Raw genomic sequence first — 124909 nt, 5'->3', positions numbered from 1 at the left:
GAGACGAGTCATTTGTCATAGATGGACCTAGCAACACCAATTGATTAAATGATGACAACCATTAGGTTGTATTGAGAAGAGTTGACAATCATTAATTAGTTGTATAGCTTGTCTTTTATTTAAATATCGACACATGGCAACCGAGAATCTTATCTGAAATTTGAGATGTGAATTTTATAATAAATATGGACACATGTCAACTGAAAATTTTATCTAAAATATGAGATGTGAATTTTAAAATAAATATTGACACGTGGCAACCGAAAATCTTATCTAAATTAATAGTTTAAGTATTTAAAATAAAATAAAATAAAAGTGAATAGTATTTACCATTTGCCATGGTAATGGATGAAAACACAACAAGCTTTTTGCAATGGCCGACACAATTCACATGAATAGTAATAGCTTTTGCCTCCTCTTATCCTTTATCATGGCAAATGGGTGAAAATATTCTTATATCGCTCAAGAAGGCATCACAAAAGACAGATGGGAAGATAGATTTTGAGAGAAAGTGACAAAAATTATTAGCTGTTGCCAAAAACCTAAAATAAAATAAAATAAAGTTGTATCACGTTGCATTTGTTTTTATGATTATGTGCTAATTGATTCCATCCAAGAAAAATTAGTATCTTAATCACATTTGATATTGCGAGTGAAAGATACAAGAATTGAGAATTTGGTAGTGATGGTGGCCTCATGATTGGGTCTCAAATGACATGACAAAATTATCCCATAATTATATCTTTTTTTTAATTGATTCTTTTAGTTTTTAATAGACAGCTTAAGAAAGTAAGACATGGAGGCAGAAACTTCCTTGGAACTTGGAAGGAGGTGGATTGGTGGTGTTCCCCATAACCTATAAGGACCAAGAGTTAGTTTGTATCAATTTTTTATTTTATTTGTAGTTTGTTGATATGAATTAGAAAGCGATACGTAGTTAGATTAATTAAGTATCTCCCAATTGTACACAATTAAATGTCACATGAAGAAAGATGCGGAACCACAAAACAATACAATCGAAATAATTAACTCTCTCCATGCGTTTTAGAAGTTTCCATTACCTCTAAGGACAATGCGTAAGCATTGAAGATAGGATGTTTTCTCCAAAGATGCATCTAATACTTGAAAAATCCAAATTAATCTGGATTGGATTGAGGAAGAAACATAAATCTATCTTCAAAAATATCCATTAGCAAAATAAATCAGTAGCGACAAGTCCAGTGACACAGGCCTGACCCTTTATATAGGCCAGGAGGATCCAATCCAGTTTCATTGTCCAATGAGATGTGCTCAACCCAGCACAAAGGCCTCCCAAATTCCAACCCAAAATAAAATTTCTCACCAACTATGAAAAGCCCTAACCCAATTAATCATCCATTGATTGAACGCACTAATTAAATCCACTTTCTTTCTTTTGGGCTGCTATATGCTTGTCCCAAATTAATACAAAGCCCTGATAGACTGTTTTTTGGTTTAAAAAATAAAATAAACATGCAAGGATTTTTTTAATTTACTTTTTCATACAAGTGATATTAGGAGAGGGGGAAATCGAATCCAGAATTTCGGATGGGGGCGAGTACGAAGGTAAATGTTCTGAATCACTTAAACTATATACCCCTTACATAAAAAATACAAGTTTTGTGAAGGCAAAAAGCAAAAAGTTCACTTGTTGTTTGTACTACCACTCTGCATTGTGTTTTATGATCTCACTCTCACACAATGCAAGAAAAGCATATATATGATCCTGCAATATTGTTTCCATTTAAATATACAAAGTGTTGCCCACAAAGCACAAACACATAAAGTTGTTAGGCCTGCATAAAATACATATATATATATATATATATATCTATCTCCCACCACAAACAATCCAAAGCTCGGGTTACAAGGAGACAGAAAGGCACTCTACAATAGGCTTAGTTGGAAAACTACTTTAGCCTGCATCATATTATACTCCGAGTCTAGCCTCTTTTGTGAAGGAACAATAGGGACTTTCCACATCGGAAGGGGAACACGGTTGGTTTGTTGTCACCCAAAAGAAAAGCACAACACAATAATGGAGCTTTCTCTGCACTCAATGCCATAGGCTTCTAGACTTCAACTCCACAAATTTGCATGTTACGAATCATTTCATTTGGGGTACATAAACTTATGGGTATGTATATAATAATATTATTCGGACTACATTTAGTAACTAATACATGAGATTGATTTTAACAAAAACAATAACAAAATTGACGGCAATGACAAAAGTGAAATACAAGAAAAAGTTCGAGAATATAGAGTTCAAAAAACCAATTCATGTATTAAAAGTAAGACTCGAATTATAGTTCATGGACTGTTGATATAATTTCTTCATTTTTATTGCAGGTTTGAGTACATGTGCTTCTAGTTGCTAATTCGGGAATTTTTATAATTTTTGGGGTTGTGCATATTCTCTATAGATCAATTCAGCTTGTTGTTGCGTTTGGTAATTAGAGAAGTTATATTCATATTCAGCACTTTAGTTTCTTTGTATTTGTTTTTATTTATCTTATCAATAAAATACTATCACTTTTTTTATAAATAAATAATAATAAAAAAGTCACAATTTCCCAAATGGAGCCTAGAATTTGTATGGTTGAATTGTATGTTTCTCGGAAATGAGAAGTCCTATTTGGATGGCATGGTGTGCATGTCGGAAATTTGTTCTTCAGTTATACTTGTCGAAGGTTAAAGTTACGAGAGCATGCATGATATTGTGAGCACACATAATTGAGATGTGAATCATTAAAGGGCAACAAGGGAACATGCATGTCGTTTTGGGGGGCTCCTACACAACATCATAACTTCCCAGCATTGCTTCATCCTGCATGTGGCCTAATTAATGAAGACCATGAATGATTTTTGTTTATGTACACCACGTATGTCGGGATGAGTGACATACAAACATAACACGTGTTACAAAATCTAAATTACAAACAAAATATGTAATGCAAGTTATGTTAAACTGGATAGTACATATTCAGGGACAGACTCAGAAATCTTACCTTATAGGGTTATAATGTAAAAGTTCGAAATATTTTGTCGATCAAAATAACATTAGAAATGAAACGTTCATTCATAATTCACATTTTAAAAAAACAACATTACAAGCTACAATTGTCCACGACGAGATTTCATATTTTGAAAGCGTAGCATTATAGCTTCATTTTTAATACAAGCAAAAACATCATTCTCAACGTAAACAAGCAAATTATCACCAACGTAAACAAGCAAATTATCACTCAACTATTGATCTCCCATTTTATTTCGAAGTAATAACTCATATCAATTAAAGAAAACATCAAATTTATACCAATTAAATACAAAAAATTCATAAATGAAACATCCAATAAATCAAAACAAAATAATAAAATCATAATTTCAACTCTATTGATTTAGGCTTAGAGTTAGAATTTACTTGAATTATGAGGTGGTGGACGCGGCGCCAACAATGGAGGAGATGGGGGTTAAAGGTTTTTTGTGTGTGGGGGGTTGGGGGAGGGGGGAGATTGGGGATTTAGGGTTCAGGACAAAAGAATTGGGGTTTTGGGAGTTGCTGGGATGGGTGGAGGGGTTTTAGAATAGCTGGGGTTGTTTTAATTTTTTTTTTTTAAAGACCTGGACAAAAACGACGTCGTTTTGGCCAGGTCATTAAAAAAAATTTCTCTAGGCTAAAACGACGTCGTTTTGGCCAGTTCATTTAAAAAAAAAAACTTGCTAGGCCAAAACGACGTCTTCGTCGTGCATCAGCCATTTTGTTCAGGCCAAACAACAAGCAAGTGGAGGGCATCTATGGGGTCGCATAGTCAGTTTAAGAGGACCTTCACGCTTATTTTCATAGAGTTCATAGAGTTGTTTGATCTCATTAACCTCACTGTGGATCTGTCCCTGTACACATCACCCATCTTATTACGTGACTAGAAAGTTTCTATCCAAAATTTTCTCCATCATATGAGGCTCGAACAAGATGAGAAAATAAATTAAGAAAAAAGTTGGGTTCTATAAACTTTTTTTGTCTGAATTTTTCTTTTTAACGTTACGTCATATATTCACCTTAATAGAGAAGAAGATTAAAAGAAGAATATTAAATTAGCTTAGGCTCTGTTTTTTTTACTTTCTCCAAATTAGCTTAAGCCTTAAGACAGGTAGACAGGACCAATGGGGTCCTCCCAACATGTGATAAGGTAAACTTGAACCTTTTCTTTTCTTTTCTTTCTCTAAATAAATTAATATAAACTTGTTGATTAAGAAAGTGTTAGGCTCACGTGACATTGTGGTTGTAATTTGCGAGTTGTGAGACTGAATCTTGCAAAATTATAGCATGGATTTTCTATCCGTACTGCTTTTCTACAAGCGTGCTCGCTATTGACCAAACACAGAATCAAATTTGCTTTCGTTGAAGTTTGGTCGTTAAGCACTTCCTACTAAACAATATCACTTTTGACATAAATTAAATTATAAATTGACATCCTACTGTGTGTTTTGATGCCCTATTTAAAGATCATATGTGTAGAAAAAATCAACCAAATTAAAAATTGTTTAGTCGTCTGACTGTTAATAAAATGGACAAACTAATCGAATAATAGTGTGCTTGATTATGAATTTAACATCGATAAACTTAATACTAACAGTGTGTTTAGCGGTTTAGGTCTTAATCTGACCCAAACCGCACCACACTCACCCATACAATACCTTTACGTGGTCTAAATGAGTAATTGTTTCTTTACATATCAATCCGCTGTTGCAAAACATTCCATGCCATCCCATCTCATGTCATGACTAAATTTATTCTTGTCATAATTGCTAGATATTTGCGAGTTATATAGCTCACGAGCATTAACTTTTCAAATGAATGCTCTCACGTAAATTGCATACAAACCTACATACACCAAGAATTGAAAAGGTCTAATAATAATGTCTCTCTCTATCAATAGGGTCTAACTTAATAAAAAAGGACATTAATTTAGGGCTCATTAATTTAGAACATTAATTTAGGGTTCGTTTGCTTAACAATTACAGCAAAAGACACTGTAGTGAGACATGCTTTGACGAGGAGAATCCAATCACTAGCAAAACCCATTTTTTCCATAAGAACAAACAAAAAGTCTCACTTAATATGATCATAAGCTTTGTTCATATCAATTTTTATACCCGCTTCAAAAACACCATCAATTTTTTTCTTCTTTAAATAATGAAAGGCTTCGTGAGCTACAAGGATATTATCTTGGATTTGCCTTCCTGGTACAAAGGCATTTTGATTACCCGAGATAATATCCGGATGAATCATCTTCAACCTGTTTGCCATCTCATTTGCTAAAATCTTGTAAGAGCTATTGCAAAATCCAATTTGTATTAATTATAAAAATAAAATAAAATAAGTATCCCAAAAAAAGATGAGTAGGAAATGTAGCAAAAGTGATAAAACTCGAGGACAAGGGCGTGAGAGAGAGAGAGAGAGAGAGAGAGAGAGAGAGTCAGAGCGCTAGCGTCTGGTTTCCACCTTTTTCGCTCGTTTAGGGTGGCGCTGGGGGCGCACGCATGACGCAGACACACACAATGGCCCACGCCCACACCCATAGGGCCAGCTAGGCTACATTAATTACTATAATAATAATAATAATAATTTTCATTCTATTATTGTTATTATTTTTATTATTATGGTTATTATTGCTGGTTAAGCCCCTCACCACCAGTTTTGCAATTGGCCATTGCCCAAATCTCAATGTACCCAAGACCCCCCTCAGAATCAAGCAAACAGAAAGAAAGAGAGTGACAGATACTCATTCTCTATTTTTATTTATTTTAATATTTGTTTTATGGCAACAAATCACAATTTGCCAATTTTACCATTTTAGACATCATAGTTTCAATTTTATTATACATTTTTAAGTTCTAGTAATCTGGTACAAATTCGGTCAAATTCAATCCAATTATGTTTCCTTTTTAGCATGAGATTTGACATAACAACAAAATTAGAAGGATTTTACAAATTTTTTAAAGCGTTCTTAAATTGCTCAAATTTAAAATTATATAGATAAAATATAGAAAATTAAAACTACGGGGACTATAAAATGATGCATAGATGAAAATGACTTTTTCCCTTTCTTCTAAGAAGGGAATGGGGTTTTGTTTTGTAGGGAATAGGTATAAACTTTACAAGTCATTCGGATCCAAAAGAAAACACATCCTTGCAAATCGCCACTATCACATACACCCTTCCTTGGCCTCTTTCCTTCATTAACGGTCACCTCCTCATCCTCTCTCTCTCTCTCTCTCCTCTCTCTCTCTCTCTCTCTCTCTCTCACTCTGTTCAGTGTACCAACCAGAGCCCATAAGCTATTGCCATTTTTCCATGTGGAGGTTCTGTGGGATTGAATTCACTGAAGAACGAGATCTTCAGCTTGTTGCTTATTGTGGTTGGCTGTGATTGTTCAGTGGGGCTAGCTTGGCACTTGGCAGAGGCTATCTGATCCGAATTCTTGTTCTATTTATTTATTTTTCGATTGAGAATCGGAGATGCTTACTTGTATACCCTGCTCCAAGCAGCTCAACAATGGATCTCTCCACCATCAACAAGACGAAGACGATGCCGTGGCTGGGACTCCTAGAACCAAGCAAGCCATCAAAGCTCTCACTGCTCAGGTAATCTCGTAACTCGTAAGTTTTTATACTTCTGTTTGGTTTCACAGAAAATGTAGAGAGAAAAAAAAAAAAGGAGTTCAATAATGCTTTGTTGAGCCTAATTGACATTTGGGTGATGAGTTAAGAAAGACCCAGAACCTGTTTTTTTTCGCTAATTCTCTCTTCATTTTCTCAGGAACCAAACACAGAGTAAGGTTTCTGTTCTGTTCTCAATCTTTGTAAATAAAACAGTGGGAGTGTAAAAGATTTAATTCAGCTGAAACTTCACAGTTTTGTGAACAAAACCATGGAATAAGTAAGACCCAGATTTTATTTTTCCAGCATTTTCTAAGAACTACTTATCTTTTTTCAGATCAAGGACATGGCATTGAAGGCCTCAGGAGCCTACAAAAACTGCAAGCCATGTTCACGGTCCTGCAATGACAACCGGAACCGGAACTATGCTGAATCCGATACCAACTCGGAGTCGGCGAGGTTCCACTACTCATACCGGAGAACAATGGGGAGCTCGAATTCGACACCCAGGCTATGGGGGAAGGAGATGGACAGTAGGCTTAAAGCCCTATCCAGCGGGGAAGGGACGCCGGCGTCAGTGAGTGGACGGACGGAGTCTATTGTTTTAATGGAGGAAGATGAGCCTAAAGAATGGGTGGCACAAGTGGAGCCTGGTGTGATCATCACTTTTGTTTCTTTGCCCCAAGGAGGAAATGATCTCAAGCGTATTCGGTTCAGGTACTTTCTCTTGTTTGGAGTTGATATGATGGTGAAGATTCTGATTTTGGTGGAGTGTGAATGTGAATGTGTGACCACATGCTTTTGCTATGGTGCTGCCGTTTGAACCACTGTATCTTTTTGTCCATTGTGTTTTGATCTTTTTCTGTTTGTTCTTGATCTGGAAGTATAGCTTCTGATTCTTTGAATGTGATTACTTGTTTTTAGTATGGGAATGTTGATTGGGGTTGGTCTATCGTCACATTGTCCATTGTAGTTGGACTTTTAACAATATAATGAGAGTGTGGGATTGTAGCAGGTAAGTTGCATGTGAACTGTCATTTCTCACTCATTTGTGTGGTGGGTGGCCCTAGATTAAGAACCAGCTGATACTCTTCAACGGTTTGAGCTGTCAAAGAGTTTTATTTTGTTTTTAGGATCTTAACATTCTACCATATTCCCAAGACCTGACGTCCTCATCATCAGCCCACCCTATTGACACTTATCTGGTGGTACTCTCTCCTTTCATGGGTAGCTTTACTCATGGTGTATTCAATGACTTAACATCACGATAAACATAATACCAGTGTATATTAATCCATTCTATGAGATCGTTCCGTGCTAACCCGAGTGTTGGATGTGGTGTCAAAGAGAGAAAGACTTCATTGATGAGACTTTAGAATTGTAACACACTTTGTATGGGTCTAAATATGGGGGAGGCCTACATCTCTATAGCTTTGTTTAATTTCCATTAAGTTTTGCTAGGTGATTACAAAGTGGTTAAAAGCAACTCATATGAATATCTCGCCTTCATAAAGAAATAGACGTACAGTAGCTCCACGTTATGTGAACTTATGTCCTGTACAGATATACTATTAACTATTTGTTAGGTGACAAACGTTATGTGAACTATGTCCTGTACAGATATACTATTAACTATTTGTTAGGTGACAAGTAAGAGTTCTAAATCAGCAAAAGAATAGTCCCAGTCTTGAATCAATGTCCTCTAATTATATGTTGACATCTTGATCAGTCTTGTTCCGCAGTCATAATCAGCAGGATTTGGTGCTTATCCCAAAGTTCTGTTTGCTTGAGTGAACTCTTATTCACCCTGTGATATATGCCCTACTTGTTTATCTTGTTCTTGTTGATCATGTCGTGAATTTACTAAATCTACTAATCACTGTCTTGTAAATTTGATCAGTCGTGAAATGTTTAACAAATGGCAAGCTCAAAGGTGGTGGGCAGAAAATTATGACAAGGTCATGGAACTGTACAATGTCCAAAGGTTCAATCACCAAGCAGTCCCACTTCCAACTCCACCTAGATCTGAAGACGAGGTGAGCTCATCCCCAATGTAATTATGCAAATATTTTCTTGATGTTGGTAACCTAAGGGGTAAGTAAAGGTAAAATAAATTTTATTTATCAAGTATGCATTATTGATTCTAGAAGGATCAACCAGAGAACTTCATCTGTCGTAATTTGGGCATGAGGTTGAGACATTTTTTATCACCAGCCAAGGTTGTAATATGGAACATTTTGTTATCTGTTGTATCTCAGATCAATTTAGTTATAATATGTTGCCTACCTCCATCCCTTTCTTTCTCACTAAGTTACTTTGATTCATGAATTACCTTGCTATCCTAACAACATCAAATTTGGTGATCAATTTTGTATGATTGGAATCACATTCTAGCGTTGATGATGTACATTTCTAATGTTTAAAAGTACTTTTTTTCTTCCCCCTCTTCCAGAGCTCAAAGGTTGAATCTGCTAGGGAAAGTCCTGTGACTCCCCCACTGAGCAAAGAGCGCTTGCCGCGCAACTTCCACAGACCAATGGGAATGGGGTACTCTTCATCCGATTCACTTGACCACCATCCAATGCAATCCCGTCCTTACTGTGACACCAGTGGTCTAGCTTCAACACCTAAACTTTCCAGCATCAGTGGGGTGAATGAATCATCATCAATAGATGGTTCTGTAAGGACTAGTTCAGAGGCAGATCGCTCAGGAGAGTTTTCAGTTAGCAACGCTAGTGATATGGAGACTGAGTGGGTTGAACAGGACGAACCAGGAGTGTACATCACTATAAGAGCATTGCCAGGTGGCACTAGGGAGCTTAGACGTGTCCGGTTCAGGTAACTAGGTTTCTATATTGTGAATAGTTATTTTGAGTTGATTTTTGCTAAGTTGTATTTTGTACTGCCTTGCTTGTGGCATTAGTGATTGTTTTGTTCTCCACTGCTGTCTGAAATAGTGAGAACATAGACCGGGTCAGTACATTTGGTAGTTTTCTTTTTTACATTCCGGTGAAGTGTGGATTGTGACACCATTTCCCTATGGATGGTATCACATGCAAACCAAAGCCTTCCTGTTCTTTTACTATTATTTTTTTGTTTGACTTGCAAAGTTGGACCTTAATTCAACAATGAAGTGAGGCTTTTCAAGTATATACCAATTTATCTTTTGCACTGGTCAAATTTGCTTGAATATGAAACTTATTTTCTGTATCCTTTGCTTATGCAGCCGGGAAAAGTTTAGTGAAATGCATGCCAGATTGTGGTGGGAAGAGAATAGGGCAAGGATTCAAGAGCAGTACTTATGACTTGGAAGTTAGCACATCTTTCAGATGGTGGTGGCTCATGGAAATTGCATTTCCTCTTGAAAATTACATTAAACAGCTGTATGTTCTTAGGCTCAATCTCCTCAACAAAGCTTTCATTTATCGACTGTGCCCCAGTTATTAACTTAGGTTAAATATATCTCTGTGAATTCTGGAATTTCTTTTTTCAATTTCGGGTGGATAATGTTGTTGGTTTCATGGGAATTTGGTAAATGGGTGCATAAAATGGGGATAATGAGAAATGTTTACAAGAATGAAATTTGATCTATAATGGACATATACTTTTCATTTTACTCAAAATGCAAACTGCTCTCAGTTTCTTAATCTGAAATGCAATGTTCTTGGTTGGTAAAAAGTATTCATGTTTTGTGCTCCTATCAACCGGCTATTACATTTGCTTGAAATTAGTGTGTGGCTTTCTTGAAGAGTTGTCATTCACTTCCCTCCTCCTAAAAGCAAAATGAAGTTTCTTCCTTCATCATCCTCTAAGCATCATAAATTGATGGGTTTATACTTCCATAAAAATGTAGATAAATAAATTGATTTTAGGCCAAATAAATAAATAAACATTAGTGCAAACAGAAAGGCCGAATGCTCATTTTAGTCCTGGGACTTTCACCTCCCAAGCATGGATTTCATTCAATCAATAGGAAGGATAACAACATAGCGTCGACATGTAAACTGTGGCCTATTTATAATCTTCCCGGAGAAAACCACATAGGACAAAACCGGAGTAGTCTTTAAAGTTCCTGGAATTTCTCAAATTCTGTTTTAAAATTTGCCAAACATGTTACTCTCACCATATGGGACTTTCAAATTCCACATACCCCAAATCCCATCCGAAAGTCCCTCAAAAATTTTGGCAAAAAAGAAAAAAAAAGAAAAGGCGCGAGATGTGACGACCCTGGTCTAGCAATATACCAATCACACAGCGACAGCTGTCCGTCTGTTCATATAAATTCGTTCTTTCTTTTCTTACTTGATTTCCCCTCCGGTCTGAAATTTCGAATTTCGTTGCTGCCATGGACCCAAACCAAGGCGGAAAGAAGAAACGGAAAAGAAAGAGAAATAGCCTGAAAGAAATGGCGGGGGCTCTGGCTGTACCATGCGAGCAGTGGCGGAGCGCCATTAGAATTTAGAGAGAGAGAGAGAGCAGTGGGAGGTCCACTTCCTCCTCCGGCTACCTCCACTCCACCACGTGTCCCGATCTCGTGCCTCTGGATCCAAGTACAGAAAGCGATGGCCATTTGAAAGATGGATCTCGATTCTCTTCCAACTCAGACGTCGTCCTCACCGTCTGTTTCACTGGCAAGATTCTGGTGAGTCTACGCTGCCTGTCTCGATTACCTTCTCGTCTTGTTGATTTATTTTGCTATGTGAAATTGTCTTTCAACTGTTTATTTGCGTTTCGTTGCTGTTGCTGAGAAAATCAAGGGAAAGCGAATTGAACTAGTTGTACGATTGAAATTCTAGTATCTTTCATAGCACGTCTCCCCGTGACTAAATTCTAGTGCTGAGAATTTTTCTGAATTTGTTTTTTTGTGTGAAGAATTTATTTGAATTTGAATGGCGTGAGCAATGAATGATATAATGAAGAGAATTTGTTACTTGTGTCAAATGTTTCGATCCTTCTGGAAATATCCTTTGATTCAATTTTCTATATTAATTTATCACAAGATTTTACGATCGATTTCGGGAAAAAACTGTACGGAGGGAGTTGTCTTTTTACATTTCCTGGTTATTGGAAGCATTGCATTATTTAACGATCTGACTGATAATCACAATTTGTTATTGAAAAGGTAGTGAGGAATTTTGAGAATTGACAAGTACAATGATGAAGAAAATGAAAACTTGAGGCCTACATAACTCAATTGACAAGTATTTACATCAGTAGCTTACAGTAACTCTTTTTTGGATGAAATTCTTAGATAGGTCTATAATTGTTTTTTTAGTACTTTTGGGAGTTATCTAATTGTTGTGATTACAAGTAGGGAAAAGAATAAAAAAATTTATATATTTACAACAAGTGAAAGCGATTCGTTTACCTAAATATCTCAAACAGTAGTTTCTGTAACACATACACGATCGCTAATTGATACCAAATATAGTGTTTCTTATGTAGTTTAGTATCTCCAGATGTGAAGTACATATCTGCCACTCCTGGTTCCGCTGTGAAGGACATTTGTGGTGTTGCTGGCAGAGCTGGTGAAGGAGGAAATGGTAGGAGCGGAGCTAGGGGTGTAAATGGCATAGGAGGAGCTTGCAGAGGCCTAGTTGGCAGAGGCAGATCTGGTGGAGGCGTAGTTGCCGGCATAGGCGAAGATGGCGAAGGTAGAGGCACAGAGAGAGAGAGAGAGGCGGAGATGGCGGAGGCGTAACTGGCAAGGGCGGAGTTGGCAAAATCAGAGCTATTGGAGGTGTAGTCGGCACAGGCGGAGATGGCGGAGGCGTAACGGGCAAAGGCGGAGCTGATGGAGGCGTAGCTGACAGAGAAGTAGTTGGTTTGTCCCCTGACTTGAGGCAAGGTACATTGGGCACAGTAGTGCCAAGGGAAGTTCCAATAGCATTATTGCAGGAGGCATAAATCTTCTTGCCAAGAACCGCAGAAGTGATTTTGATGCAGTCCATTATAATGTTGTGGCAACCTGAATTCTGGTCACAATCTAACTAGATCGCCTCCTCACTCACAGAAGTTCCTTCAAAATCAATGTACTTCACATAATCCACCGACAAAGTCGAGGGCTGACTTTTGCAGTCGTGATCACGGTCACAATAAAACTGGTCAATGATGATAGGATTTTTAGCTGCATCGAGTGTGATCTTTTCAAAAGTTATGTTCCTAGCATACCCCGATCCGCCCTGCCATGTCTTGATTCTAGCTCCATTTGTAGTCCCACTGAAACTACAATCTTTCACGTACACATTGTTCACTTTCTCAAGCGCCCCATTTGCTCCCAAGCTTCCCACACTTTTTGCAAAATAAAATTTTAAGTTAATATGATATTTTAAGCGAAACTTTTTCAATAAGGATTTGTGTTAAGGACTACGTACCTTATACCATGGCCTGGCCCGTACGCGATGTTGGCGATATTGAGATCGGAGCAGCCACCGTTGATGGCTATACAGCCATCGCCGTCATTTTCTCCTGAACCATCGATCAAGAGATTGCCCACATTCGAAAATTGGAGCCAATCATCACACCCTTTCCATGTATCCATCGTTTTGGGTGCCACCAGTTTGCCTAGGATCTGCTCACCACACTCAATAGGATAGGGGAAAAAAAATTAATAAGTTTTCAGTATGTAATAATCATATTGTTGAGAAAATAATAATTTGAATGATTTATTACCTGAACATGAACACTATTTGAGTTGCAAGGACCTTTAAACTTGATGGGCTGCAATAAAAATGTTTTCGTCTCTGGTATAACAAGTTGGCTTCATCAACTGCTCCACATAACTCTCCCCGAGTTGTTACAAAAGCCTCTATGAATATGTGGTTTAAAATTCAAAGTTTGATAATATTAATACGTCAAGCTAATCTAACAAATGAACATTACTCGAAAAAATTAAACGCATTTGTTACGAGAAGTTAATTACCTTGGAATCATCAGTTCTTTCGTCTCCAACAGCACCATACTTGAAAACATCAAATATTCTTTGGCTATACACCAAACCAATCAACTGAGATGAAGCAATCAAGAGTCTAACAAGCATGTTCTTCTTATTGTTCACGAAACAATGAAGAAGAAACCAGAAAGATGGTAAAGTCGCTAAAGCTCTCGGGCACTAGAACAAAGTGATCCTAATAGCAATAACTATATATGATGGTAGGGCGTAGTATATATAATATTCCCAAAGGGGCTACTAATTATAATAAGTTTTGTTTTCCAATTAGGAAATAGGGTTGTTTTAAAGGTTCAAAAGACCTACATGCTTTGAGTTTTGCATGCATTAATTAGACTGCCTTTCCAAAAATAAAATAAACCAATATCTAACCAGGAATTGGATTAGCAATCAGCCTTGTTTTTAAAGCTTCTTTGATTGCTCTTTAGAGAAAACAACAATATTTTCTAAATTCTAAGTCCGCAAATATTTTATAAAAAAATATATATATACAGTAACACATTGTTTAAATAATTTCTTTTAACGAGTATTTTCTAAGAAATTAAAGTTTAATTCAACAAAAAAATATGCAAGCCACCCTACATTAGACGATGGTGTACAAGTCTTACTTGCCAAATACCAACCTAATTAAATTGAGATTGGAACTAATACTTACCTATTTTTGCTCAAAATTTGGCTAGGAAATTGCTAATTTTTCTGTGTTGCACTAATAGTGACTAGTAGAACCCTTTCCGCTCAATAATATTGCAAGCATTATAACAATGGGTCATGGGTATAATGGTCTTTTTATTCAACTATTCATTAGTTGTAAATTCGACATGTCATCGTAATACTACCATATGGTGTTACTAAATCAAATCTATGGGTGAGACCGATTTATATTTTAAATAAAATATACATGTGTTATAATGTAAATGAATTAATAATACAACGTGACAATGTTACGGTCATCTAAAAATTTCTCTCGATCAGACCTCAAAACAAGTTGATTTCTTATCTCTTAAAAAGAAACAATCTTTAGACCCATCCATTCATAACCTATGCCACTAAAAACTGCTCCAAGAAAATGGGTTTTCATGTTATTTGGTCGTGGACTGTTACATTGATAAGTTTTTCTTATTCTAGTTCGTATTTTGTTAAAAAGAAGTCATGATTCAATGAGAAGTGAGAACCAATATGGAATATATTTTTATTTTATTTTAATTATTTTAATCTATAGGTTTGTTGAGGGACTACATGATTTTGTGTAGAATCAAATGATTGTCCAAAAAGTACAGAAACATTCATATGTCTAGATTCTTGTTTTCTGAATGATATAAAAGTAATGTAGCAAACACCAAAACAAATCCCACCAACAAAATAATTTGCCACTTTACTAATTTTATCACTTTGTAGTTATGCACTTTAAAATCTCATTCCCTCACTTTCAAAATCTCATCACTTTAAAGTCTCATCACTTCAAAATCCTTTATCCTCACTTCTAAGTGAATTGAGCGAATTTAGTGTTGTGTACGGATTTAGCATTAGGTCCAAAAAAAAAATTTCTATGTATTTTTTTTCTTTCGTAGTGGTTCTATAGTTAATAAAATACGGTGCAATGCTAGAAACACCAAAATGCCATAATTTTTTTTCTTCTTCTCAACATTGGAAATTAAGTTATTATGTGATAAAAAGAAAACTCATTGATTACAATAACAATATATTTATGCACATAAACATAACTTTCATTCTTATATAAAATACTAAATATTCACCTTAAAGGTATTGAATAAAATAATTTGAAAAATAGAAAATAAGACTAGTACATAGTAATAATCACACATTGTTTTACTTCCAAATTGGTTCATAAATTCGATTCGTTGCATGGACCTCAATTTATTTATTCTAATTCTAACTCTCATCAAGTTAAATGTACCTTAAAATATTTTTTTTATTTTTTATTTTTTAAAAAAAAAAGACTTTGGAAAAGGTCAAAGGAAGGAGAATTTTTTAAAAGAAGCCAAAATGGACAAAATTGCCCTTATTTATTTTTGGATTTCCTAAGGAATCCTTTACATTTGCATGTCTTTGGTTTGAAAGTTGAGAGGTTTTTCTGTCTTTTTCAAAAAAGTTTTAGCTTTTTTCAAAAGTAAAAGTTTGTTTTTGGCTAAAACCTAAGGCCCCGTTCGTTTATGTTTTGAGAGCCCATTTTCATTTTGAGAGAACAAAAACAAACAGAAAACCTGTTCGGTGGGCAAAAACAAAGAACAGGGAGAACGTTTTATGAAAACAAGAACAACTTCACGTCTACTTGTAGAAAACAGAAAAAAGAACTGTTTTCATTCTCACAGGAAACAAACTCTGAAAACACGCTGCTTCTCTCGCTCAATCTTCTCTCCGTCAGACCAAAACCGCCGTCAAAAGTTGCCAGCAGAGAACCACATGCAGAGCTTGAACCACGACAATCACCCAATCAAAATCACCATCGCCCCATCGAACCAGATTGACATCAGTGCCACTCAATCTGTCACATCCCGGGATTGGCTCCGCCGTAGCACGATATTGTTCGCTTTGGGGCCCCCTCTATGCCTGCACGGTTTTGTTTCTGGGAGCACACAAGCAACTTCCCAGCGGGTCACCCATCTTGGGATTGCTCTAGCCCTCAACTCGTTTAACTTCGGAGTTCCTACGACTCCGAAGCCAGTGAGCTCCCAAAAGGCCTCGTACTAGATGGATGCGGGTGTGCACATATAAGGCACATCACCCCCTCTCCGTTGGTTGATGTGGGATCTTACAATCCACCCCCCTTAAGGGCCCGACATCCTCGTCGGCACACTCGCACCACACGACATAGTGGCTCTGATACCAAATTGTCACATCCCAGGATCAACTCCGCCGTAGCACGATATTGTCCGCTTTGGGCCCCCCTCTTTGCCCGCACCGTTTTGTTTCTGGGAGCACACGAGCAACTTCCCAGTGGGTTACCCATTATGGGATTGCTCTAGCCCTCAACTCGCTTAACTTCGGAGTTCTTACGACTCCGAAGTCAATGAGCTCCCAAAATGCCTCGTGCTAGATGGATGCGGGTGTGCACATATAAGGCACATCATCCCCTCTCCGTTGGTTGATGTGGGATCTTATAATCCACCCCCTTAAGGGCCCGACGTCCACGTCGGCACACTCGCACCACAAGGCAGAGTGGCTCTGATACCAAATTGTCACATCCCGGGATCAACTCCGCCGTAGCACGATATTGTCCGCTTTGGGCCCCCCTCTCTGCCCTCACGGTTTTGTTTATGGGAACTCACGAGTAACTTCTTAGTGGGTCGCCCATCCTGGGATTGCTCTAGCCCCCAACTCGCTTAATTTCGGAGTTCCTACGACTCCGAAGCCAGTGAGCTCCCAAAAGGCCTCGTGCTAGATGGATACGGGTGTGCACATATAAGGCACATCACCCCCTCTCCGTTGGTTGATGTGGGATCTTACACAATCGAACCTAACAGAATCTCTGCACAATTGAATTGAACCACCATCATTGAACAAGTAATTGTGAATCAATTTTCAGCCCAAGAAAGGGAAAAGGAGCTGGGAAGCTATTGGAAGGTGAGGTTGCATTAAGAGAGAGACAGAGATAGGGTGTAGCAGCATGAAGAGAATGTGGAAAAGATGGGGGTTGGTCTGATTCTTCAATTTTGGAGAGAGAGAGAGAGAATGAGAGAGGCATCTGGCGGGGGAGAGAGAGAGAGAGGGAAGTGATAGAATTGGGGTGGGTTTGCAGAGAGTGAAAGATAATGTTGGGTTGAGGTTTCATTTTAATTTAAATAAAAAAAAAGATAATTCTAGTTTTATACTTTAGAATTTTATTCTATTTTTTAAATGATATTCTTTTAGATGATTAAAAAAATACTTTTTAAAAATAATATACGTACTAATTTTTTTTTTGAAACTCACATATTGATTACATAATGTTGTATTAAAAAAGCATAATGCATTTTAATTAAAGTTACATATTCACTGTTTTTGTAATTTTCACATATTTCTGCCAGACGCGCTTTTACTGTTTTCGTTCTCTGAGAACAGTTTTCAACTAACCTACCAGACGCGTTTTTGTTCTCTGAAAATGCATTTTCATTTTCTCGTTTTCATTCTATGAAAACATTATCTGAAAATGCTCTCTAAAAACATTACCAGACAGGCCCTAAATTTACTATAAAAAATATATAACTCTCATCATTGTATGTAATAATAAAGTTTTTTTTTTTTGGGTTCATTCACTATGGAAGGGAGGGGGAGTATTATATTGGGTTGGCTTAAGAGCACTTCCAATGAAAGGGCTTGCTCAGGCAAAAGGCCCCCCCGGTCTCCCAAAACCCATCCCAGCAGTGCCATCTAGCCCTGGCAAAAGCTGGGCCCTACCAAGCTCGGGCACACCCAAAGACAAGACTTGTCTGGTGGGCTGCTGCTGCCTATGTAAGTTTACGTCAGCGGTCAATTTAAATATAAAAAAATATGAAAAAAAAGGAAAAAAAAAGAAGCCATGTCCTTTACTTCCCATACCAAAACTTCATATAAATTCCTCTCATCATATCTCATGTGAATAGTGATTGCCCTTAAGTTGTCATGACAATGGGTGGAAATGCATCATAGGGCAGTCAATATTAACGTGAATAATAACTCCCCTTGCCTCCCCTTGTATTTTGCCATTGCAAATGGGTGGAAGTGCTCTAAGGTTGTCTTCCTAGGTGAATCAAACCCATATACACTTTTTTTCGAGGAGAGGAGGCGGAAGGGGAGAGTTTGCCCACTTTTTCACTTTGGTGCCACCCATGTGCATGTGTAATTATAATGCTTGTGTGTCAATATATCCCTGAAGTTAATCCAAAACTAAACAACGTTTTTATCATAATAGGATTGTGAAATCCAAGTGCTATTTGAAAAAGCCAAAAACACTTAAGTTCGTCAAAAAGTGCTTCTATAATCCATAAGCACTTCCTTATTTGTTCATCAAACGCTATTAGAAGCACTTAACCCTTTTAAAAGCACTCCTAAACAGGCCCAGCCCAAAATATGTGAGTGTGTCATAAGTAATTGTTAAATAACTATATAGATATAAGATATATTGGGGGAAAGGAAAATCGAATATAAGACCTCGTGTGCAAAGATAAATGCTCTTTACAACTTGAGTTAGTGCCTTGGTCAACTAACTGTGTCTGCCAAAGTTACACTTTTTGGTGTAACCTATTTGAACGATTCAGACCTTTTTTACCGACTGCTAAATACAATGTGCAAATTTAAAACTACAGAGACAATACCTAAAATTATACAAACCAAATTTGTAATTTATTCTAACAATAATAGAGAATTAATTAATGCAAAATTTTAAATTAGTTAACACCACGACCCAGCCACTAGTGTAGTGGGATAACTTAGAAGGAAAATTGGGGTTTAAATTCCAAGCCGTACAGTCGGCTGTCCCGTAATTTAACCTAAACATCAAGGGCAACTCCTTCAAATCTCAAAATTTCAGGATTTTGCCCCTGAAGTCTTTGAGTGGTAAAACGTTTTCAAAACCCTCTCTTTCACTCTCTTCCTTTTCTCATCGGATGCTCACAAAACCCTAGCCCTGGCTTCTCTCTCCCGCCCTCTGCTACATTAGGGTTTTGATTCCCTATAAATATTGCATTATATAACGTATATTTATCATATAATATTTGGGTTTTTCTATTTTTCCCTTTTTTGTTTTGAATTTTAATTTGGGACGAAGTAGAGTTTAGAGATGGTCTCTGGTTCGCGAATCGAAGGTGGGACTCAGATAATCTCTGCGGGAGTGAGAAAAACCATTCAATCCATCAAAGAAATAGTGCGTAATCACTCCGATATTGATATTTATTGGGCTCTCAAAGAAACCGACATGGATCCTAATGAAACCGCCCAGAAATTGCTGAACCAAGGTATCTGCCTTTGACTCTGTGATGCATAGTTTTGTAGCTCCGTGGCTTTGTGCGGTGGCTTTTTTTGCCATGTTTTGGGTTTTGGGTTTTGTTTGTTTTTGTTATTTTTGAGGTTGGTATTTTCCTTATTGAGAGGTTACGTGGTGCTCACTGAGGCTTTTATCTTGCTTTCTACCGAGTTTAAATTGTCAACGGTTTGGGTTATTTTAGTTAAGTATCTAGTTTGTGAGTTGTTTTGTGGAATGTAGAACTAATGTTTGTGTTATTGAGGTTATGCCAGTCTAAAAATTCAATCTTGAGCTCAGTTTCATGAGCCTAATCATTGAACAGTTTAGTTTTCAGGCTGAATTTTAGTGACTGGGAGTGGTAAACCAATAACTTTTTGGAAAGAAGTAGTGGTTTTCAATCTCCTAGTCGTTTATTCCTTCATTATACTAGTATCTCTTTCAGTTCTATTTATTTTCTCATGGAGTTGGTACTTTGCTTTGCTGAAACCCATAGATAGGTCAACTAAGATTTTGATTTTTGGTGGCTTCTAATGTTGCTTTTTGAGAATCTCCTCCCATTAAAAGTTTCTCTTTAGCTTTATTATATGTACATATTTATATGCTTGCATTACACTTTTGAGACTCTATTGGAAATTGTATTAGTTTTGCTTTATTTTCGTAGAACCTGTCAACACAAATTTTCTTTGTTGATTGTGTTATATCTTTTTTGCTTGCAGTTTTTTTTGTACTATATATTAGTGCAGTTTTCTTACTATGATTATTCTCACTTGTTTTTTATTCAGACCCATTTCATTTGGTGAAGAGAAAAAGAGATAAAAGGAAGGAGGTATCCTCTAATGTAAGTTTTGGTTTGGCTTTGAATTATCATTTATTTTCTTTGTGGATCATTCTTTTCCCACCTTTAGCTTTACGTGACATTATATCTTAACATCATACATGTGAACAACTGGACAGTAGTTTCTTGTTCTGTATGAAGATCTTAAGTCTTTTCAAAATAAGGATGTAATGAGCTTTTTAGACTACCGAGACATGCGTGGGTGGTTTTATACTTTTGGGGTTTTGGCTTCCTGAATAATACAAGTCATCAGTCAATAGTGACAGAGACACACTACTGTACCACTAATCTACTGGTTTTTATTGGACTTATTAAATTCACCGTCTTCTTGGCAAAATGATCCCCAGAAATTCAGTAACTAGCGTATGCTCTTATCAAGGAATTTATGTTTTGTGGAATCAATGGCCCACCATAAAAATGCAACCAATTAATCCATTGTGATATGATGAGCCTTGGTAATCAATTAATGAACTCTGGAGTGATTCAACATTGTGTGTTTCAATTCTTCGAGAAACTTCTTGGTGCTCCTAACTGAGCTTGTTAGTGGACTTCACTTGAATTTTTGATAAATTGTAAATGCTTTTGAATGATCACATTGTGCAAAAGTTATCGTTATATGATTTCTCATTTGTTGTTTAATTATTTGGAGAGAGTCATAAAGTTGTAGGACTCACTAAGTTCTTATTTGCAATTAATATTATTGTAACTTTTTTAATGTTAAATCATTTTAAATTGTTGCAAGGGGAACTTATTATAAAGCAAAAGTTTTACTGCTTTAGTGTATTTGTAGCTTCAGAGTATGGGGCACACGGTTTCTGTGGAGCCAAGAAGACATTTTGAGAGTGCAGGTCAAGGACCGAAATCAAATACATCTGCTGATCGTAATGTTAGAAGAGGAGGTTATGCTCGCAGTGGTGTAACTGGTAATTCATTTATGCCTGAATTTATTTACAATTTTGTTTATATTTCTCCTGCTATATTCTTTTTTACTAATATTTTTTAATTGGTTTCTTTGTTCAACCCTGCTATTTGAGTTCATGTACCTAGTTGGTAAAGAAAGATAAATTCTTGAAATGGCTTTGACCAATACTTTATCACGTTTGTTATCTGGTGTCAACTGGGTTCATTACATTTAAAAAAATGTGTGCAGTCTTATGCCTCATTGTTCATCAAGAAACATTGTTTTTATTTCTTCTGGGAAGTTAATTACTGCTTTGTGGAATTTTGTTGTATTGGTTTCTTGAGTTGCTAATGTGCTCTATTTGGATGTTTTTGTTTAGTGCAACACCTTTTCACCTTTAATGTGAATTTAATTAAGCTATGAATAGGTTTTTTCTATATTTCCTATAAAAAAGTAAGTATTGAAGAATATGGATGCATGATGGATTGGTGGGCTATGTATTGGAACATTGTGTGATTTAACTAATGTAAAACAAGTGGCCCTTTACTTGGCTGAAAGGAAATCTGTATCTAGATTTAGGAAGTCCAGGGTCTATTTTTCTAGGTTTTATGCTTCTTATATTCCCAAAGCGTAAGGGATTGGGGAACCACAAACTATACAGTGACTATGAAGCGCAGCATAAGGTTTTCATGTTGCAAGTGGATCAAGAATCGTTGAGAGTGTCTAGTAAGATTACTGAAATAAATGGATTGTGAAGTTTTTTGATAAATGTAGTTTTAGGAACGGCTTAGGAGTTGATGGAAAGTTTGAGAGAAGCGGAGATAAGGATTAGAGAGCTTCAAGTTAATGATTCGAAACTGGAAAAGACATGAATAAAAGAGCCTAGTAGCTGGAAGTAGTGATATTAGATGGGTAATAGATACTATATCATATTTCCAAGAGGTAATGATGCGCCGAAACTTAAATGCTGTGAAATTAATGAATGCAATTCTGGCTGGAGAGCGTAATACACTTCAACAATCACAGAGAAACATAATCAGAGATGTGACTAGGAAAACTAGGTACAATACTATAAAAATGGATAACAAATTTGCTGTCTCTTATGCGATGGTAGTTAGTCTCGCCTTGAACAGAGAGCATACAAAAGATTCCCGTACGTTACGGCAGTGGGTCAGTTGAATCTTTCAAAGCTGGAGAAAGTAGTGTTTGTGAAGAGTGACAGATGGGACTATGCTGGTCTGTGAGAAGATGAAATGGCGTGGTTCATGGTACCAATTACAGTGGTCCCTTCGACATTACTGAATAAGAAGTTAATTCTATATTCCTTCCAAAAACAAGAAGCATTATTATTTTGTAATAGCAAGCAGGAGGCAATGGGGATTGGCTACTGTGGTAAATGCTTTCTTGACCATCCCTTCTTGCAATTTCTCTCAATATGGAATCCGGTTACAAATGGGATGAATGCTGAGATGTCAGCTATGGAGGGTAATGTGGAGCCTGAAATGTTGATTCTGATAAGCCTTGCTGTATCCCAAGCAGTTGTTGCAGGAAAAGGTGTTTTGTCTTTTTAGGGAAACACTTGATTTCTAATGTTAAATGGGGTGCTTGGGGGATGGTGGGATGGACTCCGTAGGCCCAGAGTTTGTAAGGAAGTTAGAGAGTGAAGCTAGAACTAATTCTGGTTTCAGGTCGAGGACAAGGCCAAGTCACCTTTTTACTGTCAACCTGGTCCCTGTTTCGTCGACTTGTAATTCAAGGCTTCTTTTGGGGTTCTGTGGCTTTTTAAAAAGATTCTAAAGAAGCTTTAGTATAAATCCAGTGAACAAGTGTTTTGTTAATATCATATAAAAGCTACTTAAATTAAGCAGAAGCACCAGTTGAGTGTTTGGTAAATTCTATAGTTTCGTAAATTTTGTGATAGAAGTGTTGTGGAATTAAACATTACCAAATGAACCGAGCAATCAGGAATGCATGTTGATTGTTTTGGTGTATTATAAAGGTGGGTGTAAATGTCTAATAAAAAACCAAAAGCATCAGTGGCTTTTGAACAGAATCTCCTGATATAATTTAAAAGCACCTATTACAAGTAGAAAGCACCTGGGCAAGAATTTAACAAACACACGCTTATGTGCTTCCTTAAAAGCACAGGCTCCCTGTTTTTGAAAACAATCCCAAAACAACGGCTGATACTACTAATGTTAACTTTATATAGCCATGTTTACTGTGTTGATTTCATTTCGAAAACTTTTTGCATGATGTATTTCCGAAGAATTTTGTTGCAGTGTTGCTGGCTATGTTACTCTCCTCTGTAATGTTCCTTTGAATTACTTGGTGATGATATAATCTTACTAGGTACAGGAATCAGCAGAGAGTTTCGTGTTGTGAGAGACAACAGAGTTAACCGAAATATCAATAGAGAAACCAAGCCTGATTCACCACAATGTACAACATCCACCAATGAGCAAGTGTCAAATATTTCTGGAAAGGGGTATGTTCTGCTATGCTTTTTACCTTGTGTGTCTATTATATGTATACCTATATTTTAGTCTTTGGGATGAATAATCACCCCCATCTTGTTGTATTTTAAAAAACAGCAGCAGTTAGAGTTTTGTTTGATATAGAGATCTCTTGGGTGTATTGTCACACATTGAGAAATAGAAACTGAGATATCAAGAAAAGGAGAACTGGTAGCATTCGAAGTAATGAAATCTTCTCACCTGATGAAGCTTGGCCGTTTAGGATTTGATGTAAGTGGAAATGACAAAGAAGATACAGACTTTAGGGATCTTATGGTGGGTTTTTTCCCCCCCTCCTTTTTTCTTCTTCTTCTTCTTGCTGGGGCGTAAAATGACACACGGAAGTAAGGAGGGGTATTATTATTTCTTCTTATTGCGGGATAAAATGACGTCAGTAAATATGGGTATTTATTACGCAAAGTAGCAACCCAGAGAAAACTGACAGGCCTTAAGTTTCAGCAGTTGGTTTGTATTTAGTACTTCAGTTGTTTAAACAAGAATCTTTCCTGCGTTTAATTTTTTAATAGTTTTGAACAATATGTGTTTGTTTTAGCCGTGTAAGTAATGTGTTGATTTATGATGATTGTTTCGGTCTGCTGTCAGCCCAACAGGAAGTTCAAGTAGTCAAAAGCCATCTAGCAGACAGAATTCATCTCAAGTATCAAATGGGCAAACTGATCCTCAAATTAGAACCAGTGATGCTAATGCAACTGGTTCTTTAAGAAAAGAGACATTGGTGGAGAAGCGAGTTACTCTTCCAACTGCAGCTCTGCGGGTGCAAGCAGTGAAGCCAAGCAATTCCCAGCCACACTCTGCAGTGGTGGTGTCGAGCAATTCTGTTGTTGGGTTGTATTCTTCTTCCACAGATCCTGTTCATGTGCCATCTCCAGATTCCAGACCATCTGCTTCTGTTGGTGCTATTAAACGGGAAGTTGGTGTTCGGAGGCAATCTTCTGAAAACTCCAATTCATCTGCACCTAGTAGTTCTCTCTCAAATTCACTTTTGGGAAAAGAGGGTTCTACGGAGTCATTTCGACCTTTCACTGGCATCTCTAAAACTGATCAAGTTGGCCAAACCTGTGAATCTGTGATGCCTAGCGTGTCCGTCAGCAGACCATTCTTAAGTAATCAGCACAATGCCAGGCCGCATCAACAACCTGTGGGTCATCAGAAAGGTATGTTTGCTTTAAGAATTGGATAAAAAAATTAGTGAAGTTCCTTTTGAGTATGAATCTGTCTTCACACAATTACTTCAATAGCAGAAATATCCTAAACAAATTTATGTTCTTGTCAGAAAACATAAGAGTTATTTGGTTAATTTTTTTTGGAGGTGTGAAAATTACCCTGTTCTATGACAAAGCTGAAACAATCTGGAAGATGTTGACAGCCAATGCATTGTTACTAGTCAACCAACAATAGATAAAAATTGTCATAAATAAAAAACCAACAGTAGATAAGGTGGAATTTGCATTGCTATTCTCGTGGGATGAGAGTGGTACATGCTCACATGCTTTCTGTGTGCCGTCATATCTATATGTGCCTTTTGAAAACCACTGACTTACCATTGAAGAAAACTTTGCTGTTTACCAAAACAATTTTTTTATTTAACATATTTTGCATTTTTGTTTGTGAAGATTTGTCTTTACTTTTTTCTAACTTAAAATTCTAAAAAGAGTTTTAATCATGTTTCTGGATGTAGCATCCCAGCCTAATAAGGAATGGAAACCTAAGTCAAGCCAAAAGCCAAGCTCTAATAGCCCTGGAGTCATTGGAACACCAACAAAATCTGTTTCATCTCCTGATAATTCCAAGGTCTCAGAGTCAGAAGCGGCTAAGTTGCAAGATAAGCTTTCGCGAGTAAATGTATATGATAACTCTAATGTCGTCATAGCACAGAATATTAGGGTTCCGGACAGTGATCGTTTTCGGCTAACGTTTGGAAGCTTGGGGACAGAGCTTGATTCAACAGGGAATATGGTTAATGGATTTCAAGCAGGAGGTACAGAGGAGTCAAACGGGGAACCTGCAGGAAGGTAGGTGTTATCTTTTTTTTGGGTCCTTATGTAGTAAGCAAGTGTCAAATTTTGGTAAATCTAAAATATGAATATTCTTAAGATCCATTTTCTGAATTGTATCCAACTCTATGGATGGTAAAGTTTTTGAATCAATTCTGCTACAATAAAGAGGGTGCTGATGTAATTTTAAGAATTAATTTATTAATTTACCATCTCCTTGCTGTGTAGCTGTATTTACAATGCTATCTATTTATAATTTTTTTTTTTGTTCTTCTTTTTTTATTCACTTGCGAAGTGGAAAACATGTTTTAAGAAAGCAAAATAAGAGTGGTAAGATCTTTGGGTAATTCCCTTCGGCTTATATATGCCTCTATTGTGCAGTTTGTCACTATCAGCTCCACAGTCCTGCAGTGATGAGGCTTCTGGCATCAAGCCAGTAGATTTGTTAGATCACCAAGTTAGAAATTCTGGATCTGATTCTGCAGCATCAGGTGCAGTGCCTGAGCGTCAATTGCCTGAGAAAAATGACACCTCAAGTCCTCAAACTTTGGACAATTATGCAGATATTGGTTTGGTTCGAGACACCAGTCCGTCCTATGCACCTTCAGATTCACAGCAGCAAGAACAACCAGAGTTAGAAGGTTTTTCGGTGAGTACACTGTTCATACTAGTGCCACCTTTTATATATAAATTTTATTGTCACCTTTCAAATTTTACTGGCCAACCAATTTTCCTGATCTGATGAGTGTTAAGTATGATTTTTGGTGTTTTCTAAAACTTCGTTGTTTGGTTTGCTGATAGAAGGCCTTAGTTTGAAAGAAGTATATGTGTGTTATAACATTCTCTTTTTTTTTTTTTTTTTTTCTTTCAACATAATACTGTCTTTTTTTTTACAACATCTTGTGAATGTCCATTCTGACGCTTTGGGTTTGAAGCAGGCGTTCGATCCTCAGACTAGTTATAATATACCTTATTTCAGACCGCATATGGATGAAAGTGTACGGGGACAGGGTCTGCCATCTCCACAGGAGGTAGGTTTAAGTGGTTACTTTATTGTGATATGTACTACAGTTACTGCTACACATTTTAGACACGCCTTTGGACGCATTACAATTGCTGCTTGATACCTTTGTGATATTGATGAAAGCTCAAGGACAGGGTCTACCATTTCTATGTACATGCCCTACACACTGAACCCTGTTTAAAACACCTGTTTTCCATTTGATACACTAAAACTGCTGCTTGATACCCATTTGTGTGCAAAATCTATTCATGTTTTGTAGGGGACCCTGTAATGAAATATTTGTTTTCCTGGCATTTTTAAAACAATAGTGAAGGGAATATTACCTTTTTCTTCTCCACAACTCTTAGCACATCTTTGATAGATGCTATTTTCTATGATTACAGGCAGTGAGTTCACATAATGTCAACAGCATCACTGCATCAACAGTTGCCATGGTTCAACAGCAACCACCCCCTGTGGCACAGATGTACCCACAAGTTCATGTTTCACATTATGCTAATCTTATGCCATACCGCCAATTTCTCTCACCAGTTTATGTTCCACCGATGGCCGTGCCTGGCTATTCCAGCAACCCTGCCTATCCTCACATGTCTAATGGCAACAGCTACTTGCTGATGCCTGGTGGTGGATCCCACCTAAATGCAAACAGCCTCAAGTATGGAGTTCAGCCGTTTAAGCCTGTCCCTGCTGGAAGTCCCACAGGGTACGGGAATTTTACTAATCCTAATGGGTATGCAATCAATGGCCCCGGTGTAGTTGGAGGTGCCTCAGGGCTCGAAGATTCATCTAGAATCAAGTACAAAGATGGCAATCTTTATGTCGCAAATCCACAGGTAAAATTAAACATTTGTTGTAGGGACACAATGAATGCAAAAATTAGGGTACTGTGCATTAAACTATTTGCGTTAAAATAAATTGATTTTAATTGTTGAATAGTATAATTACCTGGGTTGGAATCAATGTTCCATCAATGCCTTACCGAAGAGCTGGAGAGGTTTTGACAATGTCTCATTTGTATTGATTATTGATCACATCAACGCATCTGGTCTTAATTATTTTCTTAACATTTGATCTGGCAGGCTGAGACATCAGAGATGTGGATTCAGAACCCAAGGGAGCACCCAGGCCTGCAATCCACTCCATACTACAACGTGCCTGCTCAATCACCTCATGGTGCTTATATGCCTTCTCACGCTGCTCATGCTTCCTTCAATGCAGCTGCAGCCCAATCTTCCCACATGCAATTCCCAGGTTTGTACCACCCTCCTCAGCCTGCTGCAATTCCCAATCCACACCATTTGGGTCCTGCTATGGGTGGTAACGTCGGAGTTGGGGTGGCAGCAGCTGCTCCTGGGGCACAGGTTGGTGCATATCAGCAACCCCAACTGAACCATATGAATTGGCAAACCAACTTCTGAACAAAGAACGAACAAAAAAAGTAAAAGGAAAATGTGAATCTAACTCCTTGGTTGTAAGGCCTGAAGTAGAGGTATAGCAGGGTTTTTCTTTGTCAAATGAATATAACCCATAATCTTTTCTTATTTAATGAATCAATGCTTCATGTGGTGTTCCATTTTTCAATTTTCTTCATGTGCCATACATAAGGTCCTATTGATATCAATATTTTCTTATCCTTAAAATAATAAACAATTTGGGGGCTGGAGAAGGGTTCGAACTTGCATGAAACTAATTTTAATTTTTTTAGATAGTAAAAAATTTGAGGGGTTATAGGTTGAGGAGTTGTACTGTGTGTTCAGTTGTCTACTGAATGCATAAGCCATTTTTGACTCTGGATGTATGTGAAGTGATTGTTGACCATTGGTGCATGTGAGGCTCACGTACAATGAACGGTCAGAAATTGCCTCTCCTGAAAAAAAAAATGTATTCGAAAGAACAATTCAAAGGAAATCGAATGTAGCTTTCTCTACAGTAAAATAAAAGAAAAGAGAAAAAGGAGAAGGGTGCTTTATTTCCTCTAGAGACATGGGTATGACCTGGGCTTTTGGCAGAAGAAAGAAGGGGAAGAGGTTGGCTTTATTCTCTATCGTTCTCCGTTCTATTCTACTAGTGAGAAGGAAAAGAGAGAGGCAGCTATCATTCATGCTTTGTGTCATTCCTCTCTTTAAGAGATCTTAGAAATGTTCTCATTACCTCGGGATTGCCAACACAAGTCTTCACTTTTTATTTTTATTTTTTTGTTATGTCTTTCATGATTCTGCACACATGACACGACAAAGCTATCTACAACCCCACAAGGCTGAAGCTGAAGCTGAAGCCCCACGTTTATAAGTTAGCTAAGCAAATCCAGATGAGCTTTCAGTTTCCCAAGTTGCTGCATCCATTGGCTATGGCCTATGATTTTGCTCATCCAGCCGTTGGGAATTCAGTTGTCTTGTCTACAAGCTTTCTGGCTCAGTTCTCTATAATCTGGTGGTGATATTATCATAATCATTCATAGGTTATCTTCCTCAAAAACTGAATATTTATGTGTGGTTAACCCTATAATAATATTAAAAGTGATATTCCATCATCTGAATTGCGGACTCATTTGATATTGTATTTTAGCGGTATGAATTGTTCATTTTTCAAGTTTTTATTCATAAATCATCTTTGAAAAAAATAATTATATAAAAAAACTTAATTGTGATGAAATAAATAGACGAAAACAAGGTTTTCAAAGATATAATAACTAGCATTTAATCATAGGTTAAATTAGGTGTGATTTGGATTTTTTTTTTTACCGAAGTACTCTATGCATGAGCACGTTCAAAATAAACGGTTGGATCATTGAAATATAATATATAATGAACTTTACAAAGGTACCTCTGGGTTTATTTGAGGAATGCCTCAAAGTTGGTTAAACCCATCAACCCTGGGTTGGGGAGATTTCAAAAATCAAATTTGTGGATGTAGTTAATGTTTATTAGTATAATTAGTTTAGATTTGTAGGTTAGGTACTCTTCTTTATAATTAAATGCCAACGAGGTTTAGCCGAATGAAAAAGGGCATTGATTTGCAGACCAGTGATCTCATATTCAAACCTTCATGACACTTTGATAGTGTGTGTGAGAAACCTCCCCGTCTCCCTTGTAGGGGTGGGCATCTCATCTGAAAAATTCGCCTATCAACCATATTCGAATCGATGATTTGGTTTGGTAAAATTATTATTATTATTATTTAATTCTTCCAATTTGATTGGTACCGAAAATTTTGGTTAAAAGACCAAGTAACAATATCCCTAAATTTGTACCGAACTGATATTTATAATTATACTGTTATTTAAATATTAATATACGTGCCAACTTATCAATGGCTAAATATGAAGATTATTAGGCCTCTTTTATGTAGTTTTTGGCTCTTTGAAACTTTGAAACTTTGAAACTAATTTTCATGGTGTTTTGTAATATTATTTACTATTTTATTATGTATTTTTCATGCTCGTCTGTAACTTTAAAATTAATTTCTTTGATTTCGCATTTGGATGAATTAGACTATTGATTTTTTTTAATCTTTTACATGGATAATTTGGAGTATTTGTTCAATACTAAACCCTAAACCCTAAACCCTAAACAAAAGAGCCCCCTACCGTTCCGAACCGACTTGTGCCTGGGTGGGGGTTGACCCAGTGGAAAAACGCATTGACTTGCAGACCAATAATTTTAGGTTCGAACCCCCATAACACCTTCGCAGTGTGTGTTTGAGAAAACCCCCTTCCCCAATATTGCTTGAATTAAAATTTTTTTTATTTAAAAAAACTACATGTTCTGGCTAGCGTTTTTAGGTAATATTCAATTCGGTTTACAACTAGAAAATTCTCTCTCGTTTTGTATTTCTCATCACTAAGAAATGAACCAAAGCTGTAGTAACTTCTGCTGCTGGTGGTCATCTCCTCTTTCATATATGCCTTCGCACGCATGCTCCCTTAACCTACCCTTTTTATTTCATTCATGATTCTTTTTTCCTTTCGGGATATAATTGATTCCGAACTTATTAGGTTTTGAAGTTGAGATATTTTCTAACATTAGAAGAGAAATATCACTACACCAAGAGTTAATTGATTTATACGTTAACTTTTTAAAATGAAAATAAAGTTGTGTACACATTTTGCAAAAAGATGTGTTTATATAGTTAAAATGATTTCATTCCGCGATTTAAGATCTAGCTGCTACGAATAAGAGAAAATTAAATTGGAGGTTTGCAATGACAGTTTTGAGATCGTGCACATTGAATATCAGTACATAACATAACACATAATTAACTAGGACCCATTTCTTAAAGAAAGATCAAACCCTAAGTATAGCTAAGGATTTGAATGATGAGCAATAGTGCAGGCGAGGCATTTTTATATAGTTGTGTTTTGTGTTGTTTATGCAGTTGTGAGTTGTAAATATATGGTAGCCTTGGCTTTACAATATGATGATTGAGATGGGGGCAAAGCAATCTATGGTTTTAGTAGGAGCTACTCGCTATGAGTTGGGTGACCCATGCAAGGTTGAAAAGAAAGATTGAGAAGAATGATGGAAAAGCATGGACCAAATTAATTTACAAATTTCAACCATCCTTTCCAAGTACGCAGGATGGTGGTGTAGTGTTGAGGTGTTAGCATCATTCTTTTTTAAAAGATTTATGGTTGATGATAAATAACGAAAAATAAGGGGTAAATGGAAAAAAACAAAGAAAAATGAAGTCCCTTTTTTTTGGGGGGGGGGGGGTTCAAAGTTAGGAAGAATGAGAGAGTTTTTCACACATATTGTACAGTGTCATGAGAGTTCGAACCTAAGATCATTAGTGTGCAAATTAAAGTCTTTTTTCACAGAATTAAGACCCCATAAGCAAAAAATGAAGTCGTTTGATGCGATCAATTTTTCACATCTGTTGTGGATCCACCGTAACACCACTTTGGGGTACATAAGTTGGTGTTGCATGTATAAGACCAAAATATCAAATCAAGGAATATATGGTCCTATTCTGAGTGCGTATAAATATGTGTAGGACAAATTAATTGATGTACGATCATGCAAGAAACATAAGCATACATGTTTAAATCACCATATACAACGCTTTTGTGTTAATATGTCACCAAACAAATTGAATCTTTTACTTCCCAAATTCGAAAATTAGGTTTTCATTACGTACTTCTAATCTTTAGGGACCAGAAGGTGCTACTAGTTCATAAACTATTTTGATTAAAAAACTTCTTTTTTTATTATGAGAATTCATATTCGAAGTCTTGAGTGTGAGGATTAATGCTCTACCTCAATAGTTATAGAAGTTTAGATGTAAAAATTCAGACAATCGTTTGATTTGAAATATGAGTTTTCACTAATCATCCACCACTTAGTACCATATATGTCCTTGGACATATCTAATTAATCGATTTAATTGGATTAGATGGTAGTGGAAACTGAAATATACATCCACCAAGAGTATTGTCTTCATACGTTCTTGAGTGGGTGGGGATGATGGTGGTGGGAATGTGCGGTACAGATTGAACTTTTTCTAGGTTAGGCCATGTCAATGTTACATTCAATTGGTTTTTGGGTCCCCAAATTGGTCATTCCATGACCTGAATGGAATCTTCTTGCTTCATACTTCTCACATCAACCCTATGCCCGTGACATGAAATGAAAGGAATCTCAATCCTTTTTCATAATAAGCCTAGCTATTCTGTATTATATACCTAGCAGTAGACCACAGGGGCATGTACCAACCACCTACATTTGATGAAGAATTTGGAAGCTCAAAGTCCTTTTCATTTTTTTATTTTTTATTTTTATAAACAAGGGATATTTTACTTTAATCTAATTTAAACTATCGGAGAGAGAGGATTCAACACACTTTATATTCTATACATGCACTAGTGCAAGTGGGACTTATAACATCAAACATTTAAGTTGAGAGACGTTCGAGTTTCGCTTTCTTTATTGTTTTGAACCAATAAAAAATATATCAATACACAATCTCTAAAATAATATTTTACTTGTAATGAAGTTCAAATCAAATACACTAATCCCATTGCATGAGTGTAACATAAGGTTAAAACAACTAAATAATTTGATAGTCAGATTTCTATATATAGCTTGGAGTGTAAATCTTTACCCACCATTTTCTTTTTGTTCATGTGTATGTTTAAACTCGATAGCCACCACACCACCCACCCCCCCACCGCATTAGTTGATTAATATGTCAACTTTTGGCATATGAAATGGGATTTCATGGCTGCAAAGCATGATTAATATGGGCAAAGTAGTAGGGTTTTGTGGATTATAAATATACACGAAGTAGAGAATACAATGATGGGGAATTTTCTTGAGCTTGAAGTCTTGAAGGGAATACATGTGTGAGGAAAGGGAGGGGAAGGGAAGGGAAGAAGAGCCAACGGCACAAGCACATTGCTTTTGGGAGGCCTTTTTGTTTGTTTAGTGTGTATTAGCTTAATCTTACTTTTTCTCTCTTTTTTCTATCTACACATTCTCTCTTTGTCCTAATCCTTTGATAGATTAATCAAATCACTTCTAGCTAAGCTCACTTACTTATTCGTTTTGGTGTCTTCTAATTAGATCTCTATCTCTAGCTCACCACTCTCTGGCCGAAAAGTTTAGAGCCACGAGTGCAATCATTGTACAAATTAGCACTACCCACTAAGAACATGCAACATGCTCTCTCTCTCTCTCTCTCTCTCTCTCTCTCTCTCTCTCTCTCTCTCTCTCTCTCTCTCTTAAAAACACATTTTGGCTAATAATAAATCAAAATACTTATAAGGGTTTTTCTGCCATGAGACTAAATTTATATTGAATCCGGCGAGTTCATTCTACTTTATCAGATGAATGGTGTTGTCATACAATATGAATTCATGTTGAACACCCAACTTCTAATCGGTACTTGGGGTTATAAAATTGTTCTGATCAATATATCATTTCAACTTTCAAGATAACTAAAAGTTACATACATTCATGAATATATATAGTTATTCTCTTATCTGGATGTACGCACATTGTTATCTTGCGAATGCTATTATAAACAAACATGAAAACAAAGAAGGATGGTACAAAATATATAGCGTCAGCATAATAATAAGAGATATTTAGTGATATACCCATTTCTAGCACTAATATTATAAATAAACCCTACACAATTGAATTCCTATAAACAAACCCAAAAAAAACCCAAAAAATGATAGCTAGCCTTATTGAATTTAATATTGATTATTAAATTACTTTGATGCCCTATTGAGTGCTTTGGGTATTTTTATGAGATTTTGGGGTTGGGCTTGTTTTAAGAAATTGATGGCAGTTTTGTAATTTATAAGAAGTTAAAAGCTTTTTTGTTATGTTGTAAATGGGCTTTGGGTGTGTTTCTAAAGTCCATTTTATATAGGGTATTTTTATAATTTGGGCCCCCATATTGGGTATAATAGTGAATCTCCCTAATAATAATAATGTCCGGATATCTGCATAGAATAATTTCTATATATATATCACATGTTTTTTTTTTTTTTTTTTTTGGCGAAAGTATATATCACATGTTTATTGGTACAATATGGAAATGTTGGGACCAATAATATACAGCAGGTAGTTGGTAATAATGGATTTGATTTGTTTACCAAAAAGTAGAGAAATTTGTCAACGGAAGCCATTAATTTTAACAACTTGGTCGTTTTATTTATGGGCTTTGAGGTGATCGTCGTCATATAAGTCTTAGCCATGGCAGAAGTGAGGCCGCATTAGTTGACTGTCCAAGGCTGACTGAAGCATGCAAAAACAGCTAGGGCAAGGCCAATAATTCTCCATCTCTACTCTAATTCTTAATCATACAACTGTTCACGCCCAATTCCCACCTTCCAAACCCATCATCATCTTCCTCTAATGTTTTTTATTTATTTAAAAAAATGTAAGAAAATCAAAAGTGTACAGATAGAAGCCTCGAGGCCATCCAAAGGCAAAAGAATCTCAGCCCAAGCAGAATCTGCACATAAGGGAGGGATGTGAAGGGAATCCTGAATGGAATGACCTAAATCCGCAATCTTTTGTTACAAAGTTAAAGAACTCCAAAGCCTTTTGAATTTTGTTGGAAAATTTTGAATATTGGTGTGAACTTGTTTGGTAAGAAGGAAAACCTCTACTTCCCATCTCCCTTAATTTTTTATTATAATTTTTTGTAATTATAATGAATTGACAAAAATGTCCTTAAATTAAAAGGAATTATAACAATTTACAAAGTTTAGGTGGTTAAAAATAAAAATAAAAAGCTTAGGTGCTAATAGCATAAATGTCTAAAAGTTTGAGTGATATTTATGCTTTATACAAATCGGAAAATTAAAAGCAATTAAAGAGGGAGCTTAATTAATGAATAAAAAGGTGTGTAGTAACGTTAGTGTCAACATCTTGTGTTTATGTCTTACACTAGACATTAATCAATACTTAATATCCCTTTATTTTCTTTAAAGCTTTAAAGCAAATCTTGGGGTCACCTCAACTGAATATTTGAGAGCAGCGAGGCGAGGCAAAGCAGAAGAAGAAGTAGAAGCCAATCCAATAATGGCAGAAATTATGAGAATCCCTTTTTAATTTAATTAATCAAATAAATAATATACCACGTCATCATTGTCAAGGCTGGACCCCACTCCAGCTTGGACTCTGCATGCTCGCCCTTTCGCTCCTCTTCTCTTATAAGACCGTGTGAAAAAAAAAAAAAGAACCCCCACTCTCTCTCTCTCTCTCATCAGTCTGCTTTGTGCTCTCTGTTTTCTCTGTTCGAACAGGCGTGGCCTCTGGTTTTCATTACTCTCTCTCTTTCCCTCTCTCTCTCTAACCCATCAAAGCCCATGCCTTCTTTTCTTTGTTTCTTTCTTCTTTAGCCTCAACACAGAGACACAGTGATGAGAGAGCAAAAGCAGAGCAAAGTTAGAGTCTTTGTCTTCAAAATGTCCTTCCCATAATCATCTTTGGCCTTACCATATTCTATTTCTCTCTCTCTCTCTCTCTCTCTCTCTCTCTCAATTTACAGCAGACAAAACAGAGAGACCTCCATAATTGAATATCATTGAAAACCCAGTACAACTGTTTCCCAATTTCGTACTTGTACAAGTATAAAACCAGACAAAAATGGAGAAGTGGGATATCAAAACACTGCAAAAAAACCGAGAAGCTCGAAGCAACCGACATAGTAGAGAAAACCCATCTTTCTCCTCCACTCTCCTCGACACCATTTACCGTTCGATCGACGAACCCAACACCGGTGAAGGAGTTTCAAGAAGAGAAGAGCAACAACACCTTATCTTCTACAAAGAAACCACGAAGAAAAAACAGAGCACCACCGCTGCTGCTGCTGCTGCTGCTGCTGCTACTACTACCAGTGGCCGCCATGGCCTCTTCAAAGAAGACCGGGAACATGAAATTATGAGCCTCCGAAGAGCCTGCTTGATCGAAAAGTGGATGGAGAAGAAAGTGACTGATAAGTCCTTACCTGTTCGACGAAATTCCATGGCGGATTTTGACACGAAAAAGTCGAGCTACAATCGTAATGAGTTCCTTTTGAATTCGAGCTCCAGCTCTTCGGACTCCAGCTGCGGTGGTGGGTTTTCTTCATCCGAGTCAGAGTCCATGTACGGATCAAAATCGAGGTCGTCGTCGTCATGCTACAGCATGCACAGGCCTAAGCCAATTCGAACCAGCATTTCATCCGAGAAGGTTCAATTTGAGCAGAGAAATCACCATAATTCACAGAAGACAAAGCACGAGAACAGTTTTGTGAAGACGAAATCGAAAGCGCTGAAGATTTACGGGGATTTGAAGAAGGTGAGGCAGCCAATTTCGCCGGGTGGCCGGCTCGCGAGTTTTCTCAACTCTCTGTTTAATGCAGGGCATGTGAAGAAGTCCAAAATTGATGGTTTGGGTGTGGAGAGAAAACCATCATACGATTTGGGTGCGGAGAGAAAATCATCCTCAAAATCTGGACAACAGGGGCATTCAAACTCGAGCAGCACTTGTTCCTCAGCCTCTTCTTTTTCGAGGTCTTGTCTGCGAAAAACGCCTCTTTCGAGAAGCGAGCGGAGTGGCATCGGCAGCAACAATGGAGATGTCGCAAAAAGGTCAGTGAGGTTCTGCCCAGTGAGTGTGATTGTGGACGAGGACTGTCGGCCATGCGGGCAGAAGACTCTGCACGAAGCAGAGCCGGGTCTAATGGCGGCGGAGAAAGCCGCGAAACCTCCAACAATTGAAGATATTAGGTTTGAGTGCTGTGTAATGGAGGTTGATGACGACGACGAACACCGTCGGAGAGTTGAGCAAGTTGCTAGAGATTACTTATTGTTGAAGAATTATCAGAAGAAGAATGTTGAAGAAGAAGATGATGACGCAGAGAGTTATGCAAGCTCTGATCTGTTTGAGTTGGATACTGCCGGGGTTGAAGAAAGGTACCGTGAAGAATTGCCTGTCTATGAGACTACCTTTTTCGACAGAAATCGAGCCATTTCTAATCGTTTGATTTTGTAATTTCTAGTAGAAGGAGGGGGAAAAAAAAAAAAAAAAAAGAGTTGGCGAGAATTTTATTAGCTATTTTTTTCTTTTTTTGAGTAAATGGTTTGGGGGTTTACATCAGAAAATAATATTAATTAATTTCTATTATCTCTTGGCTTTTTTTATTTTCCGTTTTGCTGCATATGTAGTAAATGATGTTTGAGCACATTCGAGATACTGCATAAAGGCTTATAGTTTTAGTGACAGAGCATTTCATCTTTCTAATTGCTAAGGGTCTTATACCAAGATAAGACAAGACAAGACAAGTCACGTCAAGCGTAGAAGGTGAGTGAAAATTAAAAGATGGCATTGTGTTTCACAAGAGAAATGGAAAAAGAAATAAAGAGACGAAGATGAGGTGAGGTACTTAAAAGCGAAGGCAGATTTTCTACACATTCTCTCATCACCATGTGGGGACCTCCCTTACTTGAGCATAACACTATCTTCATGCACTACATATATATATATATATATATATATATATCTCATATCCGATACAATATATATGGAGTGATTAATAGTCAAAAAGCTGGATCTTGTTAATCCACTTTTTTGTTTTTAATTATACTTTGTTTGTAGAAATAAAAAAATATTATTCGGTTAAAATTTCTATTAAAGTTATCCACTGGCGGCATGGATTTACCGGCAGTAAAAATGAGGTGAATGATGAGTTGAAGGGAAAGAAAAGAGTGAGATAATGTATGGTCTCCAAAGCTGTGGACAAAAGGATCTAATCTTTGATCTGGTCGATCTACAAGCCTTCATGTCAAATTCGGTTGGCTTCTAATTCTAATCCAGGAGATTGGCTCAAAAAGCATTTTAAAGATATTTTCAAGTATATATATATATATATATAGCTATTCTCTTATCCGGATATTCGCACGTTATTATCATGCTAATGCTATTATAAACAGGCAGGAAATTAAGGAGAGATAGTATATAATACATGGCGTCCGTACGATAATAACGTTCGGATATCCGTATAAGAGAATTTATATAAAACACTGCCCATAAACTTCATTTTCAAACCACCATGCAATATCAGTGTAAAGCAATGTATATTTTGTGGTATCTCTCAACTTTTTCCTGCTTTTAGTTTTTACTCCTACGTATCCAGCGCAAATTAATACATATAATAATGGAAGGCAAGGATATCCCAACCCCTCTTGTGATAGATGGAGTTCGTAACTAATAACTAAGAACATTTATCTCTACAATTGAGGTCGCAAGTTCAAATCTTCATTCTAATATTATTTGATTGAAACAAAAGTAAACCCATCACATATAAAAACTTATGAGAGTCATACAATGTCATTAGGGTAGTGAGTTTAACGATTCACAAGGCTTCATGCATTCATATAATTTTGTAATGAAATATTATTTGTTTTGGTTTTAACACCACATGTATGTATTGAAATTAAAGAAACCGTTGAATTGTTAATCGACATTGCATGTATTGAATTAAAGATACCGTTGAATTGTTGATTGGTATGATGACATGGTACAATTTGCATACACAAATTATTTATTACCTGCTTTCAACATCTGCAGATTACATTCGATTCATGTTTTATTTTAAATAGTAATGGCCAAAATGATGTTTTTATGTAATTTACTAAGAAAAAGGAAAACCAGATAGACATATATCTTAATTAGCCATGTCTGGTTCTTTTTCTTTTTTTCTTGTTTTTTTTTTTGTGTGTGTCGGTTTTATTGTTGCCTTGGTCTCCATGATTGGTGCTCAGAAGCGCGGCAAGTGCCTCAGATCAAAATGCAAAATGTCAAAAGACAGAAGCTTTAACAGTTGTGTTTCGAACCAATTACACTTAAAAATATATCTTCTGCTACTTCGCTTGAACATAAGGTGGTTTGAGGAAAAAGTTAGGAGAGAGAGAGAGAGAGACAACTTTATAGGGAGGCACAAACTTTCTTTGAATTTAATATGCAAACACATGGGAAATTTTTTGGACGATGTGAAGAATTTGGTTGCTGAGAATTTTTGGGAAGAAATTAACAACTAAGCAGAAGAAGAAGAAAAGTTTGTTATCTTTTTTTTTTTATAAGCGATAGTTTAAATTAAAGAAAAATTGGGATTTTTCAAACAGAGAAAATTAAGATGCTATGAGAATTTGAACTTGAGGTTCCTAATCTACAAGTCAAGGCCTTTTTCAACTCGTTAGCAAACTTATTATCTTTTATGATCTCTAAAGTATACTACGAAACAAGTCATGTAAGAGACTTGTGAGGACCACAAGATCATAACAGTTTGATATGCTAATAATAAATTATCAAAACATTATTCTAAACTAAAATTATTTTAAGGGCGCAATATTATAAAAGCTAGCTTGGACTGTAGGAAAAGAAAAGGCTATATGCCCTATGGTCAAAAGTGGTATAGAGCTGTAATGGCTATAGATTGAAAAACTGGACGGGATTGGGAATGTAACTTGGTATAATTGATATAAATATTATGATTTTGTTATTGCTTTGATCACCTTGATTAATATTCATCCATAACGATTCCACACTTACTAAGATTCTAACAATAAAGTAACCATTATGCCTTTTGAGCAAGGAAAATATCCATTTGGATCCCAAAATCATTGGCATCAAAATTTCAATGTAATTACGAGTTAAAATTATTAATTTTGTGAATATTAGCGATATTTTAAATTACAGAGAGATGAAGATTTTTCACACACATACTATCAAGATGTCATGAAGATTTAAATATAAGATCACTGATTTACAAATCAAGATCATTATTTTATTAGGAGCTAGACCCGTTGGCACGAGTTAAGATTTTCTAAGTTAAAACATTAGATTTGATTTATCCTGGTTGGAAGGAGGAGGATATGAGAGTTGGGTTTTGATTATGTATGTGATAATATGGTAGGTGAAGTAGGAGAAGTTGTTCACAATGGAATGATAGTGGGTTATGAGACCACCTACCCACCGATGCGTTGACCAATTTTTTATTGGATATTAACCCTAAATCAGGATCTTAAAACGCCAGCCCCTAATTAATTATAAACTTTTTCCTGTCTGACCATTAACAAGCCTACAAAAAGGTAAGCTTTCGGCTAGAAACAATTCTGCGTTCGCATGCACATAAAGTGCCGCAGAGCATGCACAGTATGCAATTTGGTTATGGCTGCCATTTATTTTGCAAGCATAGAATCGATAGTTAATAATCAAGCCATAATTCTTTGAAGGTTGTTTGTTCCTAATAAACTCATATAGCTTTTAACGATGAATAAACATGTAGGGAATTAGGAGAGCGTGTTGCTTAAGAAAAGAAAGAAAGGTGGAAATGAAATTAACCGATTAATATGTAAATACAATATAAAGTAAGCCAAAAATTTATGTACCGATAAGTATTCTGCCACTAGAGTTATAAATCCTCGTCCTACTTCTTAAATGTGTTTTTATACACAATTTGAGGGGATGCCCTAATAGTATAATTTTGATATTTCAATTTTGATATCCCTAGAACTCTAAATCCCTTCCATTGTAACCACCCAATTGCTCAAATTTCCAACAAAATGGATGGCCCGAGTTGGTTGGCAGCATCCATTAGGAAACATCGATGTTCTTATAAAAACGACTTGTAGCCATCATGAAGCACTAGGGTTAAGCCTTTGAATGGTCATGTCACTTGCCAACCCTGCACAAGTCACTGGCACAATTAAAACAAATTAATTAATTAATTACTAAGAAATTAAATGCGATCAATCATTTATTTTGTATGTGGCTCTTGCCAATTCTGGCTAGGATCCAACCCAAGTATAAGCCACAAACGACTTGATCACTGGGGTTGGCCATGTCCATGTACAAGGGTGCATGTTGGGTCACACAAATTAGACCAATAATATGTGTTTGAATTTTGCAATAATATATTGGCTGTCAATAATTTGAGATGTACTCTTTTTAGAGGGAAAGCCAACAAAGAAATATAGGTCATAAAATCTGTTGTGTCGTGATTCTTTGTGGTCTACAAGTTTGTTCTTTTGTTCATGGATTATTCAGATAATATTTACTTGAATTCTGTCCATTAGATTTCTTAGGCCTTGCAAGATGGTAATTGATTGGTTAACGTTCACCTAAAAAAACAAAATTAATGCATACGTTATGCCAGTTAACCAATGCTAATAAGGCCCTTTACATTCAAATTCGTTGTTAAAGTACCCCACGTGGTGAAAAATGAAATTTTTTTATAGACTTTTGAAGTGAGAAAATTAATATATATAATCTGATATATCCACAAAAGTGGTTTGGTGATTTCAGCAAATCAAAACAAAACTACATTTACTTTGCTGCATATAATATTTTTATGAGTAGACCTAGTAGACCATGAATTTGTAACAAACTGAACTTGTAAGAATTTAGGTGAAGGAAAAAAGATCTAGCATAATATAAGTCTTTAGCAGAAATATATCAAAATAATTCCAGTATGATTAGTTCAAATGGTTTGCAACAAATTTACATTTGGATTTTCTTAACATATAAGATCAACACTTCTTCTAAGTCTTACAAAACAATTCCCATAAAATTCCAAATTCAACTGCCTCATTTCAAACCAATATATCCAATGCAAGCAAAGATTTTTCCTTTTTTGGGGTCTAAAAGAAATAGCATTTTCTTTTAAAAGGAAAAAAACCTTTCTCCAACCCTTCTCTTTTGCTCATCATATTCACTCTCAAATTCAAATTTAAGCATTAATTTCTCATTTGTGGGAAAAACCTTGTTAAGGGCTTATAAGGAGTTGGATATTTTATTTTCACATTCTCACATGCCCCCCGTACGCGTGGCGAATTTTCAAGTTTAACACGTGTACAACACATTTTGGGTGACGTAAAGCACGTGTGACAATTGGACTTTCACATGTTGACAACCCACTCTGATATCACGAAGGAAGTTGAAATTCCACCCTTATAACAAAACCCCATATTTTCAGCCGTTTTACCTCCTGAATTATGACCCTTGTAGAAATTAACCTCATGAATTAAAAAAGCAGTCAATTTAGTCCCCAAATTAATTAAAATCGCCAATTTAGTTCTTGTCGTTCATTTTTTTTTGAATTCAACCATTTTTCCTTCAAAAAAGTCGCGTGACTTACTATTTCATTTATTATTATAAAAACTAAAATAGTTAGAAAATAGAAAAATGAAAAAAAACCGACTCTCTCTCTCTCTCTCTCTCTCTTCTCTCTCTCTCTCTCTCTCTCTCTCTCTCTCTCTCTCCTCTGTTTCTTCCCAAGAAAAACACCCTCGAAACAAAGATTACCCAGTCCTCCAAAACCCCAATTTTCAGTCGACACACAGATTACGCAGTCCCACCCACTACCTCCTCCCTCCAAAACCCAGCCGGCATCATTCATGAAAAAGGCAATGCTTGAAAATCTTGAACGACTTGTTGAATGGGGGCCATTTATTTTCCGGCAAAGCAAAAAGAATTTCATAAATGAACGAGGTGGGTAAATGCTTGGGAAGATGAATCTTTTGGCTAGATTTCTTGTAGCAAATCGACTGTAAGTGGGGTTGTGGGTGGGTTGGTTTTTCATTTATTATATATTATTATTTATATTTATAAATATTTTATTAGTTTTTATTTTGCTTTTATCATTATTTTTCTTTTAGTTTTATGTATTTGACTTTATTTTACTCGAAATTACAAGTTTCTCTTTATAGTTAACGAAAAATTAGATGAAAAATCACAAAACATAACGACTAGGGTTAAATGTTCATTTTAATTCATTCGAGTATTAAATTAGCTGACTTTTAATTTATAGGGTTAAGTTCAATTGGAGTCTTAGAAGGCGTTTGGTATCCTATTCAAATATGGAAGTCAGAAACTTTTATTTTTTTTTTAAACAATGAGTTCTTAAATCTATTTTTAAGATTCAAAAACTTGTTTGGTATGCAACTTGAAAACTGGTTTTAAATCTTAAAAATTTGAGAACTTGTGGATTGTTAGAAAAAAACTGAAAAAATAGATTTTTTTATTTTTAATAATTGAGGTGTTTTTTTTGTTGTTTTTGAGTTTTAGAGTTACCAAACAAGTTTTATTTGTTTTGAACTCAAATTCTATTTTTGAATTTAAAAAATTGAATTAAAGTTTAATATTAAACAGGCACTTAGTTCCTCTACGATAATATACTAAAAAAAAAACTCTGTGGGCCCATTAGGGTTTTTTATGCGAAGCCACAGAAAGCACTGGTATCCAAGCGTGGTACAGCATGAGCAAATTGGATTTGGAAGCAGGCAGGCAGGCAGGCAGGCAAGGCAGTCTACAGTGACTTTTATAAAAGGCTTTTTCACCGCACGTGGTGGGCTGGGCCAACATGTCGGGCGTTCACACGAGTGCAAGCTCCTCCTCGGTCCTCACAGATCCCAATGAGATCCGCTGTCACACGCCACCACACACAAAATAAATTAATTATAATATCAACTCATCTGCCCCCTACTGCCTAGCAGTAAAATCAACACCACTCATGATCTGACACCTGTACTGCTTTGTTACGTGTGGCTCTGTCCGCTTTGGTGGGTGAGAGTACGAAATTGACCTTGGAAGTTGTATGGGGTGTCTTCTTTTGAGATGGGTAGTTTTGGGATGGGGGAGTTTTGGGAGGGAGAGGAGAAAAAGAGGGGGTTGGGAGACAAGACAAGGCAGCTTTAGTAAAAGAGAAAAGAAGGTGGTGAGGTGATTAATGGTGTTTGTTTTTGTGTGAGGGAGTAAAAAAGAGAAAGTGGAGAGAATTTTGGTGATCCCAAGAAGATTGTGAAATGGAAAAACAGACTCTGAGAGGATGCAGCCTTTTCTTTTCCCTTTATTTTGAGAGAGAGAGAGAGAGAGAGAGAGAGAGATTGGATCCAACATACTCTTGGTGGAGCTTTGCTAGATTCACTTATTTATGTTCCATATGAACAACTCTTTAGTTATTTATTGATGTAAAACAAAAAGAATTGAGCTACTGTAAAACTGATCCAACATACTGCTGTGATTAACTGATTTAATTCACATATATAATAAAATTTTAATATAAAAATTGGATTATGGATTATGGTTGTACTTCTATTTTCGATGTTAGATGAGATCTCAAATTCGAATCCTCATTCCTCTATTAATGAAAAAATAATTGAATATAGCTAAATTTGTTAGAAATCGCCAAACCAATGCGTAGTTCATAATATAAGAGTTTGGCATATCTTTGTAAAAGCCCCTTCATTTTTCAAAATGCCCTGGTCTTCATCATGTGGCCTAAAGCAGAACTCATTTTCAACTTTGAATTGGTTCATTTTAGAGCAACATCCTTTGTTCTTGACTAACTAGAATTGAACCAATGCCTACAGTAAGAACTCTCGCAGTCTCTTTCTTCCTTCTATTTCAGAACACAAAGCTCAACATAGTTTCTGGCAAGAATTAAACAGCGGCATAATCATTCAATGATGACAAAAACTGCAGTGAAAACTATGTGGGATTTGCTGAGCTACAAGGACAAGTTACACTTAATTTGTGCCATAATTTTTTGCAAAAGGGTGGCGTGGAAATTGAATTAAAGCAACGACTGTGATGTTCTGGTGAAAGCAACAGGCCTTAGAGAGGTTGCTTGGATACTGAGAAAAAGCCACCGAGAAAAGAAAAAAAAATGTGGCCAGTCACCATTCCTCCAAGATTCTCTCTTTGAATCGTAAGTTTCAGGATAATGTTGACAGATGAGATGAGAAAGCCCTAGTGTTGTGTGTTTGTGGACAGTGCAATTCCCACTATACACACCTTTTTAACATTGTGCTAAGTTTAACGTTACAGTCTCAGTCTAAGCACCATTGCTGGTCTGCCTTGAAAAATTATATACGCACACATGGAAATGTCATTTTCAATTCACACATTCCTCTATAAAGCAGTAGCTATACATACTTTGAATCTTCAAAGCACTCAAAATAAACATTTATTTCTTCCCCATTAACCTAAAACCCAAAACCAATTGGGGATATAGGTGAAGTCCTGGACCATTTACACTAGTAGGCAATATGCTTTGAGATCCCGACATGGGATATGCATACTCTTAACAAGCGGACTGCCCATATTAGGTGACATGGGAGCATGTGGGTCGTTGGTTACAACATGTGGATATCATGCTTTGATACCATGTGATGTGAGCATCCAACCCAAAATCAATTGACAATGAATGGAGAACCCGAGATCATTTAAACTATTAAGCGAAACTTCAATTCTTCGATACAAGATTCACACTCTCAACAACAGAAGAAAGGAAAACTTGTGTACCAACAATTTTCCACATTAAGAAATCTCATATTGGACTCACTTTCAAGCAGCACTATCATCTACAGAAATGAAACTTAGAATGGTACAGTGATTACTAGCCGAGTAGTTGCAATCTAAACCAAACCCTAGTGTCCTGCAAATCCAATCAGATTGGTATACAGATACACACACACACACACTACCAAATAAAGAAATGAAAGCAATTGATTTGTTTAAACATCAACTCAGAAGTCATTTTGATTGAGACTAGAACTAGGTTTAGCAGAACACAGTTGAGAACTGTCCTAACTCAAATGGTACAATGACATGTGCATGCAATGCAATGCAAAGCATCTGTGTCAATTACCAATTTACCCTTAGTGGGTTCAAAATCATGTCCCTGTTTACATGAATGGAAGCTCCAAAGTTCCAATATATGATGAGAGGGAATTTAGGCCGGTGTCCTTGTTGCTTGGATTTGAAGCTTTGAAGAAGACTAGCTGCTGTGAGTTGCATTTGCAGGGTGGCTGGCTGCAGCACGCAGGAGGAGACTATGCCCATACCAAATTATTGTTGTCAGTTTAAGACGTTTTCCCTCAGAATGAAAATGAAGTTGGATGGGATTCGTTTACCTAAACAGTTGACCTGGCCACCTTCAATTATGACGTGACACACACACAGAGCTTCGACTAGATGCAGCAAAATGACGAGTTAAAAAACACAAAAACAAAACGACTAGATTGCAATGTGTGAAATATTCTGGTTTCAAGAACCACGTGTCGTTTGTTCATGGGCTTTTCACTCTGGGCCCATGTTCTTTTGGATTTGGGCTAAAATATTAGTATGGCTTGGCCTAAATTATTTGGTCATATAAATTGGACTTTATTTTTTGAACTTACGATCTCTCTTCCTTCTTCTACCTACAAATCTCAACCTCACTTGAGCTTAAAACAATGAAATTTTGGCTAGTGGGTATGGTATGACTCAGTTGGTTGAGTTCTTCCACTTCCACGCATGTGGATAGAGGTTCAAAACTTTCAGACAATAAATATTTTGTGTAAATCCCCTTCCCCAATAGCTCGTTTGTAAATGAAAAAACAAAACAATAATGAAATTTTGGATATAAGTAGAGAATCTGGGCTGTACATTATTCATCAATTGATGATGGGGTCATGTTGTAAATAAATAAGCCTTTAAAAAATAATAATAACAAGGACATCCTTACTGGAGAAAGACTCATTATCATCTTCCTTGTTAATGCAGAAACTTAGGAATGAAGCTTTCATTTCATTATGAACTTTCCCAACAAAAAAAAAAAAAAGAAAAGAAAAAAAAAAAGCAGAGGGCCATATAATCTCTAGATGATTGAGGTAGATAACATTGAAATTCTGATATTGTCTACTGGTGTCACCTCCTGGGAATTCTTCTCTTGATCAGGAGGTGTAGCCAATGCCACGCCATCATCAGCAGGCAGCCGGTCAATGAGAGTACGGCAGAGGGGACAGCCAAAATGAGAGTGAAGCCAAGTGTCAATACAAGGTGCGTGGAAGGTGTGCTTGCATTTTGGCAGCTGCCTCACGAGTTGCTCATTTTCTAAACCTCTCAAGCACACCCCACATTGAACACCCCGAGTTTCATCACAATTTGAACCTTCTTCTTCATGATCAGTTTGATCATCACTCTTATAATTGAGTGTGATTAAATCCGGTTTCAACCTCCTATCGACGGTTCCTTCGATCTTCTTCACCGGTTCGTTGCCTGTTGGAGTATACGATAGTATACGGTTACGATATACGTACCATCCAACTATAGAAATAATCAACACTAGAACTGAAATGGTCAGCAGACCAATTACCACAATGCCTGATGAGAGTGATAGCCGCATGGGGTTTTTAGGTTTAGCTGACCAGTAATGTTATAATTCTTAGGGGGCAGAGGGAGGGGTGCTTAGGGGATATAAATATATATTTATAATAACTGATTAATCCAAAAGTGGGTTAGGATATTGAATTAATATATTGACCATTGATCCGATTTGCACAAAGACATAGTAATGATATGAGAACTTGATTGGTTTCTTGTCGATGCTGACTTACAAGGGGGTGTGAACGTGACAGGGTTCAAAATATTTAACAAGGAAGTAAATCACTTAATTAACTTAAGAAATAAATCTCCTTGATTTAGACAACAACAACCATCTAATTGAGTGGTCAAATGGTTTCAGATTCATGTGATTTTTTGCAGAGATGATCTTTGAGGTAATATCTAAAAACTAGACGGTTCGGATCATTGAAATACATTGTGTGGTGGGCTCTATAAAAGTGTCCCTTAAATAAGATTATTTGAGAAATCCCTAAACTGAAGGTCTATAGATAATATCAATTCTAAATATCTCGCATGTTATGTCATTCAATACTTACAAGTATGTTAGTTTCAAAGAATTCGGCTAGTGAATAATAATATCCAGACATTGACACCATACGCATATGCTACCATGGATTTGTTGTCCTCCTCAATTTGATCGGATGGTCCCATGATATAGGAATCAACATCGATCCAATCAAGATTTGCTACAAGTGGTTTATTTTGATTTTGGGTTAGTAAATGTATGATATTTGTTTTTTGGTCACAATGTATAAAGCATTTAAAAAAAAAAAAAAGGCCAATTAAAGTACAGTATATGCTGCTTAGTGCTTGGTGTGCTGGCCTACATGATTGTTAGACTCTATGTTGGAATTTTTGTGAGTATTTCAAAATACAAAATTATTATTAAATTTATATTTGTTATTATTACTATATTTATTGAATTGAAATTTTAAATATGTGTTAAATGGTGGTTTTAATTCTTTTAAAGTTGAGATTTCAAACCCCTCTCCTTTTGGTATAGTTGGACGTTTTCTATTGATATTAATATTAATCTCTTTTGGCAGTTTTGTTTTGGGTTTTAATGTCTTGAATTGGAGAAAACATGTAGGCCAAATGTAACTGGCTATGATTTGATTGTGTATTAATTTGATATAATTTGATATATTTATATTTGGATTTAAACAATATTAACATTGAGAATTTATTGCTTTTAACTGTGGGAGCATTTTATGCAGCTTAATTGTTTGTTTAATATATATTAGCCTCTCCGTACGCGCTTTCGTGTCTGTGAGAGGTATTTTTTTCTTTTTTTTTATAGAAAATTTTAAATTTATTTTAGAATTAAAAAAAAATAATGGATAGTTATGTTCCATAAAAATAGGATCCATTATCTGATTTTTTTAAAAAAAAAATATGAAAAAGTATGAATTTACCATATTATATATCCTCATTTAATTAATAATTTCAATTCTTAGTGTTTGCATTAACAGCATTTTCTGGTATTTTGAATGTTTCACAATTCTCTTCTTTTTGCTTTATATATATATAGACAGATATAAACCTTTCAAGCTATACTTTTGAAAAAGAGAAATTAGATTGGCACCTTTCTTCATTATTTTCTCCTCCACATTCTTGAGTTTGTGTTCCAATTTGTTTTCTTTTATCAATGAAAAGATTTGAGTTGTTCATCCGACCCAAGTATTGTGAGTGTACGCTTATGATGGTCAAATGTTGTTGTATCCTGGAGGGTAGGCCACCATACAGCCTTGCTACACCGAGACATTGTCTCCGAGGGGCGAAATCTACTCTTAAGGATAGTGAATGACACGCCTCAACCTAAAACTATTTTTCTACTCAAGTATCAGGGAAAACAATCTTCTACATCCCAAAAGATAAGTATCTTGATGTAATTTCATGAATTTTATTTAATCTACTATATCAGTGAAAATTATAATTTTCTATGATATTTTGCAGAAAAAGTAGCATCCTTCATCCAAATTTTCCAACACTCTATCTTGTCCCAACATTTTTTCTTTTACATAAAGAAACAAAACTTGGGGTCTTGTGTAATGACCCAAACATAAAATTCATATTTAATTAGTAATTTATTATGAGGAAAGACAATTTTGCCCTTGGACTCATTTATTAACGAAAAGTTGACTTTTTGATGGAAAAGAATTTGACAATTCCATATGCACCGTTGCGTAGAGCACGACGAAATGAGTTCATAGACACGAAGTGGGCTCGAATCGGAGCTTTAACGAAGAAAAGACGGTTAAAATATCATGAGGGGCAAAATGGTAATTAGGAAAAATCAGATTTTAAAACCCTCATTCTCTCTCTCTCTCTCTCTCTCTCTCTCCCGTCGCGCGACCTCCCCTCCTCCCCCGATTAGCTTTTGTGACGCCGTCGCCACCACGGAGCACCACCGGCCAAGAGACCGGTCTTGTTCAAACCGCCACCACCTCCTCTTCCCTTTCCGATCACTCTCAGCCTGTGGAACCGCCGGTGCTGGCCGGAAACTGCGAAAAACCGAGCGGTTTTGACAGAAACTTCAACCCGCTCGTTCTCCCTCAATTCTTCTCCAAATTTGTCGAGTAAGGTATGGATTTCTACCTATTTTCCATGCTCTAGCTGATGGTTGGGTAGGTTTGCATCGATTTTGACCGTAACTAGCTCGGTTTTCCAATTGGAATTCGGCCGGTTTTCGGCCTCCGTGTTCGGCCTCTTCCGGTCAGTTTTTGGGGTAGGTCCAAGAACAAAAGTGGTTCCAAATATGGTGTTATACCTAGGGTAGGAGTTTGGAGCCGTGGTTTTGAGATTTTCCGGCGATGCGTAATCGCTTTGGACACCAAGCGCTGCCGGCGCGTGTGGCGGCGCGTGGGTGAGGGTAGTGAAGTGGCATTGTGTCTTGATGCGATCCTTAGGTTGTCACGAGCGCGTAGGAATTCGCGGAGCTCAATTTGGATACCGTTTGAGCCTCGGACAGATTTTCCATATTGTGCGATTTCCGGGTTCAATACTGTTGAGCCGTTGGATCGTAATCAATTTCAGATATGTTACTCTAGATAATGTCAGAAACGTGTAGGATTCGACGGATCGTGAATCGGAGCCCCGGATACTCCGAAATCACGAACCCTAGGGCTAGGGTTTAGAAATTATGCGATTGCACGATTGTGATCAATCCGACCGTCCGATCGAGACCAAACCCTCGGGACATGTGTCCGAGATATATTGGACCTTCTAGCGGCTTCCGGATCATATTGTGAGGTCATGGACCCGTGGGTTCCGGGTTGATCTTTTTGGGACTTTAACGCTTTTTGATTCCCAAGATACTGCTAAACTAGTCCAAGTGGAAAGAAAGCTTTTCTGGGCATAGGGATAACTTTAATTTGACGCACGTACTTATAGGAGCCGGGGGTCAGGGTTTTTATATTAATACTATAGTGTACTAATAGAATATTATGGTCATTGAATCATGCACAAAATTGTAAAGAGGTTGTCAATTAACAAGTTTAAAAAAAAAAAAATAAATAAAAAAGGGGTTTCCTTTTGGTTTGAATTCACTAAACTACTTTGGTTTGTGATGGCAGCTCTTTGGAACACCAGGAATCTCACCATGGATGATGCCCCAAATCCATTTCAACTCCCCAATATTACCAAGGTTTGATTTCAGTACTAGTTATATTGAGCTATAGCTAAGTTGGAAACCCTTCATGTCCAACATTTGAACTATAGCTAAATGTTTCCCATATTAAATGTGTTCTTGATCATAAAAATTGCTCTTTGCTAGTTTCATAGTAGGAAATACATGCAAATGTATGTTAATTAGAACTGTTTTTGTTATGGGACAGTTTAAGATTGCTCTCTGTCAGTTGTCAGTTACTTCAGACAAGAACCAGAATCTTGATCGTGCCTCTCGTTCGATAAGATTTTCTGTTGAGCAAGGCGCAAAGCTGCTTGTTTTACCAGTGAGTTAGCTACCCATGTGGTTGTAGCCAAGTTGTTTGAATAAATGTTTGTTAGAAGTTCCTCAGGACCCTTAAATTCATGTTGGTTTTGTTTGCACTTTCTGTAAAAGGAAATGTGGAACTGTCCTTATTCAAGTGATTATTTTGCAAAATATGCTGAGGATTTTGACAATAGAGATGCCTCGCCAACATTGTCCATGTTATCTGAAGCTGCTTGTTGCCATGGGATCACAATCATAGGAGGATCTTTGCCTGAATGGGATCATGGTCGGTTGTACAATACTTGCTGCATATTTGGACCAGATGGAAAGCTGAAAGCTAAGCACAGGAAAGTAAGCACTTTGAATTTGATATCGTTTGGCTGTAAATTAGGAGGATAAAGTAAGATAAAACTTTTGAAAGGTTGATGATGGTGTTGCTTTGCAGATACATCTGTTTGACATTGACATTCCAGGAGAGATTTCATTCAAGGAATCTGACACCTTCACTGCAGGGGATCAACCTACCATTGTGGACACAGGTAAGCATCTGAAGTTGTCCTAAAATTTTTTTGAGGGAACATAAGATGTTAAACTTTCACATCTCCTATGTCTCTGAGTTAAGCAACTGATTAGCAATTTGCACATATGCAGAAGTTGGTCGAATCGGAATAGGAATTTGTCATGATATACGATTTCCTGAACTTGCTGCATTATACAGGAAAAGAGGTACTGGGTTTGGTTAAATTCTGGTTTTTAGCATCTTAAATCCATATTTCAAATTTCAAAATGGTTGTGGTAAATGCAAGGGGTTGACATCATATGCTATCCTGGGGCATTCAACATGAGCACTGGTGAATTGTTGTGGGAGCTGGTACAGAGAGCTAGGTAAGATTGATTATATGCCTTGTAGTTGTAGACAGGATTCTGTGTATGAACCCCAAAAGATTGATTCTTTTTCCTCAAGGTTTTCTCAGCCTTATATGACACGATGCACATGATCCAGTTGCATTTCACAAACGCAAAGACATTGCATAGATATTGATAGAAACAAATTATTACTGCCATTCCATAATGCTTGACTTATTTCAGGCCAGACTTTATCACTCTCATACTTCCAGCATCTTTGCTTGTCAATGCTTTCTGGACAAGTAAACACTTCGAAGTTGCAAATGTGGGTTGGGCCAGTTGGCTAGGGCAGTTTGCTCGTTTCCTTGCACCCAGTTCAATCCCCTCCCCCATAGATTAGAGTAGTTTAGACAATTAGAAGTTGATTGTGTTTTTCTTGTTCTTAACATAAGGAAAACTCACTCTGTCCTTGCTGCCAACATTCCACATATTCTGAGCTTATTTCCTACTACTACAATACTTCCTCTGCACTAATTACAAATCCTTCCCTTTCTTCAGGGCCGTCGATAACCAGGTGCTTAAAGACCGACTCTGTCACCATAAATTTTCTTTTGTTCTGACAGCCCAAAAGTTCTTCTAACATGACCATCCATGTGTTTAGTTATTTGTGGCAACTTGCTCACCCTCTCGAAACTCCACCGGTTCTTATACAACTTGGGGCCATTCCACACTAGTTGGACCGGTACTATAAATTCTAAAAGTGGTCAATTGTTTCCTATATGCATGAACAAAAGCTTTAGCTATTGTTCCTTCTTTTTTTTGTGAATTGGCAGTCTGGAGAGATAATTGTCACCTCAGGGCATGAGGAAACTACTGTCATTGCGGAGATTGATTACTCTAATATTCAGCTCCAAAGGTGAATTGAAATTTGTAGTTAATGTATTATGTTGTGTTCATCTTTTCTGATAGATGTTCTATGGAATTATGCAGAAAGAGTCTCCCACTTGATGATCAAAAGCGAGAAGACATCTACAAGTTTATCGATGTACATGAATTAAATCCTTGAAGGATGGAAACTCATCCTAACATTAGCTTCGCCACAAGGACTGCAAAACTCAAGAATAACTCTGTTTTGTGCAGTAAATTGTTTGGTGGCATCTACTACTTGAGTTAGAAACATATGTTTAAAATATGTTCCCCACATGTTATATTATATGACCTGTCAAGTTGGAACAGAGGTCCATATATACATACATGTGAGCTAAACTGGAAATCTAGTATTATAAAACGGCAGACGTTTTTTTCATAAATAGTATAGCCGGCCGGCTATACTCGGTGTTTTTATAAAAAGACTATAGCCAGGCGGCTATACTATCTTTTTCGACACGTGGTGAAGCGGGCGCAGCCGCCAGGCGGGGCCATTTTAAATAAATAGTATAGCCGTTCGGCTATACCCGGGGGTTTTTTTAATAAAAAGCGTATAGCCGATCGGCTAGACTAGTTTTGACACGTGGCGGACGTCATAGGCCGGCGGGTGGTTTCCTTTTTTCTTTTTTTTTTAATAAAGAGTATAGCCGGTCGGCTATACGACGGTTTTTATTATTTAAAAAAAGTATAGCCGCCCGGCTATACGTGGTGGTTGACCCATAACCATTCATTTGATCTCATATTCCTGAATTCATCGATTCATAACCTCTGTAAATAAACGTCCAGACTAAATAAGCTAGAGCGAAAAAATCCAGTGTCTTAATTCTCACAAACTCCTATGATAGAAGGACATGAGTGAAAATTCATGACTAACAAGTTCATTCCCTCCTTCAAGGTCTCCCTACTTGGTACAAACCAACCCTTTTATAATCTTATCACCCACTACCTGTACGTTAGCAATACCCTAAACCAACTTAAACAAATCCACACTCTCCTACTCAAATCCCCAACTAAACCCAACCACCGCTACCATATCTTGGTTCAGTTGCTCAAGCGGCTCCTACAACTCCCTGGCGACAACCTTCGCTATGCCCATTACCTGTTCGACCAAATACCCAAGTGTAGGAACCAGTTTCTTTGGACCTCCCTCATACATTCCCATGTGCTTCATGATCATTTTGGTCAATCCATCACTTTATATGCTAAAATGCACTGGGTTGGCGTATCGCCATCTGGGTTCACCTTCTCTTCAGTTCTCAATGCATGTGCTCGTGTTCCGGCACTTTTTGAAGGGAAACAAGTCCACGCAAGGGTTGTGCAGTATGGTTTCTTGGGAAACAAGATAGTGCAAACTGCACTTCTTCATATGTATGCAAAATGTGGGCTTGTACTGGATGCAAGGGACATCTTTGATAGGATGGATGATAAAGACTTGGTTGCTTGGACGGCCATGGTTTGTGGGTATTCAAAGATGGGATTGATGGGCGAGGCGCGGTGGTTGTTTGATAACATGGAGCAGCGCAATGCAGTTTCTTGGACTACAATGGTTGCTGGGTACGCAAACAATGGTGATATGGAAACAGCAAAGGAATTATATGAAAGAATGGTGGAGAAAGATTCAGTGGCATCCTTCATCCAAATTTTCCAACACTCTTATCTTGTCCCAACATTTTTTCTTTTACATAAAGAAACAAAACTTGGGGTCTTGTGTAATGACCCAAACATAAAATTCATATTTAATTAGTAATTTATTATATGGAAAGATAATTTTGTCCTTGGACTCATTTATTAACGAAAAGTTGACTTTTTGATGGAAAATGAATTTGATAATTCCACATGCACCGTTGCGTAGAGCACGACGAAATGAGTTCATAGACACGAAGTAGGCTCGAATCGGAGCTTTAACGAAGAAAAAACGGTTAAAATATCATGAGGGGCAAAATGGTAATTAGGAAAAATCAGATTTTAAAACCCTCATTCTCTCTCTCTCTCTCTCTCTCTCTCTCCCGTCGCGCGACCTCCCCTCCTCCCCCGATTAGCTTTTGTGACGCCGTCGCCACCACGGAGCACCACCGGCCAAGAGACCGGTCTTGTTCAAACCGCCACCACCTCCTCTTCCCTTTCCGATCACTCTCAGCCTGTGGAACCGCCGGTGCTGGCCGGAAACTGCGAAAAACCGAGCGGTTTTGACAGAAACTTCAACCCGCTCGTTCTCCCTCAATTCTTCTCCAAATTTGTCGAGTAAGGTATGGATTTCTACCTATTTTCCATGCTCTAGCTGATGGTTGGGTAGGTTTGCATCGATTTTGACCGTAACTAGCTCGGTTTTCCAATTGGAATTCGGCCGGTTTTCGGCCTCCGTGTTCGGCCTCTTCCGGTCAGTTTTTGGGGTAGGTCCAAGAACAAAAGTGGTTCCAAATATGGTGTTATACCTAGGGTAGGAGTTTGGAGCCGTGGTTTTGAGATTTTCCGGCGATGCGTAATTGCTTTGGACACCCAGCGCTGCCGGCGCGTGTGGCGGCTCGTGGGTGAGGGTAGTGAAGTAGCACTGTGTCTTGATGCGATCCTTAGGTTGTCACGAGCGCGTAGGAATTCGCGGAGCTCAATTTGGATACCGTTTGAGCCTCGGACAAATTTTCCATATTGTGCGATTTCTGGGTTCAATACTGTTGAGCCGTTGGATCGTAATCAATTTCAGATATGTTACTCTAGATAATGTCAGAAACGTGTAGGATTCGACGGATCGTGAATCGGAGCCCCGGATACTCCGAAATCACGAACCCTAGGGCTAGGGTTTAGAAATTATGCGATTGCACGATTGTGATCAATCCGACCGTCCGATCGAGACCAAACCCTCGGGACATGTGTCCGAGATATATTGGACCTTCTAGCGGCTTCCGGATCATATTGTGAGGTCATGGACCCGTGGGTTTCGGGTTGATCTTTTTGGGACTTTAACGCTTTTTGATTCCCAAGATACTGCTAAACTAGTCCAAGTGGAAGGAAAGCTTTTCTGGGCATAGGGATAACTTTAATTTGACGCACGTACTTATAGGAGCCGGGGGTCAGGGTTTTTATATTAATACTATAGTGTACTGATAGAATATTATGGTCATTGAATCAGGCACAAAATTGTAAAGAGGTTGTCAATTAACAAGTTTTAAAAAAAAAAAAAAAAAAAAAGGGGTTTCCTTTTGGTTTGAATTCACTAAACTACTTTGGTTTGTGATGGCAGCTCTTTGGAACACCAGGAATCTCACCATGGATGATGCCCCAAATCCATTTCAACTCCCCAATATTACCAAGGTTTGATTTCAGTACTAGTTATATTGAGCTATAGCTAAGTTGGAAACCCTTCATGTCCAACATTTGAACTATAGCTAAATGTTTCCCATATTAAATGTGTTCTTGATCATAAAAATTGCTCTTTGCTAGTTTCATAGTAGGAAATACATGCAAATGTATGTTAATTAGAACTGTTTTTGTTATGGGACAGTTTAAGATTGCTCTCTGTCAGTTGTCAGTTACTTCAGACAAGAACCAGAATCTTGATCGTGCCTCTCGTTCGATAAGATTTTCTGTTGAGCAAGGCGCAAAGCTGCTTGTTTTACCAGTGAGTTAGCTACCCATGTGGTTGTAGCCAAGTTGTTTGAATAAATGTTTGTTAGAAGTTCCTCAGGACCCTTAAATTCATGTTGGTTTTGTTTGCACTTTCTGTAAAAGGAAATGTGGAACTGTCCTTATTCAAGTGATTATTTTGCAAAATATGCTGAGGATTTTGACAATAGAGATGCCTCGCCAACATTGTCCATGTTATCTGAAGCTGCTTGTTGCCATGGGATCACAATCATAGGAGGATCTTTGCCTGAATGGGATCATGGTCGGTTGTACAATACTTGCTGCATATTTGGACCAGATGGAAAGCTGAAAGCTAAGCACAGGAAAGTAAGCACTTTGAATTTGATATCGTTTGGCTGTAAATTAGGAGGATAAAGTAAGATAAAACTTTTGAAAGGTTGATGATGGTGTTGCTTTGCAGATACATCTGTTTGACATTGACATTCCAGGAGAGATTTCATTCAAGGAATCTGACACCTTCACTGCAGGGGATCAACCTACCATTGTGGACACAGGTAAGCATCTGAAGTTGTCCTAAAATTTTTTTGAGGGAACATAAGATGTTAAACTTTCACATCTCCTATGTCTCTGAGTTAAGCAACTGATTAGCAATTTGCACATATGCAGAAGTTGGTCGAATCGGAATAGGAATTTGTCATGATATACGATTTCCTGAACTTGCTGCATTATACAGGAAAAGAGGTACTGGGTTTGGTTAAATTCTGGTTTTTAGCATCTTAAATCCATATTTCAAATTTCAAAATGGTTGTGGTAAATGCAAGGGGTTGACATCATATGCTATCCTGGGGCATTCAACATGAGCACTGGTGAATTGTTGTGGGAGCTGGTACAGAGAGCTAGGTAAGATTGATTATATGCCTTGTAGTTGTAGACAGGATTCTGTGTATGAACCCCAAAAGATTGATTCTTTTTCCTCAAGGTTTTCTCAGCCTTATATGACACGATGCACATGATCCAGTTGCATTTCACAAACGCAAAGACATTGCATAGATATTGATAGAAACAAATTATTACTGCCATTCCATAATGCTTGACTTATTTCAGGCCAGACTTTATCACTCTCATACTTCCAGCATCTTTGCTTGTCAATGCTTTCTGGACAAGTAAACACTTCGAAGTTGCAAATGTGGGTTGGGCCAGTTGGCTAGGGCAGTTTGCTCGTTTCCTTGCACCCAGTTCAATCCCCTCCCCCATAGATTAGAGTAGTTTAGACAATTAGAAGTTGATTGTGTTTTTCTTGTTCTTAACATAAGGAAAACTCACTCTGTCCTTGCTGCCAACATTCCACATATTCTGAGCTTATTTCCTACAACTACAATACTTCCTCTGCACTAATTACAAATCCTTCCCTTTCTTCAGGGCCGTCGATAACCAGGTGCTTAAAGACCGACTCTGTCACCATAAATTTTCTTTTGTTCTGACAGCCCAAAAGTTCTTCTAACATGACCATCCATGTGTTTAGTTATTTGTGGCAACTTGCTCACCCTCTCGAAACTCCACCGGTTCTTATACAACTTGGGGCCATTCCACACTAGTTGGACCGGTACTATAAATTCTAAAAGTGGTCAATTGTTTCCTATATGCATGAACAAAAGCTTTAGCTATTGTTCCTTCTTTTTTTTGTGAATTGGCAGTCTGGAGAGATAATTGTCACCTCAGGGCATGAGGAAACTACTGTCATTGCGGAGATTGATTACTCTAATATTCAGCTCCAAAGGTGAATTGAAATTTGTAGTTAATGTATTATGTTGTGTTCATCTTTTCTGATAGATGTTCTATGGAATTATGCAGAAAGAGTCTCCCACTTGATGATCAAAAGCGAGAAGACATCTACAAGTTTATCGATGTACATGAATTAAATCCTTGAAGGATGGAAACTCATCATAACATTAGCTTCGCCACAAGGACTGCAAAACTCAAGAATAATGTTTTGTGCAGTAAATTGTTTGGTGGCATCTACTACTTGAGTTAGAAACATATGTTTAAAATATGTTCCCCACATGTTATATTATATGACCTGTCAAGTTGGAACAGAGGTCCATATATACATACATGTGAGCTAAACTGGAAATCTAGTATTATAAAACGGCAGACGTTTTTTTCATAAATAGTATAGCCGGCCGGCTATACTCGGTGTTTTTATAAAAAGACTATAGCCAGGCGGCTATACTATCTTTTTCGACACGTGGTGAAGCGGGCGCAGCCGCCAGGCGGGGCCATTTTAAATAAATAGTATAGCCGTTCGGCTATACCCGGGGGTTTTTTTAATAAAAAGCGTATAGCCGATCGGCTAGACTAGTTTTGACACGTGGCGGACGTCATAGGCCGGCGGGTGGTTTCCTTTTTTCTTTTTTTTTTAATAAAGAGTATAGCCGGTCGGCTATACGACGGTTTTTATTATTTAAAAAAAGTATAGCCGCCCGGCTATACGTGGTGGTTGACCCATAACCATTCATTTGATCTCATATTCCTGAATTCATCGATTCATAACCTCTGTAAATAAACGTCCAGACTAAATAAGCTAGAGCGAAAAAATCCAGTGTCTTAATTCTCACAAACTCCTATGATAGAAGGACATGAGTGAAAATTCATGACTAACAAGTTCATTCCCTCCTTCAAGGTCTCCCTACTTGGTACAAACCAACCCTTTTATAATCTTATCACCCACTACCTGTACGTTAGCAATACCCTAAACCAACTTAAACAAATCCACACTCTCCTACTCAAATCCCCAACTAAACCCAACCACCGCTACCATATCTTGGTTCAGTTGCTCAAGCGGCTCCTACAACTCCCTGGCGACAACCTTCGCTATGCCCATTACCTGTTCGACCAAATACCCAAGTGTAGGAACCAGTTTCTTTGGACCTCCCTCATACATTCCCATGTGCTTCATGATCATTTTGGTCAATCCATCACTTTATATGCTAAAATGCACTGGGTTGGCGTATCGCCATCTGGGTTCACCTTCTCTTCAGTTCTCAATGCATGTGCTCGTGTTCCGGCACTTTTTGAAGGGAAACAAGTCCACGCAAGGGTTGTGCAGTATGGTTTCTTGGGAAACAAGATAGTGCAAACTGCACTTCTTCATATGTATGCAAAATGTGGGCTTGTACTGGATGCAAGGGACATCTTTGATAGGATGGATGATAAAGACTTGGTTGCTTGGACGGCCATGGTTTGTGGGTATTCAAAGATGGGATTGATGGGCGAGGCGCGGTGGTTGTTTGATAACATGGAGCAGCGCAATGCAGTTTCTTGGACTACAATGGTTGCTGGGTACGCAAACAATGGTGATATGGAAACAGCAAAGGAATTATATGAAAGAATGGTGGAGAAAGATTCAGTGGCATGGGTGGCTATGATATCAGGTTATGGGAAGTGTGGTAATGTTTTGGAAGCCAAGATAGTTTTTGAAGAGATACAGATGGCAGATGCATCATGTTGGGCAGCAATGGTGGCTTGTTATGCTCAGAATGGCTATGCAAAGGAAGCCATTGAGATGTATAAGGAAATGAGGGAAGAAAAAGTGACAGTCAATGAGGTGGCAATGGTTGGAGCTATTTCAGCTTGTACACAACTTGGGGATAATGAAGTTGCAGCCACATTAGCAAAGCACGTGGAGGAAGGATGTTGTGGTGAGTTTTGATTGAATCAATTATATAAATAATGGCATGCTTTCTTTTCTATCGATGTCATGTTCTTCTTCCCTTTTGTATTGCTGATGTTTCCTCATTTATCAAACACTTTCAGAGAGGACACTCTTTGTATCCAATGCATTGATCCATATGCATTCCAAATGTGGGGACATAGAACAGGCATGGAGAGAATTTAACAGAATGAGTATCAGAGATGTAATATCTTATAGCGCATTGATCGCCGCTCTTGCCGACCATGGAAAGGCCGAGGATGCCATGAATCTCTTCTCAGAGATGCAAAAAGAAGGAATAAGACCGAACCAGGTAACATTCGTCGGTCTCCTCAATGCATGTAGCCATGTAGGACTGATTGAGGAAGGGTGCCAATATTTTGAGCTCATGACTCAGGTCTTCCGGATCGAGCCACTTAAGGAGCACTATGCTTGCATGGTTGACCTTCTTGGAAGGGCTGGGCAGCTTGAAAAGGCGTACAATCTTATAATATACAACATTGGTGCTGCTGATGCAAAGATCTGGGGCTCTTTGTTAGGCGCTTGCAAGGTTCATGGTAATACCAAATTGAGTGAGATCGCAGCAATGCATCTCTTCAAAATAGAGCCGCACGATGCCGGAAATTATGTGCTTTTAGCAAATACTTATGCAGAAATAAATAAATGGGATGATGCTGAGAGGGTGAGAAAGATGATGAGTGAAAGAGGAATGATAAAATCTCCTGGGTGTAGCTGGATTGAAAAGTTGAGATAAATAATAAATTCTTAATGTTCTCATGGGTGATATTTCTTTCTACAAAAATCTGCACCCAACTTTTACCTCGAAATACATTTATAAAGCTAGATGGGCTCTGAACTTTTCCTTTGCACGACAGCAAGATAAAGGTGAAGAGAGCCTTTTAGAAATATATTAATCACCATCTCCAGAGACACAGATCATGGTACAGTATATCTTCAAAATTCCAAGAAGTGATAAATTAAACCCTAAAGATACAACACATGGACCAAAAAAATCTACCTTTTCTGATAAGCATGACATTCTAACACCAATTCTTCATTTTAGACTAATTTTTCAATGGAGCAAATGATATGATTATGTCATACTTCATAGGCATCTCGACTCTGGATGTACTCATTCACAGATCATTCTTCTGTGCCAGTTCATGTAAGAAACTCAGGTCTCCGTGAATGATATTACTGCTTCAGGGGAGCCTTCTTCTCTCTGTCGGATATACGAGCGGGGGCTGTTGAATGTGACTTGAACCGACCCCTCCCTTCCCCTTCCTTATCCTGGAGAATGCAAATCCCAAAAAAAATTAGGTTTTCATGGAAAACACATTTCTTTCCCCATCTTGTTGCAAGGAGAACATTAAAAAAAACACTGAAATCTAACAAGCATCTGGAGTTAAAATAATCATAAGACCCCAGAACTCTTTTCCTCTATTCAGAAAATCAATGGGTATATCTAAAAGCAAAAAGGAGAGAAATTGTACAACCCTGGTGAAAGTATATTGATACAGCAGAATGACAGGTTTACTTCTAATGAACAACATAAAGACAGGTTTACCTTTTTCTTTACAATCTGAACCACGTCTTCATCATTCAAAACATGACCGAGGCCACAATGCTGTGGGTAGTGCCTTGCACTTGTACCCCACACTAGCACATATTTTACTTCCTTCATCAAACTCCTGTGTATGTGGTTACAAAAGTCTCCAACGGAGCAGCCCCCTCTATCCTACACATACATGCAAAGAGAATAAGTGAAAACGAACAAAGGCTCATAAGAATGGAGTAATAACTGATCATAAGGAAGTAACAGAAAAAAAAAAAAAAAATTTGCAACTTACAGCAGAAAGAACTACAGGGTCACCAAAATCAGGTTGCTGGCCCTGTGGCTTTGTATAAACTCTAACAAGTCCCATCTCCTCCCACATCTTTGCAAGCAGTCTGTCAAAGTTCAGCTGTTGAGCAACATGAAGAATCAAAGTTAATGTTCCTGAAACCATTTCATATGGGAAATTCATTTCATCGCTAACTTGTTGATAAATGGTAATTAATTTTTACACGCGTTGCACATTAGGATCCAACAAAAAAACATATATTTCATGGAAAGAACCATAGTAGACAATGCCTTTTGAGTTCTGACCAAAAGTTGTGCAACTGCGACAGATTGCTCAAGGTTTTTTATTCATAGCACGGTTGCACGCCTCTGTATCTCATTCAAATTTAGTCAAAATAAAAAGTGTAGAACTTACCTTGAGATTGCAGCTAATGACAACGGAATTAGGTTGGCGGGCTAATTTGTCCACATCGTCAATACCAATAACATCTATTTTGTTGTAAACATATACACACTTCATGTATTTCCGGTTTCCCTCAATGACATCAATAAGATCATCCACTGTGGCATCCTCACGAAAGAGCAACTGCATAACATTTATCATACATGAGCATTCTTTCCCATGGGATGGCTGAGGCAAAGAAAGTATCAACCATATCCAAGAGTGTACATCATGGACTTAAAGAAAATTGGGTACCACTAGTGTGTATGCCCGATAAAAGAATTACCATTAGCTGTGACAAAGGACAATCTTGACTAATCCAAAGTAAAGTACCTCAGCATTGTGAATTTTGTATTCATGTAGAATTTGATAACAAAGCTTCTCGTCCACATGAGTCAAAGTAAGAGTGCTGTTGAAAGAAATTCCCCCGGTCTTTTTCTTTTTGAAGTATATCTGCACAGGAAACAAAATAAAAAATTCAGCTAAAGCCCCTAGAAGCCTAGCAAAGCAAACATAAAAAATAACATAGGGAAACAGCTAAACAATTGCCGGAAACTAAGACCCAAATCAGTCAGTTCTGGAAATTATGAAGTCAATATTTTGAAGATAAAACTTACTTGAGGCGGTCTCTTGTTTAAACGTAAACCAACAGCTTCCAGCTCCTTTGTCAATATTTGCCGATGACCCTCACTCTGAAATATTTATTAAAAAAACAATATATAGAACAATGTGAGGGTTAGACTAAAGTAATTGACAGAAACTATACACAAAATAAGGGAAGCCAACATAAAGTATCAAATCAACAGGTCAGGAACCAAAAGGTCAAGCAGGTTGCCACAATGAAAATAATGAAGGTCTGTAAGCAGACGAGTAGTAAACTTATTTATCAGCTACTAAAATAGCAAAATAGTTACAAATGCATGTTACTACAGAATAGGCACTTACTTTTGAGGCATCAAGGACCATCAACACAATATCTGAAGACTTGGCAACAGCAATAACCTGCAAGAGACAGTCTTGTCAAATTCTAGCCATTTCCATGATACCTGGAAATACTGAGCTTTATACATTGATTTGCCAAGGGACAATTTACAAGTTATCTCTTCTCTATAATGAGGCATTTATTAAGTATCATTTTCTAAATTTCTTATAATATTTTATTGGTAAGATAAAAGAGTGATGGCATGTTATCATATCACATGAGAAGAAGCTTAAGGATTTCACCTGCCTCCCACGACCTTTGCCTTCAGAAGCACCTTCAATAATTCCGGGAAGATCAAGCAGCTGAATTTTTGTATCATTGTAATGGATAATTCCAGGAATGCAGGTAAGTGTTGTGAACTCATAAGATGCAGCTTCGGAGTGTGTGCCCGTCAACATTGTCAAAAGTGTTGACTTTCCCACACTACAAACAACAGGAAACAGTCGTAAGGATCGGTCATTTCTTACTGTTTTTGAAGTTACAACATTTCACAATACAGTTTGAAGTCATATAAATATGGCAAACCTTGGAAACCCAATGAGCGCAACACGTCCGTGGCCAAATTTTGTAACTTCAAAACCATCTCCACCTCCACTAGACCCCTGAATTGCGGTTTTAGATCATAAAAAAGGAAGAAGTAAACCTTAAACAAATGAAGAAGTTGCTTTACACCAATTGAATTAACGTAAGCATCTAACAAGAAGCTCATGACCATAAAAACTCCTAACACTAACACAGGAAAATTCTACATTCGCATCAAATTACATTCATATTTATATGTATGTATATTGCATACCTTTGGAGGCTCCAGGAGCTGAGTCCTTAGCTTGGCAATCTTTGCCTTGAGCTGGCCAAGATGATACTCTGCATTTTTCAGCATTGCAATAAAAAATTAAGATATAACCAAATTCTTAAAAGACCTTAACAGATTCAACCACAAAAATAAAAATACAAGTTTTAAACAGGGAAAGAACCTGTGGCTTTGTTTTTCTGAGTCCGCGCCATTTCGGCCTCAATTTCTTTGATCCTTTCTATGATCCCCATTGTTGCTGGATTTTTTCAGCTGCTACCACTAAAAAGCAACAAGAAGAAAAATAAATTGCAGAGAAAAAGAAGCTAATTACTATATTGAAAGATAATGAAAGCTCTTTTTCGTTGCTGAGAAATCGTTGATTGAACTGCGATGCCTCGGAAACCAAAAGAAGAGTGAATTACAGTGGAGAGAGAGAAAGTTGAATTATTGTAAGGAAAGTTGAATTCTTGATTGAAGTAATACTAATTCTACGAATTGGACGAAGTAGAATGGTGAATTGCTTCGGTGGATGACTCACCGTGACTCAGTTGGCGACGATGTCTCTGGAGCTGGTAGAGAGAGAGAGAGAGAGAGAGGAGTGATAGAGTTAGGGCTGAGAAGAAGAAGAGAGGAAGTCTGGGCTTAAACTTAAGGGCCTACTTTCCAAACAGCTCGACAGTTCTTTCTTTGAAAGGTATCGTGGATTTGTAATATGCATCTTGGGCCTCTTTTGTTGGGTACCAAATTTTTTTTCTTAGATAACTAGGAGTTTTTTTTTTAATACAACTGATAAATTATTCTAAATTAATCTAATCGACGATATATTTACTAATTCAATTAAGAGGAATTGAATTGATGAGGAGTAACCACAATCCGGATTCCCATTGAAATTGTTTACTAAATTATCTGAAATCAGAGTGAAATAAGAGCAGAAATGATATTGATGCTTTAAATTGTTTAGTAAATTCTTATAAATCAACTCCACTTTGATTACTAAAATACCCTTGTTGTCGGGTTAAAGTTGTGACAAATTTACAAATATCAAATGTACAGAATTCAACCCCTAAGCTGCAAAACAAAAGAGCACATCTAATTACAACATGGCCTCTGCAATATTTCATTATACATCCCCACATCCATGTTACACGACGCTTCCAGTGAAATTATGTTTCATTTCTAGAGCATCCCCTTCCCTTTAACAACCACGACTTTTATCAAATATAAATATGAAAAATAACCATCTGCACGTTCCCATCAGGTTAAATCTTAGAAAATCCAAAACATTCAGAAAAGAACAAGTGTTGCAACGGAATCGAGATCAGCATAAGGGTCATTTTCTTTTTGGTCATCTTGAGACTTGATTCTAAGACCTTTCATTGCATTATAATTTAATATGGCCATAAAACCTACAATGATGATAAGTTGAAAAGAAAATGTCAGAGTCGAGAAAATGTATGAAACACTTGTTAAAGCCTACATCCCGCAATATCCATCTGCAGCACATCATCAACTACGTTAACAAGTGAATGGTGTGAGCAGATCAAACTCGTTACAGTTCAGTACCTTTATTTGGGATTCGCACAACTAACATTTTTTTTATATACAATGTTACAAGTAGCCTGATCTCGTTTGATGTACGCTTCGACTAACGCTGGGCAGCTTGCCCGGCCCTAGATTTGGCGGTACCTGAGCGTGCATCTCAGCAAGCTCTCTCACTTTTAACAAAATTGCTGCCGGGATGGGCACTGAAGCATGTTTCCGAGAGTTTATCTGCATAATTGCCAACAGAGAAACCAAGTTAACCCAGAAATTAACAAGACATTATATATAAAAAAAACATCAATGATATAGGGTAGCAGAAATTGCAGTAGGCAAAGATAAATTCAATATAAGTGCAGAATTTACTGCCAGTCAAAATTGTAGAAAATTATAAAGATATGATCAAAGTTGGGAAATTTTATTTGCGGAATATTGACACTTCTGGGAGATATATTTGAATCCAGAATTAGTAGTTAAAGGCTGACCAAAAGAGTTCAAAGCAAGCTTGCATTCAAACCCACAAAAAGTTGAACACTTCCCATCTCACTAAATCATAAAAGAGAGGGAAGGGAAATGTCATTTATACTCACTCCATCATCAGGAGGTGTTTGGGCAAAGCTAGCTTTCAACAGGTTCCTCCATTTGTCCTACAAAACAATGTGTTTTCTCAGTCTAAAGCATTTCAGTACCTTTTTTTTTCAGCATATTTGGATTCTACATGAACGTGGTATTTTGACAATACAAAATGTGAAGCAAAATATACCTTGAGATCAACAGAAGTGCGATAAGAATATGATGCAAAAGAAAGCCTTTTGATTTCAGACCACCTCCCAGTGCCACACTTAGAGACACCCTCAACTAATTTTATAACCTCAACAAGAGTCCAAGCTCGATGGTGTTTCCTTCTCATTCCACCTTTTGCTGTGGGAACAGTTGCAATACCATCATCTGAATTGTCCTCGGATGAATCCGTCTGTTTCAAGCCCAAGTTCTTCCCCAGTTCAATTGTGCTAATTACCGAGCGACGCTTGTCTTTCTCTGGTTCAGCAGCAAACTACATAGGAAATAAATTACCATGACAAAAAAATAGTATCCAATCAATTTACAGATATGACATATAGCACTGAGAACAAACGCAAACCATGATATCAACAAAGCAGTCATTTATGCTCAATGGTTTTGTAGTATTGATAGCCAGGGCACAGCCTTTTGATAGCCACATCTCTCGTCTAAAGAGGACCCAAGTTCAAATCCCCCGCCAAAAAATGTCTTAACTGATCCAAACATATAGAAAAATAAAGATGATTCCTTACTCATGGAAGACTAATCTTAAGGCATTTTGCATGACTGAATTGGTTTGTATAACCATCCATGGAAACTTAAACTGTACATTAATGCCATATTTTGCCTTCTTAAACACAAGAGATGGTTAACTGCAGTCTAGCCTATTAATCTAACAAATATAAATGCAGAGAAGCAAAACAACCAAAATAAACACTGTTTTCATCATAAACTTTAGTCCTTAAGAAGACAAAATACCAGTCTACAACTAATTTAAGGAGAAAAATTACAAAGAAACAAGGCAGAGACTATCATCAGCTAAATAGGCATTATGTCACATTATTAAATTCAGCCAATTATGCCCATAACCCAATGTCAATTGCCAAGTACGAAAAATTGAATCCAATTGAGCAAAACTTATCTTACCAGTGGTTGAATCTGTTCAGAAGCAGATCTCACTTTCGAGTCTTTATCCGCATGCTCACTCTCTGGTGAACTACGCACACTAAGGGCCTCTTGTACCAGTTTAGCTGCCACACCCATTCCACTTGAATCGAATTTCTACCAATCGAAATCCAAATTCACTTCAGTTATTGTGTCATTCTGAAGTTCAGTAGTGCTATAATATATTCTTGATTAAATTTAACAGATGAATCATGAAACTACTGGTTTTGCTTCCGGCTGGAAGAAAAGGGAAAAATGAAAACATAGATCTTTTAAATAAGAAACTCCCATGCTTGAGGGAAAAAAAAGCCAAACATAAAGTATAACATGACTCATTGCCCCATTACAAAATGGTTTTACCTACCATAAGAGCCATAATATTTTTTCTTGGACGGCTTCTTCGAACTCGAGAAACAAAAGGAACCTGAACGCCAGATCCACCGAGAGAGTCCAACCTGGTGACAATGGTTCTCTCATTTAAAGGGGCATTTCCAGGAGGTCGTATACAATATTTTGGAGATGTTTGTCCTTGTCCTGTATTTTTTGCTGAACTAATCACTTTTGGGGTATAATCTCTTGATTCAACTTCAGAAAGTTCTTCAATATATCTCTTAGTGGGCTTTCTAACTCTTTTGGCACCTCTATGTTCCATTTGAAGATCATCACTTCCACAATCAAGTTCTACACTAAGGTTTCCCAATCTCTTGCCCGACACAATTTGATGATTTTCCATCTGGCTACTGTGGCTAGTTGGTGAAGTTTCATACCCAAGATTCTTCACTTCACCATCAGACCCTTCAGTGAGCATACCATCTGCATTCTGAAAGCTATTATCTGTACCCTTGTTCACCAATTTGTTATCTATAATAGTGAAAGTTGTGGTTGAAACATCACAGGAATTAGTCAACCCCATTGCGATCCTCCTCTTAAGCCACAACTTGTCCTTAACAGTAGTTTCTCGCCCAAAAGTTGCTCGAAACAATCCATGAAGTTCCCTAATTGATAGGTTGTCCAAGCATATCTCCCCCTTTAATGTATAAAAATCAGGCTTCGAACTATTGCAGATGACAGAAGCTGGTGATCCACTTTCGATTGGTCCATCTGAAGGTTTTGAGCACTCCCCAATTCTCGCAGATTCATTAATATGGCTGTCATCTAAACTCAGGTCTGAAGAAGGAACAATTTCCTGCAAAGGAATTTCAGATTGCAGCTTCTTATCAATAGCAGGCAATTTATCATGCTGATCAGTACACTGGCTGTCTACATTCATAAAAGCAGAAGAATGATCAGGAGATCCACATGCTAAGCGGAGCTTCTCTTCCTGTTTGACCTTTTGCAACATCTCCTCGATGTACTACAAGAGATTTTAGCGGTCGAGAAGGATCCAAGACGATTAATAACTAGATATGCTTAAATTATGCATATGCACATACACAAGAAAATAACAAATCAAAATAAACTATGAATAAGTTAAAAGAAGTGAACAATCAAACTAGTTGAAGAAGAAATATGCCATAGTACATAATACAGAAAAATAAATCCCAAGATCAAGAAATTCTTTTCTAGAAGATTAAAATGTACAGCATTTAGAAAATACAGCTGTTGTACAAGGGCAGACCTAACATGTCCAAGCACTTGAATGAATTTGTTAATTCGATGTAAACAACAGATTGTACAAACGAAATATGCTATAACGTGCAACTTTAAATGTTTTTTTTATCCATCCGATTCTAGAACAGAAGAAAAAATTATATCGAAAGAAAGCAAGTCAATACCTCAAGCCGTGCACTTAATTTTGCATCAGGTTCTGTGTTCTCTGAATGTGACAGACCTGGAAATGCAATTCTCAATCAGACATGAAAACTATGACAGAACACGCCCCCTACCCTCGGGTTAGTAGGGACCCCCAACCACATAGGTTGGGCAGCAAACCTCAACATGAAAACTATGACAGAACCAACACCATAAAATATAAAACAGAATGTATTCAAATGATTTAATAAACCAAGTTCCACGGCATCTAGTTTCTCAAAAAAGCCATATATCATCAAATCAACACGTCACTAAAGTAAGGGAAATAAAAGGTATACAAAACAGAAAATGAATATAACTAAAAAGTACCAAATAAATTGGTCACTTTAGCCATGAATGCAAATCAACCCACAAACCCATTAAGGAAAAAACAAATTGGAATAAGATTTCTCAATATAAATCCAATACAGATTTTGGATACCATCTATGACTCAATCTAAAAATCAGACCTATAATGTCCTCTGCTCAATTAGAAACATAAATGCTAGCTAAAGTTTCCAAATTCCCATTGCATGCTCTTAAAGTTATACTCAAAATGACCATAATGATAAACATGGAAGTGAAATAATTAGTTACAACAATAACTCAAATAGACCTTCTGAGCTTTCTTTATGAGACTTCCCAGAGGAAGACTCTTCATTGGAAATGCACTCAACATTTCCAGCGTCTGTAACAACAGGTAATTCAATCTTCTCATCCACAAGAAATTCCTCAACCTCCATTACTTCATCATCTGTTGCTGGCACTAATCTCCCATCACCTTCAACCTGGCATTAGATAAATCATCATTGAAGGATAACATAACAAATGTCAAAGACAATATCAACATTGATCTAACGATGTCCATACTTGTAAGTGCAATGTGATTTTAACCTTTTTTTCCCCTTAAACACATTATAGAGAGCCTCACCTCGCCAAACGAGAAATGTTATCATTTAATTGAAGTATAAACCTGAAGTTTACAGTTAAAGACTCACAGATACCTCAACGCCCAAGGGGGCATAAACTAAATCCCCAAAAAAAGGCTTCTGAGAAGAAAAGCAATGTTCTAGATTCAGTATGTTTCTATTATGATTTTCTTAAATCTGATTCTCCCGGCTCAGATTCCAACAGCACTAACTGATTGGATTAATTGATTGATGGCTTAACTGGCTTCTAACTGTAATTTATGAATGAAATAACCGTTAAAAACACTTGGTAGACAGTCCTTTTTGTCGACTCTAAAGTTACAATTAACACACATTACTAAGCTAATCGTGTTTTCCCAAACTGAAAAGTTGAATCACTCATAACAAATGAACTACAGTTACTGCATCTTGAGCAGCACCAGACTTATACCTCCAAGAAAGAACAAAAAGAAACAGCTCACCTTTCAATTTTATGCGCAAAAACTACTACCACCAACGGAATAGTTAAACTTTTAGTTTAAATGAAAACATACCCGAACGAGCTTGTATACAACAGGATCGGCAATCTGCTTCGGTGAAGACAAAGAAGAGCTACTTTTCTCAACCCCACTCTCCTCACACTTCCCTTCATCACTCCCCTCAACACCAACCACTGTTTCCATGGAAAATCCACCACATGCAACTCAAATACACAAACTGAAACCCCAAAAGAAATACAAAACAAAACAAAGTAAATAAATAAAGTTAACTTTTATAGTTTCCAAAATAAAATAAAATAAAACTTTATCCACCAAAAAATATAAATGCGCCTAAACCCATCTACTAGAAATAAAAACACATGCAAAATTATTTCCAAATCAAATATTCAGAGCTACCCTTCAAAACTTAAAATTTCCCAAAGCAAACCACAAAAGGAAGAAAATTTATATGCCAAACTATATTGCTACAAACACTGCAAATTTCCAAGCCTAGTTACATAAAAGTACATTTCTTTTAAGGGATAAGTACCATTTCAGGCTAAATTGCAAAGTAAACGAAACGAAACTACACTGAAAGCTAGAATTCGTATGCAAAAAGTACCAAAAGACAAGAAATTGGTGAAAATTTTCACATTGGAAGCCAAATTGAATATGAAATTAAGTAAGATGGGGCTCACCATAGGAGTGTGCGAGTGGCGAGCGAGTTGATTCAGTGCTTGCAAGTGGAAAATTCAAAGAAGAGCGACCGATTCGAAACGCCGGAGACTGAGTTGGGAAGACGAGTCGTTTTCTGAAGAAAGCTTGTGAGAGAAGCTTGAAAATTGTAAAAACAAAAAAATTAAACGAAGGCGAAAACAATCGGATTGGTTTGCTTGCTTGCTTGCACCCGTGTGTGTGCGCCTCTGTGTTTTTGGCTCGCTTTTTTAGTACGCTGTGCTTACTATCATACAGTTCCGGACTCCAAACTCTCCTTCCAATACGGTTCACAAATGAGACTTGGGGTCCGGTTAGCTTCGCCTTCTCTTTTTTTCTATTTTCCCTATTTTCTTTTCTTCTCTTTTTAGCCGCTGAAGTTTTTCTTTTTGTTCTTTTTGTTCTTTTTTAAATGAATTGGCTAGCATTAGCAACTTTTGTCCCAATACAAGTACAACAACACGACTCTAGGGTGACACGAAATTATATTTTCCCTTTTTTTCATTATTTTGTAGCTGCTGAATTTTTCTTTTTCTGTTTTTTTAATTCTTTTTTAAATGAACTGGCTAGCACTTGAAACTTTTGAACCAATACAACAACACAACTCTAAAATAACACAAAATTAGTGAGTTTAGTTGACCATATGAATACGAATATTACATGACCCACTAAACATAATAATATATGTATATGATTAGTGTCACACTTAATAACCCGTTTTTAACATGATAAACATGTTTAACTAGTATTATATGAAGGAAAAAAAAATCCAATTTTGTATTTTATCAATATGTATTATATGATAGGTTGTGTAATTGTAGCACTTTCTATTTTATTTAAATGGAAATCATTAGGAGCTTGTGTAAGTGAATTATTATTATTCTATAAACAATATACAAGTGAGTTTTTTTTATTTTTGTTTTTATTTTATTTTAAAGATTTCAAGTTTCTATAGAAATATTCATAAAGGGGAATAAAATTAAATAAGTCAGATTACGGTCAACGACCCACCACCCCTACTTGAACCTTGTGATCGTTTGGCTGATAAAAGGGAATCAATTGGAATTATTGCCTCGTCAAAAATAATAAAATTACAATTTTATCCATCACTTATCTTATTATTTGACAAAGGACCTTTGTCAACCGGCATTATATTCGAACATATTCCTATAAATAGATCATTAGACAAAACCTTGGTCAAAGTTATTCAACTTAAAACTTTTGTTTGTCAAAATTTGAAGAAGGCCACGCCCTTTCTTCGGGCCTGAAAGGTGCAACAACAGAAACCCAAAAGGAAGCAAAAAGGCCGCAGAGAGAAGCAGCAGCCGAAATGTCATTCAATAGCAAGGAGTCGTTGAGGGCATTATCTAAGGCCCTTTTTCTTAATCATTGAATCAAACTAACTGATTTGATCCAACAATTAAGAGATAGGGGTCCTCACCATAAAATTCTACAAGAATAGGAAATGATATGTTTAGAATCCAAAGCATTTTGCCCTACTTTAGTTGAGTCCCATAAGATGAAGATTCCAAAACCCCAATTCCGGTGGACAAGTTCATATCAACGGGATAGCATGAGGAACAAAATGCAAAAACATTCCTTTCGACTTTCAATTTCTTTTTGTGAAAATGAAAATCCTATCCACTTAAACAGATAAAAACACATAAAGACAAAATCCCATATTCTAATAGGGGTACTAAGTCGAAGGGGTATCTGATAATATTTTGGACCCTTGCCCTAACAATGCCAAACCTAATGCTCCAATTGCATGAACGAAGAATTCTAAGCAGCAAGGACTGGTATTTCAGCTGCTGCCACAACTGAGGGCCTGATGTAGTCCCCTTCCTCTTTGGGTTGGTGGATGGTGACCAGATCCGGTAGGGGCATTGTGGGGCCTTGCTTACCCTTGGGATCCCAATCGAGCATGATTTTGACCTTCATCCCAAGAACACCCTGAAAAATCATAAAGGTTTAAGAAATGAAGATCACAGATGAGTACAACACTCAGGCACACTGCCTACAAAAAATCTCAACCAGTGGCAGAATGATTGAGCTAACCCGTCTAAGAAGCACATGGCGCACAGCAGAGTCAATGTATTCATTAACAGGCTGACCAGAGGATATCATGTATCTGTCCTTGAACTTCATAGACTTGGCACGCTGAGCCCTGAGTTTGCCACTGACAATGACCTGCATGTTGTAAAGTAGAAATTCATTTTACTATGTTGGCGCGAACTGTCAAGTGAAAAGAACAGCTTTTGTTCGTACCGAACATCCCTTTGCTCCACTCTCCATGACAAATCTAAGAACACCATAGCATGCCCTAACAAAAGAAGGTAAAAGGGATGATTAATAAAAGTCGACAAACCAAGCCCAATGTAATACTAAAGCATAATGGTTACACAATAAAGGAGTTGTTCAAACAAATGTAGGAATTTCCAAACTCCAAGAACCATTAACAGTTCAAACAGACTAACAAAACTCCAAACATGCGATGTAAGCATTCTTGAGGATCCTCTTAACCCATTATGGTGAGTAAAAGGAGATAAAACCGAATGCTATTGCTAATAAAATTGATATGTATTAGACATGTAATGCATTTCCCTTGTCAAAGATTAACCTACATGAAGAATCTCCAAATCAAAAATCATACAGCATTGCAAAGACAATAAACTTCCACTACTAAGTGCTATCGAAATAGTGGGATCATCTTCTTTAGATAGAAAGTATCTAGGTTGTGTGGATTTACTTATCGTAAAATAGTTTTACTTCATTTAATTTCTTCAATCACACTGACATTCACCGATTAGCCCATTAGGTTTAGATAACACAGAAATGTTCTGAAATGTAGGAGTTCCCGAACTCCAAGAACTATTAACAGTTCAAACAGACTAACAAAACTCCAGCAATCAATGTAAGCATTCTTGAGGATCCTCTTAACCCATTATTGTGAGTAACAGGATTTATAAGTCATTACTGAATGCTATTGCTGATAAAACTGATTTATGAGTGAGAGTGCATTTGAGCGTGTGCGCAGGTGCACATGCGTGTACGCGCTTAAAATATAATGAGATGCTGGAGACCACAAACCCTATCATCCCAAAAGAACCAGTCCAAGGTCACACTCAATCATGAATGAAATTTTATTAGTCAAATCCTTTTACTTAATTTCATTCCTCAATCACACTGACGTTCAGTGACTAGATTGCTATATTTGGATAATGCATGAATGTTATGAAATGAAGGAGTTCCCGAACTCCAAGAACTATTTGTTGAAAAATATAAGTCTCACATCAAAAACTTGACTAAATAAAATGCAATATATAATGAATGGTTCCACTACTAATATAACCAAGGCCTTTTGTGATAAAACATCACACCTACTGGGCTTTGTAGGTGGTTAAGTTGGGAACAATATTAGTGTTGCTAGTTGTGGGCCACTGACCCGTCTCTCTAAAATGTAGGAGTTCCCGAACTCCAAGAACTATTGACAGTTCAAACAGACTAACAAAACTCCAACAATCAATGTAAGCATTCTTGAGGATCCTCTTAACCCATTATTGTGAGTAAAGGAGATATAAGTTATTACTGAATGCTATTGTGCATAAAACTGGTTTATGTGTGAATGCGTATTTGAGTGTACATGTGTGCAGTTGTGCATAAGTGTTACTTGGTGTGTGTACGTGTGTGTAGGCATAAGATATAATGAGATGCTGGAGACCACAAATTAATATAGTAGTAAGTAGAGTATCGTTCCAACAGGGATCAAATAATCTATTAAATACTAGAGTAATTTATTTCTAATTATATTTGAATTAAACAAAAAGAGAATTATGATGATTAAAATCTAATTAAGCAAGTAAAATAAATTGAGATTAAGGAACCAATGTAAAAGATGAAAACAAAGATGATAAAGCACTAGAGCACCGATTTCATCTAGCTAATCCCACCCAAATCCTTATAGCTTGTTAATTCTAATAACCTAACATGTTGATAATCGTTTTCCCTTACCTCACCAATACTCTCTTCCGAGTTATATTAGTTGTATTCCTTACCATCAACCCACTCTATTCCTAGTTATGGATTTTGATAGCTAAGACATGGAAGACACCGAATTCTCCAAATAGAATGCCAATGTTGAGCAAGCTTTCTTCATATTCTCCTTTGGATATTTCGGCTATGAGTATGAATATCTAAGATGATGGATAATGGAGGATGGAGTATGATGGGTCCTTTGAACAATGACCTAAACTTCCTATTTATAAGACTCCTAGAAATCCTATCTAAAGTATAATTACAATTGTTATAAAAGTAGGATTACTTCTAAAATAGGGTCTTCTTTAATTCTACTTGTTTGACTTAATAAGACTTGAACCATCTTGAACTAGGAAAATTGACAACATTCCTTGCGACAAAAGGAATGACTTGGCTTCTTGACTAGATTAATCTTCAATCTTCATCTTCTTGCCCTTTTGAGCACACTTTCTCCTATTTCCACAATTCCCTCACAAATCTCACAAAACCAATTAAAACAACCAATTTAAACCAAGAAAGTTAACAAATAAATAAGTAAATGAAGCATAAAATATATATGAAATATAGGCTTATCACCTATCATCCCAAAAGGACCAGCATAATGTCACACTTAGTCATGATTGAAATTTAATAAGTCAAATCTTTTTACTTAATTTTATTCCCTCAATCACACCGACATTCAGTGACTAGTTTGCTATATTTGGATAACACAGGAATGTTATGAAATGTAGGAGTTCCCGAACTCCAAGAACTACTTGTTGAAGAATATAAGTCCCACATCGGAAACTTGACTAAATAAAATAAAATATATAATGAATAGTTCCACTACTAATATAACCAAGGCCTTTTGTGATAAAATCTCACACCTACTGGGCTTTGTAGGTGGTTAAGTTGAGGACAATATTGATATTGCTAGTTGTGGGCCACTGACCCGTCTCTCTGAAATGTAGGAGTTCCCGAACTCCAAGAACTATTAACAGTTCAAACAGACTAACAAAACTCCAACAATCAATGTAAGCATTCTTGAGGATCCTCTTAACCCATTATTGTGAGTAAAGGAGATATAAGTTATTACTGAATGCTATTGCTGATAAAACTGGTTTATGTGTGAATGTATTTGAGTGTACATGTGTGCAGGTGTGCATAAGCGTTACTTGGTGTGTGTATGTGTGTGTAGGCATAAGATATAATGAGATGCTGGAGACCGCAAACCCTATCATCCCAAAAGGACCAGCATAATGTCACACTCAATCATGATTGAAATTTAATAAGTCAAATCTTTTTACTTCATTTTATTCCCTCAATCACACTGACATTCAGTGACTAGTTTGCTATATTTGGATAACACAGGAATGTTATGAAATGTAGGAGTTCCCGAACTCCAAGAACTATTAATAGTTCAAACAGACTAACAAAACTCCAACGCAATTTAAGCATTCTTGAGGATCCCGTTAACCATTATTGTGAGTAAAGGGAGATAAAACCAAATGCTTTTGATATTTACTAGAAACAGGATTGGACAACTGTTGCATTTCCTTAAACAAAGACTAACCTATACAAAGCATCTCAAGACCATTAGTCACACATCATTGTAAAGAAAACAACTTTCATTACTAAGTAAGTGCTATCAACACGGTTGGATCATTCTCTTTAGAAAGTGTTAGGACAATGCATAACATATAATGAGATGCTGGAGACCACAACTCCAAACTCCAAGAACCAAATATTGAATCAAAGAGAATGATCCATTGAGAATTCTCTTAACTCACAATCAAAAAGAAAAGAGATCTAGTCAGTTTTCAGCATACCTCCGAACAGCAAGCCCTCCAAGAAGTTTGTAACGCAAAGACTCTGCTTGAGCAATGGCACAAAGCCCTCAGTTGTTGACTTTCTCTGCATAAAGCTCAACAACCGAGGGCTGTGTGCCATTGCTCAAGCAGATGTCAGTTCTCCGGAAACTTAAAACGCTTCTGAACAACAGATGCCAGTTCTCTAATTCTTCTTCCCTTCTCACCTAAACCCATCAATAAAAAAGTGTAATCAGGCAATGCGAATTTAACAACACAAGTTACAAAATTCATCTCATGTTATAAGTTAAGCAAGTATCCCTTTTCTCCAAATTTCTCTGAAAATATAAGAATGTCAATTTCCATGTATAAATTGAATCTATTATATTATTAAAGTAAACATCTTTCTTTCTGAACCACGTAATTAACAAACAAACTAGTAAGGGACAATGATTTAATTTCAATGTTTTCTCAAAGTCACATCTTCAACTGAACCAAGCATTGAACAGAGACAAACACTAGAATCAAAATCAAAGTTACTAAATTTAAGCTAATTATGTGCTGTAAATGCACAATGTAAGCTCAAAACACATAAATCAACCTAAAATACAATCCCAAATGCTACCCATCAACCAAACAGGGTCTAAGAAGTTACCGAGGACGTTTTGAGTCCGGGTGGCTCTAATAATGATCTCGGTCCGCACTGGCGTAACCCTCACTTCAACGCCAGAGTACCCATCTTCTGCGAGCTCTCTGGTCAACACCTCGTTCAGCTCCGCAAAAAACACTCCGTCGGCTACAAACTGTAATAATATACAAAATGAATTAATTTCCAAGACATATTCTGTCAAACACGTTGAAAACATCGGAAATTTACATTAGGGCGTGTTTGGTCGGTGGCAAGACCTTTCGCTTTTTGCTCGTTTGAGTAGCTATGGTAGGCGCCGCTGGGATTGGAGTTCAACGGGCTCTGCAGTTTTTTTTCTATTTTTGGTATTTGGTTTGGGAAACCCTAGCTAGAAAGTTGAAAGATATAGGACGGGAGAGGGTGTTCAAACGACATGTCGCTGTCACCTAAATTTTAGGTTAATTGCAATGTGCCACCTGAAAAAATAAAATTTGAAGTAATGGGCCATCTCAGTTAAAGTTTGTTGCAAATTGCAATGTTCCATATACGACTTGACTTCATCTATTTTTTTCGTCCTAAAAGTTGTATTTGCTTCGCATGATCCTTCAAAAGGGGTGTATAAGATTTCGAGCATCAAACTATTCTTCAAAAGGGTCACGTGCAAATTTTTGAACAAAAAAATAGATGAAATTAGAATATAAGTGACAAACAAAGTGGCAAATTGCAACGAGGTCTGTGGTTAAAGTGGCATTGGGCTAATTTTCCCATACAAAAAGGGGGTTTGTTGTGTATGGAAGCATTTAATCTTATCTTCTACAGGCTATAGCATTAGTGGCAACTGAAAAAAAACGGTTGGATGAGAGAAACGTAACAACGTACGGACAACCAATGGCGGGTGTACTTCCTTCTTCATCAACTCTCTCTCTACTGGCTTCACTCAATTTACCTTATCAGAAGCCATCGTATTCTAGCTGTTTCATCTTAAGCACCCGAAAGCGTCCTCTTGTTCAATGCAAGGCCAAGAAAAAAGTTAGCTTCACAGACCAAATTCTTGATTATATTGAAGGTAATAATCTTTATTTTCATCTCTATCTTGTTCTAACATACTGGGTTTTTCTTCTTCTTTTGGACCCAATTCTTTATTAGTTGGCTGCTTTGTTTGCATTGTGTCTAAGTGATCAGTGTGTTCAATTTATGTGAAGGGGGTCCCAAGTTAAGGAAATGGTATGGGGCACCTGAGCTTCTGCCTAAAGATGGAACAGACGTTGAAGAAGATGATGAATTCCCAGGTGATGTGATGGCATATATAGCAATTTTATGCATGTTTATGGTCATGCTTTATTGGGCTTTTTTAATAAAAAGGTTGTGATATGTTCTTGTGCAGAAGGAGAAGAAACTAGGGATGCTGTTTTGGTGACTGATGGAGATAGTGAGATGGGTCAGGTGCTTTTCCAGCATTGTTCATTTTTTCTGATGTATATTACTTACTTGTCATTAATCTTCCATGTTGCAATTGAAAACTTGATTGAATCTACCTAAATTTTGAGAAAAGAATTGATGTGGTATATGAAATTCAAACTGTCACAACACAAAGATCACTTTAAGTGACATTGTTGCTTGCAAATATATCTGAGGAAAAGATGCCAGTTCCACAGAACAATTCATCTTCGGTGCAAGAGCACTCGATCAGTGAGCTATTACGCACTCTGATAACATTTCTTAACATGGTCCTTAATATTTAATCAAGCTGCTTCTTGCGATTAAGTACTGTTTATATTGCTCTTGATTGGCTTTCTGGTATATGGATTCTGAGCCTTGTGCTATCTAGCCTATGTAGATGGTAATATTGTCATTGATTGTCAAAAGAGCTCGAATAAAGGCACTGGTGAAGGATAAGCGGGCTGCACTTGAAGCATTTGGGACTTATGTTGAGGTGGGTGGTAATTAGTTCCTGTACTGGCATTTGCTGTTCTCATACTTCTTTTCATTTTTGTGCCTGAAATATTGACTGCATGGTTGTGATTTTCTTGTGGTTTTGTATGCAAAGTCAATGGCTGGAGATTCAAGGGACAAGCCATTTCTAAGGAGAGCTCTAAGAGGAGTTTGCACAGTAATATGCCCAAATGTATGCATATATAGCATCTAGACCTCCCACTTGCTGGTTTTCGTGAAATTTGAGCTTCTCAGTAGCATTATAAACCATCTTGAAAATGAACTGAACAAATTCAAACTTATACTGAAATCGAAATCTGTTCAGCACCTTATATCTGCTAGAAGAGATTGTAGACCTTCCACAATAGTTACAGTGAAATCAGCATTTCACGTAAAAATAACTTACATCTGGTTCAATGGACTGAAAAAATGGGAAATTGCACCTGAGAAATTTATGTTCGAACATGTGACGTGAACTCTAATCCACCAGAGCAAAGATTGGTGCCTTCATGTTTTCGACTTGATGCCTCTTTAGAAACTCAAACATTGAAGATGTCTTTTAAATGTTTTCTCTTTTGTCAGGAAGGCTTCTTATCTACTGTTGGGAGCTTGAAAGGGGTCAAACATGTAATTCTCTTATCTCAGGTACCTCTCTCTCTCTCTCTCTCTCTCTCTCTCTCTCTCTCTCTGTTTGTGTGGAAAAACATTAGCACTGGAAAAAGGAAATGTTTGTTATTGTGACTTAATAATAAGGTTGCAGTTGTCTGTTTACAAAGGTGCCAATGGCATTCAAGCTCTCCTGAAAAGCAATGCAAGAAAATTGGCTGAGCAAGATGAATCAATACTGGTGGCCTCAGGAATCCCTTACACCGTGATCCGGGCTGGCTTGTTGCAAAATTCTTCTGGTGGAACTCAAGGTTTTAGCTTTGAACAGGTACTATTCAATACCAAATTGTTTTGCTTTTTCATCAAGGAGCCATAGAACCTTTCTGGTTTAGTTTTGGGAGTAAAAACCAAAAAAGAAAAAACTCATGTCGAAAGTTTGCTTAATCTGTTCACATCATTTGGGAAAAAATTCATGTCTCATTTTGATGTTGTTGTTTATAGGGTAGTTCAGCAAAAGGAACTCTTAGCAAGGAGGATGCTGCCTTTATTTGTGTGGAAGCAGTTGATGCAGTCCCCCAGAAAGGCTTCATATTTGAGGTATATAAAAAATGGAGACATTCTGCAGTGGAAAAAAGATGTAAATTTGTAAATTTGTGATCCCTTCTTGATTTATTTTGATCTGTCTTTTTTCCCTTCTTGATAAGAGAGTAATGAATCTTCATGGCATTGTTTGATAATAGGTGGTCAATGGAGGTGAGAAGGTTTCAGATTGGAAAGAATGTTTGGACAGATTGATGGAGAAATCGGAACAACAACTTCAATAATCAGTTTGTCTATTTTCATTTTTCTTCTTCACAAATGTTTTACATGGATGTGCTACTATGTTTAATTAACAAAGTGGTACAAGGTTTGTCCGTTCATATAAGAAGACCTTCACACCATGGCAAATACATCATCTTCATGCGCGGGTCGATGTGTAAGTGTTGAGCTGTGATACCATTTGAAACAACTCAATGCCTATGTCAGATATTCACCTAGGTTTGAAATCGGATGATCTGTATTCAAATAGAACTAAAATATTTATATAAGTGGTGGGTACTTGGTCTCCAAGTTCCTATTTGGTTACAATTACGTATAATTCCATGGGATTACAATTACCCCCATACTCATATGTTTAAATAACAAAGTGGCACAGGATTTGTATAACACGTGAACTTAACCCCTTAAACTAATTTTTCAGTCAATTTAACACATGAACTTATATAAATAGCTAATTTAGCCCTTACCCTCAACTTTTTCGAATTTCATTCACTATTCCATTAAAAAAGTCACAGGCTTGGCACATGACTTACTATTTTATTTTTGAAAATAAGTTATTAAAAGTAATATTTAAATAATTAAAAAAATACAAAATAAAAATTTGAAAAACACTTACAGAAAGTACAGCCGAGCGGTCTTAATTTCTTAAAAGTACAGCCGCGCGGCCTTACTGTATAAATAGAAATTTTTTAAAAGTATAGCCGAGCGGCTTTACTCTATAAATAGAGATTTCTTAAAAGTATAGCCGCGCGGCTTTACGCTATAAATAGAATATTTTAAACCATACCACGCTCCCAGCCACCACTCCCTACCCAGATCCATCATCGCCGCCATCACCATCTTCTTCGTCGTCGTCGTCGTCGTCGTCATCTCTCTCTCTCTAAATTTCCAAACACACGCAGACCGTATCGTCTCTCTCTACAGAGAGATAGATATAATAAAATCCACTCCCAACTCGTATTCATGCACTGATCCATCAAGCCCACCATCACCAAAACCAAAAATCCAGCCATCATTATTTTGTTTTTTGTTCGAAACCTTCAGAAATATCATTGAAAAAACCAGGTCTGTAAAAAATACAACAGGGGTGGAAAATTTGGGTTCATTTTAATTTTAATTTGGACGGTGCGGTTAGGCAGCCAAGGTATATGGTACAGACAAAGCTTCAATCTAGCTTCCTCTCAGAGACACACCTCCATTGCCGCTGATTGTTCGAGCTTCTTGCTGGATGGGGCTGTTTTTTCTTTTTTTATTCACTTAAATGTTATTCTAGTTTTCTTATTAATTATTTATTTTACTCAAAATTACAAGTTTAATCTTGTAGGTGACGGAAACTTGGAAGAAATTCACACAGCTTAACGGCAAGGTCTAAATTTGCCATTTTAATTAATTCAGTTATTAAATTGACTGACTTTTTAATTCGGGGGTTAAGTTTGATTGAAATTCTAATTCAAGGATGTATATGGCAATTTATATGAAATTTAGGATATTATGTCAGTCGTGGTCACTTGAGGGAACGCATTATCATTTTATGATCGTTAGTGCATATGAGTCTCACAACACAATGGGACTCACATGCATCTAAAGTCAAAGAGAGCTCACTCAACCGCGGCAATAAAATCTGTTGTTTAATATTATATGACTTCTTAAATATAACATTTAAAACTTATATTCAAAAACCTTTTTCCATATATATGAACAAGATTACTTTAAACGAGTTGGTGAACATTGGTGTGACTCATAGCTCTCTATGTAGGGGCACAATCTTACATTTCCAAAAGTCCTTGCTATTCCCCTATTTGGGTTTTGTTCTTGGATCAAAGATCAATCTTTGGTTTAAAAATCTACTGTACCTTTTCCATTTGATGGGTACAATTTTAATTTAGGAGATATTATTGGAGAGAGACGGGAACTTGAATCTCAACCGCATGTTTACTACAAATTGAACTATCTCCTTATCTAGTAACCACTTTTATTTGTCATACCTTCAAAATTCAAGCTCTGATTATAGCAATCAATTATCTCAACCACATGGGGTCTTTGTGCTGGCCTTGATTTGATTGTAAATGACAAATGACAAATTTAGGTGAGGGTCCTTAACCACCATTAAACTTTTATTTTGGTCAGATAAATGGGCCACTGAGCTCAGACTAAAATCATTTACCATCCATTAGGAGGAACATCATACATGAACCAACCCCAACCCCACATGTATCTTCCTCAACAATACTTTGGGAAAATCAGATATTTGCATCACTTCATTTTATTAAGCTTATATCAATGAATGGATTGTTACCAATGCCAAAAAGTGTTCAGAAACTATCCCAAAACCTACATAGCAATCATCTACCACATGAGAGAGAGAGAGAGAGAGAGAGAGAGAGAGAGAGAGAGAGAGAGAGAGGATACAAAGTGAAAACTTTAAAAAGGATAAGAGAATCAATCAGAAAGTGATAAACCTAAGCAAAGGATAGCCTCAGTTTCAACCAGTTCCATTCCACCTAAAAAAATAATGAACAGCTGGGCCCTACTCTTTCTTACTGTTTGATCAACTTTCTGTCCCTTTAAGTGCTTTCTTGTAAAACTAAGCAACAAGACAAAGTTCAAAAGAACAATCATTTATACTACATATGAGATCTGCATTGGTGGTGTTAGTTCTAAAACCAAAACCATTTCCTTTTTTTCCTATCTAGTTATTATTATTTTTAATCCAGAGTTGCTTTCTCCAATTTTCATAAAGCATCTTAAACCCAAAAGCCCCCTATGTCAAGGTCATTGGAGAAGTAAGATCAACAAGCACAGGAGCTTCTAAACATACAAAACCTGGCTATCTGGGCAGCAAACAGTATATACCAATCCTCCACTGTAATCCTGAACTAGGGAGGGGAGGGGCACCATAAGAATATCTTTTTGACAAACATGGGAAAAGAATAAAGTGGGTAGCTAAAGTTCCCATCTGAAGCAGATAATATATCAGAAAAATGATTATGAAAACCAATGAGAAAAGATAAAAAAACCAAATCAAATTTCAGCTTTTAAGGAGTCTACAAGTAGAAAGCTGTGATCTCTGAACAGAAATTTCAAACTGATAGCATTTAAGCTTGGTAGATTAATGAATATCACCACTGCTGCACTTGTGAACACTTGAAAGCCACTCATGGACAGGTTAAATACATGAAAAAGTGATACATCCAAGACTTTCTTTTCCTTTTATTTTCTTATTCTTCTCCTTCCTAAAAAGAATTGATGAATGCATCCACCACTTGCCAACCAAAATCTAAATGATCTTTATAGGATTAACTATGAAATCCTAAACAGAAAAGCATGCACAATTTAATCTAGCAGATCCAGTGTTGAAACTGAAAACTACAGCGCTAAATTTTTATAGAGATATTTCATGAAAGTTTGTGGCAGTGAAGCTGTTGCACAGAGCCTCAAATAGATATAATTGATACAGAAGAGTAACACGAGCTCATCAAGTTCTTCCCTCTGGTAGTACAAACTTTTTCTTATTCAGTAATGAAGAGTGCAGAATCTATAACTATAACAAAGCCAATTTTTGAACAATTACCCGGATCTAATTCTCTTCTCGCTAGATTTTCCATCAGATTTCAAAGTCCCACCTGATTCAGCTTCTGATGAAGCTTCCATTGACCTGGAAAAAGAGCTGGAGAGGTCACCATAGAGATCTACGACCCTTCTAATGTTGCTGTTAAGCTCTCTAATTAAGCCAACATTCCGGCTGAGGTTATCAGGGATCTTGGACTCATGGTTTTGGTTAATCTCATTAATTAGCAATCTGTTCTGATCCAAAATATCTTGCACTTGCACAAAGCTCTTCTGAAATGTCTGCACAACCTTGGTGTCTAGTTGGGTTCCATTTCCGATGCCTGTAAATATACTACCTTCCATTCTAATTTGACTTCAGCCAAGAACAGTTCTTGTCCTGCATCAGAAACAGCATGTATGAGGAAAAGAAATGGAACAAACCAAGCAACAAACTTTACAGAAGATGAAATCTGATGGGTACCCATTTGTTTATTGTAACTTCAAATACTTTTTACATATAAATAAAAAAACACAATGAACGGCCATGACTGAATTAGCAGGAAATTGTAGGGTAAAGCAGAAAGTAAAGTTTCAAACCTTGTTTGCCAGAATCTGGAACCAACGTATACGTAAGCCACAATTCAACTGTTGCCAATCAACAATTGAATTACCTTTTAGTTTTAACAATATAGCGGTGAATTTTCCTATTCTTTTCTTTTCCTCTGTATTCTTTGGAACCAAACACAAGGATAAGGATATGTCTTCACCACAGACAACTTACCAAGTAGAAAAAAATCAGACATGGGTTTTTAATGACCTAAAAGCAAATACCCCTTTTACCTAGAAAAGGAACCTTTCCCTTCTGTGTTTTCTGAACCAACCTATTCAAAGTTCTGATTTTAAATTTTTAAGTGGAAAAGAATCTCAACAATAAAAGACCCCAGAAACCCAGTCAATGCCAAAGAATAGTCAGTCTTTCAGAAGGAAAACAGCAGAGACACAAAAAAGGAAAAAACAAAAACAAAATTAGTCAATAAAAACCAGATGAAGAAACTTTACTTGCAGAGAACAATTTTGTATTGATTCTAAACTTCGCAGAAAACAATAAAATCAAGGACTCCCCATACTCTAAAATAGCAATATCCAGGTTGGTAACAAGGCAGTGTTTTCTGATAAACATATGTTGAAAGTTTTGAGCTTCCAAAAGCTAAAGCAAAGAGAGGATTTTCCACAATTAACATACACACAGGGTCAACCAGAGAGAAACAAAGAAGCATAACTAAAATGAACAAGGATTAGAACATACCCATTAACCCAGATAACCCAGAAAAGTCTACAAGGTGCAAAAGGAAATGAAACTCTAAAATGGAACATATGGGGGAAGAGAGAGAGAGAGAGAGCCAATATTCTGGAGGAAAAAAATCAAAAACGTCAATAAATTTTCTGGAGAAAGTAATACAAGGGAACAGAATTTACTTATTTACGAAAGTGCTGCTGTGCCGGCAGGCGAGAAATCATGAGAGAAACATGGAGCAGATCTTCTGTACATGAGATTTGATTGACAGCCAAGCCAGAGAACCAGAGCCAGAGTTGCTCTCTCTCTCTCTCTCTCTCTTAACTCTCGATTGTCGCCTCCTCGTTTTACTTCAAGCAACTTTTTACTTCATTGAATTCGTTGTTGATTGTCCTGTGGGCTGAGAGAAAATACAGTGTGTAAGTGTGCGTAGGTGACGCACTCTGTATCACAAGGACAAATAGTACCCGCCCCCACAATAAGATAACATGAAGAGAGAAATCAAATCAAGCCCATCACAAAATGAGTGGATCATTAAGGTTCATAATCATAATTACTTAAAATAAACTCAAAAGTGACCCGATCGGAACAAGTAATAAACAATTCAGATTTTGATTCAACGCTAACAAAACAAATTGAAATGCTAATAAGTTTGGTTTAAGATTTTAAATGAATCACTAACGCATGATAAAGATCACCATATTATTAAGGAATTATAAGACAATCTTTTTTCAGCATTTTTTGTAACAAAAATTGTACAATCCTCAACCACTTGTCTCCTGCGTGGACATTACATTTTTAACGTTTCAAATGCTTATAAAGAGATGTTATCAAAGCCGTTTGAACCATGATATTTAGAGGTGGACATTAATTTGATTGAACCAAACAAATTAATCGATTTGAATCACAATGAATAGTTTAAGTTTGGTTTGATTAATAAAAAGTCAAACAGTCTAAAAATAAATCATACCATAATGGATCAATTCAATTGAACTTTTGAACTTTTGCAAACCGAACCGTCCTTTTGTATATTTATTTTATTTTTTATTTTGTTTACATGTGTAGTTTCCATATTGAATAATAACTATATAGATGTTGATTTTAACATTTGATAGAACTTGAAAGTTATAGATGTTTGAATTGTAGCCTTAATAATATTTTACAATGGTTTGATGTGCTAGAAAATAAAAAAATAGGTAGCAAATTATGAAATATTTTGTTGCATTTAGGCTAACAAAGTTGATAAAATGCAACAACAACAAAGGGGCTTAGGTCCAAACCGCACAGACCAAACTAAATCGAAATTGATTTGATTTAATTTGGTTTGGTTCGTCAATAGTTTTTTTTTATCAAAATCAAATCGAACCAAATTGTTCTACAATAATTAATTCGGGGGTAGTTTTGGAAGGATTTTGATTCTCTGCTTTGATTTTTTCTGCCATGATCTGCTTTACTTTTGTTCTCTATACGCCACCTTATTAAAATTTAATATAAGGAATTTAAAAGTTGACATATCATCCTAAAACAAAAATTCAATTTACTCTTAAATAAATTTATTTATAAAAAAAATACTTACACTCAACTAACGGAATATTTAATGTCTAAAGCTTTTTTTTTTTTTTTTTTTTCCTTCTTCGTGTTTTGTCCTCTTTTCTTCTTCTTCTTCTTCAAGTTTTGTCCTGTTGAAAGACAAATCTTTTTCTTCTTCTTTTTGTTCCTCATCAACCAAACAACGAACATACACTTAATAATTATCTGATTTTTCAAACTTTTGGACAACAACCAGTTCCACGTTTGATCGAATTTGACATAATTCTTGGTCTTCTCCATCTCTCATCAGCTTTACCCCCAGTGAAAGTAAATATATATATAATTAACTGAAAAATACGAATAATATCAAAATATTAATTAATAAATTAAAAGTTTAAAACTAAAACATGAAAAGAAAAGAAAAAAATCTCATTTCTCTCAGATTGACCCGGATGCAGGCGTACCCACCCAGCCACTCTCTTTCTCTATCTCACCAAGACCATAACCTTGCTTCAATTTGATTGGAGAGAACGTTGTTTTTTGCCTTTACTTTGTGTCAAAAATATATAAAATATGTCATTTATTTTTAAAATACACGTGCTATATTCTCTACCTTTGGATTGTTTTTTAGAGCATTTCCACCAGTTAGCCCCTTGCTATGGCAAGGGGAGCCCTAGGGCAGCTACTATTCACGTGAATAGTGGCTGCCCTAGCCTCCATCAGCAAAGTGTGTTTCCAGCAGTTTAGGCTTGCCATGGCAAATACTATTCATTTTTTTGTTTTTTTCACAACTTTTTTTACTTAAACAATTAATTTAGATAATATTTTCAGATAAGATTTTTTGGTTTCTACGTGTCAATACTATTCATATTGGATAATAGTTTCGGATAAGATTTTATTTTATTAGTTGTATTGGTTGGTATTTATAGGAAAAAAAAAGTATGAGGATTTGGTGTTAAAAATGAAGAGTATTGGTTGGTATTTATAGACATTGGCGAACCCATAATTTTTGTAGCAGAGGTGCAATATTGACTAAGTATGAAAAATGATTTTTCGGAATAATCATTTTCTCAAGATAATTTTTGGCGGCTTTTATTCCTTACACATCAAATAAGAAAACTTGATTTTATGAAATTTTAATATGAAGTATATATTGACTTAATGAGCCATCATTTTTAGCCTAAATCGTATTTTGTACTAAAACCGATTTTTCATATTTTGATTTGATGGGAATTTGATTTTCTAGTATTTTTATTTGAATCCAAATAGGGGGTACTTCCTTATTTACATTGTAAACTTAAGTAAATGGAGTAATATAAAAATAAATAAAAGTAAAAGGACAAAGACATTTACTTAAATAAGGTATAAAGAAAAAAACACCAGTATTTTTTTTGGTATTTTTTTAAATTTTTATCCATTTTTTTTCATTTTTTTTATTGCACAAACATTGGCTACCGTTTGATTGCTGGAAAAAATATGATCGGAGAGCCTAGCGCTCACCACGTGGACGATTTAAAAAAACTTGGACGCAGGGCTGACGTCGACGTGACGTCAGTACGCTGACATCAGCCTTGCCCTCGGGCCAACCCAGTCTGCTGGGTCCCACCATTTGCCCGGGCTAGATTTTGTTGCTGGAAACCACTTTTTTGCCCAAACCCCCCAGCCCGAGTCCAGCCTTAGCTGCTGGAAATGCTCTTAATGATGTAGCAACATTATAGTGAAAGTAAAGCAGATCATGACAGGGAAAATCAGAACAAAAGATCCAGATCCGTTTTAGAATAAAAGGGATCCAATTTGAACCATACCCACCCTAATCATATTAATTAATGTGTTACTAAATCGATCAAGCTCACTGTTAGAACCGATAAAGCCAAAATAGCCTAAAGTCGGACATGTCCAGAATCGGGTTGGCCCGACCCGGAATATTTTACAGCTTGGCGGGTCAACAAGCTTCGTTTGGTGGTACCCGCCTGAAATTACCTCGCTTCTTCTTCTTCGTCTTTCATTCCAGAACTGAACCAAAGATTTTCCCTCGAAACAAACACTGACCAGAAAAAAAGAAAAAAAAAATCCACAGATGCTTTCTCCATGGACACAATTTTAAACTCAGCCTTAGCAGAAATCTGCTCGGAGCTCCAAAACGGTCTCTCTCTCCAGGCCCTCTGGCCCAGACTCGACCCTTCTCTCTCCTCCTCCAACCTCGACCTCTCTCCTCACCTCAAGCAAGCCCTATGGGACGCCCTTCGCTCCATCCCAACTCTCAAGTTCGACGCCAAAAACGCACCGTATGGTCCGGCAGACCCTTCCATTTTGTCCTTCGAAGACGCTGAGAAGCTCAACCTGAAGCTCGTGGCTGACGAGGGTCTCAGGGACAACTTCATGGGCCTCTACAATGTCCGCTCCGCCAATGCCAGCTTGTCTAAGATTCAGCGGATGGCTCTCGAACGCCTCGTGACGGCTAGGTTCTATCTTTTGTTCAAAATCTGGTTTTGTGTGCATTTTCATTATTTTATAATGGTTTTTGTATATAAGCATGTCGGAATACGTATGTGTAAAATTGGTGATTCGATTGTGTATATGTGATTGTTTTGGTGGTTTTGATTTATTGTGTATATGTGTGTATGTATGTATGTGAGCTATCAACTGCGTCGTCATGGCTAGGTTCTCTTGGTTCAGAATCTAATTTTGCATGCATTCACAGTTTTCTATTGCTTTTAAATATAAGCATGCCAGATATGCATGTGTAAAATTGGGAATGTGATAGTGTATGTATGTTTTTATATGGCGGTTTTGGTCAATTGTGTATATATCTGAATAATTGGTGCTTTTGATTGATTGTGTAACTTGTGTATATATGTATCTATATGGGAGTGTTAAATTGTTAATTTGTTTGTGTTTTCTCAGTTTCACTTTTCGGTGTTGGATTGGTTTAGTGAGCCATGAATGGAGTTGGTTTAAATTTGTAATCTTTAATGTACACTTTAGTTCATTGTATTGTGGGTCGAGAACTGTTAATAGTCCAGCTAGAAATTTTTTATATATACATGAGAGGAATATGTTGTTAGACTAAGATGGAAGGTCAAATGATGGTATAAAGGCGGAAGCAGTGGTTATGTGGTTTTGGGGGTTCTTATCTCCCTCTCTCTTGTAGAAAAATGTTGAGTGATTGCAAGTAAACTTTGGGAGTCATGGGGAGAGAAGAGTTTTGTCGGTTCATTTGGTGAGTAATGGCTCATTAACAAATTGGGTTATCACAGGACAAATGGAATTACACAAAGTCAGCTTGCTAAGGAACTTGGCATTGAAGGGAGAAACTTTCATTATGCAGTGAAGAGCCTTGAATGTCAAGGGTTAATTGTGAAGCAATCTGCATTATTAAAGACAAAAGAAGCTGGTGACAGTCCGTTTGTGACTACCAATATGTTATACTTGTATCGACATGGGAAGCATTTAGGCTCTCAACAGAAGATTGAGATCACCAAGGAAGAACAGACTAGGGAGAGTTTTGGAAATGGAAATGAAAGTCCTGCAAGTGGGGATAACTTTGCTGGAAAATATGTTAAACAGGATGTGCTTGTAAAGGACTATCTGCCAGAAATGAAGGCAGTCTGTGATAAACTTGAAGAAGCCAATGGCAAGGTCACATAACTCAAGTTTCTTAGAAGTTTTGATGGATCTATTTAGTTCAATTGAATTTTTGTTTCCTTCACTTACTAAATTTGTTTCATGTTATTTTGTTTTTAAAGGTTCTTGTTGTTTCGGATATTAAGAAAGATCTTGGTTACAGTGGAACTCCTGGAGGGCATAAAGCTTGGAGAAAAGTAAAAATTTAATTACTATCTATTTGCTCTTACATCTCTGAATCAGCAATTTTCGAAGTTATGCTTACTGTTTTTCATTGCATTTTTCCCTACATACTGTGCTGCTAGGTTTGTCGCAGGTTGAAAGCTGCTGGTCTCGTGGAGTTGTTTGACGCTAAAGTGAATGAGAAGGTTTCTTATTATTTTTATTTTTATTTTGTTTTACAAAATTGTTTTGCTTGACTGTGTTTTTCAATATTGCGTTTCTTTTAAATCCAAATTCTCCTGCTTTACTGATTCACTTTCTTCTTCTTCTTCTTTCTAAAATTATCTTAGAAATAAGTTTCCAGTCCTTTTTTTCTAGTTAAATTATCTAAGGTACAAGTTCGTAGTCATTTTTCTTCTAATATGATGTTCTTTTCTTGCTTTAGAATTAGATGTTTATGTTCACTTTTGTTTTTGTTTGCAATATTTGTGTTTAGAAAACCTAATAAGTTCATTTTTTATATATATTACCTTCCTTATTAAAATCCTGATAAATTATGACCAGAGTTCTTTTCATTGTTATGTTCTTAAATTTTGTTGCTGTTTTTTTGGGTAATAAATAATAAGTTCAATCTGTTCAAGGGCAAGGACCCATCATGTTAGTTCATTGGTCCTGACTTGATATCCCCTTTTCACTTTGGACAGGTTGAGTGCTGCCTGCGTTTTCCAGAAAATTCTACTCAAATGAGTCTTGAGCCAAAAAGTCTTTTACATGTAGATGATCATTGTAATGAAGAACAGCAGGTGAAATACGGACAGAGAAAGAAATGTCAAATCACTGATCAGCTTGTAGAACTTCCAATTGAGCAACAAATTTATGAATTGATAGATTCCACAGGATCAGAAGGTTTGACTAGGAATGAGGTATGTGCATTAATTTCTTGACTAGCTATATTTTCTTTAAAGCATTGCAGTTTAATACAAACTCATTATTATTGATGTTAGCAATGGAATCCGTTGTTATTCTTTTAGCATGGGAAAGCCGAGGGTCTTTTTTAATAAAGACTGGCGTGAGGTACAATTGCCTTGCTCCTGTCTAAGCTGGCTGCTCATGCAGTCATGTTGGAAGTGCCTAGAAAGAATATAATTAATATACCTAGTTAAAAAGGGATATGAGCATTTCTAAATAGTTAGTCTATCTAAGTTTCAGAGACGATAAATTTGTCATGGTTCACTTCCATGGTTTACCTTCTGATGTCATTGTTTACTTCCATGGTTTACTTTCATACTTTCATAAAAGATTGTGTTTCAATTTTAATTCTCAGAATTTTCATATTTTCTACAAACAGGTTCTGGAGAGGCTTGGAATTAACAACAAAAAAAATTGTAACCGGCTTGCTGGTATGTGGTCTAGGTTTGGGATGAATATACAACCAGAAATGCACCAAAAAGCCAAGACGTATCGATTTTGGACACCTGTGGAACACAATTCTGAATCGGCTAATCCTTTTCTTAATAAATCAGAAAATGGCAATGAAAATAAAATTACGGACCTATACATTGGCAGCTCAGTTGCTCTTGACAGGTCAGGTCAAAGTCAAACTCGTTCAGTCTATGATTGTTCAACTTTGAAAGGTGATACTGCTGGTTCCAGAAACATGAAAAATAGATATATTAATACTGAGCCTTCTGGTGGATCTCCTCAGTATAGTGAATCTAACCATATGCTTCTTTGTCCTGGAAATCCCCAACCGTTGTTTCTTGAGCCAAAAGATACTACTTGTGACAGTAAACTTAGTTTACTGAGCACAGTGGAAATAAATGGTGCCTCACCAGAAACACCACCTGCTGCGTTAAAGCCACTTGGTTCTGGATCAGATCCGAGGTATCCATGTCTGTCTTTGACGGAGGATAGCACTAGAAGGGAAAAAAGGATACTTGAGCGGCTACAGGTTCTTGTCATCATCCATGACCTTGAGGACTTCTCTTGACCTTCTTTTTTATCTACTTGTTGTATATTGACAACTAAATCTATTATTTTCGTTCTCTTGTCTAGGACGAGAAGTTTATTTTAAGAGCTGAGCTGTATAGGTGGCTTGTGAGTCTGGAGAAGGACAAGTGCACAACAACAGACAGGAAAACTATTGACCGAATTTTAAAGAAACTTCAGGAACTAGGGCACTGCAAGTGCATACATATTAACGTCCCTGTTGTCACAAATTGTGGTCGTAGCCGTACCACTCTAGTGGTTCTGCACCCATCTGTTCAGAGTTTAACTCCTGAACTAGTTTCTGAAATTCATGATACATGGAGGTCTTTTGAGATTCAAAGTCGTGGCCAGTGCTCATCTCGATGGAAGAAAAGTGGATCAGTTCCTGTACTGAAAGATGTTCAGAGGACTCAGAACCATGTCGGTACAGATATCCGAGCCATGAGATCAGAAGCCATGCGCTCTAATGGATTTATTCTGGCAAAAATGATTCGTGCAAAGCTGCTACATAGTTTCCTGTGGGATTTCCTCTCTAGTTCCACAGGATCTGATGATGCTTTAGCATCTGGAAAAGATGTCATTGAGCTAAAAAATCCTCACAGCAGAAGCAAATTGTTTTCACTAGAGGCAGCAATCAGGGCTATTCCAGTTGAGCTGTTTCTACAAGTTGTGGGCTGCACTAAAAAAATTGATGATATGCTTGAGAAGTGTAAGAGGGGTTTGTGTCTTTCTGACCTTTCAGCTGACGAGTACAAGTCTCTGATGGATACCCATGCAACTGGAAGGCTATCATTGGTCATTGAAATTTTACGGCGATTGAAGGTATGATTGTTTGGTTGCATTCAAAATTGGTTCGTTATATGTCTGCCGCATTTAAACCCATAAATCAGCCCTGAATGTTTGGCAGTTCAAAGGTCATGCGCTGGAATTGACGGATTGGTGGTAGAACTTCAATTTGTTGGGGTTTTGTGTCCCTAAAATCATGAAAGCAGCTCACTAATGTCATTGTCCAGAACATGTTATTTATCTTATATGCAATGGTCCACTATAGAAATCTGATTTGGACTCCAGTGTGCTGAAAATACTACCAGAAATTATGATACTTGTGATTTTTACGTTGAAAAGGTGACAGCCAAAAGCTTTGGATGAGATTACCCAATCAGAGCGTACAATAATCAGATTGCTTATTTTTGAGTTGTTATATTGTTCTGCATCTCTTATTGTGGTTCTTGTGCAACAGATCCTCATATCTGGTTCAAATTCGATTAAATATCTGGAAATAAAACTCTCATCATTCATAAACCGTATTCTTTGATTCCTCACTTCTGTTCATTGTAGTTTGGAGAGAGGGACCCTTTATATCCACCTTGTGGGTTTGCATTGCGACATGTTGAACAGGCTTGTTTGCTTGCACATTGTAGATTTACGTTAGCATGCTAATAACTAATTTTTGTTGTTGTTGCAGTTGATTCGAATGGTTAGTGATGAACATTTGAAAGATGCAATTAAAGTTCCTCATGCCATTTCTACTTATGCATTGGTGTTTAAGCCTTACATAGAGGAACCACTTTCAAAAGATGCAATATCTTTGAGTTTTAGATCTGTTGATCTTCGCCCACGAATCAGACATGATTTTGTCCTGTCAAATAGAGAAGCTGTTGATGAGTATTGGCAAACTTTAGAGTATTGTTATGCTGCCGCTGACCCAAGAGCTGCTTTACATGCATTTCCTGGATCTGCTGTACATGAGGTATGTGCACTTTAAGAATTTTTTTTCTTCTTTAAATTTGTAGAGGGTTCTTATAAACTTTTTGTCTACCATAAATTTGATAGTATGCTGTTCTTTTATACCATAAATTTGATAGTATGCTGTTCTTTTATATTTTTCAAGGTTTTTCCCTTTTCAGTTTTTGAATTATATGTCTTGCACTGGATTATTGCCTGTAACTCTAGGCTCTCTTGCACACACCCCAGGAGATTGAGTTCGACCTTTTAACTTTTCAAGAAATATATTTCAGTTCAGATAGTACAATTATTTTTTGCTAAAATTCTACACGAATACCTTTACCAGTTATCGGTGGTTGTATCCTTTATTGGGTGGAGTCCACATGAATTTGTATTTCTTAGGATTGCCTTGATATTGGAGTACAAATACTGCCATAGGAAGAACTGGTGGATCAACTTAGCTGCAAAATTATCTTATTTTCTTTCCACAGGTGTCCCTGTACAGGTCATGGACCAAAATTCGAGTTATGACAGCTGCTCAGCGTGATGAGCTCTTAAAGCGAGTAGAGAAGGATGATCCAAGTGAAAAGCTTTCATTTAAAGAGTGTGGGAAGATTGCAAAGGATCTCAATTTGACCTTGGAGCAGGTTATATTTTGCTACGATTTGCTTACGTCTTTTTCTTATCTCTTTCATACTGTATCAATAATAACCTGTTATGCAAAAATCAACATTTCGATCTGAATCGATATTTTCTTTATCATTTATGTTTGCTTGTCCCTGTAATGTCACTTGCAGGTGCTTCGTGTGTATTATGATAAGCGCCATCAACGTCTTCATGGATTGCAAAATAAAAGGGATGAAGTTCAACCTAAAAAAGGTAGACGTGTTTCACGAAAAAGGAAGAGATCTTCTGAACAAGAGTCGGTAAACTTCACTGAAACTGATGAGGTAACTGCACAGTTGGAAGAGCTGGGGAATGCCACATTATCTGACACTGTAAAACAATTCATTGAAGAAAAAAGTCTCTTGGTCACTTCTTCAGATAAGCACGACACACATTTGGAACCATTGGTTGATCATTTAGAAACTGGGCAGGAACCGGAACCAAACGAAGATGATGATGGGTGCCATTCAATTATTAGCAAATGTAGTTTTTCAAACTTGAAGTCAACACGTACTTACAAAAAAGAAAAGTTGCAGTCAACACGTCAACGGAGGTTTTCGTGGACAGAGGAGGCTGATAGGTAAGGGAAGAAGATGTAGATGATGCATGTCAGCTACTTTCCTTTTTATACCTTTTCCATTTTTCCTGTCTCATGTTGCTCCACATGCATTTAAAACTAAGACTTCAATTTTTTATTTTTTATTTTTAAAAAAAAAAAACATATTTATCTTTGTTTCCAGATTTTTCCTTAATAACTCTTCCCCAGTAACAATACACCAAAAACTGTTGCTCCCTAAACCCCCAACAGGACAACCAACTGACACAGGTCCTAGTCAACACATATCCATTGACGTTCCATTCGTTTACATATGTTACAGATAAAAGCTGATAAGGGCTAGCACTGTACTCAATAAGAAAGCAGATATGTAAACATTTTCCGATCATAAGAACAATCTGTTAAAGCTAGAAATGCATTCAATCGTATATTAAAAGCATGGTGGAGTTATGCTTTTATTATGAATTAGAAGTTAGCAGTCAATCATATATTAAAAGTGTCAGTCAATGTCCTAGACCCAACAATAAAAGCTAGCAGTGTGGTCAATCGTGATTAAAGGCATGGTTGGATCTTTCAACTATGGGTCCCTGCATATGATCCTCTATTATTGTTGGCCTAGGAGATTGATCGATGTTTGCACATTAAATTTTCTTGGTCAAAAGATGAGACACAGCACAATTTTTTAAGACTGAAGGGGGGATTTCAATATTTTCTCCTCCATTTAATACATGTAAGCTGTATCCTCTGTTGGCGTTGGTGATTTCTTTGTCGTCTTGATAGATTGTTAAGTAATTTTTGTCTGACATCCAAACAGCTTAAGCTTTTAGGTATAGTAGTAAACTAACAAAGTTTATCATGGTTTTAACCTTCCAATATTGGTTGAATCCCACATATTTGTCTTTAGTGATGTAGAAAAGCTCACTTGTGAGTGGAATGTCAGACTATAAATAATTGTTGGCTCATTTCCTAACAACTTCATTTGGGAATAGTGGTAATTCAACAAACTTTATCAGGTTTATCTGATCATGAAGAAGAAAAGAATATGATTCCTTTTGTTCTTTGCATTTGAGTATTAGTTACCTATTTGCATTTCACTTATATTGGTATCATCCTTTCAGGCAATTGATTATCCAATATGTAAGACATCGTGCAACTCTTGGGCCAAAATATCACAGGATAGATTGGACTTCACTTCCTGACCTTCCAGCACCTCCTAGTACCTGCCAAAAACGAATGGCATTACTCAAAAGTAACAAAAGATTTAGAATAGCTGTAATGAGGCTGTGTAACGTGATCGGTGAACGATATGCAAAGTTCCTGGAAAAGACTCAGAACAGATCACTAACCAAAGATGATTGTAGGCTGCTTTTGCGAGGTTCGACGGGGGAAGATAATGACAGAAATCTTCCTAATATCAGTAATCATAATCAAGGGACAGGTGTTCAGGAAGAACCATGGGATGATTTTGATGACAATAACATTAAAAGAGCCCTTGAGGAGGTACTTCACTACAAGAGGATGGCTAAATTGGATGCCTCAAAACGAGTTGGATCTACCTGTCAGGACTGGTCAGATCTTAACACAAATGCTGAAGAATATGTAATTATCGAATCCCTACACCTTAGATTTTATAAATCTTAACGTTGCCTTGTCATATCCGAAATAGATTTTAGTGGAGCGTGATTAGGTTGCTGAATGAGCCATGTGTTTGACTAATTCTCTCTGTGTTTCAGTCCCTCTCTCTCTCTCTCTCTCTCTCTCTCTCTCTCTCTATATATATATATATATATATAAAAATTATTTGTGTTCGTGTGCTTTGATATCCACTTGCAATGGTATTGTATCTTATTTGATCGGTTTCTGGTCCTTTTTTTCCTTCTTAGTATCCAAATATCTGTATATCATCTGCAATTTTATTGTCACTTGGAAGCTGGTCTAGTTCACTGAATACTATTTACCTACCTTCAGGATCCGCAGGAATCTGAATTAATTGCATCAACTACTCCATATGAGGATGTTCAGAACCATAGTGGAAGAGGATTGAAAATTTCTGCACGAAGATCATGCTGTCAACACCTTAATGAAAAGTTTTTTAAGCTTTTGCATGGAGTTAATGTTAGTACGCAAGTCTACAAATCTTTGGCTGTTTCTAATGCTGTAGAGCTGTTTAAGCTTGTCTTCTTGAGTATCTCAACAGCACCAGAGGTGCCGAATCTGCTCGCAGAAATTCTACGGCGTTACTCAGAGTGTGATCTATTTGCAGCTTTCAACTATCTTAGAGATAGAAAAATCATGGTAGATCCTTGAGTTTTGTTAATTTTACATGCTCATGTTAGTCTTGTAGTAATAAGGAAGTGAACATGAAGATCTAAAAAAATTTGCTTTCTATTTTCCATAGATAGTTTCATTCCTATTGTTTTATATCAAACTGTCTCAGTGTTTGTATATTCCTGTTTTTCTAATTTATGAGCTGTATACGTTTCATTCCTGATGAAATTTCATTTGGCAGGTAGGGGGAAATGACAGTCAACACTTTTCTCTCTCACAACAGTTCTTGCATAATATTTCTATGTCACCATTTCCTACTAATTCTGGGAAGAGAGCTACTAAATTCGCTCATTGGCTCCGTGAAAGAGAGAAAGATCTTATGGAAGGGGGGATTGATCTCTCTGCAGATTTACAGTGTGGGGACATATTCCATTTGTTTGCTCTAGTTTCTTCAGGTGAACTGTCAATTTCCCCATGCTTGCCAGATGAAGGCATGGGAGAGGCTGAAGATTTGAGAAGCTCAAAACGTAAAATTGACAGCAATGAATTTTTAGATGGTGATAAGACTAAAAAGCTAAAATCATTTGTGGCAGCAGAAGGTGAAATTATTTCCCGTCGAGAAAAAGGTTTCCCAGGTATCAAGGTATCTGTATATCGTGCATCATTTTCTACAGCCGACGCTGTAGATTTGTTCACAAACGATACTCCTTGTGTGAAAAAAATTGGTGGGAGTTATCAACTAGATAGTACTTGTGGTCAGAATATTTTATCTCATTTTCACCATATGAAAGAAATCCTTGATTCAAGCAGCACTGTCCATGTATTAGAGAATTGTAGCAAATCGCCTTGGGAAGGTATGGTGCGGTATGCTGAACATTTGCTGCCATTGTGTTCTTCTCAAAATCAATCAAGTCCCATCCATCCCGAGGTCTTTAGGTCCATTTACAGTGCTATTCAGACGGCTGGAGACCAAGGACTGAGCATAGAAGATGTTTCCCAAATAACAAATATCCCAGGTTTGGATTCTATGACTTTTTTTATGTTTGCATGTTAATTTGTATCTGTAGTGTGTGTGCACTCTCATGCATGCATTAGTATTGATTATCTCTTGATGTTCCTTTTAGGAGAAAAGATGACTGAGTTTATCATTGACGTGCTTCAAACATTTGAACGAGTCTTAAAGGTTAGTTTCTTAATGATTTAGCAATCTGAGAATAATTTCTCATTGATAAAGTTTGTTGGTTTTTCACTATGTGTGCATGTTGATTCGTATGTGTATTGTATATTCTGACAATCCCCCTCGCATGTGGGCCTCTTTCTAATACTCCTGCTTTGATACCATGATAAATTCATTTGATTTGCCACCATTTCTAAAAGTTTAGGTTGTTAGGATGTGGGACAACAACTATTTTATATTCCAATTTCTAACTTTGTGTTGTCCTCAGCTGGAATGACCTTAAAGTTGTGTGCCAAATTAAAGTACAATTAGAAATTCTTTGATTTAGGATTTGATTAACAGTGGAGAGATGGTTTTCTTTTTGTTGCGGTATCAACCTGAAGGCATTGTTGTCACTTTTTAAGCGGAGGTGCCAGCCATTAAAAGAACTGTTTCAAAATGACTTAACAGAGTTTTGGCTTTAGAAATTAGGATTAACATATTTTGGCTTAAATTTGGATCTGAAGAAGTTAAAGCGTGTGATTTCAATACTTCAATCAAATCTGATGATTACAGCTAAACATTGCTGCTTTATTCACAGGTCAATGCTTATGACTCCATTCGTGTTGTTGATTCTTTGTATCGTGGGAAGTATTTTATGACTTCAGTGCCAGGGATTTGTCAAAAACTTGAACCACCTTCTGGGAGAAAACCACAAAGAGGCAATGATGGCGATTTGTTCCTCCATCCAAAAAATTGTGATAGTGGTTGTGCTCATTTACAGGGGGATATAAATATGCATGTTGATGATGTTCATAAAGTGACATTTCTTAATTTCCCTGAAGAGGTTTGTGAGCTCTCATATAAAAAACAGACTAGCAGTGAGCTGGAAGGCTGTATGGAAGGCATAGAAGTTTCACCTAGAGGGGATGGTGAGGGTGAATCTTCTAAATCCTCTTCGGGTAAACTATGTGTGCCAATATTACCATGGATAAATGGTGATGGGACCATTAACAAGATTATCTACAAGGGACTCAGGCGACGTGTTCTTGGAATTGTGATGCAAAATCCAGGGATATTAGAGGTACTTTGCATCCTTCGGGTTTATATAATTCTATTCATGCCTAGCAAAACATTTCTTTTGCTAACTTATGTCACCTTTGCCTCCCATAAATCAAATGTTGCGGAGGGTGGAAGCTTCAAATCTGAAGTAACTAGCCATGTCAATATAGATATTTCAATCTTACGATTATCTTGCTGAAACTTTTCTACTTGTACATTGCTTTAATTTTCATACTCACCAGGCATTGCTAGTGAGCGCTGGATGCAGCAGCAAGGTTCCCTTTGCTGCCTTTACTGATATATTATTTTTGCTTACAAGATAAACACATTGGTTATAAAATTGCTGTTGAGGCTGCTTTCCTCTGGATTATCTCAACATTCCTGCTGGTCTGCTTATTGATTTACCTATGAGTGTCATTGTTCTGCTCAGTCAGCCAGCAAAATATGCTAATTAGGGTTATCATAGTTTAGCGAAAGATGTTTTCTTCTCATTAAAGTTTTGCCATTATGTGTTGACTAGGACCTGTCACAGTTGGTTGTCCTGTAGGGGGTTCAGGGAGATTTTTGGGTCAGATTGGGCATATCAAGTTTGAACAAATAGCTTTAATTGGAAAGGCTTTACACAGATAATGTAGTTTATTCTCACTTCTTCTGTCTTTATTTTCTGTGTTAGGATGAAATTATCCGCCGGATGGATGTACTGAACCCCCAGGTATTCCAACTCACAATTTGTTGTATGAACTAGTTTCTCTACCAATATATTGTCTGCCTTTTCTTGTTATGGTAGAAATTATGTCTGATTTTTTCTATTTCAATGTTCATACTAACTTCTAAATTTCTTACAGAGCTGTAGAAAGTTGTTGGAGTTGTTGATTTTGGATAAACACATTTCTGTGAGGAAGATGCATCAAACTACATCCAATGGGCTACCACCAATACTAAGGACTCTCTTTGGAAGCAGCTTCACTGAACCAAAGCTGGTTTTCCGTGAGCATTTCTTTGCAAACCCTACAAGCACGTCCTTGCTGTAGACGTTTAAGGTCTTGTTCTAAATATATTTTGGAGCTGTACTTGTTGTTCGACGTGCTTTGTGGGTTAAAGTTTCTTGTACAGGATGTGATTAAAATATATGCATTCATTGATTTGGAAATTTCTGTATAGCTCTGCAATGTACGAGGTTCTGAAAAATCAGTCTTATGAAAACATGAAAATGATTTTCCATTCCCAATTCCCTTTTCTCGCGGAAAAAAAAGCTCCTCACTGTAATTTTTGTTTCCAATAGTGGTGCCCTGATTGTACTTGTGCCTTTACCTATGCTTTAGCAAAGGTACAAAATAAAAATCTTGTGCTGTAGCTGATGGACTGATTTTATTTTCACCTTCTGTTGATGCTAACTGATGTGGCCTTCTCTTGTTATATATAAGTTCCGTAGCGCTAACAGGATTTAGCCTAGTGGAAAAGGGCATTGAATTGCATACCAGTGGTTTCAAGTTCGAATCTCCATGGCACCTTGATTGTGTGTTTGTAAGAAACCCCCCTCCTCCTCTTAGTTTAGATTATTGCTTGTATTATAAAAAATAAAAAATTTCATAGCGGTTTCATTAGTTTAGATTGTTGCTTGTATTAAAAAATAAATAAAAAATTTCATAGCGGTTTCAAAATGAACAATTGAAATACTGGCACATCAATTGAGATCTAAAACAATGAACTACGAGTTTGTTTTTTTCGTAAGGATGAAATAGGAGTTGATGCCTCTAAAACTATATGTCATTATCATATAAAATTACCGGGTTTTATAATTCGAGTGGTATTGTGTATTTATCTTCACATCCAAAACTAAAAGCATAACAAAAACTAAGCAGATATCATGAAATTTCAACCAAGTACAAAACAAATACAGATGTCGATCAAGCAAAATGCACCCATGAGAAAATTGTATGACTTATAGTCCAGTCTGAATCAATTCACTATGAAAATCAAAGTCAATTACAAATTAAAAGGGGAAAATTAGCTTCATAGACAGCTAAACCACTTCAATTTGAATATCATTAAATTCAAACGACAGAAAAAGAATATTTATTTTGTGAAAAGACGAACATTTGACTGGCAAATGACTTCTAATAAATGTCAATAAATATTTTATCATATAGTATGTTGCAAAATCAAATATTTTGAGCTGTTTATATAAGATATTAATAAATGATCGCCAACGGTTGATTGATCATTTATACAATGACGTAAGACCAAAACATATAACATGCACATGCAAATTTTACTTTATAAGTAAACTCATATTCTCAACTCTTCTTTTTTCGTAGATTTAACTTAAGTACATTTGCTAAGTAGAACCTCTGTGACTATCTTACACTAAAATTACAACCAATTTAGGTTTTGTGATTTGAGAAAGTGTCAATTACAAAAAGTATATTTACAAATTGTTAATGGCATTCCAAAATTTATGTGTCAATGAAGTAAAACCAAAACATATCATACACATGCACATATAAATATAAATTCAGATCGAATAATTATTCTTAATGACATTTCAAAATAGTAACCATGTACACATTTTTTATCTTTCTAACTTTTTAATCTCATTTGCATAAGGATTGTGATGGAAATTGCATCGATAAAATGAGATTTAAAAAGAAAAAAAAGAAGAAGAAAAGAATGGATCATATGTTGATTTAAAGCGACAATAACAACCAGGTCTCCATGTGTCACCTGCAGATAATAAACGGTCTAGATTTTCACGTATATGATTGGTTTTGCCCGAACGTATATGATTTGTTGACTCCAAGGTCCAAAGTTTCTTCTGCAACCAAGTCACACGTGTGGCCCACCCCTTGGTTGTCCGTCTTCTGACGTGTATGCACCAGATTCGACCTCCTCTCCCTCTGCCTCTCTCTCTCCAAAGCTCTCCTTCTTCTTCAACCCCTCTCGCTCGCTCTCTGAAACTTTTGGTTTCCAGTATCAGAAACCAAGAAAATAAATTTCCAGAATGAATTAGCGTCTTTTTCATCAAGAACAACGAAACCCATCAACCCAATTGTTCAAAGAAAAGCAAACGAATTTTGAAACATGGCTGAAAGTGGCCCATCTTCATCCCCAAAACCCCTGCAACCCTCAAACCCCAACAGCATTGACCCAACTGCAGCATCAACAGCAGCAGCCACAAACATTATAATTAACCCAAACCCATCAAACTCTTCCTCAAACCCACCAATTCCATCCCCTTCAGCTCTCGCCCAATCTCCTCAAATCTCATCCCCTCCCCTCCCTCCTTTGTCCAACATCTCTCTCCCTCAAAACCAACATATTACACCCACTGTTGGATTAGATTACACACAAAAATTGAACCAACAGCAGCAGCAACAGCAATCTCAGTCATTGGTGCAACAATCCCAGAATGTGAATGTGAATTCCATGTCCAATTACCAGCTCCAGCAGACCCTGCAGAGGTCTACTTCGATGTCCCGAGTGAACCAACTTCAGCAACAGACTCAGAACCAGCAGCAGCAGCAGCATTTTGGTATGATGAGGCAGCAGGGGGGTTCGTATCCGCAGGTGAATTTTGGTGGCTCCGGTGCTATTCAACAGCAGAATCAGCTGCAACAGCAAAACCAGCCACAGCAGTCGCAGCAACAAATTGGTGGCGGAAACTTGTCGCGATCTGCTTTGATGGCGCAGAGTGGCCACTTACCCATGTTGTCTAGCGCTGCTGCTGTGGCAGCTGCACAATTCAATCTGCAGCCGCAGATGTTGGCCTCGGTATGAGTTTAATTTTCGTCATGAAATTTGCTGTTTTTCTTTTGATATGGACAGGTGAATGTGGTGAGTGTGCGTTTCCAGAGTACTTGTTGAAGGAAGTGGAAATGCATTAGTTGTAGTGTTTTTTGTAACAACAGAAGTTTGTTGATGTGTTTTTCTGTGAATGTTATGTTGGGATAGCCGGTTGCTTCAATAAGGGCAAAACCATGCTACATAGTTATGCTACACTTCCTGACTTAAGTTATTCATATCCTAAATGGTGTAGTAAAGTACATCATTACCATAAAAAATCAAATGCAAACAAATTTTAAATTGTAGAAAACAATAATATTTTTATGGTATATCAAAGCCCTTTTCAATTCCGAATTGAATATTAATGCATCAGTGTTGTTCGAGTGATAGACGTGTTGCTTTGGTTTCTTTACTGTTGCATAATATATATAGCCAGTCAAGTAAGCAAACCAGTGAACTTAATGCTTTCCTAAAATTGGAAATGTTCTTGTTTAACAATACCAGTAAATTCTTTATGCAGCCGAGACAAAAAGGTGGGCTCGTCCAAGGTTCCCAGTTTCATGCAGGTAATTCTCCTGCGCAATCTTTACAAGGGACACAAGCAATGGGGATGATGGGATCCATCAATTTAAGTTCTCAACTAAGAGCTAATGGGGCGCTCGCTTCTTATGCTCAACAGAGAATGAATTCGGGCCAACTTAGGCAACAATTGGCCCAACAAAGTTCTCTCACCTCTGCACAGGTATAATATTGCATACTTTACTCTTGCTTGATCTGGTGATTTGGACATCTTCTACTTTATTCCACCAACTGCTACATTTATCTGTTTTTCAGTTTCTTATATGTATATGCAAATTATTATATGAAGTTGGGAATACGGAGTACTCACTTTAGCTGATCATGTATGGCATGTAATGAGTCTTTCTTCAGTTTGAATTTCTCTCAATTGATTTGTGTTAAGTGTTGGTGTTGGTGTTGGACCCTGCAAAAAGGGCCAATGCAGTGAGGTCGACTTGCTTTTGGCTCTGCATTTGTAGTCTGACCTGTTTCAGGTGAATGGAGGTTTTTTGTTCTTGGGTTTGAGAGGAGAAATTCAAACTGTAAAATTCCAGTTTCTGGTTCTAAGATGGTTTTGGATATAAGAGAGTGGAGAACCCGTTACCCTCATATTCACCTTTTTCTTGGTGAATTTTCCTCTAGTCTTGTTTAAAGACATAAGCCAAAGGTCAGACCATGTATGATGTATCAGGTTGCTCTATTGTTTTCAGGTTGCTCTATTGTTTTGCCTTTCCTTGGTTGATTTATATTTCAAACCTTCATTTAAGATCTGCATGTAACAAATGAATCAGGATCATCTACCACAATGGCACTCCTGCTTTTGTAGCCAACTATAAAATTGCCAAAATACCTGTTTGATTTTACATGTGGGATATCACTTTTGAGGTATGTGCATGCTTTATATTCCCCTTAAATCTTGGAAAGTGTATAAAGTTATAATATAGTATATTGTAGAAACAATGATGTCAAGATGCTGGATTGGTTTCTTAGTATCATGTGCAAGCCTCACCCTAGTACCCAATGAGGTCCTAGGTTTGTACCTAGCAGCAAATGAGAACTCAATTACAACCGCCCAGTAAATATATTTTTCTTTCTCTTTTGGTTGTTGTTGTCATTTACTTGTAGCATCCAACATTAGCCTATTCCATATCAGGTCTAACTCTACATAGGATCATTTTTCGTTTCTTCTTTTGTTTGGAAATGGATTCAATCATTATGTAATGACCCACTTTGTTTTGTAATGGCTCCCCTTAATGGATAATTGTGTAGAATTCGTGTAATTTTAATGTTGGCTCTACAGTATTATCATCTTTCTTCCATGGAAAGATAGAGATGTATTCATGAAGTTTGACGATCTTTGGCAATGCTGTTACTCTATGCATGTCTTTAATGTATATATTAATTCATGGTTGAGACATTTAATCTGAGTTTATAAAGTACAGGTTCAGAGCTTGCCAAGAACACCTTCACTTGCATTTATGAACCCCCAGCCATCTGGGATGACTCAGAATGGACAGCCAGCGATGGTGCAGAATTCTTTATCACAACAGTGGCTGAAGCAAATGCCAACCATTTCTGGCCCTGGCTCAACTTCATTCCGTCTTCAACAGCAGAGGCAGCAACAGGTTCTCTATCAGCAGCAGTTGGCTTCGCAAAAGTCTATGCCCTTGAACCAGCAACAGTTATCCCAGCTTGTACAGCAGCAGCAACAACTGAGCCATCCACAGCTCCAACAGCAACAGCAACAGCAGCTGCAGCAGCATCAACAACAGCAGCAGCAAATACAGCAACAATCACAGCAACAGCCCTTGAATCAGCAGCAGCAGAACTCCCCGAGAATGGCTGTACCTGCAGGCCAGAAATCTCTTAGTTTAACAGGATCACAGCCTGATGCTACTGCATCTGGTACAACTACACCAGGAGGAAGTTCAAGCCAAGGAACAGAAGCAACTAACCAACTTCTTGGGAAGAGAAAGATACAAGATTTAGTCTCTCAGGTCTTTCCTTCTTATTTAGTCAATTTTTTCTTTTGCTTTTTTGGTGTGTATATGGGGTTGGGGTATGTGCTAATAAATTTCTCATTGAGAACCTTTTCTTCCTGCCCAGGTTGATTCACAGGGAAGGCTGGATCCTGAAGTTGAAGATCTTCTCTTGGAGATTGCTGATGACTTCATTGATTCTGTGAGGCTCGGTGACATGCTAACATTTTATACTATATATAATGACGTCTGGTTGCATATCATCTGTAGATCACATTTGGATAACTGAGATACATCTCAACTTGTCATCTGTAGTTTCAAAGTTGATATACAAGTCCTCTTAATCATGTTTGTGTGGCCCAAATCAATTTTTATATTGCTAACATGTACTTTTCTCTTTCCAAGTTCTGCCTCGTCAAGCTTTTTATGACATGTTGCATGGACATTACATACTTATCCTATACCTATTTCAGGTGACAACATATGCATGCAATTTGGCAAAGCATAGAAAATCTTCAACGTTGGAGTCCAAGGATGTGTTGCTACACCTAGGTTTGTGCTGTACCACATCTCATCTCCATATTTCTTGTAATTATTGGTGAATTTTTTATGTTATAGAAGTTGCATAACTAGTTTACTGTTCTCCCAGTTTGATGATTAGAGAAAGATCTTTATGAGTTGAAATATGATGCAAAAAGAGAGGTTGATGAATATGCATACTAAAGAAATCATTGAATTTAACTGATCTGTCTCATTGTTAACAAATCTGTGTTCATATACTTAATCTGATTCGTGTCTGAATCAGACCAATGTACTTCTGGCTGTGTATTTATTTGTCTTTGGATTTGTTGTTGGCCCCATGTTGTGCCCTATCGTTGTGCTTATCTTTCCCTGTATTTTTCTTCTTGATTTTACTTATTAGGTTTTGAGTTTTCCAAGTATCATCGGAGTTTCTTGATTATCAGAAAAAATAATAATAATAATAATAATAATAATAAGGCTCATGGGTTGGATAGTATCGTTCTTTTTTAGTAAATTATGAGTTTTGAAGTTCATTAAGGTCAATTTTAGGCTCATGGGATGAATCTGAGGTTTGTGGAGATATCTACAATAATAGCATGGAAGTATGGTAGCATTTAACAAAATATTGGGCACACTTATCCTTTATATAAGTCATAGTTGGCGCAAGTGTACCAAATTTAATGCATTAAACTAATTTTGCAGAGAAAAATTGGAATTTGACAATTCCTGGATTTTCAAGTGAAGAGAGGAAGTACCAAAACAAATCTGTAAGCATCTTCGACATCTTGGAATAAACATTGGTGCATCTATTTCAAATAGGATAAGTACTTTTTAAGTTGAATATGCTATGTTTGTTTGGTTGAATTTGTAATCAACTATTGAAACCACAAATCTCTCTCTCTGTGGGTGAAACATTGCCATGATCTCATCAATCCCATATATGCCCTTTTTAGTACAATTCTTTATTTTATTATTATTATTATCAAGTCGATTGAAGAGATTTATTGGATATCTTGCTTATAAGTTATAACATGCAGTTGTCAAGTGATCTACACAAGAAGCGTTTAGATATGGTAAGCTGCAATTTTATGTGTATATGTGTTTCCTTTCAATATTCCTTTGTTTTTAAGCAAAAGTAAAAGCTGGTCTACAACTAACCATTTGGTCAGATACGGACGCTGATGGAATCATCGCACCTGGAAACGAATACCAATAATCCTAAAGAGATGATGAGAGGGTTTGGCAATCCAGTTGGTGCCAACCACTTAAGACCTTCACTTGGTGCAGAACAGTTGGTTTCACAATCAACTGGTTCTCAAATGCTGCAGCAAATGACGCGATTCTAAGACATCAGTTATCAGTGTTTATTGGGTCTCCTTGTGGATTTAAGTTCTTAGATATGTTGGTAAGCTTCCTCATTCACTAGTTTTATGATTCCCTTTCATCCTTCTAGGCTAGAAACTACAATAGAAGTACAGCAAAACATGATCTTCTCGGAGGAATATAATATTTCATTTTGAATTGACCCTTAGATTCCCTACTTAGGAGTCATCTAACCTAAGAGCCATTTTGACTTGGCCCCTATTGTCCAAGCTATCTAGTTCAGTTTGCATCTTATCTTAGGTCATGGGATTCCCCAAGCTTCGGATTGGTTCTAGTGCTTACCAGACTTTAGTTCATTGACATTGCTTGTAAATCTGGGTTCGTTGTTTGTCGCTTAATCTTTTAACTGTTTTGTACCACAGGTTTTGGCTAGCAAAAGCAGGAGCAGTATTTGGATTGATAGAAGCACAAATCTGTAATTACTTGCTAAGAAAAAGATAATTAGGTGGGTTAAAGTCAGTGTAGTAAGCTACAGCATTGTCTTTTGAATTTGTTGATCATTTGGGTTGGACTGGCATTTTTCCATTTCACAGGCTCATAAGGCCAACTCTCAGCCTACTAGAGTTTGTTGGGTTGGGCTTTGTAATCTAATTTGTTATCTGTAGTTTTTATATATAAATATTTTCTTGAAAGCTTTTTGGCTTGGATCTTATTTGTATGGTAATCATTTAAAAACAAGAATTGGTTGGACACCTTTGTATATTACATTTTTTTACTAATTTTGCTTGCACCCCAAGTGATCATGCATGGATTATAAAAAGTGGCAAACTAGATATTTACAAATTCATTGTGCAGCTTTGTTTTGTGATTTTGAGCTTTGTGATGTGACCCAAAAGCATAATATATATATATATATATATATATATGTATACTAGATTTGAATGGTGGGTGTGCGGAAGACACTAACGTTTCATCGTTAAGCTAACAGTCAACTCCAGTTTAGCTCTGATGAAAAATACAAAAGAAAGAATCTCAAGTCACTGTATATATATATATATATATATATATATATATGTGTGCGCGTGTGATAGATATTATTTGCGTGATTCTTCGTAGCCAGCCTTTTCAGAAATGAAATAAAAAAGCAAGACAATTTCTTTTTTAGCGTAAATGATATGAGGTTAGGCAAGTCAAGGATAAGAAGAATTTTGTTGATATGAGAGACTGCCAGCAATGAATTATTGGCAGAGAGCTAGTAGCCTAACTGGTATATGCATTTTCTAGAGTTGTATTGTTCGATTATTGACTAGAAAAGTAAAGGTTGATATCATCTAATTCGTTCTGAATCTTGATACATGCACTTGCTTCTCCTATTTTCTTCTTATTATTCAACTTCATTATGCAACGTGTTATAACTTCTTTCTTTTTATCTCATTTGTCAAACAAGACTTGCTTTCCTTTTCCTTTCTCATCTTGAAACCGTATATATGTGGAGGCTTACAAGCATGTCCAGCTTCCATAATATGAGTTTTTTATTCTCAAACATCTCTCTCTCTCTCTCTCTCTCTCTCTATATATATATATATACACGATTTCATTTTATCAGAATAAAACGGATCTATATTACATATATGAACAGTTTGAAATTGAAAACAAAAAAACTAGTTGAATTAAATAGTTGTAAAGCATCGACACATTTGACCTTCATGCATAAACGTACAATCTGTCTAATATCATAGGATTTGCACAAATCGAATGTGATACCGATGATGGGTTAATACAAACGATATTATTAGAGGAGATTTAAACCCATGACCTTGGGTGCGTAGTTACTGTTTTGAACCAATTTAGGTACAAATTTTTTGCTTTTTGTTGAGATAAATAATATCTAGCGAAGTTCTTTTTTTTTTTCTTTTTTTTTTTTCCTTTTCTAGCAAATCATAAGCTAAGTATTTTCCGTGAGAAATCATAAAGCAAAGTAGTTTGGGTGAGAAATCAGAATGCTCTTGAACGTCGGTTGGATGACAAAAACAAAGGAAACTTTTCAATTTCCACATGTTAATAGTGAAAGTTGTCTATGTACGGTAGTGTGAAATCAATCCAATCGCGTGAGATGATGTTTTGGCCCAAAAAGTCTTTGCATTTGATGTGGTCATACTTTAGTTTTTAGTCACACTCAAGAACCAGTGACTGTCTGACATGCTAACTTATTGTTGTGGTGCTTACCTTCTGGAATCCATCTATACGTAATCGGCACTATCCAAGGACAATTCTACTCCAAGACCTTGGGAGGATAATGTTGCTAGAGGCCTCTCTCTTAAAGTTAGGGTGGGTACGGTACGTTTTTTATTTGGTTTTGGTTTTGATTTTGGTTTTGGCTTTCAAACATCACACTTGAATTAAAAAAGTTTTACGATTCAGATTAGTTCTGTTTAAGTCTCAAATTTATAGTTTACATATCCGTTAGTTTGGTTCGATTGGTTTCCCTTTTTAAACAATTAAGCAAATTTTCTCGTATATGTATATATAAAAGGAAATCGTTCAAACAATATATCAACACATAACTTAGAGGCGTTTAGGTAAAGCAACATAACAATATTATTTGTATCACATGTTTAGATCGTTTACCCTGCCGTGTACTCTTTTTTTCCAAAAATAAAAATCTAATAAATGATAATTCGGCTTAACGAACTACATTACATGGTAACCAATTTGTAATTAAAAAAAGACTCACTATATACCTAAATGAATTCATAAGAATTTTCAGGTGCAACTTTTACTTAAATATGAACACTCGAAAACACCCAATGAATTATGATAACTAGAACGAGTGGTAATATTGTATTTTCAAGTATTCATATTGAACTCGATATGATAACAGAATGAGTAATATTGCATTTTCAAGTATTCATATTGAACACCATGTCGTAGACTAGCGTGTAATTAAATTGCATGCATTTCGAAGATTGATTTTGATTAACCTCCTTGATTGTGATTAATTAGTTTGACAATATAATTAGCACTTAATAATAAGTACCAAAATAAGAAAGGTTCACGGTCCTAAGTGCATGACAAATTAAGGAGGTTGACGGACCCCCACATAAGAGATGTGAGTGATCTGCTGTCTCTACTCTGTTGGGGATGGCAGAGAAAGACTAGACGCACGCACAAATGCTCTTCAGAAAAGGCTAAAGTTGGTGACCACTACATTTATATGCCATGTTGAATGGTAGCAGCAGCCGCCCGCCTCCATGGATGACAAGTAAGTTGGTGCTTCACATTCACGAATCACATCATGATTTCATGTTTATTCATCATCGTCCACATAAGGTCCACCTTAATCATCTAGTATGTGTAGGTTTTAGGGCTTAATCTCATATAAGTTATAATTATAGCTGTGAAACACTGCGTTTTGGCATCCTCTCCGAAACTAGGGTTCATCATCGTGTGTTATGGGTAGTAATGGGAAGGACAGCGTGATACACATTTTGAATCGAGAGAGAGCTCCATTGGATTCCTAATCATTATTGGTTGTTGGCAGGGGGAAATTAGACTTGAGTGGATACCTCATTAACAAAGGGTAAAAAACACAAAGGCCGAAATGCGTTATTGCAATATCCAATTGATATGATTCTTGAATATACTAGCAATATGCAGTTCTCGATTCGCCTTAACCACCCACGAGGAACACATTTTTGCCATACTATACTAAAACTTGTATTTACTTTGCTATTTTGTTCCAGTTTAGTTGAGAGAATTGCTAAGAAGGGACTAGAACCACTACAAAATTGTTGGGTTAGGGGGACCAAACTAACTACGATTGGATTAAACCCAACGGCATAATTCAATTGAAGACAACAAACTATTACTCAAATCACTTCAACTTTTCAACAAATTTTTATTGTACATTGAAATAAATACTTATAATTTCTTATTTTAGATTGTGAATATCTGAACCACAAGTCACTTGTCGATGACATGATCGAGCATCCCACATGTCCATTAACCAGATATGTTGTGGTCCAAATTATGTAGTTGATACAGTCTATCCACACTTTGAATATGGGCAGATGGCCTCTCCCCAATAATGGTCCCAACAGAAACAGCCAATAATTTCTTCCCAATTCAAACACTACAAATTTCCTTGCATGTTGGATTGGAGGCAAAATATAACATATTCGGACATAAATTTGTTTCTTTTTCAACCAACTTTCAAGGGCGTGTGAGAAAGTTAGCTAGCACAAAGCAGCAGCCCATGAGAGACATAATAATACGCTCAGTCTAATTTATATATGGTTTTAATTATTTATTTATTTAGTTTTTAGCTTTGAGGTAGAGGTACGTATCATCATCACCACCCCCACCCCCACCCGGTTTTTTTTAAGTGCAAAGCATACATAATAATTGAACCTACGCACAATTTAATATAATTTCTTGGTAATTAGTATTATACTATTTAATTTGTTCCCTGAATACTAGAAGCACTGTTAGGCAAAAGAAAGGTTTCCTAAATCACATGCAACCTAAACTTTCTGTGACCCCCTTGTTTTCTTTATTTTTTAGGTATAATACTAGTATAGTAAACCCAGTTGCAGTGGGGTCCTTAATGATTCATGCCCTTCATTGTACCAATATATATACATATCTTCCACTCTCTCTTCATCTGCCCACAACTTATTAGTATTGCGAGAGAGAGAGAGAGAGAGAGAGAGAGAGAGAGAGGTTTTTGAGGTTCCTTAATTAGTTCTATAGGGTGACTCTATAGATGGGAAGAAGTCCTTGTTGTTCAAAAGATGAGGGCTTAAATAGAGGAGCATGGACAGGTATGGAAGACAAAATACTGAGAGAGTATATAAGAGTTCATGGTGAGGGCAAATGGAGAAACCTTCCCAAAAGAGCAGGTGAGATAGCTTTACTCAAAAAAACTTGTCTTTTTCTTCATATATTTCAAAGGGAAATGCATAGGGCAATGGATGAGTTTTGCAGGGCTTAAGAGATGCGGGAAAAGTTGCAGGCTCCGATGGTTGAACTATCTAAGACCGGATATCAAGAGAGGAAACATCACTCGTGATGAAGAAGAGCTCATCATCAGGCTCCACAAGCTCCTCGGAAACAGGTATATAATTTTTGGGTTATAATATAATATCCTACGTCTCACCACGTATTGAAGTTGAATATTTAATTCTATAAAATAAATGCGCATTTTTTTAAAACTCAAATGATTAATAGCATTTATCCTATTACTTTTATAAAAAAATATATGAGTTTTAATATTGTGTTACTGGTGCAGATGGTCTTTGATCGCTGGAAGGCTCCCAGGCCGAACAGACAATGAAATCAAGAATTACTGGAACACTACGATTGGAAAGAAAATTCAAGGACACCCATTTTCCGATGGAAATCATAAACCACCAAAGCAAACCCAAGAATACCCAAAACCCACACAGCCCCCTAAAGTCGATACAAATTCATGCACCAAAGTGGTCAGAACAAAGGCATCAAGGTGCACCAAAGTGTTCATACCCCAAGAGGCACAAAATCTTGATGACCAAATTCGGGACGACAATGACCACGTGTCCAATAATGCTCCACTTGTGGCCGTTGACCAGGTCACCGATCAAGTTGCTGGGATTGAGGAACCATTGTCACCCATATTTCCTTTGGATGAAGAAAACAGCTCGTGTGAGTTCATGGTGGATTTTAAGGTGGATGAGAATTTTCTGTCGGATTTTCTTAATGTGGATTTTTCTGAGCTCTATAATAATGGAAATGATGAGGGAGGTAGCGTTGCTTCTGCTACTACATGTGACAAAGTCCCAGATTTCCAATCTTCCTCCATGGTTCCTGTCGTTGACTATGAATTGGACTGGCTCATAGATAATATACAGCTCATTAATAATAATAAAAATTAGCTAGCCCCAAAAACTTCAGCTTATACATGTTTAGCTTCTTAATAAGAAAAGGTTTCTAGTTGATTTTGTGTGCGCGAGTGTACAAAATATGACGTGAGTCCGTTTCTTTGTAAAAAAATACTTTGTTATGCGCTTCCAGTCGGTGATTACATGAATTTTATAGGGTAGTCAAATGCGATCAACGACTGCAAGTATCTGGATGATCAAGTTGCAATAAAATCTGTGTAACATGTACTTGTTGTCGCAATAAAATCAAGTTGCCAGTCTTGAATTACTTTTTGGTGTCATATCATTTTTCTCCTTTCATTTCATTGACGGATATAAATTGGAATATACTAAGTACTAACAGTGGTGGATTTTGCCAGCTCTACTTACATCATTACGGTTTTGATCATAATATAACGGTATGGATTATGTTCAAATGAGTGATTAATATTATACAATTATATTCAATTATATTAAAAATTGTTAACGGTAAAAATTGTAACAATAAAAATGGAGAAGGGAATGAAAGCTGTAAGAGAATGTGCAGTCAAGAAATGCTCATATATTAAATCATTCTATGTTATTTTTGTGGCTTTTGGCTCAATTAATCATAAACTTATTAGAAATCATAATTCAACAGGGTTCAACTAGAAGTTAATCTTTCATTAAAAAATAATGAAGAAAAGGAAAACAAGGTTTAGCTTAAGGGGAAAGACTTTGACTTGCACATTACTGTATGTGAGAAAACATCTCTCCTAACATCACTTGTATAAAAATAAAAATAAAAATAGTAATAATAACGAAGAAAAGTAGACTTGATGATAAGAATGTCTAATACAAGTGTGAATGAAAAAATAACAAACCCATTTGGTGTAAGAACTTTGTTTATCACAAACTGTAATTATCACATATAATCTCATGATTACATCCATACTATTTTCAACAAAAAAGAGGAAAATATAGAGAAATTTGTATATGCCAATTACATCCTTAAGTGGTAATTTTGGTGTTGATTAAAGAATAAAATATAGAGAAATTTGTATAAATATCACCTGAACTTTTAGGCATGTGCACCATTACTACCTAAACTTTTAATTTTTATTATTAACCACCTGAATTTTATAGAGTGTTGCAATGTACCACCTAGGTCCAACTCTGTTAAACTTTCCTTTAAGTTTAAGGACAATTCTGTCAATTCACCATAACTAAAAGACTTAACATTTTAAAACTAACAAATTTAAATAATAAAATAATAAACCTAACCTAATTATCGTTCCCCACCCCTTCCAAGACAAATTCTTCCCCATTGCCTAGTTGCCTCCCCACCCTCTGCATACACCCTACTTCATATCCCTATCTCTCATTAGTCATGGTAATGTCTAGAGATGGGATTCCTTGCCCCTACTGATTAAGCTTTTTTTTTTGGGTATTATGCTGTCGCTTTATGCTGGTGGTGGCTTGATTTACTGTGATGCTTGCTTGTTATACTTCGCTGTATGCTATTGCTCTTTCTTGTATGGTTTTTTCGTGTATTTCCGTTTTGAATTTTGAATGAAATTTCACCTTATGAATAATAATAAAAAGAACATAATTGAATGCTAAATTAGTTTAAAGGGAAATTTTCATAAATCTCGCCTGAACTTTTAAGCATGTGCACCGTTACCACCTGAACTTTTAATTTTTATTATTAACCACCTGAATTTTATAGAGTGTTGCAAAATTAAAAACAGGGATGACTTTTTTTGTCTTTTTTTTTTGTCTTTTTACACTAATTAGTAATTTAAATATTGGAGTGAACAAAGAAAAGTATGAGGTTTAAATAGAAAAACTCTAATAAGAATTTGTATGGTTGGATTTATAATATAATCGCTTTAAATGAAAAGCAAGAACAAATCATATTTGAGTTTCGCAACAAAACAATATAACTGGTTGATTTTTTTTTTAATGGCATTTTAATTGATTGATCGATCGTTCTATGTTATTTTTGTGGCTTTTGGCTCAGTTAATCATAAACTTATTAGAAATCATAATTCAACAGGTTCAACCAGAAATCATGCATTTAACAGAAAAGTTAAGAAAATTAACGGCATGACCATTTATCCTAACGAAAGTGAAGTTAAAAGATCACGAGAATCATTTTAAAAATTGAGATACTCAAATGTAAATTGGGTCTAAATTTAAGGACTAATAAAACAATTAATCCATTATCTTAATGTTAAAAGCTCAACTTCCAATGGATTCTCTATCAACCAACCTACTCTCCTTTTCTACATCCAAATGTCACAACCTTCTCTTTTTATAATATATATAAAAATTTTCTCTAATGCAGACGTCCGCATATTGTTAAAATCCCGTCACCCCCTCTACACCTTATTTTTTTTGCAGTTGGATTGCATTCCTTCAATTCCAAGTGGTCCACAATTTGTATGTATCAACAAAAACATGTTGCAAGAGCCGTGAGAGCAACCAATGGGATGCTTTCTTCTTATGCAACTCCACTTTCCCACGTGCTTTATGTGCTTTCTTCTTCTGCATCTGCAAGTGCAACCCATGATTGTTTTTATCTAAATTATTCATATTGGCAAATTGTGGACAACTTGGAATTTTAGGAATCCAATCCACTTGAAAAAACAAGCTGTGAAAGGGACGATTGGATTTTCAGAGCATGCGGACGTCCACATTAGAGAAAGACTCTATATATATATATACAAGTATAGTCTAAAGACTACAAGTGGAGAGATATTTCTGACACACACTACCAAGGTGCAGTGACGGACCCACATAAGCGCAAAGAGATGCACATATACCTCCTCTCGCTAAAAATGCTTTGGAGGTGGTGGAATTTGCACCTTTGCTCTACCATGAAAGTGCCCACAAACTACTTGAGGAAATGCCTCAGCGGAACTCTTTTTGTTTGCTATGTTGCTGGGCTGCTGCGCGCAGCACATCGCTCATATATATATATATCTATATATATATATATATATATATATATAAAGTCCTTGGCAAAAACGACATTATTTTGAATGAGGACAAAAATAATAATAAAAAATAGATGAAGCCTAATTCCACGGAACTTGCTACCAAAGTGCCCTCGAACTTGCACTTCATCATAATGTATTATATACTATTATTAATAATTTAGGGTTGTTTACTGAGACGTCCCTGAATTTGGCCTCCAGTTGCAATTGAGTTCGTGAACTTTTTTTTGAGACAATTACATCCGTTAACTCAATAAATAGTTTCAATTAGGTCCTACCGTTCAACTCTGTCAATTTATCTATCAAAGTGAGAGGGTAAAAGCGTCCTTTCGGATTCTTCATCCATCATTGACTCCAACTCCACCTTCTTCATCCATCATCAACCCTAACAACCTTACCTCCATCTTCACAAGTTTACAATACAAATCCATATCAAACAGTTTGTGATAGTAGAAACCACATAGGATTTATTTGGCTCTATTTACAGATGCACAATAGGGGATTAATAAGATCAGAGCCAGCCCCTTGTATAGGGTTCCAAACATAGCAAAATTCCCTTTTGGGGTATTCTGAAGGTGTAACCTAGGCAACGAAAAAGGGGCCCGATACTTCAACTAGAGTTTGAACGAATCATTTAGATACAAGCCTGGAACCTCAGTGAGTATGAACGAATCACTTAGATACAATTCTCTCATATTCCACATTTTCTGAAAAATCTGGAATTGTTTTCAATTTTGGGTAGCCATTTACTTTCAGAACATAGTAAATCCAGGATTGCAAGAAGTTTTATGCATGCATTTAAAGACAAGACCTTGAGCTTTGAAATACCAGTGAGGCTTGGCAGGCTACAAAAGTCATTGCCTCAAAGAAGCAGATCTTCTAAGGAAATTAAGCTACATAGATCCTTCGGGATTGCATCCTCAGTTAACCGCCAGCAGCTTGCAAGACATAGTGAGAGAGAGAGAGAGAGAGAGAGAGAGAGATAATGTTGGGTTGGGATATGGGTTTTGAGGGGGGTGGGATAAGGAGAGGAGGGGGGAATGGGTTGCGAGAGAGAGGGAGAGACACAGCGAAAGAGAGAGGGATTAGGATTTTTATTTTTTATTTTTCAGTTTATTTATTTATTTATTTTAATTATTATTTTTTCACTTTTTTCACTTTTTTTCTTTAATTTTAAAATTTTAAAATATTAGAATTAAAATGGACGGTTTTAGTCCTCAAATTAACAGCCAAATTGACGGAAGGACTCAATTGAAACGGATGAGAGAATTGAATGATCTAATTGCCTAAAAAAAATTCGAGGAACCAATTGCAACTGGGGGCCAAATTCAAAGATGTCTACAGTAGATAACGCTAATAATTTAATACAAAACATCCAAGTTCCAATCGCAAAAGCCAGCGACCCAAATTCCAATCGCATGGTCTCTTTTTTTTTTTTTTTTTTTTTGGGAGAGAACTCCGTCCAAGTCTTTACAAAATATCTTAACTAAATAAAAAAAAAAAGTCTTTATAAAACATCATATTCATATCCCCTTTTTTTTTTAATGTCCCCACCACACCAAATTTTTTATTTATTTATTATTTTTTAGAGAGAATTTCAAATCTTTATAAAAATTTATTCGTCAATTAAGTCTTGTGCCTTTAAAAATTGCACATCTGTTGAAAAATTCATGGGTCTGCTAGTGCCAAGGTGCTATGGATATTCGAACTGCAAGTCAATGGCCTTTTTCACTAAGTTAGATCATGGCCTCATTGTATTTGCAGTATCACAATTATGAAATGATTAAGAAAAACAAAATTAAAACAAAATGGACCGCCCAAGTCGACAGTGAGCTACTGATCCAATAGGCCCACTGTATTCGGTTAAAACCCAATTTTCCCAATTTCCACACCTAAAAGGATCGAATTGAAATTCCAATTCCATCATCAGCCTTGTTATTTGAAACCCCTGATTCTTCTGTCCAAGTTCAATTGTTTGTAAGTTGAGGCGTTCGAATCAGAGATCGATAGCAATGTCGACCGTGGAGTCTCCGAGCGCTGTTAGAAAAGGTGAGCCTTTTAGACTTGTTATGAAAAACCTATTATTTCTCAATGTTCAGTTGAGGGTTTTTAAATTTTCTAAGCTGTTTGATCAGTTTTAGAGTTTGGGTTTTTGGAGCTTTGTTTGATGGTGGGTTTTTTGGGGTTTTCAATTTGGTCCAGTGGTTGTACATCTGAGAGCTACTGGTGATGCCCCTATACTGAAGCAAGCCAAATTTAAGGTCTGCCCTTTTTCGTTACAGTAGTGTTTTTGAATGTTAAAAACTGTTTTCCACTCGATCATGGTTTATGATGAAGGTTCTGTGTCTCAAGAACAATGTTTGGAATTCTCTAGGTTGGTTTTGGGTCTTGTTTTTGGTTTGATGATTTATATGAGTTTCTACATTTTGGTTCTTCAAACAAGATTATACTTTTGGTGTCTGCTCTTAATGGCCTTTTGCTCTTCAATTGCTTTATTACAAATCCTTAGTTCGTTCTTTGAACTTGAAGTGAGGCATATGTTAGAATTTCCAACCAACTCGTAGGTCACCATCCATACTTCATAGCCGTGGGGCATTTGGCTGTGAGATAAAAGAAAAAAAAGTTATAGCCTCATTGGGTGGGTACCATGACTAGAAAGGAATAATTTTTGTGAATTGTAGTGAATGAAATTTCATAGTATAATGAAAAGAATTTTGAACGATGCTTTATGATGGGAGTTGAAGCTTTTTCTTATGTCTTGAATAATTTCTACAATGAATTTTAAGAAATAATAGATATCATGATGGGACATCTTGATTCAGTAAGCTGCTTTTATTTTTCGCGAAATTATTTTGTGCCACTTGAAACTTTCTTTCTCTATGATTAGTTTTTCTATGGGAATATTAAAGTTAATTCTCCTCGAAGGACAGATTCTTGGAACTGACAAGTTTGCGAAAGTGATTGAGTTTCTAAGAAGGCAACTTCACCGGGATACGTTGGTAAATCATCTCGTCATTTATGTCTTGGATGATTTACAATCGATAAGTTTTGGTGAACTAATCTCATCTTCCTTTTTTTGTAGTTTGTGTATGTCAACAGTGCATTCTCGCCAAACCCAGATGAATTGGTGATTGATCTCTATAATGTAAGTTCGTATAACTAAGAAATATTAGTATGACTTGATTTTTTGAATAGTGCTCTGTTCATCAGTTCAAAAAGTTCTTAGTGAAGAGGGGTCAAGTTGCATCATCGGTGAAGTTAAAAGATTCTTCCAGTTCTTATGTCCTTTAGTTTTTTTCATATCTGAAGTGTGGTCGAGATTCTAGTGACCTCTGCAGATGTTTATCTTGAAACAGTTTTGGATAAATCTGGGAGTCTATTCACTTATATTTATCAACATTGCAGAATTTTGGTTTTGATGGTAAACTGGTGGTCAATTATGCTTGCTCCATGGCATGGGGCTGACACTCATGTTTCGGCTGACAGTACCTATTGATAGTGTAAGTAACCGATTACATTTTATGCATGCATTCTGAATTAGAATTCGCTATTTTTATTTAATAAGTACTTATATTATTACGCTATCGAATATGTAAGTGCAACGAGAGGGATATACAGTACTATTTTAGCCCAAACAATTCACATTATCACAACTCTCACTTCTTTTCATCCCCCAAAAGAAAATGATCTTTTTGTTCTTTGATCACTGACTTCTACAAGCACTGCATGTTCAGGTGAACACGAAATTATTCCTTCCGCACAAGACAAGCAAAGGGAGCATGAGTTGCTGTCCATTGAAAAAAAATTCGGACCAGGGAGAGATGAAGATATTTCAGTACTTTTTTTCTTCTCATTGTATATATGCTATGATTACTCTTGGTTGGGATGTAACTGTCTACTTTTGTTACTTTTTCCATAAATCTAGATGTAAAGGCAAAAATTTGATATATACTGGTTCAAACAATTTACCTATATTCCGTATTTGAATGACACTGTTTTTGTCGCCCTAATGCTTTCCCATCTGTCCAAGAGTCCAAAAGAAGAAAAAAAATTCCGATGATAGAAGGGATTGACAAATCCAGTCTGATATCGAGACATGTCAGGTTTGGGATGTAGCACGGGCTTCATCTTCATGGCGGTGACAGATAACTCAGTGGAGAGTGGAAGTTCTAAGAAATTGACTGGAAGTTTTGTAGTTTTCCTTTGGTTTGGGATATAGGAGAATTATTCAGAGCCTAAATGCGACACTATTGTCATTAGCTAAGTGGGCATTAAGAACCGCTGCTTCTCTATCAGTGGTGGACTTTAATATCCAATAATGACAATCAATCCTGTCAGCTGTGAACGATTAAATCTGTGTGCGCAGGAATTATCGACTAGTTTTTACTCTAGTAGTACTGCTCTTCTCAATATTGGAAGAGGTTGAAGAGGTCTTCGGTTCAAATTCCTCGTTCCCTCATTGATAAAAAGAAAACGTCCATTTGTTAGACTGCATATGTACTCAATTTCAACAGATTTCCCAGAACTACATCAGAAAATGAAGGAAGCACTGCCGTCAGAAATTTCGAGTTTTCTAATGTGCTTGGAACGAACATCCATTCTTAGAAAGACTTAGATGCAGTTTCATAGTAGAATATGAGAAGAATCTTGAATGATGCTTAGGCCCCGTTTGGTATATAATTCAAAAAAGTAAATTAAAAAATTATGATTTTTTTAAAAACATGAGTTTTCAAATAGTGATTTTAAGATCTAAAAACTTGTTTGGTATTTTTAAGATTTTAAAAAATGGAAATTAAAATAAGAAAATCATAAACCCTAGATCCCCAAATTGAAATTAATAAAAGAAAAGGAGAGAGAGAGAGAGAGAAGAAAAGGAGAGAGAGAGAGAGAGAGAGAGAGAGAGAGAGAGAGAGAGAGAGAGAGAGAGAGAATATTATAAAACTTCCATATTTTTGTTTTTAATAATGGGGTGTTTTTGAGTTTTTAAAAGTGGGCATACTAAACGGGTTTTTGTGGTTTTGGACTTAAAACCTGTTTTTGAGTTTATAAAATTAGATCCAAGTATGATACCAAACACGTCCTTAGTGATGGAAGATGAAGTATTTCCTTCTCCTATTTTGATTTTCGTTTTTTCTCTACAATAATGGTTTTAAAAAATAATACTTTTTCTCCCATAAATTATTTTGTGCCACTTAAAGCTTTCTTTCTGTTATGATATATTTTGAAGGACAGATTGGTGAAGGGTAAAGTTAATTTCATCATTTGTGAGCGGGAAAAAGGTTCATGCTACTTGGTTCTTGTGTCCCTTGATTTTGTTCCCATGTGAAGGAAGCATGGTTGTTGATAGTGTAGTACATGAGTCATGAATGCATTATGTTTATAGCATTATCTATATCTACTATGTCCTTGCAATATGGGAGAAATATACAGTACTTTTATTAGTTCAAAGCAACTCACTTTCTCCCCATCTCTCACTTTTCAACGCCCCCCTCAACCTCCCCAAAAAAGAAAACAGTTCTTTCACACATGCAAAGGGAACATCAGTTGCTGGTAGATCGAAAATTCTGACCAGGAAAAAGGGCATATGGTAGATCAGAAGCCATTTGGCGAGGGAAGTCCAACTTGGTGGGATCTCTTTTAACATGGAAAAAAACATTATCACTAGACCAAAAACTAGTTGGACATACAAAATCTACTTATATATCGACCTCAGTATTTGTAAGCTTTGTATTTAGCTTTGGGATAGGGTTCAATTATTCATAGTCTTAATTTGAATTATTGTCAATGATTAAGTGGTGAAGAATTTTATTTTCTTCTGGTTATAATGGACGGGAATCAAACTCTTAATTTTACGTAATCCTAACTTATTTTTCACTAGATCACTACTCGGGGGTAATCAAGGGCTTGCAAATTAAGAAAGGTTAGCTTCTGTGTTTGGTGTGGGACTTTAAATGTTTAGGTATGTACATTAAAATCTTAACGCCCCATTTGTTAGAATATGCTTGTATTAAATTCCAATACATATAATATGTATACTGTCAGCTCAGCTGGATAGAGTTTTTGAGTTTTCTAAGGTACTTGCAAAGAGATTATCACTTTGTATATTCATTCTTAGAAAGAATTAATCTGATCATCGTGTGACAGAATAGACAAATCGAATTTATAGGAACTGAAATTAATATGAACAAAATTCTGCCTAACCCGAGTTTTGGACCTATTCTCATGCAACATGAACAATTATTTAGGCAGGGAGGACGAGAACCACATCTCTTTACTTTTCAGTCCTTCAGGGGGTCCTCAAAGCTGCAGTTGATGCATGAATTGATATTTTAATTGTATGGTGTCCAGGCTCCATATTAAGGAGAAAAAAACACCACATGTTTCACCGCTTTTTGAGTTGCGTACCCATGCATGAGTGACTGATGCTATCATAACCCGTATATTGTAAATTAGACTCTTAGTTGACGAAAGAAAACTAGAGGCTTAAAAGTTTCCTAAATATACTTGTATGATTCACAAATAGTTGTGTCGGTGACTTGTTTCGACTGAAATGAGATGACAGTAAAACACAATTTATTCATGCTAAAATCATCGAAATTCTGTGCTGTATAAAAAGAAGAATTTGGGGAAGATCTGGCAAGGCAAATGGTAAACTTATGAAAAGCTCTGAGCCCCATGTAGCCTTTTGTCTCATCACAACACATCTATGCTCCAACTATTGTCCACAATAATACGGACAACT

General features: G+C 36.6%; 17 protein-coding genes and 1 pseudogene across 36 annotated transcripts; 13 read left to right on the top strand and 5 right to left on the bottom strand.

The window, feature by feature from the left end:
• Positions 1–6151: 6151 nt before the first annotated feature.
• On the top strand, positions 6152–10297 carry LOC117620515 (protein Brevis radix-like 2). The gene is made up of 5 exons (XM_034350592.1): positions 6152–6666; positions 7019–7398; positions 8582–8717; positions 9134–9519; positions 9908–10297. The coding sequence occupies exons 1-5, from the start codon at positions 6541–6543 to the stop codon at positions 9984–9986; spliced, it is 1107 nt and encodes a 368-aa protein (XP_034206483.1). The 5' UTR covers positions 6152–6540; the 3' UTR covers positions 9987–10297.
• Positions 10298–10786: 489 nt separating this feature from the next.
• On the top strand, positions 10787–12813 carry LOC117622454 (merozoite surface antigen 2, allelic form 3-like). Of its 2 annotated transcripts, none has more exons than XR_004584992.1 (2): positions 10787–11323; positions 12113–12813. XR_004584992.1 is itself a non-coding variant. In XM_034353120.1 (2 exons), exons 1-2 carry the CDS (start codon positions 11259–11261, stop codon positions 12380–12382), a joined length of 321 nt encoding a protein of 106 aa, XP_034209011.1. In that variant the 5' UTR covers positions 10787–11258; the 3' UTR covers positions 12383–12813. The 2 variants fall into 2 exon arrangements, 1 of the variants encoding a protein (XP_034209011.1); XM_034353120.1 differs by having other exon boundaries at positions 12127–12813.
• Positions 12814–19029: 6216 nt separating this feature from the next.
• Positions 19030–28443, top strand: LOC117621439 (GBF-interacting protein 1-like). Of its 7 annotated transcripts, none has more exons than XM_034351916.1 (10): positions 19030–19560; positions 20351–20406; positions 21194–21326; positions 23663–23792; positions 24424–24995; positions 25520–25853; positions 26217–26484; positions 26774–26866; positions 27243–27692; positions 27939–28443. In XM_034351916.1, the coding sequence occupies exons 1-10, from the start codon at positions 19386–19388 to the stop codon at positions 28275–28277; spliced, it is 2550 nt and encodes an 849-aa protein (XP_034207807.1). In that variant the 5' UTR covers positions 19030–19385; the 3' UTR covers positions 28278–28443. The 7 variants fall into 7 exon arrangements, with proteins under 7 accessions (XP_034207807.1, XP_034207805.1, XP_034207804.1 ...); XM_034351914.1 differs by having other exon boundaries at positions 19033–19560; positions 26771–26866; XM_034351913.1 differs by having other exon boundaries at positions 19119–19560; positions 23657–23792.
• Positions 28444–35572: 7129 nt separating this feature from the next.
• On the top strand, positions 35573–37431 carry LOC117622538 (protein BIG GRAIN 1-like A). The gene has a single exon (XM_034353258.1). The coding sequence runs from the start codon at positions 35964–35966 to the stop codon at positions 37350–37352; it is 1389 nt and encodes a 462-aa protein (XP_034209149.1). The 5' UTR covers positions 35573–35963; the 3' UTR covers positions 37353–37431.
• Positions 37432–46998: 9567 nt separating this feature from the next.
• On the bottom strand, positions 46999–47526 carry LOC117620952 (RING-H2 finger protein ATL52-like). The gene has a single exon (XM_034351212.1). The coding sequence runs from the start codon at positions 47524–47526 to the stop codon at positions 46999–47001; it is 528 nt and encodes a 175-aa protein (XP_034207103.1).
• A 2334-nt stretch (positions 47527–49860) lies between these two features.
• On the top strand, positions 49861–53578 carry LOC117623453 (omega-amidase, chloroplastic-like). 3 transcript variants are annotated; one of them, XM_034354444.1, is made up of 11 exons: positions 49861–50109; positions 51101–51171; positions 51362–51478; positions 51589–51810; positions 51905–51998; positions 52114–52185; positions 52266–52344; positions 52864–52879; positions 52967–53047; positions 53139–53221; positions 53296–53578. In XM_034354444.1, exons 2-11 carry the CDS (start codon positions 51127–51129, stop codon positions 53369–53371), a joined length of 885 nt encoding a protein of 294 aa, XP_034210335.1. In that variant the 5' UTR covers positions 49861–50109; positions 51101–51126; the 3' UTR covers positions 53372–53578. The 3 variants fall into 3 exon arrangements, with proteins under 3 accessions (XP_034210335.1, XP_034210334.1, XP_034210333.1); XM_034354443.1 differs by having other exon boundaries at positions 52111–52185; XM_034354442.1 differs by lacking the exon at positions 49861–50109 and having other exon boundaries at positions 51094–51171; positions 52111–52185.
• A 324-nt stretch (positions 53579–53902) lies between these two features.
• On the top strand, positions 53903–56255 carry LOC117620951 (pentatricopeptide repeat-containing protein At3g12770-like). The gene is made up of 2 exons (XM_034351211.1): positions 53903–54856; positions 56124–56255. The coding sequence occupies exons 1-2, from the start codon at positions 54098–54100 to the stop codon at positions 56253–56255; spliced, it is 891 nt and encodes a 296-aa protein (XP_034207102.1). The 5' UTR covers positions 53903–54097.
• On the top strand, positions 55230–58969 carry LOC117622537 (omega-amidase, chloroplastic-like). 3 transcript variants are annotated; one of them, XM_034353257.1, is made up of 11 exons: positions 55230–55478; positions 56468–56538; positions 56729–56845; positions 56956–57177; positions 57272–57365; positions 57481–57552; positions 57633–57711; positions 58231–58246; positions 58334–58414; positions 58506–58588; positions 58663–58969. In XM_034353257.1, exons 2-11 carry the CDS (start codon positions 56494–56496, stop codon positions 58736–58738), a joined length of 885 nt encoding a protein of 294 aa, XP_034209148.1. In that variant the 5' UTR covers positions 55230–55478; positions 56468–56493; the 3' UTR covers positions 58739–58969. The 3 variants fall into 3 exon arrangements, with proteins under 3 accessions (XP_034209148.1, XP_034209147.1, XP_034209146.1); XM_034353256.1 differs by having other exon boundaries at positions 57478–57552; XM_034353255.1 differs by lacking the exon at positions 55230–55478 and having other exon boundaries at positions 56461–56538; positions 57478–57552.
• Positions 58970–59266: 297 nt separating this feature from the next.
• On the top strand, positions 59267–61290 carry LOC117622535 (putative pentatricopeptide repeat-containing protein At5g37570). Its single transcript, XM_034353252.1, has 2 exons — positions 59267–60509; positions 60625–61290. Exons 1-2 carry the CDS (start codon positions 59462–59464, stop codon positions 61272–61274), a joined length of 1698 nt encoding a protein of 565 aa, XP_034209143.1. The 5' UTR covers positions 59267–59461; the 3' UTR covers positions 61275–61290.
• Positions 61250–65242, bottom strand: LOC117622536 (developmentally-regulated G-protein 2). The gene is made up of 12 exons (XM_034353254.1): positions 65119–65242; positions 64762–64859; positions 64584–64651; positions 64313–64389; positions 64030–64210; positions 63751–63807; positions 63423–63497; positions 63139–63258; positions 62779–62949; positions 62371–62484; positions 62088–62258; positions 61250–61810 (listed from the first exon to the last, which is right to left on the bottom strand). Exons 2-12 carry the CDS (start codon positions 64829–64831, stop codon positions 61715–61717), a joined length of 1200 nt encoding a protein of 399 aa, XP_034209145.1. The 5' UTR covers positions 64832–64859; positions 65119–65242; the 3' UTR covers positions 61250–61714.
• Positions 65243–65578: 336 nt separating this feature from the next.
• Positions 65579–71994, bottom strand: LOC117622533. 4 transcript variants are annotated; one of them, XM_034353249.1, is made up of 10 exons: positions 71721–71927; positions 71098–71260; positions 70252–70423; positions 69620–69675; positions 68209–69198; positions 67827–67961; positions 66883–67173; positions 66710–66766; positions 66144–66350; positions 65579–65986 (listed from the first exon to the last, which is right to left on the bottom strand). In XM_034353249.1, the coding sequence occupies exons 2-9, from the start codon at positions 71224–71226 to the stop codon at positions 66189–66191; spliced, it is 1992 nt and encodes a 663-aa protein (XP_034209140.1). In that variant the 5' UTR covers positions 71227–71260; positions 71721–71927; the 3' UTR covers positions 65579–65986; positions 66144–66188. The 4 variants fall into 4 exon arrangements, with proteins under 4 accessions (XP_034209140.1, XP_034209139.1, XP_034209142.1 ...); XM_034353248.1 differs by having other exon boundaries at positions 65899–66350; positions 71721–71994; XM_034353251.1 differs by having other exon boundaries at positions 65899–66350; positions 68209–69030; positions 71721–71994.
• A 1036-nt stretch (positions 71995–73030) lies between these two features.
• On the bottom strand, positions 73031–78747 carry LOC117620949 (annotated as a pseudogene).
• A 267-nt stretch (positions 78748–79014) lies between these two features.
• LOC117622505 lies at positions 79015–81665 on the top strand. Of its 2 annotated transcripts, XM_034353196.1 has the most exons (9): positions 79015–79252; positions 79389–79475; positions 79571–79629; positions 80024–80119; positions 80234–80311; positions 80701–80763; positions 80879–81052; positions 81226–81321; positions 81465–81665. In XM_034353196.1, the coding sequence occupies exons 1-9, from the start codon at positions 79075–79077 to the stop codon at positions 81546–81548; spliced, it is 915 nt and encodes a 304-aa protein (XP_034209087.1). In that variant the 5' UTR covers positions 79015–79074; the 3' UTR covers positions 81549–81665. The 2 variants fall into 2 exon arrangements, with proteins under 2 accessions (XP_034209087.1, XP_034209088.1); XM_034353197.1 differs by lacking the exon at positions 80234–80311.
• A 3231-nt stretch (positions 81666–84896) lies between these two features.
• LOC117620523 (protein ELF4-LIKE 4) lies at positions 84897–86843 on the bottom strand. 2 transcript variants are annotated; one of them, XM_034350604.1, is made up of 2 exons: positions 86569–86843; positions 84897–85489 (listed from the first exon to the last, which is right to left on the bottom strand). In XM_034350604.1, the coding sequence occupies exon 2, from the start codon at positions 85453–85455 to the stop codon at positions 85111–85113; it is 345 nt and encodes a 114-aa protein (XP_034206495.1). In that variant the 5' UTR covers positions 85456–85489; positions 86569–86843; the 3' UTR covers positions 84897–85110. The 2 variants fall into 2 exon arrangements, with proteins under 2 accessions (XP_034206495.1, XP_034206496.1); XM_034350605.1 differs by lacking the exon at positions 86569–86843 and adding an exon at positions 85690–86049.
• A 3047-nt stretch (positions 86844–89890) lies between these two features.
• On the top strand, positions 89891–102501 carry LOC117622457. Of its 3 annotated transcripts, XM_034353123.1 has the most exons (17): positions 89891–90378; positions 91174–91555; positions 91663–91737; positions 91846–91908; positions 92407–92625; positions 93051–93653; positions 93758–94513; positions 95157–95441; positions 95908–96063; positions 96214–96662; positions 97757–98237; positions 98607–98933; positions 99148–99922; positions 100031–100089; positions 100664–101146; positions 101798–101836; positions 101970–102501. In XM_034353123.1, exons 1-17 carry the CDS (start codon positions 90005–90007, stop codon positions 102153–102155), a joined length of 5712 nt encoding a protein of 1903 aa, XP_034209014.1. In that variant the 5' UTR covers positions 89891–90004; the 3' UTR covers positions 102156–102501. The 3 variants fall into 3 exon arrangements, with proteins under 3 accessions (XP_034209014.1, XP_034209015.1, XP_034209016.1); XM_034353124.1 differs by lacking the exon at positions 101798–101836; XM_034353125.1 differs by lacking the exon at positions 89891–90378 and having other exon boundaries at positions 91444–91550; positions 101970–102482.
• Positions 102502–103993: 1492 nt separating this feature from the next.
• Positions 103994–110068, top strand: LOC117622456 (transcription initiation factor TFIID subunit 12b). Its single transcript, XM_034353122.1, has 9 exons — positions 103994–104895; positions 105428–105649; positions 106908–107462; positions 107572–107646; positions 107918–107996; positions 108669–108733; positions 109004–109039; positions 109136–109371; positions 109712–110068. Exons 1-8 carry the CDS (start codon positions 104206–104208, stop codon positions 109310–109312), a joined length of 1899 nt encoding a protein of 632 aa, XP_034209013.1. The 5' UTR covers positions 103994–104205; the 3' UTR covers positions 109313–109371; positions 109712–110068.
• A 3903-nt stretch (positions 110069–113971) lies between these two features.
• LOC117622455 (transcription factor MYB1-like) lies at positions 113972–115475 on the top strand. The gene is made up of 3 exons (XM_034353121.1): positions 113972–114190; positions 114276–114405; positions 114580–115475. Exons 1-3 carry the CDS (start codon positions 114055–114057, stop codon positions 115199–115201), a joined length of 888 nt encoding a protein of 295 aa, XP_034209012.1. The 5' UTR covers positions 113972–114054; the 3' UTR covers positions 115202–115475.
• A 4520-nt stretch (positions 115476–119995) lies between these two features.
• On the top strand, positions 119996–122159 carry LOC117622235 (ubiquitin-like protein ATG12). 2 transcript variants are annotated; one of them, XM_034352834.1, is made up of 6 exons: positions 119996–120216; positions 120370–120428; positions 121098–121166; positions 121250–121312; positions 121573–121667; positions 121902–122159. In XM_034352834.1, exons 1-5 carry the CDS (start codon positions 120180–120182, stop codon positions 121630–121632), a joined length of 288 nt encoding a protein of 95 aa, XP_034208725.1. In that variant the 5' UTR covers positions 119996–120179; the 3' UTR covers positions 121633–121667; positions 121902–122159. The 2 variants fall into 2 exon arrangements, with proteins under 2 accessions (XP_034208725.1, XP_034208726.1); XM_034352835.1 differs by lacking the exon at positions 120370–120428 and having other exon boundaries at positions 120005–120216; positions 121093–121166.
• Positions 122160–124909: the final 2750 nt, after the last annotated feature.

This window comes from Prunus dulcis, chromosome 3 (assembly GCF_902201215.1).
Source record: "Prunus dulcis chromosome 3, ALMONDv2, whole genome shotgun sequence".
NCBI classification, from domain to species: Eukaryota; Viridiplantae; Streptophyta; class Magnoliopsida; order Rosales; family Rosaceae; genus Prunus; species Prunus dulcis.
The sequence above is the reverse complement of the archived record's forward strand: the minus strand, read 5'-3'. Positions and strand labels throughout refer to the sequence as shown.

Bases quoted from the DNA above. Each gene is read 5' to 3' on its own strand.
- LOC117622235 (XM_034352834.1), top strand. From the start codon at position 120,180: ATGTCGACCGTGGAGTCTCCGAGCGCTGTTAGAAAAG. The intron at 120,429-121,097 runs GTCTGCCCTTTT...CTCGAAGGACAG, and splicing joins TGAAGCAAGCCAAATTTAAG to ATTCTTGGAACTGACAAGTT. The intron at 121,313-121,572 runs GTAAGTTCGTAT...TCAACATTGCAG, and splicing joins TGGTGATTGATCTCTATAAT to AATTTTGGTTTTGATGGTAA.
- LOC117620952 (XM_034351212.1), bottom strand. From the start codon at position 47,526: ATGCGGCTATCACTCTCATCAGGCATTGTGGTAATTGGTCTGCTGACC.
- LOC117622455 (XM_034353121.1), top strand. From the start codon at position 114,055: ATGGGAAGAAGTCCTTGTTGTTCAAAAGATGAGGGCTTAAATAGAGGA. The intron at 114,191-114,275 runs GTGAGATAGCTT...TGAGTTTTGCAG, and splicing joins AAACCTTCCCAAAAGAGCAG to GGCTTAAGAGATGCGGGAAA. The intron at 114,406-114,579 runs GTATATAATTTT...TTACTGGTGCAG, and splicing joins CACAAGCTCCTCGGAAACAG to ATGGTCTTTGATCGCTGGAA.
- LOC117620951 (XM_034351211.1), top strand. From the start codon at position 54,098: ATGACTAACAAGTTCATTCCCTCCTTCAAGGTCTCCCTACTTGGTACA. The intron at 54,857-56,123 runs GCATCCTTCATC...TGGACCTTCTAG, and splicing joins TGGTGGAGAAAGATTCAGTG to CGGCTTCCGGATCATATTGT.
- LOC117622537 (XM_034353255.1), top strand. From the start codon at position 56,461: ATGGCAGCTCTTTGGAACACCAGGAATCTCACCATGGATGATGCCCCA. The intron at 57,366-57,477 runs GTAAGCATCTGA...GCACATATGCAG, and splicing joins ACCTACCATTGTGGACACAG to AAGTTGGTCGAATCGGAATA. The intron at 57,553-57,632 runs GTACTGGGTTTG...GGTAAATGCAAG, and splicing joins TGCATTATACAGGAAAAGAG to GGGTTGACATCATATGCTAT.
- LOC117622536 (XM_034353254.1), bottom strand. From the start codon at position 64,831: ATGGGGATCATAGAAAGGATCAAAGAAATTGAGGCCGAAATGGCGCGG. The intron at 64,211-64,312 runs GTTTGCCATATT...TGTTGTTTGTAG, and splicing joins GCGCTCATTGGGTTTCCAAG to TGTGGGAAAGTCAACACTTT. The intron at 63,498-63,750 runs GTAAGTGCCTAT...TAAATATTTCAG, and splicing joins TGGTCCTTGATGCCTCAAAA to AGTGAGGGTCATCGGCAAAT.
- LOC117620515 (XM_034350592.1), top strand. From the start codon at position 6,541: ATGCTTACTTGTATACCCTGCTCCAAGCAGCTCAACAATGGATCTCTC. The intron at 6,667-7,018 runs GTAATCTCGTAA...ATCTTTTTTCAG, and splicing joins TCAAAGCTCTCACTGCTCAG to ATCAAGGACATGGCATTGAA. The intron at 8,718-9,133 runs GTGAGCTCATCC...CCCCTCTTCCAG, and splicing joins CACCTAGATCTGAAGACGAG to AGCTCAAAGGTTGAATCTGC.
- LOC117620523 (XM_034350604.1), bottom strand. From the start codon at position 85,455: ATGGAAGGTAGTATATTTACAGGCATCGGAAATGGAACCCAACTAGAC.
- LOC117622505 (XM_034353196.1), top strand. From the start codon at position 79,075: ATGGCGGGTGTACTTCCTTCTTCATCAACTCTCTCTCTACTGGCTTCA. The intron at 79,253-79,388 runs GTAATAATCTTT...ATTTATGTGAAG, and splicing joins AATTCTTGATTATATTGAAG to GGGGTCCCAAGTTAAGGAAA. The intron at 80,312-80,700 runs GTATGCATATAT...CTCTTTTGTCAG, and splicing joins GCACAGTAATATGCCCAAAT to GAAGGCTTCTTATCTACTGT.
- LOC117622456 (XM_034353122.1), top strand. From the start codon at position 104,206: ATGGCTGAAAGTGGCCCATCTTCATCCCCAAAACCCCTGCAACCCTCA. The intron at 107,463-107,571 runs GTCTTTCCTTCT...CTTCCTGCCCAG, and splicing joins TACAAGATTTAGTCTCTCAG to GTTGATTCACAGGGAAGGCT. The intron at 108,734-109,003 runs GTAAGCATCTTC...TATAACATGCAG, and splicing joins GGAAGTACCAAAACAAATCT to TTGTCAAGTGATCTACACAA.
- LOC117623453 (XM_034354442.1), top strand. From the start codon at position 51,094: ATGGCAGCTCTTTGGAACACCAGGAATCTCACCATGGATGATGCCCCA. The intron at 51,172-51,361 runs GTTTGATTTCAG...GTTATGGGACAG, and splicing joins AACTCCCCAATATTACCAAG to TTTAAGATTGCTCTCTGTCA. The intron at 51,811-51,904 runs GTAAGCACTTTG...GTTGCTTTGCAG, and splicing joins TGAAAGCTAAGCACAGGAAA to ATACATCTGTTTGACATTGA.
- LOC117622535 (XM_034353252.1), top strand. From the start codon at position 59,462: ATGACTAACAAGTTCATTCCCTCCTTCAAGGTCTCCCTACTTGGTACA. The intron at 60,510-60,624 runs GTGAGTTTTGAT...AAACACTTTCAG, and splicing joins CGTGGAGGAAGGATGTTGTG to AGAGGACACTCTTTGTATCC.
- LOC117622533 (XM_034353248.1), bottom strand. From the start codon at position 71,226: ATGGAAACAGTGGTTGGTGTTGAGGGGAGTGATGAAGGGAAGTGTGAG. The intron at 69,676-70,251 runs GTCTATTTGAGT...TTGCATTTCCAG, and splicing joins TCATAAAGAAAGCTCAGAAG to GTCTGTCACATTCAGAGAAC. The intron at 66,351-66,709 runs GTGAGTATAAAT...GCAATTATGCAG, and splicing joins AAACACCTCCTGATGATGGA to ATAAACTCTCGGAAACATGC.
- LOC117621439 (XM_034351912.1), top strand. From the start codon at position 19,386: ATGGTCTCTGGTTCGCGAATCGAAGGTGGGACTCAGATAATCTCTGCG. The intron at 24,996-25,519 runs GTATGTTTGCTT...TTCTGGATGTAG, and splicing joins ACCTGTGGGTCATCAGAAAG to CATCCCAGCCTAATAAGGAA. The intron at 27,693-27,938 runs GTAAAATTAAAC...TTGATCTGGCAG, and splicing joins TTTATGTCGCAAATCCACAG to GCTGAGACATCAGAGATGTG.
- LOC117622457 (XM_034353123.1), top strand. From the start codon at position 90,005: ATGGACACAATTTTAAACTCAGCCTTAGCAGAAATCTGCTCGGAGCTC. The intron at 91,909-92,406 runs GTTTCTTATTAT...CACTTTGGACAG, and splicing joins ACGCTAAAGTGAATGAGAAG to GTTGAGTGCTGCCTGCGTTT. The intron at 95,442-95,907 runs GTATGTGCACTT...TTCTTTCCACAG, and splicing joins CTGGATCTGCTGTACATGAG to GTGTCCCTGTACAGGTCATG.
- LOC117622454 (XM_034353120.1), top strand. From the start codon at position 11,259: ATGGATCTCGATTCTCTTCCAACTCAGACGTCGTCCTCACCGTCTGTT. The intron at 11,324-12,126 runs GTGAGTCTACGC...TTTCTTATGTAG, and splicing joins GTTTCACTGGCAAGATTCTG to TTTAGTATCTCCAGATGTGA.
- LOC117622538 (XM_034353258.1), top strand. From the start codon at position 35,964: ATGGAGAAGTGGGATATCAAAACACTGCAAAAAAACCGAGAAGCTCGA.